This window comes from Micromys minutus, assembly GCF_963924665.1.
Source record: "Micromys minutus genome assembly, chromosome: 28".
Lineage (NCBI taxonomy): Eukaryota > Metazoa > Chordata > Mammalia > Rodentia > Muridae > Micromys > Micromys minutus.
In genome coordinates, this window is record NC_137963.1 from 40,417,318 (window position 1) to 40,561,496 (window position 144,179).

Here is a 144,179-nt window from a genome sequence, read left to right on the forward strand (position 1 = left end):
TCAGCATCTAATGCATGATGTGATGTCTAGGATGCCACCAGTCTAGGAATCAAGAGATAGAAATGACAGTGACCTATTAGTCACCCGCCAGAAATTTCTTTCTTTCTGTTCCCTACTGCTCAGCTTGTCCAGAAGCAGGGTTTTTACAGGAGACACACAATGATTCCATTGAACTGGAAGTTGGGACTGCCACCGACTGACAAGGAAAATAAGGGAGTCACTGTATTAGCTAGGGTAACAGATCCTGATGACCAAGAAGACACTGTGTTTCTCCTACACAGTGGCAACTAATGTGACCATGTATAGCATACAGAGATTCCTCTATAGATGCTGTAGATACAGATGTAGATATAGATTAGATATAAAATAGATATAAAGGAGGACTAGAGAAATGGTACAGTGATTGATTAAAAGCACTGAATTTGGAGAGGACAGAGGGGGAAGATGGTGGTAACATGGAGTTTCCCAAGGACCAGCTAGACCCAGAACATCACTGTTTATAGGCATTGATCTTGCCAATGATTTGAATGGTGTGGGTGTGGCTTCTGCCTCAGTCCAGGAACAGAGAGTGGCTTGCCTGCAAAGACTAGAAAGAATGAGAGAAAGAGGAAAATCAGGGAGACTGTTTGCACAGGCTGTAGCTAGACGGATAGAAACCAGACCCTTCTTCTTCCTGTAAGAAGATACCTAATGTCCTTTGGTGACTGGATTATTTTACCATGTACCACTAATGAGAAAGAAGTTTGCCTTCCTTTTGGGGGCTGAACATCATTCTACGGTATGTGTGCTGCAGATTTTGTATCTTTCATGGGCTGATGGACATTTAGGCTGTATCTTTTTGCTGGTTCTTATGAGATGTACCTCAGTGACTATGTGCACATTATACATAATTGAGCATGGCTGAACACACTGGACATCGGTGAACATGGCTGTACCAAGTATGCACTGGCACACATGGTTGTACAAATTATTCATCAGTGAACATGTCTGTACAAATAGCTATATATTAGTGAATATGGATGTACAGAAAAATTATTTTAATAAAATGATTAGTATAGTGAAAAAAAAGAACTGAGTTTGACTCCTGTGAGGTCCAAAGCAGACCCCAGTATGGCAGTGATGGTGACGGTGTCCTAAACAGGACTCTGACTGGGTAAATAGAAGCCTGAACTCAGTCCTTCTTAGAAATGTCAAAAAGTGAGTTTCTGTTGACCAGAAAAACCAATACCTTCCTTATTCACCATCAAAAGCTAACTACCCCAGGCAAGAGCATCCACAATTTATTCTAATAGCCTACATTAGTTGAAAGGCCCACACCTTTTTTGGTTGGTTGGTTGGTTGGTTGGTAGGATTTCAGTGACAGTTTTTCTTTGAGTATCCTGTATGTCCTAGAACTCACTCTGTATGTCAGGCTGACCTTGAACTCACAGAGATGTGCCTGTCTATACTTCCTCAGCATTGGAATCAAAGGTGTGTGCCACCATTACCCAGCAGAAGATCCCATCTTGCTGACTACCATGTAAAGTCCACTGTCTTTCCTGCCAAGCTGCTGTCCTCTATTTGTGGAGGCAGACTGGCAGTTTGTTTTCCCAGTAAACTTTTCTTTCTTCCCCTGGAAAGGCCCAGGTAGGTGGTTCTACCGCACCCTCACAGTTCCCAGCACCCATGGCAGGCAGTGCACAACCACCTGTAACTCCAGCTCCAGGAGAACCTAACTCCTATGACCATTAAGGGCACACACACTTGTGCGTATACTGTCACACAGATACAGACACATGCGCATAATTTAAAACAATAAAAATGAATCTAGATGATAAAGAGACATATCTCTACCATCCGAGCCCAAACCTGAAGTGGTGCTCTGGCAACAGAATTGGTTAAGAGCTCAGTGGTTGAAAGCACTGCACCAGGATTGCTTTCCAGTATTGAGAGGAAAAAGTTATGTTTCAGAAGTCACATATGTGAGGAAATTATAATTTTAAACTATAGAAGAATTTTTTTCTCCTTCTTCAAAGTACGTCCCCATCCCAGGACTCATATTTTAAAGGTTTATTTACTTGTTTACTGTGTGTGAGTACACTGCCCCTCTCTTCAGACACACCAGAAAAAGTCATCAGATCCCAATACAGAATGATGTGAGCCACCATGTGGTTGTTGGGAATTGAACTCAGGATCTCTGGAAGAGCAGCCAGTGCTCTTTACCACTGAGCCATCCTTCCCGCCCCAAGGGGGAAAATGTTTTTAATGATAGAAGAAGAAGCAGTTACGGTATTTTTTAAAGGGGAGGAGGCATTCCTAAGGCTGTGAGCTAGTGTGCTGGAAAAGATAGATATTCAAAAGCCAACAATAGGGAATTTTGATTGTCTGTTTGTTGTGTTATTCCTCCAGATAAACACAGGCTCAAGGAAGCTAGGCCTGTGGTGAGCTACATCCCTGACCCTCACAGGTAAGTACAGGTCTTCTACTGACCACTGGGTGTCTTGTCCCCTTTTCGTGTAAGGACTCCTCAGAGCAGTGTGTGGTGCAGGAGAGGCAAAGCAGGGTGTGGATCCCCTGGACCTCACCAGTGGATGTTGCTATAGCAACGGAAGACAGTAAGGAGGGGATTACGTGGTCCTCCACCTCTAATGCAGAATTCAGTGTTGTGGTTAGACAAGCTCCATCTAATTCAGGAAAATGTCATGAACAAGTACTGCAACCAGTTTAAAGGCTTGGAGAATAGTCTCAAACTCAAAACTCATCTGTATACTCACCGTTTATTTATCTATTTATTTAGAGACAGGATCTCACATAACCCAATCTGGTCTTTAACTCCCTATGTAAGAGGCTGGCATTCAGTTCCTGAACTGCTAATTTTCTTGCCTGTAGCTCTCTAGTACTGGGATTTTAGTACCAGTGTCTGCCTGCTTTCCTGGATATATACCATTTTTTTGTGTGTTTGTTTTTGCTTTTGTGTTATCTGGGACAAAGTCTCATATAGCCTAGACTGGCCTCAATCTCTTGTTACTCCTGCTTCCACTGGTGCTGGGATTACAGGAGTGAACCACCACTTTCAGCTTTACATGTCCATTTTTAACGTATTTTTTAAAGATTTATTTATTTATTTTATGTGAGTACACTGCAGCTGTCTTCAGACACACCAGAAGAGGGCATCAGATTCCATTACAGATGGTTGTGAGCCACCATGTGGGTGCTGGGACTTGAACTCAGGACCTCTGGAAGAGCAGTCAGTGCTCCACCTGAGTCTGGGTCTTGAGTAACTTGATAGACCAGAGCTTTTCCTGTAGGTAGCAGCAGAATGAAACTTGTGGGATGGCATGGCTGCATTTTTGGCACTGAGGTAGAACAGACAGATCAGAAGTTTGAGGTTGTTCTTAGCGCCAAGTTCCAGGTCATAGATAGTTAGATAGAAGGATAGGAAGTTTAAAGCTAGCTTGGGAAACAAAAACTTCTTAAGAAGAAAAGCCAAGCTTGATGGTTCATGTCTGTAATCCTAGCTCACAGGAAACTGAAGCCAGAGCAGAGTTAGAAGTCCAAGGCCAACGTGGCCTACAGTACAAGCCTAACAACTAGACAAAACAAACAAAGGGAAATTTAGCTCGGCTGGAGGAGAGCTTGCCTAGCACCCACAGCAGCAATAGAGTCACAAATAAGAGAAAATCAAAAGTTCAAGATCATCATTAGCTAATCTGAGCTAGAGAATTGGGGTTGGGGGAAAAAAAGAAAAGGAGAAAGAAGAGGAAGGAAGGGGCTGGAGAGACAGCTCAGCGGTTGAGAGCACTGACTGCTCTTCCAGAGGTCCTGAGTTCAATTCCCAGCAACCACATTGTGGCTCACAACCATCTGTAATGGAATCTGATGGCCTCTTCTGGTGTGTCTGAAGACAGCTACAGTACTCATATACATAAAACTCTTTTTTAAAAAAGAAGAGGAGGAGAATGGGGAGGAAAACAAAAGGTTAAAAAGATTGTGAGTCAGGGATATAGCTCAGTGCTAGCATTTTCCATGCAAGAAGACTTAGGTTTGATCAGCAGCACTGAAAATTACTGTAAGGCTGAGGGTATAGCAGAGTGGTAAAGACCTTGCTTAGCATAAGAAAGGCCTTGAGCCCATTTGAGCGCCCAGCACAAAATAAATAATCTTCTAAGTGGACCTTTTCCCCATTTCCACAGAGATGATGATCTGGCTTGTGGATCTGAGGATAATCCTGAGATGTCAGTGTGCAGGACAACTTACAGAACGAACCTACAACAGGGGCCTGTGTGTCCAGACTGAAGACACCAGGAGTTCAGTCCCACTCAGCCTGAGCCTGGAGATTCTCAAAGGGTTCTAGACTCTTGTCCAGTGAACTCCTGGGTCATCTGGAGAATTGTGAGGCAAGACAGAACCAGAAGACTCAAAAAAAAAAAAAAAAAAAAAAAAAAAAAAAAAAAAAAACCAGACTACTACAGCCCTGCCCACTCACAATGTGTTTATCTCTGAAGACACAAGCCTAATCAGTAAAGATGGGACTGCCTCTCCCAAGGTAGTATTAGGGGTTAGTTGCAGTGCTGACTTGGGATGGTGGTACAGAATTTCAATCTGGAAATCAAATCAAATCTTCTTGTAGGCAGAACTGCAGATGGGCCAACACAATTCCCTGGAGGTCTGAGGCCTGAAGCTGAAGGGACCAGCAGGTAACTGGGAACCACAGCCTGAGGCCAGTCAGTCTCAAGCAAGAGCATCCTGCTTCCTCCAAGGGTTTCTTTGCCTGAGGAGAGTGGAAGTGTGCACTCACATTCCTTCAGGATCTTCAGAAAATGGAGGCAAGGGTGATCCAGAAGCCCTACCCCCTTTGTTTGGTGACCAGTGCCCGTCCAAACTAGGCATGCCAAAAACGACCACTCTCTTTTCTGTGGTTTAAGATTTGACTCCTTAATGGAGGTCAAGCCTGGGCTCCAAGAGAAAGGCAGGCAATGATGTAAATTATAGCATTGGGTCTATTTCCTGAAACACAGGACAGTGACACTTTGACAACAGACCTTGAGGACCTAAATAGGGAGACATTTTATAGAAAGAAAGTGACTTATTAAACTTGAACATACTTTTTATCCAGCATTGGGGAGGCAGAGGCAGGTGGATCTCTGTAACTATGAGGCCAGACTGATTTGTATAACAATGGATGGGGGGGGTAAAATTACTGGAGAGTAAAAGAGAAATGGAGAATGAAATCTGGGAGACCTGTACCACAGGTATGTGAGGCAGCCTGCGTTAGCTTTGATGTAGGAAAGTCTGATCATACCACTGCCTTCCTACCCTGAATCCATCTTGAAGGAGTGTGAAGTGGGGTTCTCTGCCTCCCTTACAGTGTCTAATCTTTCCTGAACAGTGATAGTTTGTGAGAAAGTGCTAAATGTAAGGCTACTAGTTGCAGGAGTAAGAAATATTTTCTGAGGTATAAGGGTTAGAATCTGGGCTCTATCAGCCATAACTCATTCTCAACAGGCTAACCGAAAAGACAAAGTGTAAGGGAAAACTTTAAGAAAGGAGATGTTAACATGGTTACATTGTAAAGAACAAAGACATTCAGTGTTCTTCTCTTATCCAACTTCATCTTCGGGGCTGACATGTGGTTTAGTTTAGGCTTAAAGGCAGGACCAAGGTGTGCTCGTATCCATCAACCTTTCATTCAGTTTCTCTGGGCAGGTAGTCTTACAAGTTTTCCCGAACTGGGAAATATCTTTCCTGGAGTCAAGTTCCTCTGTTGGCTGGCATCTGTGTCTTTGTCTCTTCTTTCTCCTAGCATGAGTCGCTCAGGAAAACTGAAATTTCTTAGAGTCCAATGTCAGGGTGTCTAGAATATCTTTAATCCTGCCATGATGGTCACAGATTTAAGATTGGCCCCACAGCGAGGCAGTTCATGCTTACTTCCGCATGCCAGAGGATGAGCTGGCCGAGGTCGGAAATGCTCCGCCAGAAAGCTGGATTCCTTTGGCCACAGCTTGGCTACAGCTAAACCGCCATTGGCAAGAGGCAAGCGGAAGTTCTCCGAGGACATCAATTCTCCTTGCTGCCCTTAAGTCCCGCCTCTCGGGTCTAGGCGGTGTCTCCGTGGCGACGTGCTGCGAAGTGCGGCTGCGCAGGAGTGACGGGGCGCGGGCGAGTGGGAGGGGGTGTTTTGGTTCTCGCCGCTCGCCGTCCTTTCCAGACCTGGCGGTAGGAAAGCTGCTTGTTCCTGCTTTTCCTTCCCCTTCCCTTCCCCTTTCCCAACCCGGATTTTCCCTCCTCCCGTTTACGCGCCTCATTTTGATCAGCTGCTGCCCGGGATCCGGGCCGGGCGCCCGAAAGCGCGCGGCCCCAGGGCCCGGTACATGACCCGCCGCCCTGCCGCCCCTCGCCTCCTCCGCCCCATGTGGCTGCGGGGCCACGGCGGCGCTGCCCACTATGGCCCGAAAAGCAGTTAGCAGGAAGCGGAAAGCGCCTGTCTCGCCTGGAGCCGGGAGCGACGCTCAGGGCCCGCAGGTGAGGGCTCACAGGCCCGGGTCATCACCCAGCAGGGGCTTAGGGTGTTCCCGCTGGGAGCAGGAACCTGGGGCCAGGGCGGGACAAGAACCGGAGCGGGGACTGTAGAGCTGTGGCTGGTCTTCTGCTGTGTACTGGCGAGCAGGCGGGCCGGAAGGGTGAGGAGCCAAAAGGAAACTCCAAAATGACGCCTTCCGCTGGAAGTCTGCAGCTAGGGATAGAGCTTCAGGACCTCCTCATTCCTTGAGGAAGGAGAAAATGAAGACAAGGGGAATCGGAAGTTACGGCTTTCCGAAGTTACTGGGGTGGTGACCGAAGTCTACCTTCCAGTGGCACTAGGAATATGGGCCGATTGTCTCTTATCGAGGAAACCATCTCCTAAGCTGGGTGCTGGTCCTTTTGGGTCTTTAGACGCCTAGAAGAAACACCAGGTGTCATCTCTATACCGCCCCCTTTGGAGAGGAAGGCCTCTCGGACTTGGGATTCCGAAGCAGCTTACCCCGTTGGTATTTGATTTTTCGAATTCTAAAACTGCCCGCAGCGCAAGTCGCGCGGAGTCAGATGAGCGGCCATTGACTGTACATCCCTGGACGATCCGAGACCCCAGTCTGGCTCTTTGAGCTATACCCTTTATGCTCTACGGGGTGCACAGGAGGAGAGGGAGAAGGGGGCTGGGTAGAAATGCAGCCCAGGTGGGTTCGGTAATAATGGACTTCATTTCCTGAACTATCAAGGACACCTGAGTATATACTATTTCTGAGTCTTGCACTTTGCTCGGAGGTCTAGTTAACCTTTCACCCTGTTTATCCATTTTCTAAGTACATTTTTATGAGAACCTTATTTCAGTGCTAGACAAGTTAAGCTTTACTTTTCTGGGATACAAATCTTCTGTTAAATTTTTGATTGTGTAAATCCTGAAGGACGAATTTATGTTGGTTCTTTTGTAACACAGTCAGACTTCTTGTCTTGAGAAGTGGCCAAACCTCTGATTTCTGATGTTGACTTTCACAGTTTGGCTGGGATCACTCGCTGCACAAAAGGAAAAGACTCCCCCCGGTGAAGAGATCCCTAGTGTACTACCTGAAGAACCGTGAAGTCAGGCTACAGAATGAAACCAACTACTCTCGGGTGTTACATGGTTATGCGGCACAACAACTCCCCAGTCTCCTAAAGGAGAGAGAATTTCACCTTGGGACCCTTAATAAAGTGTTTGCTTCTCAGTGGTTGAATCACAGGCAAGTGGTGTGTGGCACGAAATGCAACACGGTAAGTATCAGGAGGGCTCTTTGTCTTTGTGTGGTTGTTTGACATAGGGTTTCTCTGTGTAGCCCTGGCTGTTCTGGAACTTGCTCTGTAGACTAGGCTGGTGTCAGACTCAGAGATCCAGAGCTGGGATCAGAGGCATGCACCACTGTGCTTTTTTCTTAGGTCTGAGATGTATGCCTTGATTGATTTACTCTAGCGCCTTTTACTGTTAATCTTTGATGTTAGTTTACTTCTTTTTGTGAACAGAGTTGGAATTTATTAAGAGATTTTTAATTAGAAGTGTTAGGACAAAGAGGGGCTCGGGAAAGAATAAACTCTAGTGTCTGGGTTCTTGAGGGAAAGGTGTTTCCATCAGCTTCTTTCCCTCTGTTCTCTTTCATTAATGGCCTTGTTCTCTTTTTTTCTGTTCCTTTTCTCACTTCTGAGTCTTCTGATCACCTCAAATGAACATGTGTTTTAGCCACGGCTTTGTGTGCCGCTGCTCTAGTGTTTTAGATAAGCAGTTTCAAAGAAAGGACAGAAATTGATGTCAGAGCATCATTTAGGGTACATAATAGTGACAACTTATTTGCTGTGTACCAGCCTTTGACATATTTAGAAGTATTTAGCATTTGGCCAAAGGTAGAGATGCTTTTTTACATATTAGAATCCACATGTAGCATTTGGGAGTCTGAGGCAGCAGAATTGCTTAAGTTCCAAGTCTGACAGGACTATATGCTTGAGACCCTGTCTCAGAACAAATAAAATGCAAAGAACAGTTTTAAAGAGAGTAACAGTTACAAATAATTGGAGGGGGATCTTACCAGTAACCAGTGTGATGGTTAAGAGCAAGAAGAGAGTCGGGAGTGGGTGTGGTGCTGGCTTCAGCTGTATACATACTTACCTTGGGACACTACAGAGAAAATGAGCATGGCTCCTCCACACGTATTGTACACGAGTGTGTGAAGTGTTTTATCTTAGGAAATAAAAGTGGATATGATTAGAATAGAAAGGTACAGATGGCAGACAGTACAGAAGCTGGAGATGTTAGGACAGGACTGGAGTTGGGTAAATGATTCTGTCTAACCTTCCTTCCATTTTTAACTCACCTAGTGTAAGGTTAGAATGATGAATAAATTGACCCTGAACTAAAATGTATCTGGGATTATTTAAAAGAGAGGTTACTCTACATCAAGAACTATGAAATTGTTCAATGGACAGATGCTGCCCAAGCCTAATTAATTCCCAGAACCCAAAAAAAGGTGGAAGAGAACTGACTTCATAAAGTTGATTTCTCTGACCTCCACATGCCTGCAGTTGCATACTCTCTGAGATGTACACCACACTTAGAGCACACACTAATAATAATAATATAAATTTTAAAAAAGTACTGCCCAATGTAAGTAAAAGTGTTTTCAAAAAAGACAAAAGCTACCAAATACCATAAGTACTAGTAGTGTCTTTATAAAGGTCATAGGCAAAGTTTTAATCAGCTTTGAGGAAGGAAATAATACTATGGTGGCTTGGACCAAATTTTCACTTCTGTTAAACATTGTCTTACACATAACACTTTCAAAACTAGGTGCTGTGAGCAAGCCTGCACAAAACTTCCTTTTTCTGATTTCAGTCTTGCCTTGTGGTTTTGGAAACTGTCATTCTTGATGCTGGAGAAAAAGTGTAGAAAGGGTGTCTCCTGTTTCTTTTAATAATCTGTTGACAATATTTTGAAGATGAGTATATTACTAATCATTGAATTTGCTCTTGAAAATGTTTTTTAACTTGGCACTGGAGAGATGGCTCATCAGTAAAGAGCATTCACTGCTTTTTGAGAGGACCTGGGTTTGATTCCCAGCCCTATATGGTGGCTCACAGCCATCTGTATTCCAGTTCCTGTCTTTTGGCCTCTAAGGGCACCAGGCACATGTGTGCTGCATGCAGACAGAACACTCATACACAGAACATAAGTAATAAATTTTATAAAAAACGTTTAATACCTACTTCTGTCTTCCTAAGTTAAAAATCTATTTTAATTATTTTTTAAGTTTCACATGCGTTAGTGGGTGCTACATTTGCCACAGTGAGCATATGGAGGTCAGGACAGGAGTTGGTTCTCTCCTTCCACCACGTGGGCTCTAGGGATGGATCTCATGTCCTCAACCTTAATGACAAGCTAAGTGCCCTCCTCACGTCCTTGTCCTTTGTTTGCCCTGGCTGTCGTGGAACTCCCTGTGTAGACCAAGCTGGAAGATCTGCCAGCTTCTACCTCCTCAACACTGGTATTAAAGTTGTGCAAGCACTCCTGTCCCCTAATTTACACTTGATACCTGTTTCTGTCTTCCTATGTCTTTAAGATGTAACATACTTAGAAATAGTGGAGGTTGTCCTCTTTTGATTTGAGGCAGGATCTTACGTTGTTCAGGTTGGCTTTACTATATATCCAAGGAACCTTGAAAATCTTGATCCTCTACCTCCATCTCATAATTGTTGGGATTATAGACAGGTACTACCACACCTGGCTGTTTTAATTTTTATATGTATGAATGTGCACCATATGTACAGAGTACCTGAAGTCAGAAGTGGGTATTGGATTTCCTAGAACTGTAGTTACAGGCAATTGCTAGGACTCAAACCTGTGTCCTGTGGAAGAGCAGCCAATGCTCCAGCCCCAGCTGTTATATTCTTATTTCTTTGTTTTTAATTCTCTCATACATTATATCCTGACCTCGGTTTCCCTTCCCTTCAATCCTCCCAGCTCCCCACACACACCTCCCCTCTCTCCCAAATCCATTGCTGCTCCATTTCCCTTCAGAAAGAGCAGGCCTCCAAGGGATAGCAGCTGAACTAGGCATAACAAGTTATAATACCAGGCACAAACCCTCATGTCAAGGCTGGACAAGGCAACCCAGTGGGAAGAAAGGGGTCCCAAGAACAGGCAAGAGTGTCAGAGACAACCCACATAACCAAGCTGGGTTTTCTTGTTTTGTGTTTTTATTGAAACAGGGTACCCTATCGTGTGACTTGCTTTGTAGACCAGGCTGACCTCAAACTCAAGAGATCTGCCTGCCTTTGCCTCCCAAGTTCTGGGATTAAAGGTGTATGCCACCATACCAAGTACTGTTTTGTTTTTTTGTTTTTGTTTTTGTTGTTTGTTTGTTTTGTATTTTATAGTGTTTTCTCTTTGCTCAGCTTTTAGGATCAAAGCAAGGAACCAAGAACAGTTTTTACCCCCCAGCCCTGGCTTTGTACACCACCACCCTCACCCCAGCTCTGTACTTGGCAAATACTTATTTTTACCATTGGTCTTTGGTTCTGTTGATGAGGCAGTCTGATCTCATGTAGCCTTGAACTCCTAAGCCTGTTGTCTCTACCTTCTACCTGCCATTGGTTTTATTTCTGAGGCAGGTGGGTAGATGGGTAGATTAGACAGACAGAGCTGTTCGGGAGATTGAGATTCCAGTACAACAAGCTTTGGATATCTAGAGGAGAGTTGGAATAGGTTAGAATGTGAAAACCTTTATAGGGGAATGGAGAGACAGGATAATTAGAGTAATGCTCTGCAGAGAAGAAAATGCAGGAGGAATTGCCAGAGTTTTTACTAGAGATAACAGACTAAATCCAAATGATAGAAGGAGAGGATAGGGGACTGGAGAGATGGCTTAGCAGTCACTGACTGCTCTTCCAGAGGTCCTGAGGTCAATTCCCAGCAACCACATGGTGGCTCACAACCATCTGTATTGGGATCTGATGCCCTGCTCTGGTGTGTCTGAAGACAGTTATAGTGTGATCATATAAAATAAATAAATCTTAAAAAAGAGAGAGAGAGGATAGAGAAAGATAGAAGACAACTCAGGTAGGACCTGAGGTAATGATGTGCTTTGATTGGTATTTAGGAGAAGGTAAAATCTGTAGTCTGAGAGTTACTAATTTTCAAGATTATTGAAATTGCTGTGTTACTGTGAAAGACACTTTGCCTTCCATCACTTAACCCTTCCTTTAAATTTCACAATTTTATTTTGAGTATTTTCTGGGCAGGTATGGGGCAGTTCCTAGTTTTCCTGTGATTTTACAAAGGTGAGTACTATTGAGCCAAAATGGTTGAGGACCTTTGTTCTTAAAAGGGGAGCTGTAAGCATAACCTTGGGGGACACCTGTATTTGCAAGGGGGACACTACAGAACAAACTGGGAGACCAGAGGGGACAAATACAGTACAGAAACAGTCGGGGGAGGGGGAGGTGGCGTAGGCGTTTTGTTAGCTCAGAAGGGTTTGTTTAGGGTAGTCTGGGATTGCCTTGAGCTCCTGGTGGTAGTGTTGCCTCTTGGTTCTAGTTCTTGAATACTGGGATAATGGGCTAGCTAGCTTTTTGAGATGAGGGTTTTCCAATGTAGCCTTGCTGCCCTGGAACTCGATGTGTAGATGAGGTTGACTCCTAACCCCCTTGGTTCTCCTGCCTCTGATTCCTGAGCAAGAAACCACACCTGGCAAAGATACTAAATTAGGGAAGAATTCATTTCTCATCATCCCTTCTAGCAAGAAACTATCAGGGAGCCGTGTAGTAAAACAAGTAAGCTAAAATCCCTCACTCTAGCTAGGAAAATGTATATTGTAGGAGGGAAGGGACCTCCTGGTAAGAGGTTGGAAAAATTTGTGTCAGGTGTTTAGGGAGAAGTCTTAGCAAATAGCTCTGTTCTCTGAAAGGGATACTGTTGGGAAGTAAAAAGTTGGATTATTTATATACCTTGTCTAGAAGGATGGTAAAGCTGTAATTAGTAACGATGAAGCAGCTACTCTTAATTCACCAGGTTAGTCTGCTGTGGCTTTGACAATAGTCATGTTTGATCTCCAGAGATGATTGGAGAATGGCCCGTTCAGATACTGATGTTCTGTAAAATTAAGTTTTATAATCGCTGCATTTGGTTGTCAGATAGAAGGGAGAACTTGGGGGCAGCCTAATTTTGAAGGTAGAATGATTAAACATTAGTGTTGAGAAAGCAGCTGTAATATTAATGATTTCAGATGATCAACTCAAATTACCAAAATCATAATTAGTGCAGTTTTTCTCCTTCAGTATATTGTCAAAATCTTTATTGTTCAGGACTATACCACACTGCAGGTGATGTCAGCCCTGACCTCTACTGTGGGGGCCAGAAATGTCAGTTTCCCTCTCAGCGTCTCCAGTCACCCTAGTGAACTCACAGGTGCACTACCACGCACTTTTGAACACTTGTACTTCTGGTTGATAACATTTGCGTAATTTAATGCGTGATCCTTTTATTTCAGGTGTAGTTTATTTGAGGTTTGGGCTGCTGGATATGTGTTGGTACCCATGGCCTTCTGTCCTAGCTGGATCTTTGATAGGTGTTATTGTCAGTGCCAGGATTACTGTTGTATGCCACTATGCCAGCACCCGAGTATGGTCCATGGGAAGTTGTAGGGTAGGGGTGTACAGGTCAGTGATGAAGAACATACTTACCATGAGTGACACCAGTATCAACAGTGAGAAGAAGCCAGGCAGTGGTAGCATACTCAGGAGGCAGAGGCAGGTGGATCTTTGTGAGTTTGAGGCCAGCCTGGTCTAGGGAGTTCCAGGACAACCAAGGCTACACAAAGAAAAGGTTTCCTGTGAAGTTAGACAAGTTTGTGCTGGTAACATCCAGGACTACCCCACCTGAACCTTACACATATTACTGTATTTTCCTGTTCTGAAAGATAAGAGAAACTGGCCTAGAACTCAGGCCCTGATTCTCTTATCTTGGTTGTCAGATTCTTTATATTAACCATAGTTCTCAGGCCTTTTCACTGAAACAGCCCTAAGCTGATGAGTCATATCTGGACAGTCCTGGGCCAGTGTGAAGATTTTCTGAAGTTCTAAGATAATCTTTAAAATACCGTTGTAAGCCAGGCATGGTTGACCTTGCCTTTAATCCCAACAGTTGGGAGACCAAGGCAGAACGACTTGTGAGTACGAGGCTGCCATGGACTGCTTGGTGAGGTTAGGTTAGTCTAGGCTGAAGAGAAACTGTTCTCAGCTTAAAAAATATATGCTAGATATACTGTTTATAATAATATTCTATAAATCATTGTTTGAGTTGGCTAGTAGTGGCACATGCTTTTAATCCCAGTACTCTGGAGGCAGAGGCAGGCAGAGCTCTCTGACTTTGAGGCCAGCCTGGTCTATAGAGCAATTTCCAGGATAGCCAGGGCTACACAGTGAAACCTGGTCTTGAAAAAAGTATATTACCATTGTATTGATGTAAAAATACCTTGTTTATGGGAACGTAGCTCAGAAAAGTACTTGAGGCTTAGGGTTCAATCCAACCCAAATACTTTGTTGGGGTGCTAAAGTCTTGTATCTGCTGATTAAATGGTCACCCCCACCCCCCCAGAAGATGAGGTACCAGTTTCTTGTAGAAATCAAGGCAACAAATACATATATGCCACCATGTCCAACTTTTAATCATATGTCTATATTAAAACTTTGGGGGCTGGAGAGATGGCTCAGCGATTAAGAGCACTGACTGCTCTCGCAGAGGTCTTGAGTTCAGTTCTCAGCAACCACGTGGTGGCTCACAGCCATCTGTAATGGGATTCGATGCCCTCTTCTGTGTGTCTGAAAACAGTGAGAGTGTACTTATATAAATAAAAATAAAACCTTTAAAAAAAAACACTAAAAAATATTTGGACACAGGATAAATGTTGAATAAGGAATTTATTCATTAAATGCTAGTGTGTCTATATGATAAAAGTACTTTGTGGCCATGGAAAATTATGAAGAAAGCTACATACGGAATTCCAGTACAGTCAGTCAGGGCTTCATTAAATAATAAATATCTTTAAGACAAAATCAAACAAGCCTGGGACAAAGTAAGATAAAAGCCAGCCCCAGACAGTGTGGCTGTGCATGCCCCGCCCCTCCAAATGCATAAAAATACCAGAAGACCTGGGTTCAGAACCTGAACATACACAAAAGAACTATGGTGCTCCAGCATGATGGTTCAACAGGTGAAGGCACTGAGTTTAATCGCTGGGACTCACAGGTAAAGGGGAAAAGTTAACTCCTGAAGGTTGTCATCTGCCCTCCGTGGGTTTATCATACTACGTGTGTGCGCAGCCATGTGCACAAATGGTCACACAAATAGGCATGCAAGGTATGACCAAGGTGCGTTCATTATGTTAGGTTAGTTGATGTGGAAAGGCCTGCCCTAATTGTGAGCTAGGGGACTGAACAGAATAAAAAAAGCTAGCATTCATCTCTGCTTCCTGACCATGGCTGCCTCAAGCTCTTGCTGCCATGTGCCATGCGTTTTCTTGATAAGACAGTACCTGGAAACGGTGAGCCAAAATAGCCCTCTAATCCGCTACTGTGGCTAGTTATAACAGTGAGGCAGATGGCTAACAAGCCTATCTTTGCTATTTGGCACACCGATTGTGGTACTGTGGTTTCATTTCTTGGTCCAGCTTCTTTCCTTTACTCCCTCCTGTTTTGGTTTGGCTTCTTCTGTCTGTGTGACACTTTTGTTTTTCTGTGTAGTCTATTGTCCTGGAACTCACTCTGTAGGCCCTCAGATCTACATGCCCCTGCCTTCCAAGTGCAGGGATGAAAGGTATGCACCATTACCACTGGCCTTTAATGCCAGTATCAAGATCTCAATTTATTTACATTTGTGGGTAAGGGGATTAGAGGAAAACACTTGAGGGAACTGATTCCTTCCACCATGTGGTTCTCAGGAATCTTGACAGTAAGTAGTTTACCAACTGAGCCATCCTGCTGGCCCAGAGTTGTGTATCTTCTTGTCTAGGAAACCAGCTTACCTTTGCTCTCCTTTCTATGGTAGATTCTATTTTAGAAAGAATATTGCATTTTTAGTAACTTTGTAAGGTTCCCTTTCCTTTTGAAAACCTTGGTCCTTTGGGTACATTTATACATGTCTTCACACCCCCACCTACATGTATTGCTTATGTTACATTTTCCTCAGCCGCAGCCTTTGCATGTTCTTCCCCTGTCCAAAAGGGAAGGTTCAAGGAGCCAGAGCCTGAGGCTTCCCTTGCTGTGCGCCAGCTTCTGGCTCTGATCCCAGTAGGTTAGTGTGTCGAGTATGATAGATCTACATCAGAGCCACACCCTTGTCTGTAGAAAGGTTTGTGCCAGTTCACCCGCATCCCTGTGCTTCCTGTGAGGAGGCAGCGTTTTCTGTCTGGCATAAGGCCTCGGTGACATGGCAAGTATGAGGGGTGAAGGTGTTGATATGATTTTGATTGCCTGAGTACTCTACATTTTAAATTACTTCAGTTTTAAATATCCTGCAAAACTAATCAATAAAGTAATTTCATACTACTATTTTTAAGGTTTCTTGTACTTAATCATGTGTATGGGTGTAAGTGTGTGTGTGTTAATGAAGATGTCTGTGTAGGCCAGGGGAAGTACATTCCCCCTAGAGCTGTAGTTATAGATATTTATGAGCCACTTTTCATGCTTAGAATCAAACAGGTCTTGCAATACCTGTTCTTAACCACTGGGCCCTCTCTAGGTATATGCCACAACATTTTATGCCAAACCTTTGTAGTACGGATAAGAAATAGGAAGATTCCAGCAAGGCAGCTGACTAGGCAAAGGCATTTGCCTGTAACTCTGAAGGGACTGACCCCATGTTAAACCTGGGCAAAATTTAGTACTGTTTTTTTCCTTTTCTTTTTAAGTCTACAGTACCTGGTATTCCCAGGTGGTCTCCAATCCAAGTACTAACCAGGCCCAACACTGCTTAGATTATGAGATCAGGTGAGATTTGGCACATCGTGAGTGGTATTGTAATCTGTTAATGTAGAATGTTAAACTTAACTCTTATTTGCATATTTTATTTGACTAGTGGCCTCAGCCATGCCATTAATAGTTGAGAATTCTGTTGGGTTTGGCAGCACATCCCTTTAATGAGCCTCAAGGCCAGATTGTTCTGCATAATGAATTCTAGGTCAGTCAGGGTTACAATGAGACTCTGTCTCCAAAGTAAATAAATGGTATGCATGGTGGTATATATATGCACTTGAGAGGCAGAGGAAAGTGGGTCTTTGTTTGTTGGAGGCCAACTGTTTTATATATTAAGTTCCTGGCTTGCTAATGTTATACAGTGAGACCCTGTTTCAAAATAGAAACCAATGAAAGTTCCCAAGGTCTGCTATATAATGGACTCTAATCAGACTCTCCATGGATAATTTAACAGTGTTGACTGAATTAAGTAGAAACTATTGTTTTATGTACCCTTTTCTCTTGCAGCTCTTTGTAGTGGATGTCCAGACAGGCCAAATCACTAAGATTCCCATTCTGAAAGACCGGGAACCTGGAGGTGTGACTCAACAGGGCTGTGGTATCCATGCCATTGAATTGAATCCTTCTAGAACACTCCTAGCCACTGGAGGAGACAACCCCAACAGTCTTGCCATCTATCGCCTGCCAACGTTAGATCCTGTGTGTGTGGGTGATGTAAGTTTTTCCATTAGAAGTAACTTTGTTTTAAGACATGGATCATCTTCTTACCTAGAGAGGGGTAGCTGACAAGGGGGTGAGGGTGGAAGAGAGCAGGTGGACGGAGATCAGGATCCTGTGGGTTAAGAACACACATGCTCATTTGATAGAAGGGACAAAATGGCAGATCTCTGTGGCCAATTAAAGTATAGAATGAAATTAACAAAGCCCTTGCCTTCAGTATAGTGTGGCGTGATAAAGTGGTCTCCATAACATGCCAGGGTGACAAACCATAGAGGAGTGGAAAGGAAACTGCAGGGGGCGCTGTTTCAGAGAGCAGTCAAGAAAGCCTTAGTGAGAGGACATGAGCACCAGCCACGGAGTACTCCAGGGGAGACACAGTACCAAAGTAGAAAGCTGGAAGCCCTACTCTCTGGACATTTTGTTTTTGTTGTTGGTATTGGGTTTTTGTGGAGTACTCCAGGGGAGACGCAATGCCAAAGTAGAAAGCTGGAAGCCCTATTCTCTGCACTTTGTTTTTGTTGTTGGTATTGGGTTTTTGTTTATTTTTGGGTTTTGGTTTTTTTGAGGCAGGGCATATAGCCCTGGATATCCTGGACATCCCTGTGTAGATCAGGTCGACTACAAACTCACTGAGCTCCTCCTGCCTCCCCTGTGCTAGGATTAAGTGTGTGCCCCCTGGGCATTACTGTCTGCAGGACTGCCAGGTTTATTCTACCTTTGATCTCCCCAGATATTATGATGTCTAACCCCACAGGTTAAGATCATCAGAGGCCCACGTTTTTCTTTGCCTGTTGTTGCTTTACATTTATTTATACATGTGTATAGTTGCACATGTGGAGGTCAGAGGACAACTGTCTTGTAGGCTTTCTCTGGTCATGGGAGTTGGTATCAAGCGCCTTTACTGCTGAGCTATCTTGCCCTGTTTTGTTCTGTGGCAGGGTCTCCATAGGTGGCTCATGCTGACCTGGAGCTTGTATCTTCTGCCTCAGCTTCCTGAATTACAGGCATATGCATCCCATTGCCTTTCATCCTGAAAATTTTTACAAGCTATTTGCGGTCAGACCTGCAGGCCTTTCAGAAGAATTCACTATGGCCCTTGTCTTACTAATGCTTGTTGTTTTGTTTTTTCCTCTCTGTCCCTGTCACTTACCCCTCTGAGGATGGACACAAGGATTGGATCTTTTCTATTGCATGGATCAACGATACTATGGCTGTGTCTGGTAAAGTAAAATCCCTCCTTTAGGAAGATCTGGTGTGTCAAAGGCAATGCTATGATAGCGTGATAGAAAGAGCCACTAAAGCCACCAGGGTCAGGGTGCCCTGCTTTGTTACTTTTATTTACTCACTGGTTAGGTGGTACTAGGTTGAAATCAGGGCATGCCTGTGCTGATGGGGTACCCTCATCATTCACTTTCACTCTCCAGGCTCCCCTACCTCCTGCCCTCACCACCAAACAGGGTATTACATTGTAGCCAAAACTGGTCTGGAGCTCATATGTGGTCTATACTGGTCTTGAACTTGTAACAGTTCCTTTGCCTAAGCTGTTTTTGTTTGTTTGTTGAGACAGGGTTTCTAAGTGTAACCCTGGCTGTCTTGGAACTCATTCTGTAGACCAGGCTGGCCTGGTGCCTGGTGCCTGTGAGTACCGGGATTAAAGGCTTACACCACCACTGGCCAGCTCTGCCTAAGAATTTTAAGTGCTGATATTATAAGTGTACTCACTACACTCAGCTTAGATTTGTGTGTCATTCCACCTCGTATTTCTAATTGACTATTTTGTGTGTGGTATACTCGTGCCTGGCACATATATGGGGGTCAGAGATATGACACTACTCTTAGGGTCAGTTCTGACTCTCTTGCCAACTCTTGGGAGGCAAAGGGAGGAAGACCAGGAGTTCGTGGGCAGCTTGGGCTACACAGAAGTCCTGTCTCAAAAATGAACTAGGAAGAGAGTGGAAGAGAAGAGAACACAAGAAGTAATTGTGTGTGCTTGTGTGTAAGTTGTCTCTGATGGTAACACATGCTCAGCACCGCTGCAGCGGGTAACACTTTGTCTTGTAGAACATTCAGAGAAAAGTTCAAAGAAAAGTTTACTGTGAATGTGTGAGGCCTTGGGAATGGATGCAGCGCTGGGCAGGGGCTACAGAAAAGAAAATGTGTTCGCTATTGCTGTTTGCTAAGGAAAATAATTTTTGAGTTTTGTCATTTAAAATTGAACTCAGGAGCCAAAAATGGTGGGGCACACCTTCAATGCAGCTCTCCTGCAGCCGAGACAGGCAGATCTCTGTGTTTGAAACTAGCCTGTACTATACAAAGCAGTCCAGGATAGCTAGGGGGGTCATAGTGATGTCATAAATAAACAGCTCAAGTCCTTATGTCCAGACAACTATTCTACTTGTGAATTTGTGAATTTCCAGCACAAAGTAACAGACCTTTTTTATATGAGGTCTTCTCATATAGCTCATGCTTGCCTCAAATTGACTCTGTAGCTAAGGATTGACGTTGAACGCCTCCCAAGGGCTTGGATCATAGGTATTATACCAGGTTTTACATGATCCTGGGGATTGCACCTAGGACTTCCATGCATGCTAGACATGTGCTCTATCAAGTTATAGCCCCAACACTAAGAATTTATTCTTGGCCAGGTATGGTGGTGCATGCCTTTAATCCCACAAGCAGAGGCAGAGGCAGAGGCAGAGGCAGAGGCAGGTATCTCTTTAAATTGGCTCATGGACCTCCCTAGGATTGAATATAAAGAGATGTTTCTGGGGGAAAATGTCTAGAGGAAGAAATCTAAACTAAGTATAATGGTTCATGCACTCAGGAAGCTGAGGCAGGCATACTGCTGCAGGTTTGAGGCCAGCCTAGGCAACAGAGAGAAATTTGTCTTAAATACTGCAATGTTTGGGGTGGGCTGTGTAGCCAAGCTTCAGTGCCAGGCTAGAAGTTGAAATGAAAGGCCCATGTCTTCTGTATGAATTATTATGGAGGGTCACTTATATCTGACATCTGAACATCCTACACTGCAGGCTCACGGGATGGGTCTATGGGACTCTGGGAGGTGACAGATGATGTGTTGACCAAAAGTGACGCAAGACATAACGTGTCACCAGTCCCTGTGTATGCTCACATCACTCACAAGGCCTTAAAGGATATCCCCAAGGAGGATACAAATCCGGACAACTGCAAGGTGCGGGCTTTAGCCTTCAACAACAAGAACAAGGTATGAACTCACTGAGGGAATTTCAGAAGCTGTCCCTTCTAACTTTATCCTTTCCCCTCCAAGGCAGTGCTCACTTTGTAAGTTGGCTTTAAATGCACAGAGAGTGTATCTTTAGAGTCTGAGGGATGCTGGTAAGCAGTTATATCTGAAGCCATGAAGTGCAGCCTGTGTCTGTATTTCTCTGGGTAGATCATAGTTTCCCAGTTTTTGGTCATAGTTTCCCAGGGACCACTCTAAGATAATCTTGCCTCACTTGCAAGTGCCTTTCAGGTGCTCTGCTTTTGGGTTTGATTTGCATACTGACCTTGTTTGTTTGTTTTTTGTTTTTTTAAGATTTATTTATTTACTTTATGTACCTGAGTACACTGTAACTATCTTCAGACACACCAGAAGAGGGCATCGGATCCCATTGCAGATGGTTGTGAGCCACCATGTGGTTGCTGGGAATTGAACTCAGGACCTCTGGAACGCTTAACTGCTTTTAACTGCTGAGCCATCTCTCCAGCCTCCTGACCTTGTTTTTAAGCTCCCCATTTTTCACTGCTCCCTTATCTCACACCTCCCATTGGTCACTGTGTCAGACTTACTGACCTCTAGTAAAGGTGTAGGCAGAATCCATGACTGGACTCAGACCCCAGAAAGGAGACAGGCTTCTATGAAATCTAACAAAGGACAGGACTTGATTCATTTTAAAAAATATTTATGTGTATAAGTGTCTTGCCTATATATGTGCATGGGTGTGTGTGAACACAATCAGAAAAGCAGCCTTTCACCTGAGCTGTGCTCTGACAGTCTTAAGGATGTCGGTGGAACAGGAAAATCGGTGGAACAGATGTGTGTTGGTGTGATTATTACACTTGCTTTGTAGAACTGAATATACGATATAGCTGCATACATGGGTGGTGTGAGAGCTTATCAATACAATCACCTGGGGGTGGGAAGAAGCCCCAGCCTCTTCCCCCACGTATTCTGGTACTTGAGTTTGCTGCAGATCATATAGTGACTTCTTTTTTGTTGCTCTTGTAGGAGCTGGGAGCAGTATCGCTAGATGGCTACTTCCATCTCTGGAAGGCTGAAAATGCACTGTCTAAGGTGAGAACAGAAATTGGTCATTTTATTTAAGTTACCTTAGGGTTTGAATACTGTCTTTCTCCCAAGGTCTGGGAGTAGAATTACAAAGAACATAAAATTAATTCTGGCATTGCCTTTCTTGAGGCAAAGTTTGTTTGGGGATCTTTCTTTTTAACTTATTCTAGTCTGGTCTTAAACTTGTTATCTTCCTACTTCTAAAGAACCGTCAAAGACTGGAAAATACCGACAGCCACTGCCATGCCAAAGCAAGTAAAGGTTCTTCAGACAGGATCTCAGTACAGACTGGCTCTGAATGTAACCAAGATTGCCTGATCCTCCGACTCCACCTTCCCAGTGTAGTGTAGCATCAATGGGCCTTCAGAGATCTGAGTGCAGGGCACTGAGGAAAGTTTCCTTTTATTAGGCCTCTAGTCCATAGTGTATGTGAGCACTGGTTTGTAGACTGACTGTCTATAAGGTTGTCAAGGTGGAAAGCCTGAATTAACGTTAGGAGCTCCTGGCAACTGAAAATTAATCAAACTAAAATGCATTATCTCTTAATCTTTTTAGAAAATGGAGTGGATTTTTGTTTTGTTTTTCAAGACGGGGTTTCTCTGTGTAGATCAGGCTACCCTGGAATTTGGAGATTCATTTGCCTCTGCCCCCTAAGTGTTGGAATCAAAGGCATACACCACTACACCCAGTTTGTTTTTTTTGTGTTGGTGAGGTCTTACTGTGTTACCAAGCTGGAGTAGACTCTATAATCCAGGTCACTCAAACCAGTGATCGTCCTGCCTCAGCCTCCCAAATGCTGGGGTCACAAAACTGAGGTGCCATCCCGATGTTTTGTTTTTTGTTGTTGTTTTTTTTCTTTTTAAGATCTGTTTATTTTATGAATGTGAGTATGCTGTAGCTGTCTTCAGACACACCAGAAGAGGGCATCAGATCCCATTACAGATGGTTGTGAGCCACAATGTAGTTGTTAGGAATTGAACTCATAACTTCTGGAAGAGCAGTCAGTGCTCTTAACTGCTGAGCATCTTTCCGGCACCCCCATCCCAATATTTCTTATTTAGTTTTTATTTCTTAAATGATTGGCTCACTAGGTAGCCCTGGCTTCTCTCAAGCTCAGGATCCCCACCCCACCCCCAGTGCCAGGATTACAGGAGACTCTTCAGTGAGACCTGAGATGGCAGTCACACAACTGAGAAGACAGATTTATTTACAATACTTGCTAGCGACTTTGAACAGTAAAGTGTGTATGTGGGTCATTTCTCCATGTCTTGCCCATGCTGTTTATAATAGCTGTAATAAGCTTTTTGTAAAGAGGAAACAAGGCTTAGGGAATTTACATACAGCAGGTAGAGATAGATTTCTCTTGTCCACAAGTGTCAAACGTGAAGGCTGACTGAGGCAGGTTACGTGGGTGGAGCCTGTCCTGTGGTTATGCTTACTCTGGCGTGTAGTTCTTACTCCTTTGGGAAATTAGCTGAGGGTATTCAGAAAAGAGCCCTTTATCTGAAGAGCAGTAAGGAGAGTGGTGGCTAGTCTTGTAGAAAGAAGAGGGTGAAACTAGGCCTTAGTGTCCGGGGTTCATTCCTAGAAATAAACTATAGTTCTTGGCTTTTCCTGGAATTCTGATTATTTATTTTTCCCCTGTCCCTAACTCAGAAGTTGTTAGTCTATTAGGCTTTGTCTTGTCCCTGACTTAGGTAGTTTGTGTGTAAAGGAACCCCCAGAGAATAGGGGGATATGTTCTATGGAGATGTGGTGAGGTATGGCGGCAAGGTTGCCTCTGGCAGACCCGTGTTGAAGCATCCCTTCCCCCTGAGGTATAGTATAGAATAGAGTTTATTCAGGGCATGGGGAGGGGAGTTAAGAGGGTAATAGGGGCAAAGAGTAGAGAAGTAGAGGCTGGCCATGAGCACATGGAGGCGGGGGTTGGGGGATGGAGAGAGAGAGAGCAAGAACAAGAGAGTGAGGAGGGGTTAAGCAGCCTCTTTTGTAGTGCCAAGTAACTGGGGCAGAACATACCTGGCTGTTACCAGTTAACTGGGGGGTGGAGTTTACAGAATCCTAACTGTGTATCTTCTCTATTCAGCTCCTTTCCACCAAATTGCCATATTGTAGAGAAAATGTGTGTCTGGCCTATGGTAGTGAGTGGTCAGTGTATGCAGTGGGCTCTCAAGCACATGTCTCCTTCTTGGATCCACGGCAGCCATCGTACAACGTCAAGTCTGTCTGCTCCAGGGAGCGAGGCAGTGGTGAGTCCCTGTGCTCCTTCGGGCTATAGCTGCATTGAAGTGGGTTTTCACCTTTTGTTTCTTGACTTCTTTATTTTTTAAAGATTTATTTTATGTGTGTGAGTACACTGTCGCTGTCTTCAGACACACCAGAAGAGGGCATCGGATCCCATTACAGATGGTTGTGAGCCACCATGTGGTTGCTGGGAATTGAACTCAGGACCTCTGGAAGAACAGTCAGCGCTCTTAACTGCTTGAGCCATCTCTCAGCCCCTTTTGTTTCTTCTTTGACTCCCAAACAAGAGCAGTGATCCCTATGTAGCAGTTAGAAGTGTTTGGTAACAGACTAGAAAAACTTAATCACGTGCTTGTGGTAACAAAGAACCCTTTGGTACAAACCACTGTGAAGAGATAAGCAGTTAGCACTTGTCCTCTGAGGACTAGCTAGGACCCACCTAAGCTACCTTCAGTTCTTCAGAACCGAATGACATTGGATTGGTGTGGGAGGGGGTGGGTCAGAAGACCACTTTTGGATGTGATGACAAATACGTACAACATAAGGTATGACAGTTACACCTGGAGAAGCCAAAGAAAATACTTGGTTTTGTTCTAACAAAACAAAGTGAGTGGAAACCTGTGCTTGTTTGTAAATGTTCTACCTCTTAGCCGCACCCATAACCCCAGCCTCTGACCAGATTGCATTTTCTAAGAGCCATCATCCACTTTCCTCAGTGGAAGAGACTTGTGCTGGTATTCTTTAAGAATACTTTGTTCTGATGACTCATTTCCTCTTACCAAGAATCCTGTGGAAAGCAGATCAGAAAAGTTAGTGGTTAAGACTACTTACTTATTCCAGAGAAGCTCCAGCATTCCTATTAAATGGGAACTATTCCAGAGTTCAGGCTCCAGCATTCCTATTAAATGGGTCACGACTTCTTGAAAAACTCCAGCTCCAGGGGATCTGTTACCTTTTGGCTTCTGAGGCCAGCTGCACACCTACACACAGTACACATAAGATTTTAAAAACTTATAAGTAGGGCTGGAGAGATGGGTCATTGGTCAGGAGCACTGACTGTTCTTCTAGAGGGCCTGAGTTCAATTCCCAGCATCCACATGGTGGCTCACAAACATCTTTAATGGGATCTGATGCCCTCTTCTGGTGTGTCTGAAGACAGCTACAGTGTACTCTTATACATTAAATAATAATACTTTTAAGAAAACTTAGAAGTAATAGGCTAAAGAATGCACGCCTTATGTCCCAGTACTTAGAAGGGAGAAACAAGCAGAACTTGAGCTGTATATCAGCCTGGCCTGAAGAGTTGAGTTCTAGGACAGCCAGGGCTACATTGAGACATTCTTTCCCAAAACAAACAAACAAACAAAAACAAACAAACCCGTACAACCAACAACAGCAAACAAACAAAACAACTTGTCTTTAATCCCAGCACTAAGAAGCAGATAGGAAAAGGCTAGCCTAGTCTATATAGTAAGTTCCAGGCTAGATAGGGCTATATGGTAAGACTGAACCCCACAGTGGTTAAGTAAGTTACCAGACTGGGGAGCAGTGAAGGTCTTCAGACTGTCAAATGTAAAGTTGATTGTTTTTGTCACTTTCTGTCCCCTTTCTCATATAAAAATGTAGTCCTTGCAGTCTTAAAAGGAACAAACAGTAGGGTTGCAACTTAGTCCCTTTTCTAAAAAGTATTATTCCTGCAGAAAACACAAAAGCAGTTTTGGGGGCTTTTGGTGGTGGTTGTGATCGTGGATTGTTGTTTGTTTGTTTGGATTCCATTTGTTGCTAGGGAAGATGGGCACCGTGCTGTTGATGGGAAGTAGTTAGGCTTGGTGGCAAGAGCCCTTACTGGTGAGCCCCTCATCTGCCGAAGCATTTATTTTTAGGTGGTTAGTATATGTACATCTAGAGAGTAGTGAAAATTGAAAGCTGAGGAAGAAATCAGGGTTAGCTGCAGTAGTGTACAGTGAAAAGCTTTAAGAGGTTTTATTTTTATTATCGTCATCATCATAATTGTTTTTGAGACAAGGTCTCACTAGGCTGCCTAACCTGAGTTTGGTATGTGGACCAAGTTGGCCTTGAATTCACAGAGATCTGCCTCCCCGGTTCTGGGATTGAAGGCATGCACCATCATGACTGGTCTTTAAAAGGTTTTGGTTACTGTTGATGGAGGTAGCTTGTGTAAGGGAAGTTCACAAAGGTCCCTCGCTCCACACAGATGTCAGGAGGTATCTATATCCATTGTACTTAGTCCATGGTTACAGGGTGTATTTTCCTTTTCATCCCAAGTAGTTGGTAACTTGACATAAAAAAAAAAAAAAAAAAATGTACCAATACTTCCTGTAGTGCTGGTAATATAAAGAGAATAGTGAGCTACAGTATATGTAATGTAATGGAGAAGAGCTGATTGTTATGAAAGGTGACGCTGGTGCTACTCAAGGGTGTGGATACAAAGAACCCACACACACTTAGGTTCTTTGGGGAAAAAAAAAACAAAAAACAATGTGGCTATTCCCAGCAATCTGGCTTATTAGCAGAGAGTTCTGTTTAACCATTGTCCTAGTGCCATCTGATAGTTCTCTGATTGCTCTGTATTTTTCTCTCTCAGGGATTCGATCAGTGAGCTTCTATGAACACATTATCACTGTGGGCACAGGGCAGGGCTCCCTGTTGTTCTATGACATCCGAGCTCAGAGATTTTTGGAAGAGAGGCTCTCAGCTTGTCATGGGTCCAAGCCCAGACTCGCAGGGGAGAATCTAAAACTAACTACTGGCAAGGGCTGGCTGGTGAGTAAGCCCAGACCTGAGAGGATGGTTGCTTGACAGTGAGGGATTGTCTCCCTCAGTTGTCCCTCCTCACTGGTATTCCATAGAGCAGAGAAAGACTCCTCTGTCTTTGCCTTTGTACCTGCACACTGGCTCCAGGGGGGGAAAGAGGCTCCATAAGGTAGTGGTGAGGATGCTTATCTTGGCTCTCTGTAATCTGGAAGAGGATCACAAAAAAGTGAAAGGCCCAGGAAAATATGCTGGTGCCTCAGATTTTCTCCAAGTAACTACAGAGTGGGAAGGCTAAGGAACCTTCTGTCATTGCTGCCAGTGAGTTATCATTAACAAGGCTGACTCTAACTGCTGTCTTGTAAAGACTTGCTTTCACGTAACAATTCTTTATCTGGTAAAAATGAGGCCAGTTTCCTTGAGAACCTGTCCCTTGCTCTTTCCTAGAGGTGCTAACAGTCTCCTCCTCTTCCCACAGAATCATGATGAAACCTGGAGGAATTACTTTTCGGACATTGATTTCTTCCCCAATGCTGTTTACACCCACTGCTACGACTCGTCTGGAACGAAACTCTTTGTGGCAGGGGGTCCCCTCCCTTCTGGGCTCCACGGAAACTATGCTGGACTGTGGAGTTAATGACAACTTTCTCCCAAAATGCAGATTTACACTAACTTCCACCCTCAGTTTTCTTGTTTGGTCTTTTGATTTCCCCAGCTGTGGAAGGCTCTCCTGTTTGTGCAAACACAGAGTTCAGGCAGTTACCAGGAAGAGGCTCTATGCAGAAATCCAAAAGCTGGGACATTCGTGGTCGGTTGGTGGCTTGTTGTTATAGGTTTTTTGTTTGTTTTCACTTTTTGGTAATTAGAGTTTTACTTTTTCCCCTTCTGCTTTCTCAAGCAAACACTGTTACCAATCCCTCTCTTATTTTTCCTCACATGACAACACTCTCCTTCCTCTGGCTTACGTACACTGAAATGACAAAGTCATTCTCACCCTTACTTCACTGAGGTAGGGCCCCTTTATAATTGTGTGGTGGCTCTCCGACTTTCTGTGAAAGTGTGGGAGCCGTGTGTGTGTGTGTGTGTGCGTGTGCGTGCACGTGCGTGAGTGTGCATGAGCCTGTGTGTCTGGTGGTACTGCATCACTGATACTACTTGGAGTGAGGATTATCTGTATTAAGGTATTTATAAATGAAACAACTTTACTCAGAGTCCAGCTTTGGGACTAGCCTGTATCTTTTTTAAGGTCTGACATTGTAGGAAGAGAAACAAACACAGGAGGAAAAAACCCTTGAGTTAGATTAGCAGAATATGGGGGAGGCTGCATCCCAGGGCTCCAAACCGATCCAGGCCTCCCTGTCCTTCCCACCTGTGTGTGCCCAGGCAAGAATATCAATGTGTTACTTCCCCTTCCTAACCTCCTGCCTGCTTAGCCCAGACTGCTTGGCTAAAACATCGAGTGTAGACTGCAGGCCACTTCTCAGTCTAGGTAAAGACAATCCTCTCCCCAGTCTCCTGCCTCTCACAGGGTCTGATCTGACCAAGAGCAGGCAGTCTCAAGCCCCACATGGTTGCCATTCATGACTCTAGGAGGAACTTTTCCATTCATGGGTTTGCTGGTATTTTCTATTTTGTTCTGTCCAGGAAGATGTGGTTTGTAGTGAGTGCTTTGTGTGTGGGATCTGTTTTCTCATTAGGATGGGGCTTAGTGTTGGGAGTCTCCTTCCTGCTCTGTTGGCTCATACCTAGGGTGTGACAGGTGCTGTGCCAGCATCACTGAATGTGACAGTATAGGTAAAATTGATAATTTGCTTGTTCCTCTCAGACTATTTATTTAGTGTGAGGGTTGTTGATTTTAACTTACAGCAACTGACTGTCAAGCCAGTTGTCTTTCACACATCATGTGGAAAGGAAGCTCTCCCCACCCTAGCATTCTGAGACATGCAGTGCTGCTCTGGTGGTACCCAGTCCTGAATCCAGTTTCTCGGTTACTCCCCAGTTCTTCCATTTTCTCTTTTTGTCAAAAGAGTATTCTCATAATGGTAGGGACTGCTGGGGGGAAGTGGAAGGCCTACTGTAGGATGCAGCATATCGCACAGGTTTTAGAATAATCATCCTATAATCTAGAGAAATAGGTGCTATGAACAGGAAATTAAGCAAAATGCTGGATGCTGTGAATCTTTTGTCTTAATTTTTTTCTATTCTTAAACTACAGGCTGTAGATGTCTTAGTTCTCACAGAACTTCTGTCTTTTTAAACAGACTTGTGTGTTTAAAAACAAAACAAAACTCTTGTAGGATGTTTTGTGCCATTGCCAGACCGTCTCCTGTGATGCTTTCGATTGTCTTGAGATTTTCTGTTTTTAAAAATGTAGCATTTGACTTTTTTGCCAAGGAAAAATAAATACTATCCTAGTGCAGAGCTGTATTGAATGACTATATATGGCAAAGAAGCTGCAGGAAAGAGGCCCTGGGGTGCAACTGAGGGCCCCTGTGCCCAAGGGAAGTAGTGTAGGACTCGAAAGAAACGAGTGGCTTGGGATTACATGGGTGGTGACTGAACAATCTTCAACATAAGTCAGTCAGTCGGTGATGGACACTGTATCACTCTTCATAAGGTAGGGCACAGTGGCCACACTGAAGGATGATCTTCCCAAAGCTGGTGGAAAGAGATTGCAGCTAACTCTGAAAGACCCAGCAGTGCTAGGCTCAACTGCTTTCCAGGGCATGGAATCTGTAGCTGATCACTACATTTGCATTACAGACTCAGACCAGGCACTTGAATCAAAGCAATGACCAAAGACTGCAAGACACAGGAGGGTGGATAAATTAGTTGCAGCAGTTTGAGACTATGTCTACAAAGAGTGACATCCGTACAGGTCTGAACTAGCCTTTCCTAAAACAAGCTGGAGTACAAGATCTGAACGTACTGTTCCATTGTGTGGAGGAAATAAATATACATCAGGAGTTGGCTCTGCAGTTACGAGCATTTGTTGCTCTTTCAGACCTGAGTTTGGGTCTCAGCACTTGGTGGTTCACAACTGTCTATAACTCCAAGGGGATCCAAAACCTGCCTCTGAATTTTGAGGACAGTAGGCATTCATATTGTTATACACTCATGTGCAGGTAAAACACATTAAAAAGATCTTACATTACCTTTTAAAAATGACCACTGATGGGCTGGAGAGGTGGCTTCAGCAGTTAAGAGCACTGGCTGCTCTTCCAAAGAATTAGGGTTAGGGTTTAAGTCCAAGAACCCACATGACAGCTCACAACTGTATCTCCAGTCCCAGGGAAATCTGATGCCCTCTTCTAGACTTTGCTGAGTGTTGCATACATGTGACCCAAAAACAAACATGCAGGCTAAACACCCATACACATAAAATGATAAAAATGCTTAAATTTAAAAAAATTTTGTGAGAAGAGCTTGGCATTGAGCTCACTGACTAGTCCAGGATCAGAGTCCTGATTTTCCTGCCATGGTCTAAATTCTGGGATTAATAGCAAACAGTATTATACCTCTTACTCCTGAGTTTTCACTGTCACTGTAGGACTCTGGAACATGTTCAGAAAGGTGATTTAGAAGATGTGCTGTAGACCTGCCCTGGACCTCTAGTCTCTGGAATCTTGGCCCTATTCCCTTTTCCAGTCAGACTTTGTAGCAAACCACATACCACAGAGGGGTTTCCTGGGTTTTATGGTGCCCTCTTCCTGCCAACAGTTCCTCCTGCCAGGCCATGAAAGAATTTCCTTGTTCATTTTCAAGCTGCCTGCTTCATTCCAAATGAACTGTTGGCTGCTCTTGTCATTTCTTGGGTCCTTTGCTGGGAAAAAAAAAAAAAAATCTATGTTCATTAATGATCCTGTTTCCCTAAGGTTTTTTTTGGAGAGTGGGGGGGTCAGAGGTTTTTGTTCAGCCTGGTAAGAGCACATGCTGGCCTTGAATTAATCTACCTTAGCCCCCTCAGAGCTGGTTTACAGGCATGAACTACCACACCTGACCAAGATTAAGAAATTTTAGGATAATACTCATTTCCTGAGCTCAGCGCTTATTAACTGTATCCAGATCTGTAATTAACATCCTATGCTGTAGCCAGGAAGTAAATGTCAACCACTGCCTTCCATGACCTCCCTCACAACCCAGTCAGAGGACTGGAAAGATTTAAATCCTAAGTGTCCCCCACCCCCAGGTTCAATTGGTAAAGGCTGGTGGTAAGTGGTAGAGTCTCCTAGGAGGTGACAGGAAGTGGTCGAAAGCTGAGCACTGGGCTATGTACTTGAGGCAATGGAAACTCCTTTTCTTTGGACTCTCAAATCTCTCCCAGCTGGTTTTTTTTCCTACCACACAGTCCCAGCTATGATGTTCAGCTTTGTCATAGGCCCTAAAACAATGGGCCCAACAGACAAACTTCACCAAAAAAAAAAAAAAAAAAGAAAGAAAGAAAGAAAGAAAAGAAAACCTCAAGGGAAAAAATGATAGTGAGCGATGGGGGCAGAAGGATCGGGAGTTCAAAGGAAGTCTCAGCTACATAGTTCAAAGCCAGCCTAGCTACTTGCAAGCTTGTCTACACCCCCTTCCCCCAAGGATACCAAGAAGTCTGGACACAGCACACTCCTTTAATCCTAGCATTTTGGAGTCAGAAGGAGATTGGACTGGGGCTACAAGGTGAGACCCCATCTAAAACAACAAAACAAAAGGTATCACACCTTATGAGTGTTTATCTCTGGTTTGGTGATTTGGACATTTGCTAATAGCAGAGCTGGTTGCCTTGGTGTGAGGTATGGGACAGGTTTGGCTCCTTGGTGTGTTCCCTGAGTAACATCTTCATAACAACTTTTCTGCCCTTTAGTCTGCTGCACTAAAAGTGATCATATTTAGAGTTCCACCACTAGATTTTCTCTTTTTTTCTTTTTGAGATAAGGTCTCATATTGCCAAGGGTAGCCTTAAACTAATTTCCCCTGCCTCCAAAGTGTATGTGCCTGACTTGGACCTTTTTCTTCATGATGTGTGATAATGATTTTCTTTTTTTTCTTTTTGGTTGTTTTTTTTTTTTTTTTTTTTGGGGGGGGGTGGTCTTGTTTGTTTGTTTTTTAAACCAGGCTTTCTTTGTGTAGCCCTGGCTGTCTTGGAACTTGCTTTGTAAATTTAAGCTGGCCTCAAACTTAGAGATCCTCCTGCCCTTGCCTACCAAGTACTGTGATTAAGGATGTATGCCACCACCAGCACCCAGCTGGAGTGTATTTTAAGATTCTGACACAGATCCCTGAGAAAGGACATCTGCCCCTAGGTGCCATCTGCCAACAATGAGTACGAATGAGAGAGAAGGGGCAGGTTCTAGCTATACAGCTGCTTAGGGCTGTGCACTCAAAACAAGGACCTTCATTGATGGTGGGGAGGGGTGCTATAGTGTGAGTGTGGGTGTGAGTGAGTAGGTGTGTGTGTGAGTGGGTACATGAGTGTGTGAGTGAGTAGAAAAAGTGTAAAAAGTTTTCCTTTGATTTCTGGGAATTAGCAGGTACTGTAGGCAGGCATGCTGGTGCAGACAGATATAAGGACAGGTATCTAGTGTTAGCCAGACAGCAACACTACACAGGTCATGTCGGTAAATAAGGAAATGACCACAGTGGGTCAATGTCAGCCAGGCATGGTGGTGCACACCTGTAAGTAATCCCAACACTGGGGGCTGAGGCAGGATTAGTATTTCGATATGGGTCGATACACAGTTCAAGGACAGATTGGGCAATAGGAGATAGCCTCAAAAAAAAAAAAAAATATGTATGGTAGCACATACCTGTAACCCCAGCACTGAGGAAACAAGCAAGAGGACCACAAAAGTTTGAGACTAGCTTGATCTACATGGTGAGTGCTAAGCCATAGAGCAATACCTGGTCTCAGAACCATACCAAAAAGGGGGGGGGGGGCTAGCCCAATTGTAAAACACTTTTGTCTAGCATGCCCCAGGTCTTAGATTTAATCCCCAGCACAAACAAAACAACAAAAACCAAAGAGCCCCTCCCCCGAGTAAGCCAGGACTAGGGCATGTAATTCTAGCACTAGGGAGACTGAGGCAGGAGAATTGTCAGTTGAGTTCAATCCTTAGTACCCCATGCCAGGTGCAGTGGCTGACACCAGCTTGTAGCCTAGTGCACATAGGCAGGAGGATCAGAGGTTCAAAGGTTCAAGGTCAACTCTGGAGGCAAAAGCTGAGAGATTATTTATTTCTAGATGTATTTATTTATTTATTTACTATACAGTATTCTGGCCTGCATGTATGCCTGCAGGCCAGAAGAGGGCATTGGATCCCATTACAGATGGTTGTGAGTCACCATGTGGTTGCTGGGAACTAAACTCAACCTCTGGAAAAGCAGACAGTACTGTTAACCACTGAGCCATCTCACTAGCCCCCTGAGGAATCTTTTAAGTTCAAGGCCAGCCTGGTGGTCTACAGAGTGAGTTCCAGGACAGCCAGGGTTACATGGAGATACCCTGTCTGGGGTGGGAGTGGGGGAGGGGGGAGAGGTCACGGTCATTCTTGGCTCCCTCTCTCTTCCCTCGTCTCTCTTTCTGCACTCTGTAGAAGCACACATATCAGCCAGGGTGATAGCACATGTCATTAATCATCAGAACCTGAGAGGCAGAGGCAGGCCAATCTCTTTGAATTCCAGGCCAGCCTGGTCTACAAAGAGAACCCAGGGCTACACAGAGAAACCCTGTCTCAAAAATAACAAAACAACAAAAAAGTATAGTCATCCTTATTTATACACATAGCAGAAACCTAAAATATCTCTAGATTTGCCTACAGTTGGTATCTGGGCAGCACAGATACTTGCCAACCTTCAGCTGTGTACACTGGCACATACCAGTAATCCCAGTATTATTTGTAAGAGACAGGAAGATTGCCATTCCTTAGGTCATTCTAAACTACATACCCAGGTTCAGACTAATAAGAGCTACGTATTCTGTATTCAAGACCCTAATTCTGTATCAGAAGAAAAAGAAAAAGTTTACAGTAACTTCAAGCTAGTCTGTCTAGCCTTATGTGGCCAAGAAACACATCACATTCCCAGTAGGGGGAGCCAGAACTTAACCAAATTCTAGAGGCATCTCTCAGGAATCAGCAACACCTAGTGCGATTTGTACTATAAATGGGCCTTGTCTTGGTGTCCCAAGCCTACCGTGCCTGTCTCTAGGCAGCTGTTCAGCTAGCAAGCACTTCATTAAACCTCTCTGGAAGGATTTGACCTTCTTTGATCCAGGAATGGAGTTGCTTTATTCTTCAGGCTTTGAACAACCTGAGTCCCCGAGTCATTTACTGAGATTTTATAGTGGAGTTTACAGTCCTGGGAAGATGGTAGATATTTATTTTAACTCAGCCAGAATAACCATGAGCAACAAAGAGCAAAAACACTGAACTAGAGATAACACACAGCTTCAAGCCCTGGAGAGTCCCACCAGGCCCTTATCCAAACTCTGACCTGAAGCCTCATAATTCCTTCCGGTTGTAGTCCACCCTGTATAACCACAATTAGGCAATAGGCCAGCCTCAAGAAAAACAAGTGGCGTTTCCATAGGACTCAGGGAATCTGAGCAACCTAGAAAGAGAAACTGAAGACTGTGCTCCCTGAGAATCCATCTTCTCAGCCACGCCCAGGAATGAACCTATCCAATAATAAAGAGGCACTAGGAAGCAGATCTGAGACTCACCAGCGGTATCAGTTACCACTGCAGAAACGGGGGGGGGGGGGGGGGGGGTGAGTTTTGCCCCTGGGGACTACAGCATTAAATGATCCAATTAGGCTTCTGTTTTTGAGATGTTCCTTTCTGTATCTTTTCCCGTCTAGGTCTCCTGTACCTTTGTAGCTGGCTGTGGTTAAAGTTGAAAGCTTTCAGTAAGGGCTCTTCTCTAGCTGGTCAGGTCCAGGCAGGTAGGAACTGGTTTAACCTGCTTCTCAGAGTCTTGACGCCACCTCAGATTACTTAGACCTCAGGGAAAGGAAGTGGAGGGGTTCTGGGTCAGGACCTAATGTAGCCAAAGAGATCTATCCTTAACAGATCTATTTAAATATCTGTACTTAACTTGGAAGTCATTTGAGAAGTGGTTGTCTAAGTCAGGTCTCAGGCCATGAATCTGTCCCTAGTTCCCGTTGCTTTTATTGTTTTTCTTTTGTTTGGTTTTTTGAGACAGTTTCTCTGTGTCTCTTAGTAACAGCTCTGTAGACTAAGCTGATCTGGAACTGACAGAGATGATCCTGTCTCTGCCTCCTTAGTGGGATTAAAGGCGTGCACCACCACTGCCTAGCCCCATTTTGATTCTTAGTCTCCCTCCCATTTTGAACTCCTGGGCTCAAACAGCTTTCTGCTTCAGGCCCTAACACCACAGCAGGTGAGTATTAATTTTTCCTTTTCTTTTTCTTTTTCTTGGAGACTCAAACCCAAGGCCTTATGCATAGTAGGAAAGTCCTCTACTTAGCTCCATTTCAAATACTTATTTTTACTATTTTTAACCATGTATATGTGTGTCTTTGTACTGTGTATTTGAATGTGGGTTCCTCCAGAGGCCACCAGAGATGTTAGATCCCCTGTAGCTGAAGTTATATGGGTCCTGGGAATTGAATTGATGTTCTCCAGAACAGCAGTATACAGAACAGCAGTATATATGCTCTTAACTGTTGAACCATCTCTCCAGTCCTATCTGTAGACCTGTTCCCTTCCCATTCACTCTCTGTTTTCTCTCTGCTGCCCCCTCTGGTCCAATAGTGATCTTGTTGTTAAAAGTCACGGGACACCAATGTTGTGAAAAGATGACATCCCGGGTTTCAGCACCAATGTTAAGGATGAAGAGAGTGGGGGGCATATGGCCCATGGAGGTGCAGCAAGGCCTGGAGGCAAGGGGGATGCCTCTGGGGGACCCGTGTTGGGAATCTCTTTCCCCTGAGGGACCAGCCACATGACGGTATAGTACAGAATAGAGTTTATTCAGGTCATGGGAGAGTTAAGAGGGTGGTAGAGGCAGAGAGAGAGAGAGAGAGAGAGAGAGAGAGAGAGGAATAGAGGAAGAGTGGAGGATTAGAGGCTGGTCATGAGAACATGGAGAAAGAGGGGGGAAGGGAAGGGGAAGAGAGGAGGGGTAAGGGGGAAAGAGGAAGAGAGGTGAGAGGCAAGAGAGCAAGAGATAGAGGAGGGGGCAAGCAGCCCCTTTCATAGTATCAGGTCACTGGGGAAGAGCATACCTGGCTATTGTCAGGTAACTGAGGAGTGGGGTTTACAGAATCCCAACAGATCTAGTCTTTCTTCCTTGAAAAATGGCCCCAAGGTACTGGGACAAATCTTGTAATCTCTTTCTTCTTTCTTTTTAAATCAAGCTTACATCAGTTAGTTATCCATCAGTGTCTAGAATTTGATAGAATGTCCCAGAGATCTGTAAGCTAGACTTTGGGGCAAGCTACCTAACGTCTCTGTACTTTGGTTCCATTATATATAAATATCCCTAGGAGAAGACAGAGCTGTAAGGTAATATTTGGTTCTAAGTTGGTAACAAAGTAACTTTGCTTATTTGTCATTTTTGGTGTTGTTTTTGTTTGTCTCAAGTGCTGCCGATACCACCTGGCCACAAGGTGAAGACTTAACTATTAGAAAATGTAATCGTGAAGATCTGGGCATGCAGTGCATGCCTGTAACCCCAGCATTCTGTGAACAAGCAAGAAGATAGCAGCAAATTCAAGGCCTGTCTAATAACCTACTTAGTGAGTTCAAGCTAGCCAGGGCTTCACAGTAAGGTCCTGTTATACCAAGCCACACACTGTGGCACACATCAGTAAACCCAACACTTGGAAAACAGGAGTCATTCTTGATCATTATTAGTTATATAAGGTTCAAAGCAACCTGAGTTACATGCACCAAATACATAGACAGATAGACAGACAGACAGACAGACAGACAGACAGATAGATAGATAGATAGGCAGACAGGCAGACCATTTGACAAGAACATGGGTCTGAGCAGAAAAAAATGTATATACCTTGATGGAACATCTGGGTTTGGGGGAAGATGTATGTGTGTTCAAAGTATCTCAGCATTGAGAATTAGTGGTCTGGGACTGGAGAGATGACTTCAGCAGTTAAGCACTCTTCCAGAGGTCCTGAGTTCAATTCCCAGCAACCACATGGTGGCTCATAACCATCTGCAATGAGATCTGATGCCCTCATAAAAAATAAACAAATAAATCTAAAAAAGAGAGAGAGAGAGAGATTCTCTAACCTCAGCCCAACACCCCAGCATCACATTCTCCTCACCCAGTTCTCTATTGGCCAGAGGGCTCAGGGCCTTTACCCCTTACCCTTGTGGAAACAGTGGCCCAGTGGCCTACCCTGCCTTGGCCTAAGGGACTTCCTTGAGTAAACAATTCTTAGGAGAATCATAAAATGTGCCAACTGATAGCCATCTGACCCTCTAGAAGTCCCAGTTAGGATCCTGATGCATATGCTCACTAACCATTAGGCTTAAAGGTCAATATGCTTAGCCAATGAATTTAAATTATAACTTTGCTGACATAAAAAAATTTTAATTATAACTTTGCTGCACCCCTAAAAAACATAAAAACCGTTTGCCTTTTGGGGTCACCTCTCCTCTGGATGTAGGCCACCCCAGTGCACTGGACAAATAAACCTTTTGCTTTTGCATCGATCTCCAATCTCGTCTCATACATGGGAGCATGGGAGCCTCAAATAGATAAGACTCAATTCGGGTCTTACAGTAGGCTGCCAGCTGTAGTCACAATGGGCAGTCCTCCACACATGGACATTCATAGGCATAGCCTGGGGTTTGTCAAGGGCCATTAAGCAGATGCAGTCAGCCACCTTGGTGCCCACCACAGGCAGGGTGCAGAGGGCCTTGTGGACCTCTTCATAAGGGATCACTTGAAGCTGCTGCAGCCAAGCCAGCCCACCTTGCTCTTGGAGGATGCCTTTGGCGTTGGCACACACATATCGGGCACAGTACCCCAGGCCCAACTTCCTGAGGTGAGTCTACTTCTGGACCTGCCACGGCATAAAGGCCTGGGAAGCCATGATAAGTGACATCATTAAGCTGAATGAGTCGAGGTCCAAAGGCCCGGTACAGCCATTTCACCGTGCTAGTGAGGCAAGCAATGTTGTTAGAACAGATGAAAGAGAAAAGGCATTCAGTGGGGTCTTGTCTCACACGTTGGAATTTCGGGGCCACTCTTTGGAAGTGGGAATCCACAGAAGCCCATTGGCTCTATAGCTGAGCCAGGCTGACATCTAGCTGAAAGTTCTTCTCTAAGGCTTCCAGCTCCTCTAGGGTGGGTCTGCCAACCTGGTCCTGGTCTCCTCTGTACAGGTGCAGATGCAGCTCAGAGCGTGGATACAGGATAGGAGCCCAGAGGGTTGGGCTGGAGGTTAGGATGCGATGCCACATACTGCTTGGGTCCTAGAGTATGGGTCTGGTATAATTTTGAGTTTCCCTTTCCTTTAGGAAAGCCTTCAGCAAGCTCCCTAACCCCTACACTACCTACTCCCAGCTTTTATTTTCTGTCCAGCTCTATTAGCATTTATCTTTTCCTGTTACAAAATGTCAGAAAGCCTGTTTTGTTTTGTTTTTTTTCCTACTGATTCCTATGAATCATTCCTCTACTTCTTTCTGTAATTCTGTTTGCTTTTTCCACTTCCAACCATTAAAATTAAAGCAAAGGAAAAGGCATCCATCTCTCCAGGTGCCCCTCTTAGCCTAAGGGAAGTCTCCGAACACTGCCATCAAGCCTGTTTCTAAACCACAGCAGCCACTGCTGGAGCTGACCCTCACCTGGGGCTGTCATTCAACACAAAAGAATCCCATCCAGAAACTTTTGATCCCATGGAAAATTTCCCAGACTGAATGAGGCCATATGTACTAGCCGGTTTTTTTTGTCAACTTGACACAAGCTGGAGTTACCACAGAGAAAGGAGCCTCAGTTGAGGAAATGCCTCCATGAGATCAGCTGTAAGGCATTTTCTCAACTAGTGATCAAGGGGGGGAGGGCCCTGCCCATTGTGGGTGGAGCCATCCCTGGCCCAGCCCATTGTGGGTGGTGCCACTCCTGGGCTGGTAGACCTGGGTTCTATAAGAAAGCAGGCTGAGCAAGCCAGGGGAAGCAAGCCAGTAAGTAACATCCCTCCATGGCCTCTGCAGCAGCTCCTGCTTCCTGACCTGCTTGAGTTCCAGTCCTGACTTCCTTTGGTGATGAACAACAGCATGTAGAAGTGTGAGCTGAATAAACCCTTTCCTCCTCCACTTGCTTCCTTCCTGGTCATGATGTTTTGTGCAGGAATAGAAACCCTGACTAAAACAGGCCAACACTGACAATTAATTTTAGCTTTGCTCTTTGGACTGAATCAACTTTGGACAGAATCCACCTTGCTGTCTCCTGAGCCACCCAGGTGTCATATACCTGTGATTTCTATAAAGGTATTTATAAACTAGGCTACAATTTCTTTAAATGGAGCTATAGATGACCTTAAGATTATAGGGCTGGAGAGATGGCTCAGTGTTAAGAGCACTGACTGTTCTTCCAGAGATCCTGAGTTCAATACCCAGCAACCACATGGTTGCTCACAACCATGGGATCCAGTGCCCTCTTCTGGTGTGTCTGAAGGTAGCTACAGTGTACTCACATATGTGAAATAAATTAATTAATTAAAAAAACTTATAAAAAAGATTATTTACAATAAAACTACTGCTTCACAAAATAAAAAGCTGAAGAAGACAGAAGGGTCTTGGTCACATGCAAGTTAGTAGCCAGTGCCTCCTTTCACACACACACACACACACACACACACACACACACACACACACACACACAGTCCGCACTTCAAGCTCTTGGTTTTTACCATCAGTGAGAGCTGTGTTCCTTCAACCACAGCAGTTGGCATTTTTCTTTCTGACCTTTTGTTTTTTACGTTTTGCTGCTGGGCACTTTTACACATTTAAATGTAATGTGTTGTGAGAATAAATTTAACTGTATAAGAAAAGAAAAGAAGTTCTGTTTCAGTCTTATTTTTGTATTTTGTATTTGCTTCCTCGCTGTCTATGGAGGTGAGAAGGCAGCATTGGATGTCCTAGAACTGAAGTTACTCATGATTGTGAATAGATGCTGGGAATCATACCCAGGTCCTCTGCAAGAATAGCAAGTGCTCTTAACCTCTGAGCCATCCTTTTAGCCCTGTTGATTTTTATGGTATTGAGGATTTCAATGGTTGAACAGTTTACTGTCTCTAACCCCCCCACATACACTTTCTTTTCTTTTAAGAGTGTCTTTCATCTAGGAAATGGTGGTGCACACCTATAACCCAGCACTCCGGAGGCAGAGGCAAGTAGATCCCTGATTTCAAGGCCAGCTTGGTCTACATAGTTTCACTTGAGACCAGTGTGGTCTACATGGAAAGTTCAGGGACATCCAGGTTACATAGAGAGATGCTGTTTCAAACAAACAAAAGAAATCAAGCTATTTGTGGAGTACAATAATGTGGTCTGTGAGTTACAGACCAGAGTTCTAGGTTATCTGGGCATACATAGTGAGACCCTATCTCAAACAAACAAACAAATACCAAAACAAAACACTCCACCTCTTTTACAAGTACCAGGCATGCACTTGGTGCCCATATATGCATGCAAGCAAAACATTCTGACACATTAAATAAGTAAATTTGTATATCAAATGTCTCAAACAAGTTGATGTATTGAAGGCTCAGTTGCCAGCTGGTGTGCTTTGGGGAAGTGACTAGATTCTGAGGGATCCTTTGAGATCAATGCACTCAGCCTGATTTTATTCCTACCTTGGTTTTTGCCCACCAAGAGAAACTAGAACACAGGATATTTTATTAACTGAGCTTCCTTAAAGAATCTGAAGACCCAAAAGCCCTAACAAATGTTGAGTCAGGACTGGGATGTCTTTAGTTGGTGCTTTCCCAGCCATTTAAAGTTTAAGATTTAATCCCCAACACCATGTAAACTGGGTGGATGGTACTTTCCTTTAACTCCACTGCAGTGGGGGTGGTGGTTGGAAGAACAGAAATTCAAGGTTCTCCTTCTTTGGCTTTATAAGAAGTTAAAAGCCAGCACAAGCTACTTGGGGCCGTCTCAAAAAAAGGGGTGGGGGAGTAGGCCATAGAAATGGCTCAGTAGTTAAGAACAGTCACTTCTAGGAGACACAAGCTTAGTTCTCAGCACCCACATGGTGGCTTATGGTCACCTGTAACTCCAGGTCCAGACTATTCAATGCCTTTTGACCTCCGAGGGCATCAGACATATATGTGCCATGTAGAAAAAAACACCATATGCATAACATAAATTTAAGAAAAGGTTTAGCAATCCTTCCAATACTAGAATTATATCATGTATCAGTACATGGGTCATTTGGTTTTTAAGGGCCTGATACTAATTGGAAGTTAGTTAATCAAAGCCTGGGGACCATAGGTAAATGGATTTTAGGAACTCATTTCTGATTCCCACAAAGTCATACTTCAGCCGAAATAATAATGACACTCAGGAGAAGCTGAGGCAGGATAAAGACCTCTAGGCCAGCATGTTCTGTCTAGCAAGTTTAAGGGTAGAACTACACAAGGAACCCTGTCTCAATAGTATAAAATAGAATAAAATAAAAAACGCTTACCTGAATACCTGTCATTGCCAACAATGGTCCCTAAAGATGGTGTCCTGCACAGGTTGCTACCCCCAGTCTCAGTTGATTGCACAGAGGGTCCTCAGCCCTGTGTCCTATAGTAACCAGGGCCTATAGCTTTCCTTGGGTTAACAAGTTCAGATGAGATCTTTAAAATGTTTCAGGAATTTGTACATGAGAAGGCATAGCAAAAAATATTTTTAAATCTTTATTATTTATTTAGTTGTTGTTGTTGTTGTTTTTTTTTTTTTTTTTTTTTTTTGAGACAGGGTTTCTCTGTGTAATAGCCCTGGCTGTTCTGGAACTCCCTTTGTAGACCAGGCTGGCATTGAACTCTTACTCATAGAGATCCACCTATCTATGCATCCAGAGTACTGGGATTAAAGGCATGTGCCACCATGCCTGTATTTTTTTTAATTTAATGTGTGCCTGAGTGTGTGTGTGTGTGTGTGTGTCCATGTATATATACATTACATATACATGGTTCTGATTTTCAGATGGAGTAATTTTTTTAAAGTTTTATGTCTTCACTCTGTAGATCAGGCTGGTCCCACTTCATCAGATGAACCTGCCCCTGCCTCCTGGGTGCTGGGATTAAAGGTGTGTGCCACCACATCTGGCTGAAAGGCTTTATTTTAAACATTTTTTATTTTTATTATTGCTTTTATGTGTGTGGGTGCTTTTTTAAAAAGATGTATTTATTTGTTATTTATTTGAGTACACTGTAGCTGTCTTCAGACACCCCAGAAAAGGGCATCAGATTCCATTACAGATGGTTGTGAGCCATCATGTGGTTTCTGGGAATTGAACTCAGGACCTCTGGAAGATCAGTCAGTGCTCTTAACCACTGAGCCATCTCCCCAGCCCCGTGAGTGGGTGTTTTACATGCATGTATGTCTATAAGTTGTTTGGTGTCCTTAAAATCCAGAAAAGGGTATTGAATCCCCTAAAACTGAAGTTATAGACAGTTTTGAACTACCACATGGTTGCTGGGAATTGAACCTAGCCCTCTGGAGGAACAGTCTGTGCTCTTAACTGCTAGACCATCCCTCTAACCCTTTTAATGGAGGACTTATTCTGCCCCCAGGCTTGCCTTGAATGAACACTAATCCTCCAAGGTAGTAGGAATCCTACTTTGTGGGTTCTTCTTTTCCTCACCCTTTATCCCTCCTCCCCAATTTCACCCTTATCACTAGATAGTTTAAAAAAATGAGGGGAGAAAGGAGGGGAGTGGTGAGCAGAGGTGATCAAGGGGGAGATTTCCTTCCTTTTGTTTCTTCTTTGAACGAAGTCATTGGTAAACTGCAAGCATCCCCACCTAGAGAGGCTCTAACCTTTATACACCCTCTGAAAAGTTCCCAGAATTCCAAACATCACACAATCATAGAAACTATCTGCAGCTGGTAAAATCATGCCTCTTTTAGAGCAAGAGGCAAATCATAGTTAGCTGCTACAGACAGTCTGAAGACACATCACGCACCTGGGATTAAAATGAAAACACCGTTCTATAACATTTCTGTTATTTATTTATTTATTTACTTATTTATTATATATAAGTACACTGTATCTGTCCTCAGACTCACCAGAAGAGGGCATCAGATCTCATTACAGATGGTTGTGAGCCACCATGTGGCTGCTGGGAATTGAACTTAGGACCTCTGGAAGAGCAGTCAGTGCTCTTAACCACTGAGCCATCTCTCCATCCCCATTTCTGTGTTTTTTAAAGAAACCAAAACCCCAGAGTTTTCACCACACAGGAATTATAGGTCAGACAGCCACACCTCAATTCACAAAAATAAGTGGATAATACACACAAACATGTACGTGTAAATACATATCTATCTTCTTACTAGAATATGAATAATTTAAAGACAAAGATTGATTCATTGTCTCTGTGTCTTGGGCATTTATTTAGCAAACAGTTGCTTTTCCAAGGGGAAGGCAAAGGGAATAACAGCTGCTATTTCTGGTCTGCACATTCTTCTCTGAGTGAGCTAGAGCCAGGGAACGTAGCTCAGTTGGTAAGAGTTCTCCTCTCTTATGTGTTTGATCCCAGAAACACGTAACACCAGGTGTAGTAGTACATACCTATAACCACAGCATTTGAGATGTGGAGGCAGGGAGATGAGAGGCTCAAGGCCATCCTTGGTTACATATGAAGTTTCTGGTCCAGATGGGATTCATGAGACCTAATTTCAAAAGGTCTGGTAAGTAATCTCAGCACTTGCAAGAGTAAGGCTAGAGGATTGCTAACAGTTCCAGGCCCATTTAGTCTACTAGGTAAGACCCTGTCTCAAAACAATACCAAGCTGGACATGGTGGCCCATGACTTCAATCCCAGCACTAGGTGTCAGAAGTTGGTGGATCTCTATGAATTTAAGGCCAGTGGTTTAAACAGTGAGATCAAGATAGCTAGGACTGCAAACTGAGATCCAGTCTGAAAAACAAAACAACAAAAATCAAAACACACACACACAAAGAACATTGTTTGCTTCCTACCAGGAAGCTGGAGATGAATTCAGAGCTCATTTCCCATATGAACTACCCACTTCACAATTTTCCCAAGAGTAGAGCTCGTTGTCAGGCAAGATGAGAGCATTGTGGCTTATCCTTAACTAACAGGCACTTGCTTTTGTCTTAAGAAGAAAACAGGTGTACCCACTTTGTTCTTGGCCCAGAACAGGCTTCAAACTTGGAGATTTGTCAGACTATACAGGTTGTTGAGCCCCTCTGTTCCTCCTCACACACGGTTGTCCTTAGAATTACTCACCATGATCAGGGCAACTTTCTTCTGGCAGTAACATTTGGAGAATCTTAGAAACCCAACAGAAAAGTTTTGCACCAGTTTAAACACAGTTAACAAGTGAGTAGTCAGGGCAAATATTTTTTTTCTTTAGTAACCACAGCTGGCATGAACCAGTGCCATATTAGCAGCAGAGGATCTGAGGGCGTGACTGTCTCATTTCAAACACCAACACCTGTCACTCTGCTGTTAAGAGTTTAATCCCCCAGTGTTTCAAGGAGACTTTTCTGCTTCTAAAGACCCCCACTGACATTCTTATGGAAAAAATCAGGGATTAGTAACTGGAGGGAATAAATTCTTTAGCCTGACATGTAAAACATTGCACAGATACCTCCAACCCTATGCTTGTCTTACAGAGACCCCCAAAGCACTGTCCCTTCAGACAAACTGAATTTTTTCTGCCTGGGGCTCACACAATTTCTCTGCCAAGAATGTCTGCCTGGAATATCTGCTAACCCATCGTCTTCCAGGCTTGCTTCTTTTTTATTTAGCACATAATAATTGTAATGTGAAGTATTCCTTCAAGGCTCTTAAGGTATTTTAACATTTATTTACTGTAAATGTGTATGTGAAAACACTTCATATGGAAGTGGAGGTCAAAGAATAATGTGCAGGATTCTGTTTTCTCCATTCACCATGTGGGTTCCAGTGTCTGCATTCAGGTGCCTGGTTTGGTGGTCAGCCCCTTTATGTGCAGAACCATCTCACAGGCTCTAATTATTTGATTTCATTTTACTTTTTTTGGTGCTTGTAAGGAAAGAGCTTGATTGATGGAACCATCTCCCTAGCATTCAGAATATATTGTTATTTGTAATAATAGTAAGAACTTTCCGAGTGCATGTGATACTGGGCATCAAACTTAAGGGCTCTCTTACCCAGCCCTGCTCCCAGCCCTATCAGGGAGTATTGAGTCCATTTATTTTCTGAAGTCTCTGACATGTGTCATTTGCATGAGCCTGGAAGTGTCCTACAAAGCTGGCAGGATACGTCTCCTTTACATAGATAAAGAAGCAGGCCTGGAAATATTTGGAGATTTTCCCTTTAGTGGTAGGAGTGGTAGGAGTTGAACTCAGGACCTCCCAGTAAGTCACATCTCCCAACCCAAGGATTAGTAATAATGGTCAGTTAGGAGGGAACCTTCTGGCTCTTTAGAGAACTAAGATAGTATAGGGTCATTAGATTGTTTTGGGGAGGAGCTGTCTTAGGGTTTCCATTACTATGAAGATACTCCATGACCAAGGCAACTTCTATAAACAACATTAAACTGTGGCTGGCTTGCAGGTTCAGAGGTTCAGTCCATTATCATTATGGTGAGAAACATGGCAGCATCCAGGCAGGCATGGCACTTGAGGGGCTGAGAGTTCAACATCTGGTTTGGAAGGCAAACAGCTGTCTTCCAGGCCTCTAGGAGGAAGATCTTCAAGCCCACCCCTATAGTGACACACTTCCTCCAACAAGGCCACACCTATTATTCCAACAAGGCCATGCCTTCTAATTTTGCCACTCCCTAGGCCAAGGATATACAAACTACCACAGGGGCTATTGCATCTAGGTTATAACTGTAATTAATGAAGTGTGTGCGTGTATTTGGTGGTATGTGTGTGTTTGTCCCTGTACATAGCCTGGAGGTTGATTTTCGGGTGCCTTTTCTGATTTTTTTTTTTAACTTAGGTTTACTTTTATCTTTTGAGAGTGTTACCCTGTGTAGTCCTGGCTACTTGGAATTTGCTATGTAGATTGTAGACTGGTATGACCTCTAACTCACAGAAATCTGTCTGCCTCTGCCTCCCACAAGTTCACACCCAGAGTCTCAGGACTGGAATGACAGAGAGTTGTGAGCTACCATGTAGGTGCTGAGAACCAAACCTGGGTCCTCTAAAAAGTAGCAGTGCTCTTTACTGCTAAGCCAACTCTCGGGCTCTACTTGCTGCTCTTGCAGAGGAACCTAGTTCAATTCCAGTATTTGTTGGAACTTTAACTTCAGGGGATCTGATGCCTCTGGGCTCCAGGGGCACAGATACTGGTGCACATTCTTGTACTCATACATAGTTAAAATAACAAAATAACTGTGGCTGGAGAGATGGCTCAGAGTTTAAAAGCACTGGCTGCTCTTTCAGGGAACCGGGATTATATTTCTAGCACCTACGTGGCAGCTCCTATGCCCTCTTCTGGCCTATTCAGGTACTTCAAGCACACGGTAAACATACATGTATACAGACAAAACACACACACACATAATAAACATAAAAATAAGGGTGCTCGTTGTGAAGCCACACATCTTTAATCTCAGCACACTTGGGTGGTTGAAGCAGATGAGTTTATGACTAGCTGGCCTACATGATGAGAACCTTTCGAAAAACAAAACAAAACAAAAAATGAAATTAAATAAAAAATAAAGAAAAACAATAAAATAAAGTTTAGTTTTGTTTTTGAGGTCAGGTGGTTTATGGATAGACTATCTTGAGCTATCCCAATTCAATCTGACTAGACAGGGTCTCAGGCTGTGGATAGGAGCACAGTAGTAGATTGCTTGTCTCTTATGCCTGAGACCCTGACTTCAATCTCCCATACTTTCTATTTATTGACCTTCCTTTTGAGACAGTTGTTTTGAATTTGCTGTGTGGCTGAGGGTAAACTCCTTCTGAACCATCTGCCACTACCTTCCTCACTAGAGGTCACAGTAGTATGTCACCATGTACTTACAGCCCCCACAGCTAGACCCCTAGGCTTCTCTGCGTAGCCCTCCTTAGCTGTCCTGGAACTCTCTAACTCAGGGATCCTCCCCCTGCCTACAAGGGATTAAAGATGTACACAGCTAGGCTAGCCTCCTGCCTACAAGGGCAAGAATTTAAGGCATTAAACACTTCTCCCCTCCCTTTCTTTTTCTCTCTCTTCTTCTTCTCTAGAAACAGAGATGCTCTGTGTAATCCTGTCTGTCCTGGAACTGGTTTTGTAGTTCTTGAACTCAGAGATCTGCCTGTGTCACTACTGCCTAAGTCTTTGACTTTCAATAGTGGATTTAAAATTATTATTATTATTTTTTTAAAGATTTATTTATTATATATGAGTACACTGTCGCTGTCTTCAGCCACACCAGAAGAGGGCATCTGATCTCATTACAGATGGTTGTGAGCCACCATGTGGTTGCTGGGAATTGAACTCAGGACCTCTGGAAGAGCAGCCAGTGCTCTAAACCACTGAGCCATCTCCTCAGCCCTTAAAATTATTTTTTAAAATCTTAGACTTTCCCATACATTTCTATAAAACAAGAAAACACAGAGACTGAACTGACCAGACACAGTTAGTAGATCACTGGCCAAGAAAGATAAGATACACTTATACATGAATAATCAGGATAATATATTCTTTTTGTTACAGGTCAGCCTGAGCATTCTTTAATTCAGGCAGGAAAAAAAGGCTTCTCTTGAACTGGGAAGGACTGTTTAAAATTTCAATTGTCTAGCCAGGTAAGTTAAATAGATCAAGTCTATTAGTAACTAGCAAGCTAGTAATTAGCATTGTATCCCCATCAGTATAAGAAAAATTCCCTTTCCATCTTGCTTAAACCAGGTGCATCTTAAGGGTACAAATAGGGTATGAAAATAATTTTGTTTGTTGAGGGCTTATTGTGTGCCAATCAGATACTTTATATAATCTCTTTTTCTTTCCTGGGATAGGTTCCTCTGTTGTTGCCCTGGCTGTCCTGGAACTTGCTCTATAAACTAGACAGGGTGGTCTCAAACTCAGAGATCAGCCTGCCTCTGCCTCCTAGGGATGAAGGCTACACCATCACTCCGGGATACTTAACCTCTTAATTTCTACAATCCAGGAAAACTCAAATTGAGGTAATGTTTACTGAACTCCAATGTTGTGAATGTATCTAACCTAACACATAGATACAGTAACACTGTATTATGTTTGAATGTATAATTTTTAACAAGATACAGCTCAGCTGTTTAGAGCACTTGTCTTTCCAGAGGGTGTTGGCTTGATTTCCAGCACCTAGATTATGGATTATAACTCCAGTTTCAGGGGATCCAATCCCATTTTCTGACCAGGCATATTATATGGTGCATATATGGATACAGGTAAAACATACATACACATTTATATGTATGTATTTGAAATATATTTTACTAACCAGGCATGGTGGGTGGCTCTGGTTTGTAATCCCACCACTTGGGAGACCAAGGCAGGATGACTGCGGAATTAGAGGTCACCAAGTAATGCACAATGAAGCTGGGTTAGTCTGGGCTGGAGAGAAAGGGTTTTCAACAGTTTTTTTCCCTTAAAGGTAAGCTAGTGATTAATCATTATCTGAGTGCAGCGGTGTCACATGCCTTTAATCCCAGCACTCGGAGGCAGAGGCAGGTGAAGAATCTCTTGAGTTTGAGGCCAGTATGGTCTACAGAGCAAGTTCCAAAACAGGGAAGCCAAAACTCCACTATTTTTGCTTAATAGCCTGAGGTTAACATCTTTACTAAAAGGTGGATCAGGTAACTTCTCTACCAGAAAAACCTGATTTAGGTTTCTTAGGCCAGAAAGTAACTCTTCCTTTCATATTTGCAAAACCGGCCGGATCCTAGTAGCCTCTTGGGCTACAACACGACTGTATAAATCTCTAACATCGCATAGGCGTTCAAGAAATGGTAGTCGTCTGCTGTAGAAGAGAGTTGGGAATGCGGAAAGCAATCCGCATTTGAGTACACTTAAGGCCTTCAGCAGGAAGACGTTCTGGGTGCCTTGTTTGGCGGCTGGCCGTTGGCGTTTTCCCGCGCAGAAAGCAGGGCGGAGCGCCAGTCCCGCAACGTGGTAGCTGGAGCTACTCTCCGCCAGAACTACACATCCCTGCAGGAACTACGCTGGTTCGCTTGGTAGGAGGCACCCATTGGTACCAGCTCGGAAGCTAGCTATACCACGCTCGTAGGGGCCAGAGTCAGGAGAAGTATCTACAAGCTCGCGGAGAAAAAGTAGCCTTACACAGTGCTTCTGTCGCGCAGCACGCTGGGAGTTGTAGTTCGCTCCCACAACGTCTAGAAGCCAGGCTTGCTTTGAGTGGTTGTACCATGTCACGTGACCACAGGGACGCACGCAACGAGTATCTTGCAGTGTCTCTGAGGTCATCATAGCGCGACCGCACGCTTTAACAGTGGGTTCTCTGTAGGCCGCGGATAATACGATCCTGAAACCCTTACCGCAAGCAATGCCAGCATTCCCCTCGCCTCTACACAGTCCCTCTCGCTTAGCTCCCAGAGCTGTGCCAGCCAGCCGGGTAACACCGTTTAAGCTTCAAGTACTGGCTCCACCCTCTCCCGTGACGTAGGAACCACGTGACGGGCAGGGCCGCCTCTGCCGCCGCCGCCGCTTTGTAAGAGGCACATTGGCAGGTAACGAGCGGCGGCGGCGGCGTCGGGTCCCGAGTCCAACGAGAGCTGCAGCGGTAATTGCCACCTTGTCCCTTTCGGCCTCTTTTTCAGAGCCCTGAACCCTGCAGTGTGTGCTTTCTGGACCTGGTCTAAGGTCTTCTGAACTCCTAACCCCCTGTGGGATGCCTCTACGTCTACCCGGGTGGACCGGGCCGAGCTTCCTTCGCTGGCTTCATGTTCCCGTAGTGTGTCCAGGCCTGGGCACTCTCTTTCCTTTCCCGCTCGGGTTGCCCTGTGCTTCCTGCTCCCCCCATCCTAGTTGGCCGGCCCCACCCAGCCCCAGGGGGCGCTTTCCCCTCCCCCCTTTGGGTTTTTATCCTGGAGGGTGTGGTTTTCTCTCCCACCTCGGTCCCTGTGTGTTGGCTGGAGCTTCGCCACGCTGTCGCCCTCATTCTGACCACCTTTCCGCTTTCTCTTCTGGCGCGGGTCCTGGGACTGGTCTTAGAGCCCAACTTCTGCGCTCTAGTCTTTCTACTTAACCTGAAGGCATAGTTCAATTTTACTACTTTTCTTTCTTGAGGTCTTAGTGTTAGTTGAAACTCGTTTTCTTCCTTATGCCCTTAAGTCTGGTTGTGTCATAGTTTGTTCTTTAATTTAAGAGTGCTTGTGGATTGTAAAGCTTGCCGTTTGAAATTCTGATGCTAGTTCTTGAAGCTGGACGTTCCAACTCAGTTTTCCTTACCAGTTCTTTTATCACGTTACTGTTCAGCTTTCCTTCCTTCCCCCCTGCATTTTTCAGTTTTAGTCACCCCAGCATAGCAACTGTCACCACTCAGGACTCTTGTTTTCTCTTGAGGTTGGTTTTAGAATTCTTCCTGTTGTTTCTTGCTTTAACATAATATTATAGCTTACTACCACTTCTACGCCTTTCTACTTGATTTCCAGGCGGCACATTCTGCATACTTTCTACTTTTCTCCAGCAATTGTGTATGGTAATAATTGGAGCTTTAGGTGATTCCATGAAGTACCTAGAGATCGTCTGTTGGAAAACATGCCTGTTTTGGGGCGTTTTTGAGAGAGGGTTGCACTCACTACCTAGCCAAGGCTGGTTACAGGTTGGGTAGATTACAGGCAAACATTACTGTGCCTGGTTACAGTGAACTCTTTTCCTTTTTTTGTCTTTTTTTTTTTGTTTTTAGTTTTCTTTTAAACCTCCCTTAGGTTTTTCAAGAAAGGGTGTTTCTGTGTGGTTCTGACTGTCCTAGAACTTACTTTGGTAGAAGGGAGGTGATTATTATACCTAAGTTCTCCTTTAGTGTAGCTGGTTCTTTGGTATGGTCTTTACCTATTTTAGGAAAGAATAAGTCCTACTCTTTGGATGTGGTCCAGTATATCTAGTCTGCCTTCAGGGCCGCTTGGCTAGGGCCATTTTTCAGTTGCTATGAGATTTGTGTTATTGGGCAAATTATATCTGCACTTGCTTGTTGTCATTATGTTCTTGCCTGATTTTTCCTACTGAGGGTTCATTCACGTTCTGTAAGAGATCCCCCCCACCCCCATGGGAGACCTGTATGCTTCCCATACTTAGGATTTTTTCCTTGTTGCCTTCAAAAACTTCTGACCTTCAAAAACTAAACATTCAGAGAAAGGGAAATTGTTTTGTTTGAAATATGGGTGGAAGTAGTAACATGGAAGAGAATGAGACCATGAGAAAAGATTGTGGTAGATGCTTCTCTGGCCTGTTTCCGGTTGCTCTTGTTTCCTAACCCTATGGTGTCTTTAAATTGGGTTAGCCATGGTCACATGGAACTTCTTTGGAACCACTTTACTTCTCTTTCCCGGTAACTGAAGTGCCCATCAGTACCCTCTCTTAGTGTTAGCTTGAGTACATTTTATTGTTTTGGGAGAAATAGTGGAAGAACATGGCTACAAGAATGAGTTTATTTAAATAAATGCACATTTGAGATGATGTTTTAGCCAAGATATTTAGCTAAGCTGGCCTCAAAATCTGCCAGCCGCAGTTTGAGGGCTGGAAGTATAGGCATGTGACATACTATTCTGGCCTTGTTTTAGGTTTTGCTGTTTACCCCTTAAGGATATAAAATGCATCTGGAAAGTATAATCCTGTCTTGCAGTATAGTCGTGGTCTAAAGTGATTTTACTTTCCATTGTTACCTTTGACATTGTTTTTGTTAGTTTGAAGCAGAGGCTGCCTGGGAGTGTAGCTATGATGTGTTACTTTGTAGCCAGGCTGGTTCTAGCACAGGCCCATTCTCCAGATGCCAAGTGCAGCATAACAAGTCTGACCTCCACTTACACACTGTGGGCCACGTTTACCCACATAAAAATTAAATAATAATGTTTTTAAAAAGTTGGGGGGTGGAGAGATAACTTAGTGGTTAAGAACACTGATTTTTTTTTTTTCTAGCCGTCCTGAGTTCAATCCCTAGCAACCACATGGGGGATCACGACCATCTGTGATGTGATCTGTGATGTGATCGGATCCCCTCTTCTGGCATGAAGATACCCATGCAGATGGAGTACTCATATACATAAAATAAATTTTTAAAATGAAAAGTTGTTAGGAATGTGGGAGTGTGGGGGAGATTCAGTAATGGAGAGCTTCCTGCCCAAGAATGAGGCTTCATCCTCAGCTCCAAGAAAAAAAGTTTTTTTTCTTTATTTAGACATGTAAAAGTTGTTTCTTAAGCTTAAAAAATTAATATTTTTCAGGGTCTGGGGAAATGGCTGAGTGGCCTAAGAACAGTTGTTGGTCTTACAAAGGTCCCAGGTTCAATTCCCAGCACATACATAGTGGTTCACAACCATCCAATTCTCTCTTATGACTGCCTCAGGCCCTAAGCACACACATGGTGTACATATGTAGACACAGGCAAAATACACAGGACATAAAATTTGAAATTCTAATAAAATAATTTTCTTTAAAAATTTAAAGATTTGTTTTTGCTTTATATGTATGACTGTTTTGCCTATCTGTATACTGTGTGAAGAGTCATCTGATCCAGTGGTATTAGAGTTACAAATGTGTGTGAGTCACCATGTTAGTGCTGAAAACTGAACACAGGTCCTCTGCAAAAGCATCGTTGTTCTTAATACTGAGCAGTCTTGCTAGCCTCAAGATTATCCCTCTTCTAGTGTGCATAAGACAAAGTATTCATACAGTAAATAAACAAATTTAAAGAAAAAGATTGTAATTGTCATAACATGCTGATTTGTTTTTTTTTCAAAAAGGATTTATTTTTATTTATGTGAGGACACTACAGCTATACTTCAGACACATCAGAAGAGAGTACCAGATCTCATCACAGATGGTTGTGAGCCACCATGTGGTTGCTGGGAATTGAACTCGAGATCTGGAAAAGTAGCCAGTGCTCTTAACCACTGAGCCATCTCTCCAGCCCCAACATGCTGCTTCTTAAGATAGCATAGTAAACCCAATATATCATTCAGTCTCACAAGCCTAGACTATGTGTGTCCACTATATGTACTTTAAAAGCTAAGATTTCTCATTGAAAAAGTATTGGGTCAAGAGAATAAGTTAGTTTCTGTTTTGTTTTTTGACACTATATATGCAAAGCATCAGCAAATTTATGAAGAACCTCCTGCTGGGATTGTAGGCTGGGGTTACCAAGTATGTACCACATCTAGATAAGAGGCCTGAAAAAATGCACATGTAAGACAGGTGCGATGGCACTTGCCTTTAAGCTGAGCCACAGCATAAGGGAGGCTGAGACCAGCCTCAACTTAGCTAGCTGGGAATTGAACTCAGAATCTCAGGAAGAGCAGTCAGTGCTCTAACCACTGCACCCTCTGCCCCAACAATTACAGTCATAATCCTATTTCACAGTGAGGTTGTTAGTATTCTCATGTTAGGTTCGGTGACTGTCCTTGAACTCAGATCTTTATCTCTACCTTCTGAGTACTGGGATCATAACTCTGGCTGGCCTGAAGCTACGAGGCTGGTCTCAAATATTCTGTGGTTTTTCTTTTAGGTCTGCTTCCTAAATGCCTGGATTAAATTTCTGGGCCGCTGTGTCTGTTCCCCCCCTTCTCCCCTATTCCAGATAATTGTCAAGGATGGATGGCTCTGAACTATGTCTGTACTTAAAGACAAGAGGTGAAGGCAGGAGGTTCAGGTGTGCTACTTGTGGCATTCCTCCTTCCTGTCTCACTAGTTAGGAACACAGGAGTGCTCCAAATCCTGTGAATAGTTGATTTTATTAGGATTTAGAGCAATTGTTCTCAACCTGTGAATTGTGTGACCCCTTTGGAGGATAGTCTAAAGACTCTTTCACAGGGCTTACTCCAGACCATTGGGAAAAAGAGATTTATATTACTATCCAGAACAGTAGCGGAATTAGTTATGAAATAGCAACAGAAATATTTTATGGTTAGGAGTCACTGCAATATGAGGAACTAGATTAAAGGGTCGGCAGCATGAGGAAGGTTGAGAACCATTGCTCTAGACCTTTTGCTGAAGCTTAGCTTCCTGCTTCTGTTATTTATTAACTTGTCTTTAGAACTTTTCTAGATTAAAGTACTGTTGTATATATACAATTATGCTGTGTGCACCAGTGTCATATGGGGGTTAGCTCTTGTGTTCATGTCTGCCCTTAGGGCAGCTGGAGTTACAGGCAGTTGTGAGCTACCCAATGTGTGTGGTGGAAACTGCAACATACACTCTTTAATTGCTGAGCCATATCTCCAGTGTGCCCCAGCCCTAAAAAGACAATCTTATTGCACTCCTAGCTAACCTGAGATTCTTGTATACCAGACTGTCCTTGAACTTACAGAGGTTTCTCTTCTGAGGTGCTGAGAAAAAGGCATGCTCCACTATGCCTATTTTATACAAAGTTTTTTTTTTTTTAATGTATTTTTATCTTAAATTTTGAGAAGCTATAGAGGCGTGAGATCACAAGGAGTTCCAGGACAGCCAGAGCTACATAGACCTTGTCTCAAAGTAACGTAAGGATGGAGGCGATGCAGCCCTGTAGTGGTGTGTCCCTTTATCTTTCTCGATTTCGTTTCTAGCACAGATCCCTTCTTTAGAACAGTAGTGATTGGAAAATATCCCTGCATACTGGGGTAACCCAGGTATCACATGAGCCAAAAGCCTTGTCAGTTAAATGGCCTTTTACTCTTTTATTACCATAGACGATAGGATAGAGCTAACAGAACAAGATGTATCTAAACCAAGGTAGGTAGATACTCTAATGGTCAGGCAGGGAGTAGGACAGGTTTTATTTGTTAGATTGTGGTGATAGTTGCAAAGCTTAGCCAATACACTAAAAGTAATTTAATTTCATACTTAAAGTAAACTATGTTTTGAACATACCCTAGTAGAATTATTCAAGTTTTTAAATAAATATTATGAGATCAGCAAATTGAACAGATAAACATACATTAATACCAGTTGTAATCAAACATTAGAAGTCCATTTTCTTTTAGGTTCCCCACAGGCTTGGAAAACAGTATTTGACCAAGGTTTCTTAATCTCAAAATGAGTAGATTCCAGGTCTGTCTGACTCTGACTTGTGCTCTTAATCATACCCTTTAGCACCTTGCCTGTCTGAGACATGGGTGTCTGGGAGCACAGCCAGGTGCTGGGTGATAAAGTGAGCAGTGGAAAAGAAATTAACCCCTTTGTAGTATAAACGGCTGTGTCTTGATTCTAGAGCAGGAATAGGGATGGGGGTATAGAGGTGGCGGTGTCTTTGAACTGTATACTGTTGCCCTAGACTTTTAACATCTGGTTTTGCTATTGTATTATTCCATATGAAGGCATTTAGAAGTGGTTGCACTTGAGTTCTGAGATTTAATACAATAAGCTACTTTTCCTTTTAACTTTTTTCATTCTGATTTTAGTAGCTTTTGAATGAAGCCATTTGCCAATTTATATGTGCCCTCTGAAGTAATTAGGTCCATACATTGAGCATTTCTGTTTCTCAAATAAGCTATAGACCCCCAGCTCTTTTTAAATGCTGGTGCTCTAACCCACCACAGCATTGCCCATACTAAGCTCTTGCTTTACCCTGAACTGTCTCACCCCTAGGTAACTGCTGATGCTAGTAGAACACATTTCGTGGCAAGGGGGACAGACGGAGGTTGACTTTTATATTTCAGGGATAAGAGAACTAAATAGTGCTGAGTATTTGTGAACCAAAGGAAACAAGGACGGTGTTTTCTGTCTGAAATGGCAAGGGGAGATGTTTGAAGTTATGTTGAGCAGTAGATACAGATGCAAGAGAACACGAAGGAAGACTGCTGACAGAATCCTGACCTGGGGTATCATTTCTTCTGTAGATGTGATAAAGTGATAGGAAGCAAAAAATGGAGACAAAGTTTGTCTTCCTTAGGGAAAGAGCTTAAAGTAGTCATTGCTTACTACATTGAACATTTAGCATCCAGTAGTGATGGTGGGAAAAACTTTTTTTTTTTGAGTTTTTGAGATTAATCTGCGTGGAGACAGCAGTTTAACAGGTATTTATAATTACCACCAGGGAATACTTTTTTCAGTAGTGTGGTGGGAGATTTCCTTATTTAAGAGATTTTGTGTGGGTTTTTGTTTGTTGTTTGTTGTTTTTTTTTCCTTTTTTTTTTTAGTGAGAGCTGGCACTGTTGGGTACATAAGTAGCTTAAATGGATCATATGATTTGATTGGTACGTTTTTTTAGATAGCTGACATTTAAAAAAAAAAAGATGGTCTGGTGGTGGTGGTTGCCCACACCCTTAATCCAAGCACTCAGGAGGCAGAGACAAGTAGAATCTCTGTGAGTTCCAGACCAGCCACAGCTACATACAAAGAAACCCCATCTTGAAAAACCAAAAGACAAAAAGAAAAAAATGGGCTGGAGAGATGGTTCAGTGGTTAAGAGCACTGGTTGCTCTTCCCATTTCCTGCTACCACATGGCTCACGACCATTTGCAGTGGGATCCAATGCTCTCTTCTGGTGTGTTTGAAGATAGTGATGCGTAAAGTGATACTCATACATGAAGAAATCTTTTAAAAAATTGTAGCTCCTTGAGAGACAGAGGCAAGTGGATCTCTAAGTTCAAGGCCAGGCTTGTCTATAGAGCAAGTCTGGGACCAGCCAGAGGTACACACAGAAACCCTGTATTATGTTTTTGTCTGGGGGTGGCTGGGGAGGTGGGCCTGGTGACCAAATCAACAACCAGCAAATCATAGTTTTATTCTGGATTTGTGAGGTTTGTGAGCAAAGTTGAAGAACTGAATAAAAAACTGGGACCAGCCGAATGCTCATGCTGAAGGTTGAGGTGGGAGGAGTGCTGAAACTTTGAGGGTAACCTATATCTGGCAAGTTCCAGGGTAACCAGGCTATGAATTGAAGTCATCTCAACCCTTCCAAAAACCAAACTAAAACAAAACAACTCAAACTGAGAGAGAACTGTTTTAAGATATAACTTTCTTTTTTCTTTGTTTTGATAAGACTGGTCTCAAGACTTCCAGGCTAACCCTGAATTTCCTGTGTAGCTAAGAATGACCTTTAATTTCAAATCTTCTACTTCCCACATTATAGTCTAGCACTACCACACCTAGTTTGAGGTGGCTCTGGGGAAGAATTACTGGACCTTGGGCACACAAGGCAAGCATTACCCACTGAGTTACACCTTTCACTTTTTGATGGTGGTTTAATTTTTGGAGACAAGGTATTGCTATTTATGTAGCTCATGCTGACCTTTAGTATGTGATCCTTCTGCTTTAGCCTGTGGAATGCTAAGATGACAGGTATGAACCACTTTTGACAAGGTAGTGGTTTTACAGTTCATGCAGAGGAGGCCTTGGATTTGATCCTCAATATAAAACTAGATGTGGTGGTGTGCATTTCAAGCCAGATTTGCTACATGAGACCTTGTCATAAGAAGAAAATTTCCTAGCTCTATAGTAATATCTATAGATTGTATACTTTTGTCTTGAAATAGCTTTCTCCCCTGCCTCCCACCCCTTCATGGGAGTCAGGATAGCACTCTGTAGCCCTGGTTGGTTTGGGATTTTTATACATAGACCAGATTGTCCTTGGAATCGCATGCGTCTGCCTGCTTCTACCTCCAGACTTTTGGGGTTAAAGGTGGGTACCTGCAAATCTGGATTAAAATTGAACTTTTAATCAATTTGTGGGGCTTTTGAGATGATGAATAAGAATACTTGCTGCTAAGCCCGCCGACCAGAGGTCCATATCGCGATCTTTGACCTCCATATGGCCACTCATGCATACCTGCACCACACAATAAACAAACGGATATAAAAAGTAAGTTGTGAAACGTTTATAATTTTATAACAATTTAGTGCCAAGTTTTTAAGTCATTCAATTGTGATTCAGTGATTCGGGGGAAAAATGACAACTTGAATTATTTGGATGACTTGGTTATTTGTTCTTCTGTAAGAATCAAATTTTTCCCCTTTGTTTTGGTAGAATTAAGTCCCATGCCTTGTATAGACAGTCTACCACTGAGTCACGTGCACTGCGCAGTTGAAAGCTGAAGTTTTTGTTTGTTGTGCAAGTCGAGTTGAAGTTTCAGCCACTTAGCAGTGATACCCGATTTGCTAGAGCGGAGTGGCTAGAATGAAGATTATTTAAATGTGAACATAATATGTTGAAGTTGGGGAGATGTTTAAGTCATGTTCATGCACTCGGTACAGAGACATACATATAGGCAAAAAATAAATGAAAAAAAGAGAACAGCTCTAAGAGTGAAAATAAGCTGCTGTGAGATGGTAGATGTTGTCTCCCAGTTCAGTGGGTACAGAAGGATGTGCCTGAGTCGCTGCCTCTCACTTCAGTCTAGAAAGAGAAAATGTACTAACTGGAAAAGGGCGCTTTGTTTTTATAACTTTTATTTTGATTTCATGTGCATTGCTGTTTTGCCTGCATGTATGTCTATGTGAAGGTGTCAGATCTTGGAGTTACAGACAGTTGTGATCTGCCATGTGTTTGCTGGGAATTGAACCTGGGTTCTCTAAAAGAGAAGCCAGTGTGCTCTTAACGGCTGAGCATCTCTCCAGCCCATGTTTTAGGGTTTCACTAGCTCTGGCTGTCATGGAACTTGATTTAGTTAGACTGGCAGGCCAGCAAGCCTGGGGATCTTTCTGTCTCTGCTGCCATAGTACTAAGATATACAAGCCCTGACTTTTGTAAATGGGTTCTGAGGATCAAATATGGGTCATATACTTACTAACCCCAGACTATTACCTCAGTCCATTGCTCTCCTGGAACTCAGCTTAAACTGAGATCCTCCTGCCTCTGTTTCTCTCTCTTTTTTTAAAAGATTTATTTATTTATTTTATGTATATGAGAACAATGTAGCTGTCTTCAGACACACCAGAAGAGGGCATCAGATCCCACTGCAGATGGTTGTGAGCCACCATGTGGTTGCTGGAAATTGAACTCAGGACCTCTGGAAGAGCAGTCAGTGCTCTTAACCACTGAGCTATCTCTCCAGCCCCTTGCCTCTGCTTCTCAAATGCTGGGATTATGTGTGTAGCACAGTGCCTGGCAGGGCAGTCATATTTCTGCCTCCTCAGGTTAGGAGAAGGCAGATTGTACCACTATGTTTGGCAATAGTGGATTTTAGAAATAATTTCTATTAAAAAAGGATGGGACCAAACACTTTTGTGCCCAGCATGGTGGCACAGACCTTCAGTCATGGTACTTGAGAGGCAGAGGGAGGTGAATCTCTGAACTAAAGGTCAGCCTGGTTTACATAGGGAGTTCCAAGAGACAATGTGTGCTTATGCCAATGGAAGCTTGCAGACAGGAAGATAGCTTCTTAGTTATCAGGGGAATTCATTCTGCAACTTGGTGAGAGAACTTAAATTTCTTAAAGACTTGCTCTGTAATGATAGGATAAAAGTACCCTTCCTACTTTAAAAAGAGGTCTGTGAATCAGTGATTCAAAACAGTAAAGATGTTTAAAAAATGCATGACAGGAAAACCATTTGAAGAATTGAATTGTCCTTGGTTTTGGAAAATAGCCATCCTATGCTTCTCAGAAGTAATGCAGACATGACTTCTGCCACTTTGAGAAATCAGCCAAGGAAAAGAATAAAAGAGATGTGAGACTTTATGCTAGGAAAGCAAGTTCTTAGCTATGTCTTCAAATAGACTTAAATATTTCCTTTATTACTCATTACACAGCGGTAGTAACTGATGAGTCAGAAGAATTAGAATGTTTGTAACATTACATTGTCAAGGAAGGAAAATACTGCATCCATCCATCTGTCCATCTGTCTGTCTATTTGAGAGAGGGTCTAGGTAGTCCTGGCTGTTCTGGAACTTACTATGTATACCTGGCTGGCCTTAAACTCTTGTTTTGTTTTTCAAGATGGTTTCTCTGTATAACAGTCCTGGCTGTTCTGGAACTTGCTTTGTAGACTAGGCTGGCTTCAAACTGCCCCTCCCCCCAAGTGCTGGGATTAATGCCATCATATTCTTGGCAATTATTCTATTTCGTCTTCCCAAGGGAGGATGTGAATTTAGGCACAGGCTACTTATGCCCAGCATAGTATAATATATTCTAATGACAATACTATCTGGATATTATTTGAGAAGTGCTTGTCTGAGTGATAAAGCACAAGGTAATTTTGGGTTCGGGTGTGTGTATGCTGGGACTTGAACCTGGGCCTCAAGGTTCTTCATGCATGCAGGAGGAACACTATATTATATTTGATAGGACCTGTGAAGTGCTGTGTGTAATGTGGGCTTTTTGTTAGAAGCAGATCTGTTAGAAACAAGGGTAAAGATTAGTTATGAATAATGAGCTGCCTTTCAAGGGAGATTGGAGGACAAAGAATCCTTGATAGCAGCTAGGTTAGAAAGGGTTTAAAGCCTGGGCCATGTGGCTCAGTGTTAGAATGGTTGCCTAGCATAACTGAAATCCTGGATTTGATCCCTAGCACCATGAAAGACTGGAGCAATAAAATAATTTTGATATCTTCTAATGTTGGAGAGTTCACCAGCACCATTCCTTTTCCATGGGCAGGTTATAAGCACAGCCCAGCTGATAATATTGTGTGGGTGTAGGGAGGTCATCCTTGTCCAGCTGCTAGAGCCTGACTACCCTCTGCAGCTGTGGAGAATAAAAGTATCAGCTTGGTCAGCTCCTGGCATTCGAGCACTAGCAGTTGAGCCTCATAATTGAGTGTTTGGCACCCCCTTGCCTTGTTCTTTCTCTGGTGATTTCTTGCTATCTGTTCTGGACTTTTTAAACCAATAGAGATTCCTTACTAAATTGATTTCACCTGCAAAAAAGATTGAGAAGAATGGGTTCTGATAGAAAAGGCAAGAATGCAGTTGGAAATTAGATGAGAGTAATGAAGCACAAGTGACTGGTCAGAGTACAGTGCTGTAGGGAGCAGTTGTTGGGTGTGGAGGCTGTGGAGCATAGTGGGATTCTGGCCCAGACTAGAAACTTTGGGTTAGGGATGAGTTGTTCAGATGGTGTCAGCAGTAACTGCCTCTGGAGACTATTGTATTTTCATATTTGGTCATTTGAATATGGTATAGTGCTTAAGAGCACAGACTCGGGAGCCAGATGGGTTTGAATCCTTTATGTTGTCACTTAATGAACGGTGACTGTAAAATGGGAGTAATATGTACTGAAAGCGCTTTACTTTAAAGTTCTTAAAGGCCAGGTACGTGTCTGCAGTCTTAGAACTTTAGAAGAGAAAAGTAACTCGTTGAGGGTAACCTGGGCTCCGTATCCAGTATCATGCTGCATGGTAATTACCAGGTTATCTGAGATTTTACAGTAGTATCTGCCATGTAGTAAAACAATATATGTTTACTGCTATAACCATTACTTACTTGTTTTAGAATTGTGGGAATGAGTGTATGCCTAGGATTATCCTTACCAACAATGTTTCAACTGAGGTAGTAAGTATTCTTACTTGTTTGTGAGCATACAGAGGCCAGAAGTAACCCACAGGTTGAGAATCATTGTTACAGGGCATGTAACTGCTGTATAACAGCTTTAAGCTATTTTTGCCTAAAATTTGGTTTCTTTGTGATGAACTTTTGTGTATGAACTTTAGAGATGTAGGTGACTGTTAACAATTTTAGTTCATTCTGAACTGAGATATTCTATCTCTTCCTTCTTCCCCCTTGCAGAATTCAGTTCCTCACCTACCAGAGGCAGAGACTGAACCCAGGGCCTTTTAAATGCTAGGCAAGTAAGCCTGGGCTTGATGCTCCCCTGGGATCTTTTGGAAGTTCCTTGCAAAGGAAAACAGTAACAGTTTAAACTTTCTCTAGGACCATTGAAATGGTTCAGCAGGTGAAATCACTTGTTTCAAAACTTGATGCCCTGAGTTTGACCTTTAGAACCCATGGTGGAGGAGAGAGCTAATTCTCTAAAGCAGATCTGATTGCCAGGCATCTGCCAGTGGCACTGTCTGTCACAAATACAGGCCATTTTGTACCTTAGTGGGAGAGAGTTTTCATTTTTGTTTTATCAGCAATTTAAGTTAAAATCTACCACTGAACCATATCTGGAGCTTACTTTAAATATTAGACGTTTTATTTGGTTTTTGTTTGATTTTTCTATTTTTCATTTATGTTTTGAAATATTACTTGATCGGAGTTATTTCGTGTTTTTAGTAGCTCAAGAACTTGAGATATGGAAGAGTTTCTGACAGATTATTTTTAGAAGTCTCTTGCTCTTGTCTGTTTCTATTCTAAGAATTTTCTTGGATCTTGTTCCGGAGTAGTAGAGCTGATGGAAAACAAGTGTAAATGTAATTCCTGTGGTCTAGCAGCTGGGTACGCGCTACAGACATAGATCTTTACTATACAAGGTTCTCTTTCCAAAAGAAGGCAGAATTTCCACATATATTGCTTTGGTGTGTTAGTTGAAGATATTTCTTCTTAATCTGGTCTCCATGGCCTTCATTTTCAGTTTAGTAGTGATAAAAAATTTTAAGGGTTTTTGGTGATTACTTTGGGAAGTTCCTTTTGGGACTTCCCTTTCCCTCCTTCTTTTCTCCCTCTCTCCCTTCTTAGTGAATGAGTTGGGAGAGGGTGAAAGATGTGTGTGTGCATGTGTGCACATTCTTGCTCGGGTACATGTTCATGGCATTTGTGTGGAGATCAGAGATTTGAAGTTGCTTTTATTCTTTTACACTATAGGGGTCCTGAGGACTGAACTCAGAACTTCAGACCTGGTGACAAGTGCTATTATTTGCTGGGCCACCTCACCAGTCCTTGATACTTAATTTTAAAGGAGATAGATTTAAAGAAAATTTAGCATGGTGCTACATAGCACTTAGGAGGTTGAAGTAGAAAAATCTTAACATTCAAGTCTAGCCTGGGCTACATGGTTAGACCTTTTTTCTAAACACAACCTAGCTCTGCCAGAATACAAGTGTTGGTGATGAAGTGGATCATAAAAGTAGAGGGCTAGAGCTATAGGTCAGAGCACAGTGCTTATCTAGTATGTGTGAGGCTTTAGGTTTGAATGTTTTTATATAATGCTCATGGTTCCAAAAACAGTTGTTTGTCTTATTCCCACTAACATCTTTAAATTGAGAGAACAGGCTGGTGAGATTGCTCAGTGGGAAAAAGCACTTGCTGTGCAAGCCTGAGCTCAGTTCCTGGATCCTACTGTACAAGGAAAAGAGCTGACTCTCAGAATTCTCTGATCTCCACATATTGATTGATACATGTGTTGGGTGTGAATACACAAAAATGGTTAAGAAATTCAGAGGCTGTTCTAAAAGTAGTATAATTATGGTATAAACAAACTTATTCTGTATAATGAAAAAGTTAACAATCTGAAAATTGTTAACTTCAAAATAGGATGCAGAGTGTAATTCATACAACTGAGAGGCAGTTTGAAATAAGATAAGATGTTTAAACTAGCCTTTGTGGCTTGTAAGATGTTTTAGTTAATTATTTGTTGTTATAATTTAAAAAGCAGTGCAGTTATATTCCCTGGGGGCCTTTAGGCTTATGAATACCCAATTACTACAGGACCTGTTGTGAAGATCGTTCTGTAAGAAAAATCTTTTCTAACACATTTGAAAGATATTTTTATTTGTAGTGTCTGTGGTAGTATGAGTTATGCTTAGTGTCTTAGTCAGTGCTCTATTACTATGAAAAAAAAACACTGTGACCAAGGCAACTCATAAAAATGCATTTAACTGCGGCTTGCTTATAGTTTTAAGTTAGTCTGTTTTTATTATGGTAGGAGCATGGCAGCAGGCAGGGTGCTGGAGAAGTAGCTGAGAGCTCACATTTGATCCACAAGTTTCAGGAAGAGAGAGAGAGACTGGGCTTTTAAAGTCCACCTCCAGTCATGCACCTTTTCCAACAAGGCTACTTCTTTTTTGAGAGGAGTGTTTCAATATACGATTTCTCTGTGGTTATCCTAGAACTGGGCTGGCCTCAAACTCAGAGATTTGCTTGTCTCTGCCTCTGAGCAATAGGACTAAAGGCCTGTACCACCACCACCACCCAGCAAAGTTGTACTTCTTAATCATTTCCAAAGAGTTCTCATTAACTTGGCCCGAGTATTCAGACTTTCACATTTTTGTCTTCTAATTCATGACAATCAGATCTAAAGGACACCTTGACATATTGGGTTCAGTGCTGTGTCTCTAGGCCTGAAACATGTAAACTAACACGATAGGAATACTATTTAGCCTTTGAACTGTCCATCCTGGTAAGCAGCACTGTGGATATTGTCCTCTGGAAGAACAAGTGCTCTTAATCACTGAGCTACATTGCCAGCTGTCTGGTCTTATAAATGCTTGAGATTAGGAAGACAAGTCAGGAAATAGTAGGTAATGAGGAAATAGTCCACTGACTGGCTACATTTCTCTCCTCCCCTCCCCGTCTGTCTGTCTGCGTGCGTGCAGACATTGAGTGTCAAAGTGTGGGGCAGATGGCTGGTGAAGAGTACCTAGGCTGGGTTTTGGGGTGGGGGGGTATATTTATTCTATTTTTATTTTTCTCATTGAGACAGAATCTCTCTATGTAGCCCTGGCTGGCCCAGAACTTGTTATATAGACCAATTTGGCCTCAGTTCAGTTCTGCCTGCTTCTGCCTCCCAAGTGTTGGAATTAAAGGTATGTGCTGCCATACTCAGCTTTTTTTGAAAAAAACATTCTGAAGCATTTTTGTTTTGCTTCCCCCCCACTCCCCAAATTAGATGTTTTGATTTTTTTTTTAAACCATGATTTGGAAGTTTTGTTTACAATGCCTTTTTTCTTGCAGATTTTGTATTTTGTACATACATTTTTGTATATTCTGTGATGACTTCTGTGAGCAATGATCGTTGCCGAGGGTCTCGGGAAAAACCACAGATGCCAACAACACATACAGCACAGTCACAGAAACAAGTGGTACAGGTAAGCTTTTGTGGGTGGAGCCTCTGTCTCCTTTAGAAGGAACTATATTCAGAAGGAATGCTTTAATATTCCCCTTCCTAGGAAAATCAGGATTTAACCTTGTCTTTATAGAGTGACTAATAAGTGTAGGGAAGAAGTGATCATGGTAAACTGAATGGTGTTCCAGGGGAAGCACTGTGCAGTCCTGAATTCCTATTATCTGTGCTGCAGTAGTTTCCTTCCTTCTCCTTTACTTTTCTAATCCTCTCCTCTCCCTCTGCTTCCTTCTCTTTCTCATTGTCCAGTGTGTAATATTAGGAATTGAACCCAGAGCTTCCCTCCCCTGTTCTACACAGCACTCTACTCCTGACCTATACCCCTAGCCCGTCTGTTATTCTTCTAAATGAAATGAGACAGTTGAGTGTAGCATTGAGCAGTGTCTGGTACAAAGTTAACATTCTGTACTACATTGACTTAATTGACAAGTTTCTTAACAGAAATAGTATCTTTTATTTATTATCCTTACATTTATTAACTTTATGTTTGTACACACATGCACATAAATCATTATGTTTTTTGAGGTTAGACATCTGGTTCATTTCAATTTCAGATCTTGGGCTTGATACATTTTTATTGTTTAGTGATTTGAGACCGGGTCTTACTAGGTCGGCTAACCAGGCCTTGAATTCCTTATTCCTCTGCTTCAGTTTCTTGGGTGCTGGGGTTCCAGAAGTGGAATATTCTGGCTGACTGTGATAATAATTTATTTTATTATTGGTATTGGGGTTGGTTTTACCAATGAGCTATATTCCTTATCCTTTTAAGGAGCTTTGTGTAATTCATACTGAAGTATTCTGTTATGTTTTGGTACATAGTAGATTTTTTAAAAATATAATTCCTGTGTTAAATTGGATCTAAAATTAGCTTTGTATCTTGCTGCTGTTAGCAGATAAACAGTTGCTGTTTGGGTGCTTACCCTGAGTCTTTTTACTCTTCCAAGTGTTCTTCACAGCTGATCAGGAAGGACTGCCATGCCAAGAGTGTGGCACAAGCAGAGGCAAGCAGATTTCTAAGTTTGAGGCCAGCCTTGTCTACTACATAGTGAGTTCAGGCCAGCCAGAACAGAATGGAGGAGACTGGGTTAGTTAAGGTTTTATTGCTGTGAAGAGACACCATTTCCATTTCCAAGGCAACTCTTATAAAAGAAAACATCTCATTGGAGCTGGTTTGCAGTTTCAGAGGTTTAGTCCATTATCATCATGGTGGGAAGCATGGCAGTGTCCAGGCAGACATGGTGCTAGAGAAAGAGCTGGGAGTTCTATATCTTGATCAGCAGGCAGAAGAGGACTGTGTACCACACTGGGTGTAGCTTGAACATAGGAGACTTCAAAGCCCACCCTGTGGTGACACATTTCCTCCAACAAGACCATACTTACTCCAAAAATGCTACACTCCCTAATAGTGCCACCTCGTTATGGGCCAGCCAGTCAAACACTTACGTCTGTTCAAACCAACAGAGAGTCCCTGTTGTTGAACTGTGGGGCTAGGCTGTTTTTTTGAAGTTTCTTTAAGGAATTGTCTTGTATAAGGAAGAAACGTAAGTTAGTAATAACCACAGGTTTTAACAGGTTATTACTAACTACAACAACTACTCCTGCTCCTACTAATGACAGTGATAATGATAATAAAGTTAGTCTTTAGAAAGACATTAAATCAGTAAAAACAAAGAGGATATAGCTTTTGCAGGTGGGCCAAATGAATGTTAGTGGTGCAAATGGTACCTCTGTATGCTTTGTGAGCCGACTTGGGCTGATTGTCAATAATAAGCTTGCAGGCTGGAGCAGGGAATTATTTTTTCCTTTCAAAAGTTTTTTTTTTTTTTTTTAAGATTTATTTATTATATATAAACGCACTGTTGCTGTCTTCAGACACACCAGAAAAGAGCATCAGATCCCAATACAGATGATAATGTGGTCGCTGGGAATTGAACTCAGGACCTTTGGAAGAGCAGTCAGTGCTCTTAACCTCTGACCCATCTCTCCAGCCCAAAAAGGTTTTTATTTTTATTGTTTCATTTTAGGGTTTGAGACAGGTTCTTTATATTTATATGCACCCCAGACTGTCCCAGAACTTTCTGTGTAACCAGTGTGTGTGGGGCTCAGTTTTTGATTTTCTTTCCCCAGCCTTCCTGGGATTGGGAGCACACTAAAACCTTCTCACTGATAGCTTTTTTTTTTTTTTTTTTTTTGAACCCTCTAGGGGATGGCTTAGGTTGTCCAAAGGAAAAAGCTGCTGACTGAATATTGGGGAGGATTTCTTGATTTCAGGTTTCTTTTTTTTTCTTTTGGTGTTTTTGTTTATTTGCTTTGCTTTTTAAAAATGTCTTTAGGTTATATGCTTGGACATTTTGCCTGAGTTTATGTCTGCACACCATGTGTGTGCTTGCTTGTGAAGGCCAGAAGATGGCATCTGTCAGATCTGGAATTGGAGTTACAGATAGTTGTGCGTGCTAGAAATCGAACCCATGTTTTCTGGAAGAGCATTCAGTGCTCCTAACTACCCAGCTGTCTCCAACTCATTTTTGTTTTTTGAGGCAGGTTTCATAGTTGAGACTGGTTCAGCTTGTTGAAGATCTGCCTTCCTTTAACTCTCCAGTGCTTGTTTTATAGATGTGCACCATCTCATGCCTTGTTTTATAGATGTCACCATCTCATGTCTTGTTTTATAGATATGTGCCATTTCATGCTTTGCTTTATACATGTATACCTGTACCATCTTATACCTTGTCTTGCTTTATAGATGTGTGTAATCTCATGTTTGCTGCCACCTGAGTTTTTGATCTGAGCCATTCTAACTGGTGTGAGATGGAATTTTAGGGTTGTTTTGATTTGCATTTCTGTTTTTCTCTGTTGAGTCTCTGGTGTGATTCTGATTGTTCTGCCTTTATATGTTACTTGACCTTTTTCCCTACTGCTTTTAGTATTCTTTCTTTGTTTTGTGCATTTGGTGTTTTGACTGTTATGTGACGGGAGGAATTTCTTTTCTGGTTCAATCTATTTGGAGTTCTGTAAGCTTGTATGTTTATGGGCATCTATTTAGGTTAGGGAAATTTTCTTCTATAATTTTGTTGAAGATATTTATTGATCCTTTAAGTTGGGAACCTTCTTTCTTTTCTATACCTATTATCCTTAGGTTTGGTCTTCTCATTGTGTTCTGGATTTCCTGGATGATTTGGGTTAGGATCTTTTTGCATTTTTTATTTTCTTTGACTGTTGTATCTATGTTTTCTATGTATCTTCTGCATCTGAGATTCTCTCTTCTTTTTGTATTCTGTTAGTGATTCTTGCATCTATGACTCCTGATTTCTTTACTAGGTTTTCTAAGTTTTAAAATATAGAGTGAAGAATAATTCTTTATAGAATCATTGTAAAGAGTTAGAAATTATTTACGATTGCTATCAAGAACTGGTAATTTTTATTGTATATCCCACAAAAACTGGAAAATTATTTTTTAAAATTTGAGGTGGATATAAAGTTGTATGCCAAAATCCCTGTAGGCAGGATAAGGCAGAGGATTACAAGTTAGAAACCTAGGTTGGAGAAAAGACTCTACTACAAAGGCCAAGTCTGTTCTCCACAGTGCTGTAGGGAATGTGCAGACCCACATCACACAATAAACAGATTGGTTAAAAACACAAAATGGCAGGATGTGGTGGTGCATGCCTTTAATTCCAGCACACCAGAGATAGAGGCAGGTGGATCTCTACAAGTTCAAGGTCAGCCTTGTCCACATAGTTCTAGGACTTAAAAGGACTTCATAGACAGAAATCCTACTCAAAGAACAAAAAAAGATAATAAAATTACATCAATTATTATAGAAAACCATGGCTTCTGTTTAAGCATATATGCAAAATAATATATGCCTACATAATTTTTGTTTCTTCTACTGTTTTATTTTGAGACAGTATCAGTTGTTTAGATAAGCTTTTAAACTTACTAACATCATTCAGCCTTTACCCCCTGAGTGCTCTATAACTGGCATGAATCACCATGCTTGTCTATAAGGAAAGCTTTAAAAAATAAAATAGGCGCTCAGTGGATAAAGGCATTTGTTGCCCAGTCTAATGACCTTAGTTGGATTTCTAGGGCCCACATGATAGATGGAGAGAGCTGACTTTAGCAGTCTGTCTTCTAACTTCTGCATGTATACATGTTTGTGTGCACTGTGTGAATGTGCACATATACAGACACAAAGAATAGATAAATGTCATTTAAAAAAATTTAGTAAGAGAGTAGGACAACTAACTGGATGTGATAGCTGATGTAGGAGGGTTGCTGAGTTCCAAGGTAGTCTGCTATTGAGTCTAATATTGAGTTTGTGGCTGTCTAGGCTACAAAGACTTTGTCTTGATGTTTGCCCCCAAACAAAACAAAAGCTTAAATCAAAACTAAAAAGATAGCTCTACTTCAATAATATATCCAGATTTCTGAAAAACAAGTCTAATAAAGGAGGTGGGGCTCACTAGGGAATCTTCCAGTTTAGTTTTTTTAGAAATTAAAAATTATATATGTATGTGATTGCTTTACCTGTATGTGTGTGTGTGTATGTGTATATATACATATATATGCACCACTTATGTGCCTTGTGCCTTTGGTGGCCAGAAGAGGGCACTGGAGACCCTGGAACTAGAATTAATTACAAACTGTTGGGGAGGGTGCGCTAACATTGTTTAAGTTGGAATTATTAGTTGACCCTGCTTTTTCCTCTTTTTTCCTTAAGCTGTACAGACCTCTTGACACTTCTTGAGCTCAGCCTGGTAACTTCCCTATTATACTCTTATGTTTGCTGCTTTGTTTATTGAATAATTGAATTGTTTATTGAATAAAGTAGTCTTTTTTTATAAGGCTGGTAGAGTACTTTATAAAGGTAAGATGCCATCACTGTTGCAATACTGTGCTTCTTAAAGCTTCTGAGTGTGTCAGCTGTGCTTTCAGAAGTTGTCTAGTCTGCTCTGTTCAGAATTAAAGTAGATGATTACTGATAAATGTAAAGAATATTTGTCATAGTTATAATTCTTAAACTTAAAGGGCAAAGTCTTGCAGTAGCTCAGTAGTAGATGTTTCCATGAGTAAGACAAGGAGCAGTGCCTTTACATTTGGAAATGTAGGAACGATACCATCAAATAAGACACACCTGGGAACTGAGGTGCTGCTTAGCTGGCATAAGGCCACTGGTAATTAATCTTCAGCCATGTTTGTTTATGCAGAGGCCTTTTTAAAACTAATATGGTATTTTTATAAGGTCAAGGAATAAAATGTCCTTCTAATTGTGTATAAAATACATGCAGTGGACATTTCTCAAGAAATTTTAAGCTTAAATATTGCTGCCTTGGGCTTGGAAGCTTAGTCAATGGTTAGGTATTTGACAGCCTTTGGTTCATTCCTAACACTGCAAAACAAAATAAGGTTCTTTACAGAGCCAACATCTGCTGCTCTTGTTTGCTCAGGTACTTTCAGTATTTCATACCCCTTTTCAGAAAGATTATATACACAGCTCTTGGCTTTGTTAATTCTCTGTATTCTTAGATTCTCTGAGATTAACAAAAAGAGATTTTTATCATTTTCAGTAAGGCGGTGTGTTTGTGTGTGTGTGTCTCTCTTTGTCTCTCTGTGTCTTTCTGGGTGCCTGTATGTGGACATGTGCATTTTGAGTGTGAGCAAGCATTGGAAGAGGGTGGCCAGAGGTGGATATCCAATCCTCTGATTACAGCTCAAGTTACAGGCTGGGTGTTGGGAACTGAACTCTGGTCCTCTGAAAGAGCAGCAAGTGCTCTTTAACTGTTGACACATCTCCAGCCCCTTCGTATTATGACATTTTGACATTACCCTATGAAGTATTTTCTCTTGAAAACTCAAATCAATGTGCTCTCTTCCTCCTCCCAATATATGCTTTTTAAAATGTTTTTTTTGGGACAGGGTCTCACCGTGTAGCTTTGGCTGGCTTGGAACTGGCAGGGCAGGTTGCCTCTGAAATGCTGGGATTAAGGGCAAGTTTTACCATGCCCAATTTGTTTGTTTCCCCTACCCCCACTTTCTCACTCTCACACTCTCACTTTGACTCTTTCTCCTTCTTTCGTAGCTTTACTTATATAAGCATGAAATGCTTTGCTTGCATGCATGTATGTATACCACATACATTTAATACCTGTGGGGGCTAGAGGAGGGTGTCCAGTTCTCTGGAACTGGAGTTACAGACAGTCGTGAGGTATCATGTGGATGCTTGGGATCTGAACCTGAGTTCTTTTTTGTAAGGCAACAAGTGTTCTTAACCACGGAGTTTTCTCTACAGTCCCCACAAAATTATATATTATCTGTCTGTGTCTATATTTATTTTGAAGCAGTATTTTATGTGCTGTAGGCTAGTCTTGAACTCTGTGTAACAGAGGCTGGCTTTGCGTTCCTGGTTGCACTTCATCTACCTCCTCTTTGCTGGGATTATGGGTGTGTACCACCATGCTCACTTCTGATTTTGTGTGGGGCTGGGGATCAAACCCAGGGCTCCATGTGAGTTAGATAAAGTGATACTGTAAGCTACATTCTCAGTCTGTATTTATTTTTTGTGGTCATGCGTCAATATATAATGCAGGCTGTCCTCTCTGTCCGGGTATGTGCATGTAACAATAGTCATTAATTTTACACACTTAAGTTGTTTCCTTTTTCCTCTTTATTTCTTCACTGTGAGACAACAAACAGCTCCTCTGTCTTAGCTATTATTTAACACCCATTTGTTCCTTTTCTTTTGATCTTTTAGGGATGTTTGCATATACCAATCTCCTACCTCTTGTTTTTGTTTGTTCTTTTAATAAAAATGTGAAAACCCTGGGATTTGAACTGAGGTCTTTTTTTATACTTGTGCAACACTACACTTTACTGTTGAGGCATCTCCCTACCCTGTACCTTGTCAGCTCTCATTTCTGTCTCTTAACTTTCCTCTTTACATTGTTGTCTCATTGGTTTGCATGTCAGTGATGTGCTTTCTTGGACTGGAGTCTCCTCCTGCCTCAGCCTCATAGTGCTAGGGATTACAGATCTGAGCCACCATGCTCCACTTTTTTTCTCGGAAGGTTTGATGACTGTTTTAGTCACTTAACCTATTATGAGTCTCCCTTTTTAGTAATTGATATCTCCCTTCTTCTTCCATTCATCTTTGTGTGTTTTTTTAATGATTAGAGTGTGGACAGTCACAAGCCATGGTGTGTTTTGTAGGTCAAAGGACAACTTTTGGGTGTCTATTCCCTTGTTGAGGTGGGGTTTTTTGTTTTTGTTTCTGTTGGCATCATATTACAGGCTAACTGGGCCTTGATCTTCTGAATAATTCTTTTGTCACAACTTTTGGTAGACATGTTGGGATTTTAGATACATGCTACTGCATCCTGACAACTTTTGTACATCCCAAAGATGATTTCAGATGTCAGGATTACATGGTTAGACCTTTACTAGCTGAGCCATCTCCCTGGCTCTCGTTTGTATCTTTTTTCAGGATTTTATATTTTATCTAGGCTATCTAATTTGGTGACACATACTTGTTCTAAGCTTCCTTTCATAAACCCCAAAGTTTCATTTTTGTTGTTTGTTAGAGGCAAGGTCTCACCTCTTTCGAGGCTGTCCCTGAACTCATTAACTTCCTGCCTCATTCACTATACTGGTTGGTTTTGTGTCAACTTGACACAAACTGGAGTTATCACAGGGAAAGGCGCCTCAGTTGGGGAAATGCCTCCATGAAATCCAAAACTGTAAGGCATTTCTCAACTAGTGATCAAGGGGGGAGGGCCCAGCCCATTGTGGGTGGTGTCATCCCTGGCCCCGCCCATTGTGGGTGGAGCCATCCCTGGGCTGGTAGACCTGGTTCTATAGGAAAGCAAGTTGAGCAGGCCAGGGAAAGAAGCCAGTAAGTAACATCCCTCCATGGCCTCTGCATCAGCTCCTGCTTCCTGACCTGCTTGAGTTTCAGTCCTAACTTCCTTTGGTGATGAACAGCAATGTGGAAGTGTAAGCTGAATAAATGCTTTCCTCCCCAACTTGCTTCTTGGTCGAGATGTTCTGTGCAGGAATAGAAACCCTGACTAAGACACTCACCTTTAATAACAGGGTTTTAGGCATGTATTATGCTTGCAATCTCTCTAGTAACTGTTACTAATCTTTTTTACTCCTAATATTACTACTCTTGAATCTTGTGTCTTAGTAGCTGAGTATTTATTTTATTGACATCTCCTTAACTATGAGTTAGCTCTTGAACAGGTAGCAATAAAGCTAGCTCAATAAAACTGTCCTGGGTTCTGTCTTCCACAAGACTCTTAAAACTCATGTTTCCCTCTTTTTCCTTTTTTTGAGATGTCGGTTTCTCAGTATAGCTGTCCTGGAACTTGCTCAGTAGTCCAGGCAAGCCTGCAACTCAGAGATCTGCTTGCCTCTGCTTCCCACTACCACCTCCAGGCTGTCCTCCACCCCCGTTTTTAAGACAGCATTTTAATTTTTAACACAACACATAGCTTGGGGTGGTTTTGAACTTGACCAGATCCTTCTGAGTAGTTCTGAGATTGAGAGTGTCAGTGGCCACACCCAGCTGTGAGTCCTCTTCTCATTTGTTGATGTTCCCCTTTCTAGTCTTCATTTATTTTAGTTCCTCTGCCTTCTGCTTCTTCTTTTCTGGTAGAGAGAGAGAGAGAGAGAGAGAGAGAGAGAGAGAGAGAGAGAGAGAGAGAGAGAGAGAGTTAGTGTTAGTGTGCTGTACTTTAGTTTCTTAAGGTATAAACATTTTTTTCTTGTTCTGGTTCTGTTTAGTTTGAGACAGGGTCTTTGCAGTTTCAATGGCTGTGACTCATGATCTTCCCTTTGATCTGGAGTGATGAGCATTGCTGGCAAGGCTCATTATCAATATGTATTTTCATTCTACCGTTATGTGTTATTTTTAAAAGTTAGGAATATGTGGGTGTATCAGTTCATGAAGGCTCAAAGGCTTGCATGTATATGTGTGTAACATCTTGCGCACGCACGCACGCACATGAACACAAGCATGTCATGGCTGAGTGTGCAGGTTAGAGGGCAGCTTTGTGGAGTTGTCTCTTCTTTTTACCTTTATAATATGTTCTGAGGGTTGAACATGGGTCAGCAGCCCATTCACCGTGGTAGTTTTCAGTTGTGTGAGAACAGTCTCACTGTGTAGCCCTGGCTGCTGTGGGACTCACTTTGTACATTCTGTTCTCTTAAGGATCTACCTGCCTTTGCCTCCTCAGTCAGTGGTAGGATTATAAACTTGTGTTATGTTCATCTTGTTTTGTTGCTTCTAAAGTGTATTTTTAATTTATATGTATAGGTGTTTAATACGTGTGCACCATGTGTGCCTGGTACTTGCAGAGATCAGAAGAGGGTATTGATCTTTTGAAACTGGAGTTACAGGTGGTTGTTGGTTGCCATATGGGTGTAGGGAACTGATCCTGGGTTTTCGGCAAGAACTGCAAGTAGTTGTCTGTGGGTCATCTCTTCAGTTGCTGTGTATCTTCTGCCCTATCCCCCAGACATTTTAGATTGAAAATAATATGTAATGTTTAGATCTGCTATGAAAGGCAGGAGAAGGTACTGTATTAATATGCTCCAGGAGCATTCATGGTTTGCTCTCACTCAGAAATGGCTCTCATCTGGACTCCAAATGGAACATGATCACTCCCTATCAAGTTATAGTTCTTTTTGGTTGTTCCTGTCTCCTTGTTTATTGATCTTGCTGTTAGTTTTTTGTGTATAACATTGGGACTTCTCAGGTGATGGTGGTTATCTGGTGTGCGGTAGGAATAATGAGTGTATTTTAGGGTTTTTTTTTTAACATACTGGAAAGATTGCATTGACAACGTGAGGAAGTGTGGGTGCTGAACTTTTATAAAGACATCTTTCTGGGTTTTGCAGTAGTGTTTGGCAGTTAAGCTGAGGTAATGTAGCATGAGAAGCTTGGGATGACAGGCTCAGTGTTTAGATTGGGCAGAATAGGCCCCAGCTGCTGAGATTTGTATGATCACCCACCTACATAAACTGGAAAGGCCTTATAAAAGGTGTTTTATGATTCAGAAAATGCTAGTACCCCCTTGCATCTTCAAGCTCCTTGAAATGAATAAAATTTATAGTAAAAGTTGGATGGAGCCGGGCTGTAATTCAGTTGGTACAGTGTTTGGCCAGCATTCACAAGACCCTGGTTCAGTTCCTAGTTTCACCTAACTTGGGAGTGGTGGCACAAGCCTGTAGTCTAAGCACTGGGAAAGTAGAAGCGGAGAGGTGGGAAGTGTAAGATTATCTTCTGTTGTGTATAGTGAGTTATAGCCTAGCTTAGCTGACATAACAACCCTTCTTACCAAAACAGACCTCAGAAGAGCTTTGAAGAGAAGCTTTTCTGTATTGATTGAGGCTGTGTCTTATTTAGTCTGTCACTCAGGCTGGCTCCTGAGTTCTAATCATCATCTTTCTCCTTAGTTGTGGTTTTACAGGTACATGGCATACTCAATCAAGTTTTAAATATGTGTTTAGGAGGTAATGTAGAGCCAAGCATAGTGGTGCACAACTTTAATCCCAGTGTTGTGGAAGCAGAGGCATGCTTATCTGTGTGAGCTTCCAGGCCAGCACAGTCTGTATGGTGAGTTCTAGGCCATCCAGGGATACATAGTGAGACCCTGTCTCATAAAACAAAACCAAGAATGGTAATTTAGGGCTAGTGGAGTGGCTCAGCATGTAATGGTGCCTGTGATCAAGTCTGACCTGTAGGAGGAGAGAAACGATTTTTAAATTTGTTCACTATCTCCAAGTTTGTGCTATAGGATGCCCTTTCCTTAAAAAAAAAAATGTATATTTAGTTATAAAAGAATGTAGTTGGGCATCTAGAGAATATCATCCTGAGTGAGATAACCCAGTTACAAAAGAATAGAAATAATATGCAGTCACTGATAATGGAATACTAACCCCAGAAAGCTCTGAACATCCCAGAAATAACTCACAGACTGTGTGAAGTTCAAGAAAAAAAAAAGAATATATTTTAATTAAAATAGAACTGTATCACATCTCCCTTTCCTCCCTACAGCCCCTCTCAGTTTCTCTCCTATCCCCTCAAATTAATAACCTCTTTTCCTATATTATTATTACATATATACATATGTGTATGTATATGTACCCACAAATACTTAATTACAAACTTAAAAATGTATTCATATACTTTTATGCAAAAAAGCTTAAAAATTTGTACATTTATCTTCGTTTTTTAAAATAAAGTTTTTAAATTAAAAAAAGAATGTAGTTGGGCATGGGACTTCACACCTACAGTTCTAAAGGCTCAGGCATGAGAATTGCCGTGGATTTGAGGCCGGTGTAGGTTAGAGTGACTTCCCATCTAGGATGGGTTACATATAAGACTTTGTTCTAAAATCAACAGCAATCCAAATAATAGCAACAAAAATTCTCCCTCCTAATAGTAACCTGGGCCTGGAGAGATGGTTCAGCAACTGAGTGCTTGCTGTTGCTGTGCAATCTGAGGCCTGGAGTGACAAGCTGGGAGTTCCCCTCAGGCTGATATGAACTCAGCTCTGAGGGGACAAGGGCAGGGTTTTTCTCCCTTCCATCTAGCCAAGGAAACATGAGGAGAGACTGACTCCTTCTGGTCCTGTTCATACTGTCCACACGTGTCCAAGTAACAGTCACGTAGACTGTCAAAGTGAGTAAGCAACATGGCTTCTTAAGAAAGAATAGTAACTGAAGAAATAAACTTTTGAAGTAATGTTAATTTTACTAGAAACTTGTTCAGAGATATGGCTTATTGTTGGCTTAATCCTGGTATTTTTTTCAAAATTAAGATACTCCATAGGAGCCAAAATAGTGGTACATATGCCTCTTAATTTCAGGATTATGTAGATTGAGACTGGAGAGTTCAAGACTAGCTTGGGCTATGTAGTAAGACTCTTAAGAAAAAAAAAAAAAAGAAAAGAAAATCCTGTCAGAGTCAGGCTTGGTGGTATAATCCTGTAATTCCAGGTACTCGGCTATCAAAGCCTGTCTGGATTATAGAGTGAGTTCAAAGCCAACCTAGGCAATCTATCTATTTTTGAAATACAAAGTCTCTCTAGCAAATAACACTGTCTATTCCTGGGTTCCTCCTGTAGACCTAACATGTAGTTCACAGAGATCCTCCTGCTTCTGCCTCTGAAGTGCTTATAGGAAAGAAAGGCGTGTGCTACCAGGTCTTGTTTCAAACTGTGCAATTTAGAGACTTTGTCTCACAGCAATAGTGCAAAACAACAACAAAGAAATATATATTTATCATTGGTAAGTGCTTGCCTAGCATATGGGGGACTCTAGATTCAGTTTCTGTTACTGTAAGAACAAACAAACAAAAAGAGCAAAACATCAGAGCACCATGAATCCCAAGTGAGCTTTGTAGTTCTGTCAACTGCAGTGCTACTGACATTTAACTGCTATGCCACACAGAGACCTTAAACATTCAGGAGTCTGTTTTCTAAAAAAACAGAGTTTATTATAAAGAGTCCTATCTTCTGTGGAGCTGACAGAAATCCTCCTTCCATTTATAACTACGTAAGATTGTAAGAAAATTAACTTCAGATTACTCTCTTCAGCTAAATGTAGCTCTTTCCCTTCAGAATCAGTTAGCCAGTTGGGTGTGGTTAATGGTGTCTTGTGTGCAGCCTTGGCTAGTCTGTGACAGGAGGATGCTCCTGAGTACTGGGAGCAGAAGCACTTGGCACCACCTGCTTTGCTTTCTTCTCTACCTCCTCAGTGGGAAGTAAATCCAAGTAAGCAGAATGATCACCAGGTCATTGCAAGGGTTTAATTGGATAGTCATTTTCTTATGGGAGCAGGTTATATATAGTCCTGAATCCCAAATTAGCTACTTCTTTCTTCCCTCCCTTAGATAAGAACTCAACATAGCCCAGGGTGTCATCCCTTGATCCTCCTGCCCCTGGCTCTCAGGTGCTGGGATGAACGTATGATATCATACCTGGTAAATCAGTTTAGTGGTTGAGTTTGTGTTTGACTGACATTCTATCATCTGCTGTAATATTTTAGTTGCTAAAAACCTACCACTTTTTTGCTTCCTAGGCAACGGCTGAACAGATGCGACTTGCTCAAGTGATCTTTGATAAAAATGATTCAGATTTTGAAGCTAAAGTTAAACAGGTATGTTTCTATCAGAGGATACTGTGACTTTTCCATTATTCTTAATTAAAGTATTTTCTGGGAGGCTGGAGAGATGGCTTAGCAGTTAAGAGCATTGGCTACTATTCTAGAGGACCTGGGTCAATTCCCAGCACTCACATGGCAGCTCATAACAGTCTGTAACTTGAGGGTTTTGCCTACATATATATATGTGTGTGTACCACATGCATTCTTGTCTAAGGAGGTCACAAGAGGGAGCATTAGAGCTCCTGGAATGGAGTTGCAGATGATTATGAACCACTAGGTGAGTGCTGGGAACTGAACCTGTTTTCTGCAGCAGCAACAAGTGTACTAAACTGCCAAGTCATTTTTCTAGCCCTTGCACTTGGCTTCTTTTTTTTTTTTTTTAAGAAATCTTCCATTTTAAGATTTATTTATTTATTTATTTATTTATTTATTTATTTATTTATTTATTTATTTATTATATACAAGTACACTGTCTCTGTATTCAGACACACCAGAAGAGGGCATTGGATCCCATTATAGATGGTTGCGAGCCACCATGTGGTTGCTGGGAACTGAACTCAGCACCTCTGGAAGAGCAGTCAGTGCTCTTAACCACTGAGCCATCTCTCCAGCCCCATTTGCTTCTTAATATGCTTAAAAAGATAATTTTACTAGGAATGTTTAATTTTAAAATGTACTTATTAGTCTGAACTGGTATTCGATAATAAAGTTTTCATCTGTGATCAAGTATTTAATATTGGTAGCTAGATGATGAAATACAGCATTTTATCTTGACAGTAGAATCTCAGTTATTAGTGTGTTTGCATGTGATCAGTGGACTAGACATTTGTGAAAGCCCACTGATAGTTCTGTGTACCTAGATTTAGAAAGTATAACTTGGGCTGGAGAGATGGCTCAGAGCACTGGCTGTTCTTCCAGAGGTGCTGAGTTCAATTCCCAGCAACCACATGGTGCCTCACACCCATCTGTAATGGGATCTGATGCCCTCTTCTGGTGTGTCTGAAGACAGCAACAGTGTACTCATAAAATAAATCCTTTTTTAAAAAAAAGAAGAAGAAAAGAAAGTATAACTTTTGAGATGTGAGGCATATTTTTTTTAATTGTAGGAAAGAGACAGATTGCCTTTTTAAATGTCAGTGTGATTTCAAATTTCAGTTGACAAAGTATAGATTTTTTTGCCCTTCTAGACTCTAGAAAGCAGACAGGACCCTGGCCCTCTCCCAGTGTCAGACATTCCTTTCTCAGGTGTGTTCTAACAACTGTTCTTGAGAACAGCATGCTTTTTTGCTGTGTGGATTCCTTGTTCTTACAGTTGCTGATATCAGGCTCATAGTAATTTTTTTGAAGTTTTTAAACATAATTGATTAGAAACTATGTAACTCATGTAGTTGGTACCTTCTGTAGTCCTGGCTACTTTAGTCTGGTTAGACAGAAGCCCAAGGATCGTTTGAGCCTAGTGGTTTGAGAGCCACCTATGGGCCATATTAGGTCTTTCTGCCTAATAGAAAGTGTAAATGTTTGCTACTGTCTATTTCTGATAGGGCATCTGGCTGTGCCTAGGTTCCTACAGAGCCAACCAAGTTCTACTGTTAGTCATGTCATAGGCAAAGTCTGACTGATTGTGTGTCTCATGATTGTGTGTGCCACATAGTACAGATAGCTTATGTGTCGGTAGCTAAGCACTTGGCAGGTGGATGCAGGTGTATGATCTAGCTCATCTACCTGAAGGGCTGAGGTAGGAAGACTGAAATCTAAATGGGTTCTCACTAAATGAGATGAAAGTAAAGTGACAAGATTTACCTTTCTGTGGAGCACTTAGCCTTCACTCTCACAGAGAAGGGAAAATTGAACATAAAGCACTGCTTCCATAGAGTGGTTAGAACTGTGCTCTAATGTAAAGAGCTGTGCTTATGTTCACTAGACCAAGAGGCATTCTTTCTGCACTTAAATTTGTTTCATTTTGTAGTGCTTAGGATCAAGCCTTATACATTTCGGGCAAAAGTTTTCTTATCACTAAACTACAGATGCAACCTACAAGACCTGTGCTCTAGACAGGTGTTCCTATTAATTAGCTTTGATACTACAGGCATGAATCTCATGAAATGTTGAACTCAAGCAGTCTTTAACTTGAGTACATGTTAAAATAATTAAATTCCATTAAGACATAATACTATGTCATAGATTTGTTTGCCAATACATTAGGATTGTTTTAATGAGGAAGATGCTAAGTAGTTCATTAGGCTAATTAAAGAGAATGGGCTGAGGTTTACTTTGACTGCATCTATAAAATGTGCTTAAGTTTCTAGAGATAATGCTGTGTTTAGGAGAGTAGCTTGTAGCAGCTGTTGAGTTCTGCTTGTGAAACTTTAGGGTGTAACTAAGTTTGTGTATAGGATGTTCTAATGCAGTTAGTGATGGCTGTGTTCAAATGAAGTCCCAGGTAACATCTTAGGAACCAAAACTTTGTAAGTTCTATGCTGTTGACCTAAGTTTGAGAGTGATCTAGGAGTTTTGAGCACGTTGGTCTGTGCATATGTTGTGCTGGTTCATAAGCTGAGGGTTGTGGTAAACACGTTTAATCCTAAACTGGGAGGCAGAGGTAGGCTGATCAGCATGAGTTTGTGTTCAGCAAGTTGTTCCATGCCAGCAACAGCTACTCAATGGCTTAAAAAAGAGCTTGTCTTTGAGGACGTGGATTGGTGGGTGAATCTATTAGTATTGTTTTGGGACACACGGGGCAGGGGAATCTCAACCTGCTCTTTGAGCCTAAACTCACTGGAGTCTAGAAAAGGCCGTGGTGTGGAAGGACAGCAGAATTGCTGTATTGAATAGAAGAATCACAAAGTTAATAATGAATGCCTTCCCCCCCACACACTTTGACTAGCTTATGGAAGTGACGGGAAAAAATCAGGATGAATGCATCGTGGCCCTGCATGACTGTAATGGTGATGTGAATAAAGCTATCAATATACTGCTGGAAGGGAACTCTGACACGGTGAGTACCACTCCCTGGTCCCCTGGATGGGAGCTGTGATACAGGTGGGGCAGGCTGTGTTTTGGAGGGAGTATTCTGGATAACAGCCCTGGGGTCATTCACATTGTAGACAAGCACTAGAGGAAAGTTTCAACAAGAACAATAGCTTGGCTGGCTATTTCTTCCAGCCCAACAATGTCTAAAAGTGTCCAAGCTTGTGGATGTTAAGCATATTAAGACCTACTTAAGGCTTGCTGACTGAGATGGGATAATATTGCGCCATCTCCCCACCCCCACCTGTTTTGTTTATTTGTTTGATGTGTTTTTTTTTTTTGTTGTTGTTGTTGTTTCCAGGAAATAGAAGTAAATGGACGTAGGGTTGTAGGTCTGGGGCCTTACTGTTCTGCGCATAACCTCCTGGGGAGATGGAACTTGGGGAGTTGGGCTGCACTTATCCCAGCCACTGTGGTGGGTGTGGGCTGTGGGCATGAAAGCGTGGTCTGAGATGGGGGAAAGCTGGAGCTGGTGTGGTGGTCCATGGCCTGCACAGGCCAGGGCTGTGGGGGTTCTTAGGCTGTTGGATGTCTAAGTGCTGCTGGGAGTCACCAAAGAGCAGAGAATGGAGTTAGAGGTCCGAGGAGCTCCAGCCTGTCTCACAGGGCATGATTGTCCTTGGCTTGGCAGCCGTTGTCTTGGTGGTAGTTGTGGCTGGCATCGCCTTCTACAGGAGATCAGGCTGTGGCTTTGAGGGCAGAAGCCTTCTTTATGGCTCCCCACTGCAGATGTTGATGAAAAGAGACAGTCCATGGTTCTAAACAGTTTATTTTCATGGTGGAAAATGGATATGTAAAACTATACCCCACTTCTCAGGGTAGACCTGTGATACCTATTGCAGGGAAGAATGTCTGGAAAGGAAGCTTATTGGCTAAGCCCTCTGGTGCTTTAGGTACCTTATTAACATGGCGAACTCTGTCTTGACCATAGGACATGTTTCTTTTATATGAGAACCATGGCACTTGTTTCAAGTCAGGAGTCTGGCAGGAGTCACCTAAGCTTCAGGTGTGCCCACCAAGTCTCCAAGTCTTGACTCACCAAACTTCCTGATCTAGTGTTACTCTCACAAATGGGAAAGAAATAAATTGTAAGTTTTGAAAGCTGTGTGACTGACCACTCAGTGATTGCAGAACTCTACTTTTTGATAGACTTCATGGGAGACTGTCGGAGGAAAGAAGAAGAATTTTGGAAGAGAGAGCTCAGAAAACAAAGAAAACAGAGAGAAGAGAACGGAGAGAGAAGCAAATCGTGGACGGGGAAACAACAGCCGCAAGGGAAGAGGTGGTACCCGAGGCCGAGAGTGTGAGTGCAGCTCTTCTCTTAGCATTCTCACACCCAGAGGCTGAGAGAACAGCCCAGAGAGCGACTTCAGTCACTGCACTGACACCAGGTCACAGGGAGCCTGTAAGGTTCTGTGCCAACCTGGGCTGCGGGCTGTTCATTCTTGTCCTTTCAGACCAGTTAGAAACGAGAACTGGGAGTGGAGTGTGGTGAGTGTCATCAGCTTGTTCCTTTGAAGCTATTTTTTCTTCAGACATTCATGGTATAGAAATAGATGAAATTAATTAGAGATGTCTAGATGTGTCTTCAGTCCCAGGTAGAGGCATGTGTATTCCTGTGAGTTTTGAGGCCATGCTGATTTACATCCTGAGTTCCAGTCCATCCAGTGTTACATGATGAGACCCTGTCATTCATCTCCCCTACCCCTCTTCCCCCCACTTAAAGGAGACAAATTCCCACCATTTTACTTGGGAAAGCCCAGGAGACAAGTTTGTGGTATACAGGGAGTACTTGTGGCAAACTGTAGTAATGAAAAAAATTTTTTTTCAAATATCTCATAGCCATTTAAATGTCTATAATTCTAGAATTTGTAACCTTTTAGTAGGAAAATTGTGACTTCAGAGCCAACCTGAACTACATCATAAAATCTTATCTCAAAGAGCTCCCCGCATTTTCCTCATAGTCCTTAGGAAACTAATTACACTCTCAGTATATATCTTGAGCTGGCTTTAACTAAGATTTTCCTTTGTCCAGCAATGAAATTACAAACACCTACTACTATCCCTCAATTGATACATACACACACACACACACACACACACATATATATATATATACACACACATGTATATAAAATTTACTATTTGTATGTGGGTGCAAATGTTTTTAAGTGAAGGTTAAATGGATAATAATATTAAGAATGAGAAATAAAGGTTTTTTTTTTTTTAAAGATTTATTTATTTAATGTATGCGAATATACTGCCACTGTCTTCAGACACACCAGAAGAGGGCAACAGATCCCATTGCAGATGGTTGGGAGCCACCATGTGGTTGCTGGGAACTGAACTCAGCACCTCTGGAAGAGCAGTCAGTGCTCTTAACCACTGAGCCATCTCTCCAGCCCAAGTTATACTTTCTAAATCTAGGTACACAGAACTATCAGTGGGCTTTCTCAAATGTCTAGTCCACTGATCACATGCAAACACACTAATAACTGAGATTCTACTGTCAAGATAAAATGCTGTATTTCATCATCTAGCTACCAATATTAATACTTGATCACAGATGAAAATTTATTATCGAATACAAGTTCAGACTAATAAGTACATTTTAAAATTAAACATTCCTAGTAAAATTATCTTTTTAAGCATATTAAGAAGCTTAAAGGAATTGAACTCAGGATCTTTGGAAGAGCAGTCAGTGCTCTTAACCACTGAGCCATCTCCAGCTTCAAAATAAGATATTTTAAGTAATATGAATATATAATTTGGTACTGGGAATTGAATCAAGGAACTTTGCTTGAACTTTTACTTGGCCACATTTCTAACTCTTATATAATACTTGGTTTTTAATTTTTTTGAGATAGGATCTCATGTTGTAGCCTTGACTAGCCTTAAACTCCCAGGGCTTTGTTAGTTCTTGACACCCAAGTGCTGGGATTAAAGGGATGGGCTACCATACCTTGTCTTATAGTTTAGTAATATTACCTAGAACTTATTAGGGGAAGAAATAAAGTTCAGAAAAAGGAGGAAAGAAAGTTTATTTTAGATGAGGGTATATCTTTCTCCTTTTTACACTAAGTCTGATTATGCCATCCATCTGGCCTTGAACTTGAAGCCATGATTTTCTTGGTTTTAACCATCCTAATGTTGGATAAGTCTTTGGCCACATGATTCCAGTTTTGTGATACTTTTTAATTTTTTTTGATTTCTAAATGTTGTTTACATTTAATCTGTTTTTGCCTTTTTTACTTTGTGGGGTGTGGGGGGCTTTTAGGACAGGTCTTCTTCCATATGTAGCCTTAATTAGAATCTAGACCAGGCTGGCTTTGAATTTGTAGGATTAGAAGAGAATGTTGGGTTTTTGACTCTTTTTTTTTTTTTTTTTTTTTTTAGATTTTTTTAAATTATTTTTATGTATTTGAGTACACTGTCAACTGTCCTCAGTTGAGAAAGGAAATTACTATGTGGTTGCTGGGAATTGAACTCAGGACCTCTGGAAGAGCAGCTAAGCCATCTCCAGCCCGGGTTTTTGACTCTTTTTGTGCATTTTGTTTTTGGCTTTGTAAATGCCTCATAAGTTTGGTAAAAGGTTTGTAAATGACATGTTTACTTTTTTTTCTTCAGTCAAAGGTGAAGAGAATGGAATTGACTGCAGCCAGGGAGACAAACCCTCTGAGCGAGGCAAGCGGTCCCGAGGTAGAGGTGAGGAGGACCAGGCTGGCTGGTGCTGCCCTGGCTTCTAAGGATGAGTGGAAATGCATTATGAATGAATGTTCTCTTACGATAGCTGTGAAGGAACCATTTAGATTATGCCAGATTCTTTTTACATTTTGCTTTGGTTTTTCTTATTTTTGGTGCTGAAGGTTGAACCCACTGCCTGTTCTTGGTAAGAATGTACTCCACCACCGAGCCACACCTCAGATCCTGGATTTTGTCACTTTGAAGAATCCTGTTGGTTATTTTCAGATGAATTGTGGAAAACACTTTTATAATGAGTTATAGAGGTGTACAGATGTAATCCCAGCACTAGGGAGTTAGAGGCAGAGGTATGGACAGTTCTGCCATACATACATACATACATACATACATACATACATACATACATACATACATACATACATACATACATACATAGTTACACTACCAACAAAGCAAGGATAGGTTATTTTTTTGGGAGTTTTAAGGTATTTTTTGCCTTTGTTTTCCATTCAGGGTTTCTCCGTAGCCCAGGCTATCTTGGAACTTGCTCTGTAGACCAGACTAGCACCAGTTCAGAGATATGCTTGCCTCTGCCTCCCGATTGTTGGTGATAAAGGCATGCAGAGCCACTGATTGATGTTTTGTGTGTATGGACATTTTGCCTGCATGTATATCTGTGTGTTGTGTCTATGCAGTGCCTGTGGGGGCCAGAAGAGGGCATCAGATGCCCCTGAGAACATGTGGGTTCTGGGGTTATCTGGTAGAGAGACCAGTGCTCTCTACTGCTTTGCCATCTCTCCAGTATTTCTTCTTCTTCTTTTAATGGCTCATACTGTAGTCTATGATGTTTGAGAAGTCACTCTGTAGCTCAGATTGGCATGAAACTTTGCTTCATTTAATTATTCAACATTATATACATGAGAATACAACTATATTTTATAATTGTTTTCTTAAAGGATTTGGACGTGGCAGGGGCAGAGGGATAGGAAGGTTCTCCTCTCAAAGCATGGGGTAAGTTATTTCTTAGTTGTTCTAGTTTATCTGCCTCTGACCTGTCTATAATTTATCCCAATTAGAGGTGTTGTACTTCTGAAGAGTTTTCTAATGATAATAAAAATGGTGATGTTGTTGCAGTAGATACTGAGTCATGGTTGAAGCCTCTGCCTTGTTGGCAGTTGGCTTTGAATAACTTGGTGTGCTGGATGTGCTGCACATGATGTTACATCATCTTTCTAACATAACAGCCTTGTCCTCATGACGTCACTAAAATGTCTGCAAACACCAGACGTTCCCTAGGCAGTGGGCATATGTGCATAATATCCTCAGTCGCCTAGCTGAAGCCACTGCACAGATACTGCTAAATCTACCTATTCTACATGAAAGTAAAAATGATACTTTTGTTCTGAGTGGTACTAGTAAAGGCTGAGCATTCTAGGTAGGTGTTATAATTAGCTACTATTTCTCAGTTTTTTTTAAATCTCGTTTCTTTTGTGCATGAAAAGACAATTTAAATATGGAGCCATAGTCTTTAAATTCGTATCATTTCTGGCACAAGGGGAAGGATACATGTTCCCACCTGATGTGTTAGTTTTCATTGGGACTTTTAAAAAACATGTATTTTATGTGGAAGCTTGGTGTATGTTTGTGTACCGTGGGCATGAAGTTGCCCATGAGACCAGAAGAGTTTCCTAGGTACCGGGAGTTCCAGACCATTTTGAGCTTTGGAGTGGGTGCTGGGTATGGAACCTGCCTCCAAGTCCTGCAAGAGCAGCAAGTGCTCTTGACCACTTTTACCTTCCCTCCAGTCCCTTCATGGGAAAATTTCAGTGGTGTTCTTTCTGGGCTGGAAAGGTTTCCAGGTCTTCATTACTTCTTAGGATGCCAAAGACCATATTGTAGAAACTTGAAGGCCATTTATACAAGCGTAGGTAGATAGTCCTGAAGAAATCTTTGTGGAAGATAAGTAAGCTTGGCTGGAGAGGTATTGATCGAAAAAGTTCAATCCCAGCACACCATACCACTTGTAATTCCAGGAGTAGTTTTAAGGAGATATCCTCTACAGAAGACCACTCAGACACAGTTCAAGCCAATAGAAACTTATATTAGCAACTACTCTTGATGTTTGAGACCTTACAGCCCTGAGCATTTCTTAGAATGGGCTTTTAATTGCAAAACCCATATTCCTGGATCGACACACTTCAGTTAACCAAAAGTGGAACTACAGAAGCCAAAGAGCAAGGTCACTATATTTAGGGACTTTCCTGAAAGCAAAATGTATTAGGTCTTTGTTCTCCTTCGAGCAGGTGGTGCTGCCTATGTGCTGGGTCCCAAGGCCTGCATGGTACTTCATAAGGTCCAGTATAAGCCCATTATAATATCAGTTCAAGATGTTTAGTTACATCGTTTACAGGCCCAGTCTTTGGAAATGATAAGGCTCATGCCTTTAATCTTAGTATGTGGGAGGTAAAGGCAGGCATATTTAGCTGAGTTTGAGGCTTGCCAGTGCTACATTGTGATATCCTGTCTACAAAAACAGAAAATGAAAACATTGAAATCATTGGGCCTAGTGGTTATTAAAGGTCCCTGTTGCCAAGACTTAAGTTCTGTCCCTGGGCCCTTTAGGGGTAAAAGGAAAGAGTACTTAGCACCTGTAAGTCTCCACACTAAATAAAAGCATTTTGTATGAGGCTGGTTGGGGTGTCACACACCTTTAAGCTCAGCATTTGATGGGATGGAGGGTGCACACAGATCTCTGTAAGTTTAAGGCCACTCCTGGTTTGCATATTCAGTTTGAATACAGCTAGGGCTATATAAGACCATGTCTAAAAACAAGACAAAATAAAGCAGGATAACCTAAACAAACAAATCTTCATTATAGGCGCTGGAGAGATGGCTCAGTGAGTGGTTTCCAGAGGGATTTGGGTTTGAGTCCACAATGATCTATAATTCCAGTTTAAGGGAAATCTAATGCCATCTTCTTGTCCCTGAAGCCATTCCCAAGTATGTGGTGCATAGACAAAGCACCCATACACATAAAGTAAAATAAAAATAAATGTTTTAAAAAACATCTACATCACAATGGCTTAAAGAGTTAGCCATTATCTAATATTAGGAGGAGAAGTCTTTTATAGCAGCCTTTTGAAGAAACTTGAGCTTATTTGGTTTTGAATATTTTCTTTTTTCTATTTTGTTTTTAGAGACAGAGTGTGTCTATGTAGCTTTGGCTGTCATGATGCTTGTTATATGGACCAGACTGGCCTTGCTGGCAAAGTCTGGTATATTTTATACACTTTATTTTGTAATTTTGATGCTTGCTTTAGTTGCTTGTTTCTTTACTTCACCCCACCCCTCCACCCCACCTCCCCGCAGGACATTCAATCCTGCAGACTACTCAGAGTCCATGTCTGCAGATGGCTGTGGGACAAAGTTGGTAGTTTGGGAAGCTACCCAGAACGGTACAGATGATGGACCTGGTAAGTGGTTTTGTTTGTTTGCTTTGTTTTGTTTTTGTTAGAAGTCTTCATTTTGTTCTTTGTCTGTTTTTGAGAAATAGTCTCATTGTAGCTTAAGCTGGCTTTGAACTTTCAGTGATCCTTTTGTCTTGTATTCTGGAAGTCTAGAATCATACCCATCTGCAGAGACTCTTTTAGGAGTGACTGGGAAGGGGGTTGTCCGTCCCCTCTGTCTGTGTCTCTTGGTGGAGGAGTACATGGGAGTGTGGGTGCTTGTAGAGATGGAAATAGGGTGCCAAATTCCTAGAGCAGTAGTTGCAGGTATTATGACCTACCTCCTGTGGATGGTGGACCCTGAGTGCAGGGCCTCTGGAAGAGCAGCAAGCATCCATAACTGCTGAGCCATCTCTTAAGCCCATAGTTTTGAAATTGTTCTCATCTGAGTATGATGGGTCATGCCTGTAATTCCCAGCACTGAGGAGTCTGTAGTAGCAGAATTGCCGTGGGTTCATAGCCAGTCTGGACTGTAGAGTGAGACCTTGTCTAAAGAAATGTTTTATGTTCTTATTCTATATGCATGCTGGATGGAGAATACTCCAACTCCTTTTAGTTAATTGTTCCCTTTAAAGCTTCTCAATGGAAGATCTCATTGACAAGGTGGAACGCCTCATGTCTGTAAATCCCAACACTTGGGAGGTTGAGAGAGGAGGGATCACTGTGAGTAAAGTGGCCACAGAGTTACAGTATGTACCAGATCAGTGTGGACAAGAGTGAGATCCTGTCTGGAATAATAATAATCTCATTGATGAACTTTGATATAACTTATTACTGTGAATAAATGGTGGCATATATAAACTCACACTGATTCAGTGTTTTATATGTGCTGTTTTATACATTGTGCAGAATTTGTGAGGAAATCACTTCAGTTTAATAACAACTCTCCTTCTGTAATAGTAACTTTTATTCTCTGGTCACTGAAGCTTACTGCCCTCCATCTACTAACCTATGCCTAGAATGTTTTCAGCTTCAGACTTGCTGCTGAATAAGCTTACATTATAACTTTTTCTGAATTCTTGTTGGCTGGCTTCTCTCTCGGCTCTGACTGCATTACTCCGCTTGGCCTCAAACTAACTCTAGCCATCTGTTCTAATCTGGTTCCTTATTCACTGGCTTGTTCTGTCTTTGCCTGTGTCTAGCTTGTTCTCTCTTGAACCTGTCTGTAAAACTTCCCCATCTCTTCCTCTGATCTGCTCTCTGATTTTGCCTCTTTTTCTCTGTTCTCTGGGCAGGTATATTCTATTTTGTTAGATCTTTCTCTGATTGTCACTTGGTTTGCCTCTCAGATAGACATCACTTTCAAACATGGGTGCTTCTACTAGTTTTACTTTTTGTTTGGGGTTAAGGATGTGTCTGTATTCCAGCTAGAGGGATTAAAGGCGTATGCTGAGGGTTGAGCCACACGATATTTTGGGATTTACATTTGTGATCAAATATTCTGCAACACTCTTCTGTGGTTTTTGTTGTCTGGTTGATTTTGCTTTTAGGCAGGATCTTATCCAGGTTTTCCTTGAACTCACTGGGTAACTGAGGTCAACCTTGAGATTTTTCTGCCACCATCTCCTGATGGCTAGGACTGTGGGTGTGAATAACATGCTCTGTCTGTGAGGTGCTGTGAATCAAATTATTTATTTGTGTGTATTTATGTGTGTTTGTGCAAGGAAGCACATGTCCTGGTACATCCTGTGGTCAGTTCTCTTCTCCTATGGTTGCAAGGATCAAGATATGGTCATCAGGCTTGGAAGCAAAACGTCCTTACCTATTGGACAGTCTTGCTAGTGCTTTTATTTTTTCTTATTTACTTTTTTCTACTATTAACTTTTCTTTTTTATCTTGTTTTGTTTTGTTTTTTCTTCCAAGACAGGGTTTCAGCCCCAGCTTTGTAGATCAGGGTGCACTCAGGCGCAAACTCAGAGATATATCTGCCTCTACCTCCTAGGTGCTGGGATTAAAAGCAGGAGTTACCATGCCTGGTGTGCTTTTATTATTTTTAATTCTCGTTCTTTCTCTCTCTCTCTTTCTTCTCTCTCTCTCTCTCTCTCTCTCTCTCTCTCTCTCTCTCTCTCTCTCTCTCTCTCTCTCTCTCGCTCTCTCTGTGTGTGTGTATGTGTGTGTGTTTGTAGCTCTGTATCCCCTGGAGTTGAAATGGTGTTTGTCAGCCACCTAATGTGGGTGTTGGAAACCAAACTCATGCCCTCTGCAAAAGAAGAATGTGTGCTTAAGCACTTAACCATCTCTTCAGCCCCATCTTTCCTTTTTAAAAATGTGATCAAACTAAGTCCTACTTTGTGTCTTAGCCGGCTTTTAAGCCTCCATCTTCTCTGGAGAGCTAGCGCCACAGTGTGCCACCACTTCCCCATAGAGAAGTTAAGATGAATTTGTGGTTATTGGTGTTTTTATGCATGCAATGCTTGAATAGGCCAGAAGTGACCATGAATGACATCCCCTAGACTGAAATTATGGGAGGTACATGCCCATAATCTTAGGTAGAGTCAGGGTGATCATGGTCAATGTTACACTATGTTGCACAGCAAATTAAAGACCAGCCTAGTCATGAGACCCTGACTCAGAAAAAAAGATTTACTAATAAATAATTTATGTGTTTTGGAGTGAGTGAGTGAGTGAGTGTGTGTGTGTGTGTGTGTGTGTGTGTGTGTGTGTGTGTGTGTGTGATCATGCTGTTTTTTTTGTTTTTGTTTTTTTTAAGTTATTTTGAGGGTCTTACTCTAGTCAAGCTAGCTGAAACTCATAATGTAGTGTAGGCTGGTCTGAAGCTCATGGAAAGTGTTCTGCTTTAGCTCCTTTAGCTCTGGATTTATCATTGCTAGCTTTTAGGTGTTACTTATTTATTACACTTATTTGTATGTATGTATGTGAGCTTGTGGGTATACTTATGGAGAACAAAAGAGAGCTCATGAGTCAGTTCTTATGACCGTGTAGTCATGGTTTGTTTATGCTCGTCACAGGAAGTGGCAGGATTAGAAGGTGTGGCCTTGTTGGAGTAGGTGTGTCACTGTGGGCGTGGGCTGAAGACCCTCACCCTAGCTGCCTGGAAGTGAGTCTTCCATTAGCATCCTTCAGATGAAGATGTAGAACTTGCAGCTCTGCCTGCACCATGCTGCCGGGATGCTGCCATGTTTCCATCTTGATAATAATGGACTGAACCTGTGAACCTGTAAGCTAGACCCAAATATATGTTGTTCTTTAAGATTTGCCTTGGTCATGGTGTCTGTTCACAGGACTAAAACCCTAACTAAGACACATGTGCATCCTGGTGTGATCAAATTCAGGCTTATAAAGGTTGGCAGCAAGCAAGGACCATTATCTGCTGAGCCATCTTGCTGACCTATTGAGATCTAATTTAATAATTTTTACTGGCAGAACAAGTTGAATTTTAATAAATGGATATAGACTTGTAGCCACAATTAAAATTAAGATAGTATTTTTCTAGTAGCAATAAATAATTGCAGAATGAATAAAAATGGATTTTAATTTTAAAACCCTAGCATTTCTTATAGCTGGGGATGTAGCTCTGTTGTAGAGTGTGTTTGCTCCATATGCAAGGCCCTGAGATGTATTTCTACCATTGAAGAAAACACCAGTAATGGGTGTGAAAGCTTTACTTATGGACAATATACAACACAGTTTTTCTTTGTAGATGACCCCAAAATAAGGAACATGTTGAGAGCTGGAGCTCGAATTGATGGGTATTGATAGGTAGCTCAATCACAGATGTCATTGCAGATCTTAGGTGTTTGCTTTCATTCAGAAAACCTTATGTGGAAGAGTATTTATGATTCTGATGAGTGACAGTGTGTTCTACTGGGAATCAAGAGTCTCCTGTCTAGTAGGGCAAAAATTTGTCATTAGGGCAAAAATTTGCTATTTCGTTCTTACTCATTTCAATGAATGCAGCCTAGCAATGCCAAGTGAGAAAATGGGTCCAGGTGAGGCCTATACACATTCACCAACAAGAGAGGAGCAGATCTTAATAAATCATCAAGAATTTGGGTCTGTGTTTTTGTGCCCAGGGGTGTGGATTTTTGTGCCTATATGCATACTTGCAGAAACCAAAACTTGGGACCATGTGTCTCTACTTTTTAATTTCCCCCTCATTTTGTGAGGATGTGTGAGTATGTACACACAGCTGTGGAGGTCAGAAAACTTTCCACCAGTGGGTTCTGGGAGTGTACTCAAGACATCAGGCTCCACAGCAAGTGATCACATCATCTTCCTGGCCGGACTCCATGTTTCAATGTTTCAGTTGGTGTAGAAAGGCATTTAAGTTAGAACCAAGTCAATGAAATAAAAATTATAAGTAGTATGAGTGTGGTTGATATTTTCTTTCTAGAATTATCCATGTAATGGTTTTGGGCCTTGCTCCCTCTTTGAAGAGGGACTGCTGTAATACATTAACTTATTTCATGTACTGATCAATTTCTCTTGTTTTCATATGCTAAAAGCCTACCTTTTATTTGGTTGACAGAAGGGCTGGCAAAGCCTCACAGTATATCTCAGGAGCTGCCAAGTAAAAGTTCTTATGGACTTAAAGGTATGAAGAATGCTTTTTGAAATTTTGCATAGCTAAGTATCCTACAGAACAAGTATATCATTCATTGGTAGGCTGTTGACATAGACTTCCTGAGGGCTAGGTTTGCCCCCAGTGCTATATAAGGAAGTGTGGTCCATTAGTACAGGTTGAACAGAGTTTGAGGCCAGTGTCAAAAAAAAAAAGGAAACAAGCGTTTGGGTCTTTTGAGTAATGGTAAAGGCACAGATCCCCAATCCTGATGAGTTTGGCCCTGGGGACTCTTAGAATTGTCGTTGCTGTAAGATCTGTAACTACCCCACTGCCACCACAAGATAATAAAACTAATACACCTTAAAAATTTAAGTTGTGTGGTTCATGTACAAGGATTGGGGCTGAGAGTGGTGCTCACACACCTTTGATGCCAGCACTGCAGGCAGAGTCAGGTGGGCTCTTCAAGTCAAGGCCAGCCTGGTCTACATGGGGAGTTCTGGGATAGCCAAGATCCGGTCTACAAAAAAACACCAAAAATACAAAAGAGGGAGAGGGGAGTGGAGGGGAGAGGGAAAGAGGAAGGATGTTCATTGTATCATTCTTGTAAAAACCACATGTGTAATTGATCCAGTTTATAACACACAATGAATGAGACTCACTATGGTTACTTTATTTGGCTTTGACAATTACTGGGGGTGGGGGGTGTAGCCCCTAATCTACTTTTCTAACTGCTGGTCTGACTACTTGCCCAGTGGAGTGCTCCAGATACTGTTTCTCCTAGCAGATGTTCATGGTCCATCTCCCCTCATGGTGGCTCCCCCATTCCTCCCAAGTCCTCTTTTATCCACTCTCTGCAGTCCCCAATCAGGTAACTCAAAACCTGCCTATCTCTAATTCCTCCAGTAATTATCTATGCCATTTTTATTTAATCAATAATTTTAAATTAAAGAACAAGGTTTGCACAAAAAAATCTCACAAATGTGAAAATTTACTCATAGGCAAGTAGATCTTTGGGAACAGGATTTAGCATTACAATTCATAACAGGCCAAATCTCTACTGTTCTTACCTTTCCCGTGGCCTTACCTCTTACTCATTTCTCCTGGGCATTAAGTTTCTGAAGTGCTGGGCCTGAACCCAGAGCATCACATATACTGTGTAAACAGTGAAGTAGATTCTCAGCTAGCTCAACCCAAATATACTGTTGAAGGCTGCAAAGGATGTCCTCAAAGTTATCCCATATGTTTGGGGTATTACTATAAAATTTGAAAGATCTAGTATTGCTAAGAATTTGAGTCACCTTGTTCCATAGCGAACAAGAGGCATTTTTATGTTGCTGGGTGTATGGCAGGCTACTGCACTCTGGCTTCCTCTGCATTTCCTGACCCAGCAATTATGGTGTTCATCTCTCCTGGCTACAGCTATTATGCATTATGCCTTTTTGCTTAGAAACAAACTCAGGTTTCTCACCTGGTTGATTATGCATGGCCTCATTTGTGTTACTGCTGGACTTAGAAAAGGAGGACATTTATAGTATGAGATGTGAACTTTCCAGGAAGCCGTGTGGTATTGCTAGTATTTTAATCTTGATCTCTTAAAGCTAATGGTCAGATTTAGATCTGATTTAATCTTCATAAGGCCTGGGGTAAATTTGCATTATAATAGTGTTCCTTAAAATTTTTTATTTTACTTCTATGATATAGTTATATTTTCATGCAGGTACACATGCATGAATACACGTGTATGTAAGCTGAAGTCAAATTTGGGTGCCATTTCATAGGAGCCATACCTTTTGTGTTTTGAAATTGGGTCTTTCACTTAGCTTGGAGCTTCCAGAAGGTTCAGCTGGCTGGCCAGTATGACTCAGGGATGGGCCTATCATCACTCCTTAAGGATCCACCTTGTGCCAGCTTATTTATTTGTTTGTATATGTGTGATGTATGGAGGGGAACACACCCAGTGTAAGCACTTAGGGAGTCTGGTGGAGGACATTAGTTATCGTCCTCTATTGGTTTACACCCTATTCTCTTGAGGCAGGGCTTTTCACTGAACCAGAAGCACACCATGCTGGGTGAGCAGTGAGCTCCTGGTATCTGCATATTTCCATTCCCCGACACTGCTTGGCTTTTACCTGAGGAAATTTAGACTCTGCTCTCCAGGCTTGGAGAGTACAGCAAGGATTTCTACCCACTGAGCTGTCTGTCCTGAGTATGTTTTTAGTTTAATCATGGATAGTGATAGTGATAGTGAGCATAGATTTCAAGTCATCATACTTTTTTTTTTTTTTTGTTTTGTTTTTGTTTTTTTTGAAACTGGGTTCTTTGTATTACCCTAACTATCCTGCCTGATACTTGCTCAGTAGACCCTGCTGGCTTCAAACTCACAGACATCCGCCTGCCTCTGCTACCTAAGTGCTGAGGTAAAGGAATGCGCCACTATCCCCCAGCAAATGCTCATATTTGTATAGTTAGCACCTCACTGACTGCCAACTCTTCGGACCCGTGTGTTTGCATGCATGCTTATATGTGTTGGTAGTGCCAGAAATTGAACTGTGTGCATACTAGGCAAGCAGTCTAATGCTAAACTATATCCTGCCCTGGTATCCATTTTTATTGAATTGTTGAGACAGTCAGGGTCTCACTACATAGTCCAGAGCTATATATACCAGGTTGTCCTTGAACCCACAGAGCTCCCTTCTAACTGTTGGATTGAATGTGTGTCTCACCATATTTAGTATTTAATTTCTAAATAATGTAAATCATAAGGAGTAAATGTTGATTGTGTCTGTCTTTGGCATGTTTGCATGTTTTCTTGCAGAAGAATTGCTAAAATACTTTGTAAATTGCTGTTTGGGGCATTTGGTTTAAGCCTATATTCTGAATATTTTACATAGAAACATTTGATTTTTGTCAGGAACAGATTTAAAGAAATCATGTTTCTTGGATTATTAAATAAGTACACAGAATCATTAAGTAGTTAGAGTTATGGTTGACTTTGTGCTGTACCTGTCAGGTGCCTGGAAGAATTCTGTGGAAGAGTGGACAACAGAAGACTGGACTGAAGATGTAAGTGTCTGGCTGTCCTTTCAGACCTTTCTTTCCCTTCCTCTTGCTGTGCCACAACATCTCTACTTCATACAAGGCCACATACTCATCCTAGCTTTTGGTTCTTTTGGCTTCGGTCCCTTGCTTCTCAAGTGGTTGTTTTTGTTTTTGTGTTTGTTTTTGTTTTCAGCAAATAGACCTCAGAAAGAAATTGGTATTTTTAGGTTTGTTTGTTGAAACTCTGGTTGTCCTGGAAACTCTAGACCAAACTGGTTGAACTTTGCCTCCAAGGTGCTGGGTTAATGGGTTCTGCCACACCCTGATTTTTTTATATTTAAAGATTGACCTTGAGCTCAAGAGATGTACATGCCTGTCTCTTGGGATTAAAGGTGTGTACCGCCATGCCTGGATCTAAATTTAAATAGGTAGCATCTTGCTCCAAATCCCTTAATCTGTCATCTAGAATATTGGATTTAGTTTCATTTCACTTCCTGGTGCCTCTTTATATTTTTCCTTTTTAAGCTTGCTACACTTGTTCAAAACGTTCTTCATGAGACTTAACCAGAGAACTAAGTGTTTGATGGGCCTTTTTGAGACTTCCTTTGTTAATGCAATTAATAAAAATCTCTTTACCTTAGACTCATGTAGACTCTTTAGACAAGCACAAAAAGCAGCTACATTCTTCACCAAAATACCACTAAAACACATCCTGAAATTCTTCATCACTGAAACTTCTTAGACCAGGTCTCTGCACAGTTCAGATCTTACTCAGCACCAAAGTCTTCCATATTTCTACTAGGATAGCCCATTCAGCCCAACTTAAAGCATTTTATTGCTTTCCAAAGTCCCCAGATCCACATTCCTCCAGACAAAAAGCATGGTTGGCTTACCACAGCAATACCCCAGTCCCTGGTACCCATTTCTGTCTTAGGGTTTTACTACTCTGAACAGACACCATGACCAAGGCAAATCCTATAAAGGACAACATTTAATTGTGACTGGCTTACAAGTTCAGAGGTTTAGTCCATTATCATCAAGGCAGGAACATGGCAACATCCAGCAGGCATGGTGCTGGCAGAGCTGAGAGCTCTACATATTCATCTGAGGGCTGCTAATAGAAGACTTGACTTCTAGGCAGCTAGGATGAAGGTCTTAAAGGCCAAGGCCACAGTGACATACCACCAAATAGTGCTATTTCTTGGTCCAGGCATATTCAAACCATGACAGGTGTTTTGCCTGAAGGCATGTGTGTATGCAACATGAATGCATATCCATTACCAATAGAGTCCAGAAAAGACATTAGATCCTCTGGAGCTAGAGTTGGTAAAGATGAATTTTAGCAGCTGTGTGGGCACTGGGAATGGACCTTTGAAAATTAGATTCCAGGCCTGAGCTCCTTAAGTTGTGTGTGTGGGACCCAATGTGTGGTTATGAACCTCAGTGCGGACGCTGTAACAAATGTGACAGTTAAAGGCTTCTGAATGAAAGGGCCAAAGACCAAATGTGTAATACACTTGAGGTTTCTGATGACATACCTGTGGTTTCTATGCAGCCTTGGCTCTGGACATGGATCACAGACAAGTGCTGGCTCACGTGAGGGGCTGTCACGTGTTATGAATTGCAGTGTGTTCCCTGTTAGTACAGTTCTGTTGTCCCACAAACTATAAAGGTTTACCATGAAAATAATGCTGTCATTCTCAGCGTGGAAACCTCGTTAGGATATAACTCTGGGGTGTATTCCTGTTTCAGTTGCTCTGTACCTAATAGAAATTGTTAACTTTGGCTTGGAATTGCAATACAATTTCCAACAATTTCTAAAGTATTCCCTAAACATCTGCCATTTTATACTGTAAATTTAGGTGAAGTTTCCAGTATTGATAATTATAAAATCAGAGTATCCATGAGCTCTGAAAAATGTTGAAGATGTTAAACCTAAGTCGAAATTTAAACATTAAAAAAATATATTGGGGGAAAAGCCCTGAGTGTTCAAGTACAGGTCAAGAACATACTTGGAAATCAATGCCTCGGGCACACACGTGCAGGCAAACATTAACATAAAATAAAAAAAGAATCTAAAAATAATAAGCCTGTGATGTTAAAATTAAATAAACATTACCAATCAGTCAATGATATGGAAGACACCAAACACCCATCTTCCTAAATCCCTTGATTCTCCTGTTGCTCTCTGATGTTGCCTGAAATGGCCAACTGAGGCTAGGACTGAGGCTGGTCCCTGCCTTGTGAGGTTGTGCCTGCAGGTGTACTGAGCTGAGGCTCCATTGCCTGGGGAGATTCCATAATGTGTTTGTATGTTTCAGTCCTTTAAACACCCTCGGTGACCATAAGGAAGGTCTCCAGTCAGACATGCTTTAGTTTTGTTTTGTGCACACAGAGTAAACTATTTTTCTCCTAACTTTCCATACAGCTTTCTGAAACAAAAGTATTCACTGCTTCATCTGTTCCTGCAGAGAACCATGTCACACCTGGGCAGAGGTAAAGGCTTTGGCAGTTCTTTATCTTTTTCTCATTCAAAGCATAATCAAACCTTTTTAGAACAATTGTTTACATTTTTTACTTATGTCCTTCAATTTCTCCTTTGCTCCTCTATTATCCTTTATCTCCTTTCTCCGCAGTGCTTGGGACAAGCTTCATTTACTTATTAGTTGTATCTAGTAGTGACTGGATGACAGCTGCTCTTGAGATTTGTTAGCAGTTGGGTAGAGATTATGTTAAGCCTAGTTATAATTCATAGTTAACAATTTATATTAGTAAACTTTTTTCTCTGTCTTTTAAACAGGCTCTCACTATGTAGCCCAGACTGGCCTGATTCTTAGAGTTCTTCCTGCCTTAAAAAAAAAAAAAAAAAGTAAACATGCTCCATTAAATTCTTTGGCTTCCTGCTTTTGTTTAGATGGTCTCTAACCTAATTTAAGTGTCATTTGAGTAGGTGTATTAGTTTTATGCTTCAGTTCCAGAATAAGAAGGACCTTGGTGGCTAGCATGCTTTGTGTGTCTGTGTCAGTGTGAGGATGCAGGTGTACAGGGGTCACAGAACAGACAGCCCTCCACCCTTGGGCTGGAGAGGTGGCTCAGTGGTTAGAGCACTGACTGCTCTTCCAGAGGTCTTGAGTTCAGTTCCCAGCAACCACATGGTGGCTCACAATCATCTGTAATGGGATCCAAAGCCCTCTTCTGGTGTGTCTGAAGACAGATACAATGTATTCGTATACATAAAATAAAATCTGTCCACCCTGAAAAATGCCGCTTTAAGCTTGTCTGTTTGTTTTTGTGTGCTTGTTCATGCAGACCTGTTTGTGTATGTGCTTCATGCCTGTGTGTCAAACCACTTTTGTGGAAGAAGTCAGACATCAGTGGGTATCGTGGGGATTCAGTTTTCTCCATCATCATGTGGGCTTCATAGATCAAACTCAGGTTGTCTAGCTTGGCAGGACCATGCACTCAGTGAACCATGTTGCTGGTCCCTGGCCCACTTTTTCTCCTCAGTGGCTGGGAACTAATATGTAGACTATTCTGGCCTGCCCAGCACACCTAAGAACCCATGGATCTCCTCTCCAGTGCCACTCCACCCTGCACTTTTTTCATACAGATTTTGGATATCAAACTCAGACCCTTGTAATTGCAAGGACATCTAATTACTGACTGAACTATTTATGTTTGCAGCCCTCAGTGTAATAACACTCTTAAAGCTATATTGGATGGATAGTCACTTGTAACCCTAGCATTTTAAATGCTGGTGCAGAGGCATCATGACTTTTATGAGACTAAACACAAATGTATATGTAGCTGACTTTGTTTCCCTTCGTGATCTTGCTGTGTAGTCCAGGCCGCTCTCTTGGCAGCCTGGTTGTCTCATGTGACTCAGCACGCCAGGCTTCCGTGACTGCTTACCGTCCTATTGTTTCCACAGTGATCTTAAGCACCTTTGAAATGATTTAAGGGTCTGTATGACTAACTCCTACAGCTGTTCTTTGACCTTAATCCAAGCATGCAGACACATGCACATACATGTCCTAAAGGTAATTTTAAAATTTAAGAAAGTATATAAATGCTAGAGGAATTTAAACCTGGGAGTATGTATATATGTATTTTAAAGTAGACAAGTCTGAATCAAGCATCTTAAAACCAAACTAGGTGAAACAGTTAAGGATGTTGTCATAGCAGAGGAAATGTGCATGGATCTCCACTGCATTTATGACTATGAATTTTCTTATGGCAAATTAAGAAGGTAGTGAAGAGGATGGGTGAGATTAGCTCAGTGGTTAAGATGGTTAAGTGATTGTTCTTGCAGAAGAGCAACTTAGATTCCCAGCACTTACATAGTAACATATGGAAACATACTGTGTTAGGGATGATGCTGACTACCTTTTAACCTCAGCATTCAGGAGGTAGAGGCAGGAGTCCAGAAGGCTCAGGTACAAAATTAATTTGATGACTTGAGACCCTATGTAAAAAACCCAGAACACTAGAACAACCTTGTCTTCACAAGTTCTCAGCACAACTAATCAGAAGGCACCAGGAGCTGAGACTCTGCTGCTGCTGCCACTGCCTGTTATCCTTAGAGTTTGACAACTCACTTTTATTTCAGTGTGATAGGTGTTTGTGTTCATTTGAGATAGGGTCTCACCTTGTAACGTGACCTGTCCTAGAACCTGCGTAGACCATGCTGTTGTAGTAAATATCACAAAATAAAAAAGCTTATCTCTTTATCAGCCCTGAGGTCTCACTCTTCAGGCCTGACCCTGATACAGAGCTGTCTCCTGGTTCTCTGTTCTTGAAACTCCCTTCCCTTGGTGGTTTACTACCCCACCTGTTCTCTGCCTCTGTCCTGGGGTGTTTCTCTACCCCAAAATCCCACATAAATACAACTCTAGCCAGATAGCTTTTCATTCAGGTTTATATATTCAACTCTCAATCGACAAACCCTCTACACAACAAGATTACCTCAAATAGACAAAGATACAAACTGCCCTTCTGTATGAGATATTAGACCTGTAAAATCCTTAATGTTCATAACTTTTTAACACCAATCAATCCCACCTGGGTCTAGCTGGTCCTTGGGAAACTCCATGTTGCCATTTCTAACCTCCCTGGCCCCACCCAGTCACTGGCTTTCCTTTATTTTACTAATTAAAATGGGAAGGTTCAGAGTTGTCACCTCTGATGTTGTAGGGAGTATGTGACTGGGCGGCCCTTCTTGGGGAAGTGGAATTAACATTAAAATACAAACAGCTTCAGGACAATTTATACCACCTGGCCTTAAATTTTCCTTGCATTGGCCTCCCAATTGCTAGGATTAAAGGCCTGTGGCACCCCTGCCCATCTTACTTCATTCAGTAGGGGGTTTTGAGGAATTTACCTCTTAGCAGTAGACATCAAGAGTTCTTGGCTCTTCTCTTACAGTTATATTTTCATGAATACTAAAATGCCGATAGTAAATTTACGTCTGGAAACAATGATGTGGTGATTTCCAAGCACATATCTGATGATTCCATGTGGAATTTAACTACTGAGTTTCCTGGACCTAGGTAACAACTTCTTTACTTGTCAATGACCAGTAACCTAGAATGAAGGATTCCTCATACTAATGTTTTAAGACCTGTGTGTGTGTGTGTGTCTGTATTTGGGGTGTAGGGTGTGAATGTTACCACATGTGAGTGGAGGTCAGAGGACAGTTTTAATGGTAGGTTCTCTATTTTACCATGGGAATCCCTGGGATTGAACTCATGTTGACAGACTTTGGTGGCTGGTATCTAAGCTCTGTTGCTCTTCCAAACCCTGGGCTTTTTAGAGTTTGCTCATTCATTCATTCATTCATTCATTCATTCTTTCTTTCTTTCGTGAGACAGTCTCTCTCCATATATAGCCCTGGCTGTCCTGGAAGTCACTATGTAGACCAGAGATCTGCCTGCCTCTGCTTCCGCCCTGCCTCCAGTGTGCTGGGATAAAAGTGTGCCACAAAGTCTAGCTGTAGCAGTGGAGACACTGCAGCATTGTTATTCACTTGAATCTTGCTAACTAACTGCCTGGAATAGAACATGCTTTGGTTCTGGTAATGTTGCAAGTTTTATGATCACCATAAGTAATACACATAACTTATTTGTGTCACTGGAATACATTAAATCTGTTTTTGGTGACAGCTTCTCTTTTAATGTATGGCGTGAAATACTTTGGTATCATACATTAGGACATTAACTTAAGTTTTACGTTATTAGTCTCAGAAATGAAATTGGTTTCAGGAGAGTAAAAGTGGTTATTTATATAAGAAAAAGAACTCTGGCTAGAAGCTTACTCAGTATGGGAATAAAGCCTGAATAATATGACTGCCCAGGACCTGTCTCACTGGCATGGTGAGTGACAGTTAGAGAGCTGTTGGGAGCAAAGCTTTGAAAGGCTTCATGGAGCATAGTTCTTGCCTGTCCCGCTGTATGGGATGACTCATTTCTTTGACTGGAAATGTTTACTGTAGCTTCATTCTTCTGAGGCCATGCTCTCAGATTGGAGTATTAGGTGATCCTTTGGGCAAAGTCATGGGGCAGTATAAAATACTCTGTTGCTGGAGTCTTTGCTAATTTGTAATTTCTTTACTAAGTATTTTAGGGAGAAAATTATACAGCTTAAATATGTTATGGGATATATAGAATACAGAATATATGAATATGTGAAATAAATCTAAGACTTAAACCTCTACTATAGCTTAATGCTTTAGGTCTTAATGTTTTAAGAATATTGATTCACTCTGTTTCAAGAAAACTGAAGCTGAGGTGCTGGCACACCTCTTTAATCCTAGCACTGAGCAGGAAGTGAAGGGACAACTCTTGAGTTAGGAGTTAGCCTGGAGTACATAGTGGTACTTCTCTAAACAAACAAAAGCCAAACGTTCAAAGGGGGAAAACTGAAGAAATCTGAGATCAATAATGGTATTTGTAAGCTTTTACAGTTCTTCTTTTTGAATCACTGGAGTTCCTCCAACTCCAATGCATCTCTTAAAGTGTAGTTCACTCTTTGATTCTCTAAATTGCTTTTAGTGACAGTGTTTCTTTTAATCTTTCTTAAACTCCATTTCCAGTGGGTTTTGCTTATGAATCTCTAGCTTAAATTTTGTTTGTCCTGATGTTTTCTCCAGTTGACTGGCTGGTAGGATTTACTCATGACAGCTGATTGCATTTGTCTTTCATGTGCTTAGCACTGATCTGGTGGCCTTGCTCCACAAGCCTGCTCCTCCCACTCAAGCCACGGAAGTCAACTCCTTTGAACCGTCTCAGCAACAGGGTTTTGGCCAGGCTCTTGTCTTCACAAATTCTCAGCACAACAATCAGACGGCACCAGGGACTGCAAGCTCCACTCCTGCCAGCTCATATTCTCCTCAGAGTTTGGTAACTCACTTTATTTCAAGTTGGGGTCTTAAGGAATTCGCCTGTTGGCAACAGTCATTCACAATTGTGACTCATACCTTGTCTTCAGTTTCTCAGAAACAGTCACATATTGTCAGTAGATCTTCACCCAGGAAACAATGATGTGGAAATTTCCAAGCACATATCTGATGATTCCATGTGGAATTTAGCTACTGAGTTTCCTGGCTGAGATAAAAACTTCTTTATAAATTCTTGTCAATAATTGGTAACTGGGTTGATGGCATCCTTTTTATTAATGAGTTTTATAAACTTTTTTCTTGTGAGTGTGCTTGTATATGCACTTGTATACACCGTGTCCTACTTGGAAGAGATTAAAGAACAGCTTGTAGGAGCAGTTCTTACCCTCCTCTGTGTGGACCATCACTGCAGCCCAAGTGATTGTTTTCCCATTAGATTTTGTTTCACAGTCTGTGTTTATACTTAAATGTTTTGTTTTTTTCTTTTTTTGTCTATGTTCCTAGTTTGCACTTGTCTTTTTTACTGTATAAAACATGCCACTTTTTCTTAAATTGCTAGAGTCTTAAAATGTTAGAGTCCCTTCCATTGGAATGTTTTCCTTGATGGTGTCACCACAGATGCATGTGACTTCTTAGTGCCTTTTCAGAAAGAATTCTGGGATTGCTAGTAAGAGAACCGGCAGGTAGGCCTTAGAAGCCTGGGAGTGCAATCTGTGAGGGACAAGTGGAGTCTCTTCTAGTGTGAAGTAAATACAGAGGGAAAAAAACCCTTGGTTTTTACTGATTAATCAAAGTGTGTTCCCTCTGCCTTTCCATTGCTATTGGTGTGATGTTTTTCTGACTTCTAGAGTGTTTTTTGTCTGGTTGTTGAGGTCAGAGATAGAGCTGGACTTCAATGTATTGTTATAATCAATGCCTTGAACAATTGTTTAGCATTTTAAGAGCTGTGGTCATAAACACTGCTTCTGTCTATAATCATTGGGGGTTATAAATAACATTGTATAGTAACATTGGTTGTATAAATAACAATTTAATAATAATAGTAAAATAGGACAGAAAAATAAAAATAGTGGAAATAAGACAGAAAATCAGAATATGTGGGGATTAGATACTGTGTATATATCTTATACACATACATTAATATATGTTTTTGTGTCTTATTGGTTCAGTGAAGTAGCTGGAATTCAAAGACCCGTACTGAGTGTTGCAGAGAGCAAAGCAGTGACTACAGTGAAAGTGTGTTTGATCAGAGTAGATGGATGATGGGTGCTGTGTCAGCACGAAGAGTGACATTTGGGTGGACTTGAGCCGGATGGGCTCCATGCAGGCAGGAGCTATGATTTGATGGGATTGGCTGCCTATGACCCAGTATCTGCTCTGGGGGACTCAAAATTTTCTAACTGGTATACTCTAGACCTTAGAATATTGATAATAGCCAGGTGTGGTGTCACATACCTTTAATACCAGCACTTGTGAGACAGAAGTGTGAGACAGAAGCAAGTGGATCTCTGTGATTTGAGCCCATTCTGGCTTACAGTGAGATACAGGTCAGACGCGCTACATAGAGAAACCCTGACTTGGAAAACCAAAGGGGAAAGAATATTGACAGTAGAAATAACAGCTGACTCTTCTTTGATTCAGCTTCCTCTGAGATACACATTCTCTGGCGGACAGAGCATTGCTTTTGCTTTTGCTTAGTTATGGGATGGTTGATGTCATCCGAGCACAGGACTGCCCGCTTTTACAATGGAGCAGGAGCACCCAGTACGCTTTTGTCTTTTACTTGTTTGTTTTTTAAAAGTTTGCTTTGGAGTTGGACAGAAGGCCCAGCAGATGAGAACACTTAACTGCTCCTGCAGTTTGGTTCTGAGCACCCATGAATTAAAAGCAGCAAATCATTACTAAAATAAAACAAGTAGTTTGTTCTAAGTCTGCTGTATTTGTTTCTGTTGTCTTAACCTCACATCAGAATCAGGGAGGGATGTAGTTTTATTTAGTGACTGTTAAGGCATAGTGACATTTCTTCATGGACTTCTCTCTAAAGCGAGGTTGAGCTGTCAGATGATCCAGCTGCAGTGTTCTTCCTTCTGAAGATGTGTGTTTGCAAGCCTGGGATCAAAACTAAGGGCTTGTTCTCTTTCTATTTCTTTAAAGTCATCTGTCCTTGGCTCAGGATTTGGAGAGCTGGCTCAATCAAAAATGGCAAACATCTCCAACTCCCAGATTTTGGATAAGTTGAAACCACCAGGTTTGAGCCCGTTCCCTGCCGCTTCAAGCGCACAGCAGAACGACAGTGCAAGCCCTCCTGCCACCTCTGCTGCTTGGGACCTAAAGACCTCATCGTCCCAGCCCTCAGTCCTCAGTCATTTGGGTAAGTGGATGTTTTCTGAGCTGGCTTGTTACAGTAAGTCCAAATCAGAGCGTGTTGTATGTGAACAGTATGGAGGGACTTGTCAAGAGTCTATGAGAATACATGCAGCTTTGGAAAATTAAGTCAGCAGACTTAATATAGTGTCTGCGTGTGATTAACAGGAATAGGTAGATGCCCAGCTAGAAGACAAGAGCAAAAATACTGTATGATGGCTCCTATCTGTAATCCCAGCACTCAGAAGGTGGAGGTGGGAGGATATCTATATGTTTGAGACCAACCTAGGGTATAGAATGAGAGTCTGCTTCAAAAATCAAGCACAAGCCAGTACAGACTGCTTGTGACATACCTCTGATCTCAGCTCTTGGTAGGCAAACTGATCTCCATCAATTTGAGCCCAGGCTGGTCTAGATTCTGAGTTCTAGGTTGGCCAGGACTATATAGTGAGACCCTGTCAAAAAAAAAAAAAAAAAAAAAAAAAAAAAGGCAAACAAAAATTTAAGCAATTGAGGCTAGTGAGGTGAATTCGTAGTTAAAAGTCCTGGTTGATTCTCCAGGGTGGAATCCCAGTATCCACAGGCTGATGCTCACAGCTCTTTGTCACGCCTGTTTCAGGTAATCCCGTGCTCTCTCCTGGCCTTGATGGGTACATCTATAGATAGGATACACAGATATACCTATCTATAGATGTACCCATCAAGGTATACACCTATACACATAAAAAATAATGACTGTAGACCGGGCTGGCCTTGAACTCAAAGAAATCCACCTGCCTCTGCCTCGTAAGTGCTGGGATTAAACTCATGGCTTTACTCCTTATTGTGAAGGGAGCATGTGTGAAGTTGATGTTTTCTAAACAGAATGTCTACCAGAAATCCCTTGTAACATTAAGCCTTCATTTTCCACATATACTCATGTGAAAGCTGAGGGAAGGGGTGGTGGGGTTATTTCAGTCCTAGAGTTGATTGCATACTTGCATGACAGGCAGATTTCTGTGCATCACGAAATGACTTTCTCTACTCAAGGGATGCATGCAAGAGCCACTGTTTCCGTTCTAGTGGAAGCTGTATTCATTCATAGGCACCTTTGCCTGACAGACAGCATAATTACAAATTTGATAAAGGGAAACAATGTTAAGCACAAACCATGTTTGTAGATATTGTAAGCACGGTAGGCCAGTCTTACTAGTTAGTGTATTGGCTGTTAGCTTTCCCATATAATTAATGAAAAGAGAAATTTAAAGATAGACATATGTTGTTTCTGTATGAAGCCTTTGACACATGCCTTGTTCTGAGTTGAAATGAACTTATTTTGATGGGATGTGCTACTTTTATTTTTTCTTTTTAAATTAGAAAGTTATAATTGACATATTCTAACAATTGATCTTGTATTGAGAAATGCCTGGTATACTCATTCATTATAACTTTGTTTTTCATAGTTTATTCATATAATTCCAGTTTAAAAACAATAGACTGAGTTTAGTGTCCTAACAATGAGGGAAGAAGCCAGTGTGCATGAACATGCTGTGGCTTCCAAAAATAAATTGTGTGAAACTAAGACAGATGCTATGTCCGTGTCTTTGATAGTCAGGAAGCTTATAGTTTTGTAACATTATCTACACATTATGTATAGTAGTCAAAATAGCTTTTTAAGGTGTACCAAATTGGTGGCTGGGGAGACTGTTCAGTTTGTTAAGTGCATGTTGTATAAGGTGGATCATCTGTGTCAAAGCTGTGTACAGTGACACACATTTGTAGTTCTAGCATTGAGGAGGAAGACAGCAGAACCCTTGGAGCTCAAGCCAGCCAAGTTAGCTGAATGCTGAGTTCCTCCAGGTTCAGTGAGAGGCTTTGTCTCAACAACATAAAGTAGAGAGCAACTCTGGAAAACATTTCCAGTTGGGCTCTGGTTTTGCACACGCACACACACCAGAATTGATATTGTATCCTCACCTAATGAACTGGTGTGTAGCATGGATATCTCTACATCGTGTCTTCTCTCCACATGGGAACAGATCATTTAGGCACCTTTCCAGTTACCAAGTGTATGTGTGTTTTTCCTTGCCTACTGTTTCCTGCTCTTCTCAAGTAGATAATTCAGAAAACCTGAAAGTCAGGGTAAATGTGCTGCAGAATTACAGCTCACTGCCACTTGTTTTCCTTCTACATTTTTAGACTTCAAATCTCAGCCTGAACCATCTCCAGTTCTCAGCCAGTTGAGCCAGCGACAACAACAGGCCCCGGCAGTCAGTGTTCCCCCTGGTTTGGAGTCCTTTCCTTCTCAGGCAAAACACCGAGAAGCAACACCTGGAGATGGTCCTTCTACTGTCAACAGACTTTTGCAGCTTCCTACCATGGCTGTGGAAAACATTGTATCTGCCCACCAGCCACAGCCCAAACACGTTAAACTCCCTAAGCGCCGGGCTCCTCCAGCTTCTAAGGTAGGCGGTCCATGTAAATAAGTATTAGAACAGCACTGTGCCACAGTGTCCTCATCAGAGCCAGGAGTGTCTTCAAGCACAGCAATTGCTTTGGGAGTCACAGTAGACCTGCGAGTGTGATTCAAAGTGCTGTTGTTTTTGTGTGTGGTACCTCATGGTTGGATGTGTGATTACCTGAGCAGATAATGCTTTTGGCACTGGTGCTTCCCTGAAAGGAGCAGAGTATCCTCATCTACTAACTCTCCTGACATCTTCCCCAACAACTCGGAAGCCATTTGCAATAGTTACGTGGACCATTAAGTTATTTGCTCTATTCCCTCACTGTTTAAAGGTTCTATTTCTATTCCTTTCCTTTTTCTCATTAGTTCTTGCCAGTGTAGCCCAAGGAAGTGACTTGTTTGAGTCTTTTGTAAGGCTGTGAGGACTGAAGTCCCTGCCCTCTGTCACTGATGAGCTCTGCTTTTGTAGGTTCCCGTGTCTGCAGTGGAAATGCCGGGGTCTGCAGACATCACAGGGCTGAATGTTCAGTTTGGGGCCCTAGAATTTGGATCAGAGCCATCTCTCTCTGAGTTTGGATCAACAGCTTCAGCCAGTGAGAATAGTAATCAGATTTCTATCAGCTTGTACCCGAAGTCTTTAAGGTATACACTCATTTCTTCGATTGTGACTGAATATAATCCTTTCTTTACAAAGCAAACAAAATGGAGTCAAGGGTTTGGTGAGGCCATCAAGGTGGTTTGCAGCTCCCAACTGTGTAGTTTCAGAGTCTGCCATGGCCCTCACTTGTTTTTCTTGCTCCTTGCTACCCTTTGACAGATAAAGTGTGTATCACAACTTGTCTGATGTGGATGTTTCATGTGACCAGAGTCATGTAAAATGTGGCGTTTGTGCCTCTTTTACTTAAAGTTTTCAAAGGCCAGTCATTTCACTGAGCAGATGCGGCACATTTATAGTTTGTAGATATTTAGGTTCTTTTCTCTTTTGGCTTATGCTCTGTTACAGTGTTCCTAGTAGTGGAATTATTGAATCATGTGATAACCACCTGGCAGCCCCCAGGTTTGCACAGTAGCAACAGCACTCACACACCCTGGTAGTCAAGGATGTACCCAACTTCTCACCTGCTTCCCTACACTATTTTCAGTGGAATGTTTTGCAAATAGAAAGATTTGATACACACACACACACATATACATACATACATACATACATACATACATACATACATACATACATACATACATGCATGTTTTTTTCCTGTGACTGGAGGTAATATCTGATAAAGACTGTAGTGTACATTTGTGGATAGTGTCACTTTAGTTTAGAATATGATACTGAACTGATTTTGTCTTTTTACTGAAGCTGTCAGAAGACAGCAGTGTATGTCTAATCCTGTGTTCTCTTTACAGTGAGCCCTTGAATGCCTCTTTTCCAATGACCAGTGCTGTACAGAACCCCACCTACACAACCTCAGTCATTACCTCCTCTACTCTGACCAGCTCGTCTGTCAGCTCCACCAGCCCAGTAACAACTGCTTCCTCTTACGACCAGAGTTCTGTGCATACCAGGATTGCATACCAAAGCTCTGCAAGCCCACCAGACTCAACTCTAGGCTCTGTTGCTGTAAGTGGTTCTTTGGGGTTTCTTTTCTTAGACTATCTTGCTTAGAAGTTAGTGTACAGTTTGGCAAATTATGCTTTAAATTTTAGTTTATTTGTGTGTGTGTGTGTGTGTGTGTGTGTGTGTGTGTGTGTTGGGGGTGTTTGTGTCTGTGCGTTGCATACATGTGGAAGCAAGAGGACAACTTACAGGAATTAACTCTCTTTTCATTTTGTGTGTCTCAGGGATCTAACACAGGGCATTTGTCATGCTTGGCAGCTGGTGCCTTTACTCGAAGAGCCTTCCTACTGGCCCAACATAGTACTTCAGGGACTAATTTGATGGGCACATCGTGCCATTTATCAGAATCAGCAGTACTTTCCTCCTCAGACACTGGCTTTTGATGAAGCCTACAGTGCTAGGCATGAACCGTCTGCTGTGGGACAGTCATCGAATCCGGCCAGAAAGCATTGCTTACCTCCATTAACTGCCTTGCATTACTAACCAGTAGGCTGAGCTGTTACATACAAGGTTCACAGCTAAGTGAGGCTGTTAATGATACTTTTCTCCCAACACCTTGAGGGCTAGCCAGTAGATAAGAGGTTTTCTAGCCAGATCCACTTGCTGTCTGTCATGTGGAGCTGTAGCAATAAGGTCTTAGAATGAGCTCTAGTGAGACCCATCAGCAGTAATGGTGGTTGCTTGTGTTGTATTTGGGGACCTCAGGGACCTAAATGGGTATCCAGCTTTTCCAGTACTGGGATTTTTGTTTACTAACTTACTGCTTCTGAGAATAGCTTGGTCCACCCATACTGGCCATCTGTTCAAACCGTCTCAAAATTTTGTTGGAGTTTGAGAGGAAAGCAACAGGACAGACAAGGTATAAATCTTGTCAGCTGCTGGGAGGAGGCAGATGGAAAAGAGGGACGAGGCATAGGTTTGGGGGGTTGGCAAGCAGCTGTAGACTGGAGCTCTAGAGGAGTGGCATGAAGGCCTCACCCAGTCTGCCAAGCTGGGTGTGATGGATCCCCTAAAACTGGAGTTATAAACTGTGGGCCACCATATGGGTGCTGGGAACCAAATACAAATCCTCTGGAAGAGCAGCAAACGCTGCTACGCCATCTCTCCATTTCTTTATATAAAAGGTATCTCAGCTTTTCTTCCCTTTCTGGGGACGGTGTCTGAGTGTACTGCCAGGTGCACACTCGGGTCCTCCCCGTCTGTGGAGGCCGCTGTCTGTATGTACAGATCCCTGTTTTAGTCCATCATGGCATCACGGCTATGTTCAAGCCGGTTGCTTTAGGTTCTTTATTTTGTGGACAACATAGTCAAAACTTCCTCTGTACTATCACCTTCAATAAAGCTGCATCTTAAGATCACATCTCATTTCTCATAGAAATATTGCTCAATGGTTGATGGTCCCTGCTAGGGAAGTTACTCTTTCTATAATATATATTTATGTTATTTAGAATTTGTATATATATTAGAATTATATTATTTGCATTACAGAATTTGCATGAAAAATGGAACGTGTCATACTTATATTGGGACTTCATCTTCCTTATATGGTTTAACGACTTGATAATTGTTTTACACATGCTTTTAGCCTTTGTACTTTTCTTCCCTAAATTCTGATTCTGGTTTTCAAAATGCCTACTTCTCATGATATATTAAAGCTAGTTGTATTGCCTCTCCTCACTTATGTTCATATTTTTATTTTTAAACAAAACAAAAGAATGAAGAAGGTAGAGTCTGGAGAGGTGTTTCGGTGTTTAGAACCCTTTCTGCACCAGCCTCAGGCAGCTCACAATCACCTGTAACTCCAAGACCTTCTTCCAGCTTTGGCTGGTACCTAAATGACACACACTCACTCTCGTCCCAATCGAGAGTCATCCTGGTGTTTGTCTGGGCATGTCTGTGTGTTAACTCTTTCTCTGTTTTTTGTAGAATGGACATGGTGGTGGCCGAAGTCAGCACGCTGCAGATGGTAAGTGTCTATTTTGTTGTGGCAAGTGGAGACCAGAGAGATGTGGCTAATATAATGCGGAGAGCCCCAGTTGGTTGGTGGTTAGTACTCCAAAGCCGGTACTTGCATATGTCCCCTGGAAACCACTTGTTTATTTTTGAAGTCTCACTCTTGGCGCCAGCTGGCCATGTAGACCATGTTGACCTGGAATTTGTGAAAGCTGTGGTTGCCTCTGCCTCCTGAGTACCAGGATTAAGGATGCTTGCTACCATATCCCAAAACCACTTTTTATAGGTAGTTGTATCCACTCAACTTCAGGCTCATCTGGGAATCCCAGAGTGTGGCTAACAGGTTCTCTTCTCTAGCCACACTCTCTCTTCCCCTTCCTGTTGTTCCTTGAGAGAATACTTCTCTGTGGACCTTTTATAAAGTCATCCATGAGTCATGGAGGTACCTTTTGGGCTCTGAATTTGGGGTGGAGTGCTTTGTGTGTGTCTTCATCGAGTTTCTTTACGAACCAGTTTCATTCTCAGAATCCTGTTAGAAGACTTAAACATTTTGTTGTTCTTGTTTGTTTTTTGTGTGTTTCTGAGACAGAGTTTCTTTGTGTGGCCTTGCTACCTGGGATTTGCTCTGTAGACCAGGCTAGCCTTGAACTCAGAGATTAGCCTGCCTCTGCTTCTAAGTACTAGGATTAAAGACTAAAGACATATGCTACCCCTACCTGGCTAACTAGTGATCCTTCTTACATGATCCCTAAAAAAATACTAGTTCTATTCCAAGGTTATGAATTAATCAACATTAACTGAGTAATTCTCTCCAGAATTCTGTCAGATTGATTGAGGCTGAAATGGCTGAAAAGCCCAGTTGCAAAAAATTACAGCCCATTCCTCCTCCATGACCCACAATGGATTGAATCATTGCTGTTCTTCCACATGACCCAATGCCCATCCTCTGTAACCCTAATTATTCGTATCCTAGCCTCAGTGTCCACTCCTTCTACTTGTTACGCCGCTATCTTCCTTCTCACAAGTACTCACTAAAATACCCATCATACTGTTTCTGTCCTCTACAGTCTGTCTCTCACTTGGAGATCTTCTCTTTAGTTGAATTCTCATAGCCCTTCTCAACTTATTTTACAGGTGCCTAATTTCTGCCACCACACTATCCTGCTAGCAACAAACAGTATTAACATTTAATATTAGCTCAGTCAGTAGAGTGCCTATCACACACACAGCTCTGAGCTCTACCTATGGAAGCCTGTAATAGTAGCATTTGGAAGGCAGGAGAATCAGAATTTCATGCTTATTACATAGTGAGTTGAGACCCTGTATCTAAAAGAGTAAAGAACACCCCCTTCTCCCAACAGGGTAAAAAGAGTAAAGGGTTCACAGTGCAACTCTAGCTTTCGGGAGTTCAGAGTCATCCTCCATTACTTAGAGAGTTCAAGGTTGGCCTGTGCTACATGAAGCTCTTGTCTCAGAAAAATGTGAGTTGACCAAACTGCAGGCTGGACTATGTTCATCTTTCTCTTCCTGTTGTACGTCCTCACGGGGATGTCAACAAGAGGGAAAGGCGATGGTTGTTCCAAGCACATATCTGATTTATACGTGTGGATGATGATGATGCTGAGTCTTTTCTGAGGTCATTAATTGTGTCCATGTCGTCTCTGAAACATAAAACCTTTATAATCTGTGCTCTGTGATTAATCTTTTGAAACAAAAACCAAGAAAGTTGCTACTGTGCATTTGCAAGTATGTGCTGGTATGAATTCTTCCTGCAGAGTTGAGATGAACAGACCTTTCCACATTGCCCTGAGGTGCTCCTGCACTCTTGACAACCTGTGCCTTCACTGGTGCCAAGTGGATGGAAGTGTCGAGGGGGCCTTGCACATCTGCTCCTCACTTCCTCACACATGCTTTTGGAAGGAAATTTGTCTCACTATGTACACATCAAATTGTGCCCATCTTTTCTGGGTGTTTGTTTCGAGTGCCTGGAAATGGGAGAAATATGTCTGCATCAAGACAATATAAAGGTGTCATTTTCTGTTCTTTGTCCAAACTTATCACATCTGGTTCTGTAGTCTTATCTGTGAGAAATAGAGCTGTCTGATGACATACGTGTTCACTGTGCTAGGAAACATAACATGCTGTACTGCGTGTGGCTAGACACTGCCTGTGTCTCCTGTACTGAGGAATGCATCCGGAGCTAAAGAGATACATGTCTTACAGCTACTTCATCCGTTCCAGCTCCAAAGAAGACAGACCCTTCTCCCCTCCCGTCCGTGAGCTCCCTTCCCAGCCCCGCATCCTGCACTGTACTTCTGCCCTCCTCGTCCCAGCACACTGCCACTTTGTCCTCCTTGACCCCATCTGGGGAACTGTCCAGCAGTCCTCTTTCTCAGCTCAGCAGGTATGTAAGTCACAATGAGAAAAGAAACTGGTGGAGACTTGTGGGCTCTTGTCAAACACATGCCATGAACAGAAGCCACATGTTGCCTCTGGGGTGTATCATGTAGAGCCCGATCTTTGGGCATGGCTTTGGGTTTGGCCTGGTCACATCCCAAAGTCACTAGGAATGAAAACCGCTGAGGTCTCCTGGGAAGCAGAGGAACCACAAGCACATACTTAATGCCTGTCCTGTGCTCAGTTCTTAGCCCATCCACCTTAACAGAGTAAGAGTGATTTTTAAGTATCTGACTTAGGTTTGTCCTGATTCCAGAGGTATATTATTTGAATAGGGTGCAAGGAAAGGGGTTAACTTATCATCCAGACCTTCTGGGTAGAGTTCTTGATCCATTTAGTTCAGAGTGAAAATGTTTGGTTGGAGCTCAGAATCTGATGGAATTCATGCTTGACTCTTAGTTTTTGGCCATACATGCATAGAACCTCTCTTGACCGGCAGTGTTCTGAGCTTTCCAGGTGCATTTCTGGTTTGACAATATACCCCTATCCCCCCAAAAAAGGTTATAATTTATTGACGCCAAGATATATCAGGTATGTTCTAGTGAATCACCCTGTAGGTCAGTTCTGACCACCAGGAGGACTTTGCCACAGGAATCTATGGGCATAAAGTCTATGTCCAGGTGTCTTTAGGGATAGAATTGATTTTGATTATAGCCTGTGAGACCAGACAAGTATTGCTTCTGTGGATAAGTGCACTTGTTTGGACATGTGGTGCTGTTTTTATCTTGTAGCTCCCTCTCTAGCCACCAGAACAGCTTGTCCTCTGCACATACAACGCGCTCTACAAGCACGCCACACACTGTAAGTGCTCACCCCTTCTGCTCAGTGTACCCAGACGGTTAACTGGGAAATTGGTTAACTGTGATCTGAGACTGATCCAGAGTGTCATGGTTCAATGCCTTAGAACCCTGTGCTTTCTCTTGTAAGATGGGCATGTGCTTGATCTCAAGGATGTGGAGAGTGCTCTTTCATTGTAGGACACATCTGGTCAGCAGGGACGGTTTATTTCTTGGTCTTTTACTTGATGCTTTGTTGCCAATAGGTTTGTTTCTAATTCCTGTCTGCAGATATCTTTAATTGTCCTGTCTCTTGGCCTAAAAGATATAATTAATTGCATCCTATTGTGTTAACATTGTGGGGGCTTTGCTAATAGTAGATGTATGCTTTAATCAGCCTTCAGATTCTCTCATGCTTAGAGATAGAAAGTTTGAGGGAAGAAGTTTTTAGAAGGTCAAGAAGTTCAGGCCAAGGAAGTTTCAAGGTGGAACTATCAGCTAGGGAATGCCCTTAATTTATCTCCTTTAAACATGTAAATGCATTAATGTGAATTAGTGTTTGCCCACATTCATATGCGCACTGTGTAGAAGGCAAGGAAGAGTGTATCAGGTTCCCTGGATTTAAAGCTACAGATAGTTATGAGACACCAAGTATATGCCCAGGACCAAACCTAGGTCAGTAAGAGCAGTCTGTGGTTTTCATCACTGTACCCTCTCTACAGCACTCTTTTTATTTATATGTGTGCATTCATCTTTTGTGTGTGTATACCCATAGGGTATTGGAATCCTGTGGAGTTGGAATTATACTTAGTTGTGAGCCTTCTGATATGGGTGTTTGAAATAAAAGCTAGATCTTCTGTAAGAGCCGTACCACCCAGCCATTTTCTTCACCCCTGATAGTTTTGTTTCTGTATTCATATATCTTTTCTGTCTGTCTCAGACAGCATTGTTAAGGGATTTTGGATATCTCGTCCTTTGTTTTTGCTTCCCATCCTTGGAAAGCTGCCTGCCCTTTCCCTGAGACTAGTTATGCCTGCAGCCTGCTCTTCTTGTGGTACTGGGGTGGGGGCCCAGACACTCCCCCTCTAGAAGAGCAATAAGTACCCTTATAGGTAGCTTGGTTGGTTGGATTGTCTTGAGACAGTATCACTGTCCTGATGGCTGGATCTGGCCTTGCCACTAAGTAAATGTTACAGTGTGGTTCCCTCAACTTATTACAGTCAACAAGTACTGGCATTGGCTACTGCCTGTCATTCTGACTGTTCCAGATCCATCTTCCCTGCAGTCAAACTCACATGTCTTGGCTTTTGTTTTGCCAGCATGCCAGCGTGGAGAGCACCCCATCCTCAGCTGCCTTCTCAACAGCAGCAACCTCTGCTCCAAGTGCCCCATCCTCAGGGGTGGTCCTGCCCGGGAGCATGAGCAGTGTGAACAGCCTGTGCCTGGGTGGGACCACTGTGAGCATACCTAGCAGCAGTACCAGGGCCACAGCCTTGGTGACCTCAGGTATGTACCCCAAGTCCCTTACCTCAAGTGTGAACTTCCAGACCTGCACCTTCACCCCCAAGCAGCCAAGGAGTCTCACTGTGCAGTGGGTAGTTCATTGTGTGTTGTTTTGCCCTTTGTAGGCAAAGCACCCCCAAACCTGCCTCAAGGGGTGCCTCCTCTGCTACACAATCAGTACCTCGTGGGCCCTGGAGGGCTGCTTCCTGCTTACCCGGTGAGTAGATCTAACAGGAAGATCTAACTCTTAAGGGCTGGACCTGGCGGGCCCACCTGACAGTGGTTATGAGTTAGTCCTGTTTCTGTCCATCTCATACCTGATGTATCCTTTTCTTCTAGACTCTACTTAGGTAGGATCTTTTCCTATAACGCCTGACCCAAGTCCCATTTTTGAGTGTGTCTGCAGCGTGTGGTCACTAACATATGCACTGATTCTCCTGCAGATCTATGGCTATGATGAGCTCCAGATGCTGCAGTCACGGCTGCCAATGGTGAGTGACAGATGGCTTAGTGAGGACCGTGGCAGTTGAGACTCAGAGGCCCCTTCCTTCCTTCCTTGACAGCCACTGTGCTTGGCCCTCAGGATCCTCAGCTACGGATCTCCCCCATACCAGTGGTGATGTTCTTGGTTTGGCTGATGTCTTGGCAGATAAAGGTCATTGCTCAACCCTGGAGAATGAGGGACTTTGGGACTGTTCACTCACTATAACCCGTGGCTTGTACCAGATATATTATTTTTCTGCTCCATTTAAAAACAAAACAAAAACAACCAGAAACTAAAAACAACTCAACGTGGAGGCATGCTCCTGTAGTCCCAGGATCTGAGAGACCAGGCTCGAGTCCAAGACCAACCTAGCTACATCCTGAGACCGTGGCTCAGAACAAACTTGTACAATGTCAGCCTTGCAGGTTGTGCTTGGGGATGTGGTGCTTTCTTTATCTCACGCTTCCCTGCATGGCCGCGTCCACAATGGCAGCGCTGCTGCGGCCTCACCTCGGCCAGGGTGGTCTGTGTTCTGACTCTGGGTCTAAGGATAAAGAAATGCATCCTGTGGGAAAGCCTCGGAGAGAAGCAGGGCAGCAGGGGGCAGGCCTGTTCTACATGAGTAGGCTTGCCCTCCGGGTAGACAGTCGCAGCCTCATACTCTAGGGAATATGTTAGTGACAGATGCACAGTGTGGTCTTTCGTGTTCTCAGAGGAAGAGACTGCCCAGGCGTAGGGCTATCGGCCTGCGGTTACTGCAGTGCCACTCCTCCTCTACACCCCTCCCGTCCCTGTGTTGTCTGTCTTCTGCCAGGCTGCCCATAGTGTACAGCTGCAGGTAGCACCTCCTCCATCGACTGCAGTCCTTTCAGAGGGAGAGCAGGCTGAGGGCCTGCTGAGTCTAACAGGACATAGAAGAACCCCTGGGCAGAGTCTAAGATCACCTGAAGTAACACTCAGAGTTGGACCCATCCTTCCTTAGGGGTTTTTCTTGCCTCTCTACCCACACCCATGAGTCTCTTTTAACTTTAATTTTCTGTGCACACAAGTTTGGCTAGTACTCAGTAGATGTGCCACACATGTGGCTGATGATCACGGGACAGATGATATCATCCTTGCAAATGAAGTTAGACAGTAAGACACCATGTGGGTTAACCACTGAGTCATTTCTCCAGCCCCTCCTTTTTCCATTTTAAAAGTTGTTTGAAGTTTTTCTTGGGTCATGTTTAGCCTTCCTTTGGGGCTAAACTGCTGCCTTTGAATTTCCTCATATATGATGGGGTCCCCTTCTGGTCTTCATTCCTACCAGTCTCCTTTGTCTCCACCTAGTTCCTGCAAGCTCCTTGTCATTTGGATAATTCTTTGTGCCTCTTAGAATTCTGGCTGAGGATCCCTTGTTTTCCTGGAGTTTGCCTAGACTTGCAGCCTAAGGGCTGTGCGTACCGTTCCCCATGTTCTTGTCTAGCTTCACCTCAGAGCTCCGGCAGCCCAGAGCCCTGGGTGGTAAGGGCCAGGGCAGGACATCTTCATGCTCAGAGTGCAACTTCTGCAGCCTTGGTTTGCACCCTTGCACCTGCCATTCTCACCTGCCATTTAGCTCTGTTGCTGGAGCTAACTGAGTTGGCAGATGCTAGATTACCCATGGTCTTTTGCCTGCCTAGCACTGCTTTCTACCCTTCTTTAAGTTTCTTTTACCTTTTCCATAGCCGTTCGTTTAGTCTCTTACACAGAAACGGCCTACAGGGTTGGTTTGGCCCATGGCATTTGCCAAAGCCTCCGTGTGTCCTGTAAAAAGAGTTGTGAGGCTGGCTGCGTCTGGCCAGGGCATTAGGATTTAGCAGTCTGCCCACATTAGCTAATGCAGGGGTTCTGAGCAGTACACCCCGGGTATTGTCGTACATGCAGCACTCTGGACGGCTGCCTGTCCTGGGAGTGTGACATCACCCAGAGTGTGTATATGTGTTCTGACAGCTGGATCTGCTCTCTGTGGAAGTGGGCTGAGACCATTGCTCAGTGAGTCTCCTTGGTCTTTCCTAGGATTACTATGGAATTCCCTTTGCAGCACCCACAGCCCTTGCCAGCCGAGATGGGAATCTAGCTAATAATCCATATTCAGGTTAGTTGGCTCAGTGGGCAAGAGTTGGGGAGGTGATGGGCTGGCCTCGCTAGCCATATGGGGCCAGAAGATGGATGAGGAGGGCTGAGGCAGTCTTTAAAGGTGTGAGTACTCGAGCTGGCAGTTTGAGCTATTCCTGTCTGTAACAGCTAGCCTGGCCTTTCCCCTGGTGATACAAGGGTCAGTGTTCTTCTAGGTGACGTCACAAAGTTTGGCCGAGGAGACTCTGCATCCCCTGCACCTCCAACGACACCAGCTCAGGCACAGCAGAGCCAATCTCAGACCCACCACACGGCCCAGCAGCCCTTTTTGAATCCTGCTCTGCCACCTGGCTACAGCTATACCGGCCTTCCTTACTACACAGGCGTGCCCAGTGCCTTCCAGTATGGGCCCACTATGTTTGTGAGTATTTCTGCAGATCATTTTCTGGGCTGTGGGTTCCTCAAAGGTTGCAACTTTGGGCATGTTTTCCAGAATGTCAGCAACAGATAAGTGTAGCCACGAGCCCATTTGGTTACATCTAACCTTTGAAGATTGTTCAGAGGTCAGATTCTATTCTCCACCTCCTTTAGATTCATCATGACTGCACTTATGAAAATACTGGTTTTCTGGTTCTGACTTCGTTTTGCCCCAAACAAACCAAGGCTGATCTCCTCTTTGCCTTATTCTTACACTCAAACCTCACCTGTTTGTCAACCAGGTCCCTCCAACCTCAGCAAAACAGCACAGTGTGGCCCTCAGCACTCCCCCAACCCCTTTCCAGCAGGCCAGTGGCTATGGGCAGCATACTTACAGCACAGGTAAGGACCACAGCACACCCCCAGGACTGAGGGGGCACATGCTCAGGTAGACCTGCTTAGCCTACACATGTGTCTTTTGCCCTAGGTTATGATGATTTGACCCAGGGGACAGCATCAGGTGACTACACCAAGGGTGGCTATGGTGGTTCATCTCAGGCACCAAACAAGTCGACTGGTTCTGGGCCTGGCAAAGGAGTATCGGTATCTTCAGGCACTGGCTTACCTGATATGACTGGTTCTGTCTACAGTAAGACACAGGTGAGGTTGTACAAAGCCACCTTTGTACACAGGTAGATTGGAGAAAACTGCAGTTCAGCTTTACCTTCTCTTTGTCATTTTTATTCCACAGACTTTTGACAAGCAGGGATTTCATGCAGGGACTCCTCCACCTTTCAGTCTGCCCTCTGCCTTGGGCTCCACCGGGCCCCTGGCTCCTGGAGCGGCCCCTGGCTACGCACCTGCCCCGTTCCTGCACATCATGCCAGCCCACCAGCAGCCCCACTCCCAGCTGCTGCACCACCACCTACCCCAGGATGCCCCGGTGAGCGCAGTGATGGAGGCAGCTTCCCCACTTTGGGCGTGGGGTTCTGTTCCAGCCTTTATAGCTTTTTCTCCTCTTCCTCCTCAGAGTGGCTCTGGTCAGCGCAGTCAGCCCAGCTCCCTGCAGCCCAAGTCTCAAGCCTCCAAACCCACCTACGGCAACTCTCCATACTGGACAAACTAGACCCTGACAAGGAGAGGGTGGGCTCTTGGGTTGGGTATACTCTGGGCAGGAGAGAACACATGGAGCACATTTCTGGGAGCCCGGTGCCCTTCCTAGAATTCTGAGACAACTCTGTCAGCTGAGCCTCTATGGGAAGCCTGCCTTGCAGACCCACTATTGTATGTAATGTATTTATGTATGTATTTGTAAATGTGATAGAAGCCTGGAGGAGCTGGGCTGTGGCTACGGGTAGCATACATTGTGCTCTCCCAGTCTTGACACCCTTACTATAGCCAAGTAGGCCCCACCCTCACCTTTCTGCCTTCTCACCTTCCATGTGGCCCCAGCTCAGTAGGCTGTTGGGTATGCCACTGAAGGACTGGTGGTTTGGGGCCGTGTCACTACCAATGAAGAATCACGACTTATCTCACTCCCTGTAAACCATTGTTTTTCCCCCTGTAATTACTTCATACTTGTTTTTGAAAAACTGATCCTTTTGTTATCTGTCTTGGTCCTCCTTCCAAAAATTCTTAATCTGGAAACAGAAGAAGCCTGTCCAGCCTGGTGCCTATATGTCTGCGCATAGCAGGAGCTTCTGCTTTGGGTCTGGTCCTGCTCTAGGGAGTTGTCTTTTCTGACCAACCATTTGGGGTTGGAAATCTGAACTAGGGCTCAGAGATGTTCAGCCAGTCAGCTCCCTTATAAAGAAATCAAAGATCTGCTTCCATCACAGTGAAAGCCTGTTTCCAGGTGGACAACTGTTTCAGGGTTAACTCTTGCCCAAACTCCACCTAATAAAGTTTTGAGAGAATGCTGAGTCTCTGTGTTGTAGCTAAGGGGGATGGCTTGGGAAAGGCACTACCTCACAGGTATGACCACTTGATTTGCTGTTTTCTTCCTTCTTCAGGGCCTAAACTGTGCCTTGTCAAGTTCATGTGCCTTTCCTGGCCACCTCTTAGTAAGCCTCAGGGACCAGGGACCAACTTTATGTAGCCCAGAGAGCAGAGTGCCAGGTTAGTGCTGTCCAAGCCCCAACTGACTAGTCTGCAGAGAAGCCAGCTGGGGAGCTACCAGACCTGTCCTTTGCTGCCATTGACAGTCACCTATCCTCAGCTGTCTATGACTGTTGGTCAAGTCAGAGGCTGGGGACAGGGAATATTTATATCCTGAAGTGCTGAGGTTCTCAACTCCACTGTTTCAGACCAGGCTAATGAGGAAAGGAGTGAACCTTACTAAAGTGCTTTAGGTGAGCTCCTTAGGTAGGTGGGGGTGGGGGGTGGGGGTTACATGTGGGATTCTTTTTTATAAATTGGTTGCTTTGATTAATGGTCTCAAGTGTTGGGGAGACTTGGATCACAACATGGAACACTGCTATACAGTTAGTGGTCAAGCCATCAACACTGAAAGCTTTTGGCCCATAGTTTAGGACCCTAGCCAGAGCCAGAAGAAAAGGCAAGTGTCTAACCTGTTGGTCCTTCCTCTGCCACCTGAAAGCTGGACTGAGCAGCATGGTGCTGCCTGCTGTGCTCTTGCTTGACACTTATTAACACAAGGTGAACACAGCTGTTGTCCAGGGTGACAACACCCTTCAGGCAAATGAAACAAATGTCCTTGCCCTTAAGGGTCTATCTTAAGGTTCTAAGAAAAGGTCAGTGGAGCCCAAAGAGTGGTTTTAACTTTTTAACAGAGACCTGGCAATTGTCAGGGTGACAATGAGATGCTTTTATCTTTGTTGTTTTGTTTTTTAAATGAGGTTGGGGGGGGGGGGGTCAATCCATGGGGAAATAGCAATACAGGTATTTTTTATTTCACATTTTTATTAGACAGATGGGCAGAAAGAGACAAACCATTAAAGGGGAAGTCAACAAAATGCATCAGACAAACTTCTCATAAGTTAAACTGAAAACACATCTACAATTTTAGGTAAGAAAACTATTAAAGTCATGGTGTTCGATGGTTTCAGTTGAAATTGCAAACCTTATTGATGAGGGTTGGGGAGAGGGCAATTCTTCCAATGGACAAGATTGAACATAAGGGAACCAGCAAACAGTGGACAGGAGAGGAAGGTTAAGAAGTGATTACAAAAGTAGTGTGGCTAATAGAATTCTGGAATGGTCAGAGTCCAAGAGGAGCATTCCTTCAGAGCCTCAATTAGACCCAAAAGGAATCCTGTTCTCACACCAAGTAAACAGCACAACTGTGCTCAATCGCACCCAAAAACTACTCCCAAAAGGAAAAATTAACATACTCGATGTTTCCCACAGGACAAGTTCTTAGGGACATAAGTCTGGGCCAGCACGTTAAGTCAGTTTAGACTCCAGTGTCTGGCTGCCACATAGCCTTGGAACTGACCACACCCCCACCAAAGGCTAAGAGGTGGACTTCTACTTGCCTCTCTGGCTCCCGGAGTCAACATGCACCACAGGCCAGCAGGGCAAGGTGCCTAGCATGCTCTGGACCTAGGTGCTTTAGTATCAGAAGGCTCAGTTTTAGGGTGCCAGAGAGTAAGACCAAACAATTGGCTATAGGCCTTCAGGGGTGGCTGCTGGGGAAAGAAGAAAGGACTTGGTGGCAGAGCTGCAGGCATTCTGGGAGCAGCAAACTGGACGTGTCTCTTCACTGTTGCCCTGTACAGCACAGCAGCTGTGTTCCTGAATCATGACAGGTACAGCCTGTGGAGATACATTTCACTGCTCACTATAGTCAGCACTAAACATCCTCACTTAATAACAGACCAGACTTTAGAGAAATAGCATTCATTCGGGAGTGTGAAGAATGAAAACCCTGAGATCACAAAGGAGGGGAACCATAAGAGGAGGAAGCATCAGTCCTTCTCAGTTCCCACCTGCCCTACGGTTCTTTCTGAGCTGTGATCTGAGGATAAGGAACGACCCTGGCACAAATCTTAACGACCTATCCTTGAAGTCTTGGTTTTACTTAGTTTGCTAAACAGAACCCTCTTCAAATCTGGGATGAAGCTGCTGGGGCTCAGTCTGTCTTGATTGACACCTGGGAAACAAAGCTGCCAAAGTGAGGCAAGTCCAGGCGAAGCTCCACACACCATTCCTGCTTGAACTCCTTGAAGTAGTGAAAGGAAAAGAAAGTCCAGATCATATCCAGTGAGGAAAACAACCATTCCCAAGTTGGACACATCCACAATTATCACTATGAGATAAGCAGCTCAAGGAAAACCAAAATCTTATCACATGCACCTAGGATTTATACTGAGTAATTAAAGGTGGCTAAGTGTAAGAGTTCCTGGGATGTGTCCTCTCCCAACAGCGGCCACCAGCAGTCCTCGCAGGCATCAGCTAACACTGGGATCGTTCTGTAATTCTGTTTTCAGAACTAGAAATCCACACACACCTCCACTACCACCCTGCCCCACTTTCTGATGAAAAAGGTTTACCTGTTTACCTTTAAAATAAATAGCAACCAAGTGCTCAGTTCTGTTTAGATCCCAATCAATTCCTAAAAACAAAATCTGATACCTCCTCAGAGTAGCTGCAGCCTCCATGTTGGGTTGGTCTCACAGAAAGTAGGACATTTCAGGCTTAGCAAAGTAAGTCCCTGATGCCCACTGCAGCCCAGCCTAGGAAGGGAAAGAGACAAAACTCATCATCATAGGGCTGAACAAATGCACATGAACTAATGTAAAGGAGCAGCTAAACCTTGGCAAATTGGCTTTTTTCCCCTAAAGTTTGCTTTGTGGTCCCCCCCCCCATTTTCTTTTGCTACCCAATATATGCAGCACTTGTGGACTCCCAATGGGCTCCCAGCTCTAAACACAATGTCTTAAACAGACTAATTCTTCAAGAATCTAGAAACAGACAAAGGTGTTTTGCTGTAAACACTGCAGAGATGAGGTGAGGGGTGGTGGCTGTTTGTAAAAAAGAATCAGTACAGTGACAGAAGAGTGAAAGCACTCAGACATTCTGTGGGGAGAGCTTCCTCCCCAGTAAAGGTCCATATAAAGGAGCAAACTGAGATCTGCAAGGGGAGTCAGCAGGGGCTGTTTGCTTCCCACCCCATGTGTAAGTTTTTGCTGAGTGGCCACTGTAGATCCCCTCTTGCTTCCCTCCCTTTGGCCTGAGACGTCACGGCAGTATGGGGAACTGAAGGAACATGTCACAACTCCTCACTTCCTGACTCCTAACAGTCGGTATCCTCATCAACATCGTCCGTCGTCATACAAGTCGTCATAGAGCAAATCTGAGCTGTTGTCATTGGATGGCACTTTAGTTTTGATGCAGTATTCTGTCAGGGTTGTGGGGACCGTCACTCCATCCTTTACTTCAGCTTTCATGGCTGAGACCTGTTTCCTAGACAGGATCACAGGAATGGTTTGTAGAGGTCTGTCTGTCTTCAGAGGGTCTTACAACAGCCCACATGGCTTCGCCTCTATAATTCTCTGGCCCTTTGTTTCCTTAGTGCTGGGATTATTAGGGAAAGCCATCAATCACACTAGGATTAAGGCGCTGTTTTGAAGGCAGTCTTATAAGTGAACATAATCAAGATTTCCTGTCACTCACGATTCACACGGCACATAGAACAGATATCCTGCATCATACCAAGGCTCTCAACCATCAGGGACCTTCGTGCCATGGAGGGTCTTTGTCCTAACACTTCAGCCTTGTTTGAGGCAAGACCTCTCTTGTTGGCTGCAGGCTAGCTAGTCCAAATGCACTCGAAAGCTCTGTCTTGCCTCCCATCTGCTAAGGCTTGGGGATTACAGGTGCATATGTACTACTGGCTTTACTTGGGGGTTCTGAAGTTTTTTTTTTTTTTTTTTTTTTTTAATGTGGGTTCAGATTTGCAGGGGGTGCTGGGAACCAAACACTGCGCAGCTGAGGTAGAAGCCCAGCATATTTCTAGACCTTGAGTACATGAAGCCAATTACTCTGTTGAACGTTTCCCTCTGACCTGTTAGGTTCCCCCAGATACCAAATCTCATTGTTTTTGGAGTGGTAGAGGTCAAATATTAGGCAAGAGCTTCTACCAGAGCCACACCCCACATACAACAGGTAAGGACTGTACTTACACCTGCTGCTATCCCTGCTTCATGAGCTCCCCTGACTGCCTGGCTCCTCAGTCTTCTCCATCATCCTGTGATGGCAGACACTGAGGAGGCGTGGCTATGGCAGAAACTGAAAACATAAGAACACCACTTTCCTGAAACTTTAGTTTGTTGCCAGGCCTTGTACACTGATGCTCTTGTAGCTTCTATGGGTCTTTAGTTTACACTAACTACCTTCCATTCTTCATATAAACCATGCATCTCAGTGGCTGACCACTAAAAACAAGCAAGGCACAGTGATGGACACTGTAATCCTAGTACTTGGGAGGCAGAGACTGGATCTCTGTGTTCCAGGCTAGCCTGGTTTAAACTGCCCCCCCACCACCACCCTCCACACACGACAAACAACCGAAACAAACCCAGAAGTTGTACACTCCTGTCCAGTGAGTTCTCTTTATTTTTTATTGTGTTTTGTTTCTGTTTTGGATTCTCCTTCAATAGCTAAATTCATTAGGTTACTACTCCATAAATATAGTTGAGAAATTGTTTTGAAGTACACAGAATATTGAAGTTTGAACTTAATCCCTTAATCTGAGAATGTACATAATTTGCCTTACCTAATGATCTCAGCATATTTCTTATCTTTTCCTTTGCTGTCCCTCCATTTCCTGAACATGACTGAAGTATCCATGCTGGCTGGAAAAAAGTTGTTGGGCTCTTTAAGCAGTGAGATTTCACTTAACAGGATAGTCCTGAAAAGGAGAAAATCTAATCTATATCATAATTTCTAAAAGTACAGTTTTTCAAAGATTATAATCAGTTTTAATGTTTTTCTTCCTTAAAATATTTCTGATACAAGTTTGAGGTCATACTATTTGATGACTTATAAAAAAAATGGATTATGCAATCTTGTTTTCAGGGGCCAGTGAGATGACCCAGCAGGTACAGGTGCTTGCCACCAAGCCTGTTTGATCACGGAGATGAGAAGGGCAGAGGATGAAAACTCCCCACTTGCTGTTTTATACTTCCACTTACATGCCAGGACACGTAAATATGCACACAGTAAATGTCATTTTTTTAAAACAAAATTTTTCTTAGGACCACTTCAATCATCAGAACTCCAGGTAGGCCACTCACACATGAGTACGCTGTGTCCTCACACCGACCCTCTCCCCAAGCCCTTTCTCCTTTCCTTTTCACTGTGTCTTAGGCCAACTCAGGAGGAGTCTCTCTGCTGGATCAGGGGTTCAAGAACTCCAGCCCCCCATCTCAACACAGGCTACTAATAACAGATGCCAAGAAACAAAATATCCTTCCAACAAAAACTCAGAAATCAAATGATGCTGATGTCTGCGTGTGGAAGAATACAAACATCTATATCTATCATGCTGCACAGAACTCAAGCCTAAGTGGATCAAAGACCTCAACACAAAGCCAGATACACTGATCCTGAGAGACATTGGTACAGGAGACCACTTCCTGAACAGAACAACAAAAGTGCAGGCACTGATGGGACCTCATGAAACTGAAAAGCTATAAGATAAAGGATACTCAGTAGGACAAAAAGGCAGCCTATGGAATAGAAAAGATTTTCACTAACTCCACATCCAACAGAGGGCCAACATCCAAAATATATAAAGAACTCAAGAAACTAGATATCAACAAACCATATAATCCAATTCTGGAATACAGATGTGAACAGATTCTCAATAGATGAATCCCAAATGACTAAGAAGCACTTAAACAAATGTTTCAACATCTTAGCCAACAGGGAAATGCAAATCAACCCAACCCTGAGATTCTATCTTATACTCAGAATGGCTAAGATCAAAACCACCAGCTCATGCTGGTGAGGATGTGGAGCAAAGAGAGCACTGCTCCATTGCTGGTGGGTGTCGCGCGCCTCATGTCTCGCCGGCAGAAACAGGCGTGCAACAACAACAACAGGATTCTTCTGCGGACAACCTTTATTGTACAGCACTCTGAGCAGGGGACTTCCTGAGTAGGAAACTTCTCTCTGAGCAGGGGACTCCCTACCGGGGTCTTCTGTATAGGCGATCTCTCACGTGCGATCTCCCCTCGTGGGATCTCCCCTCACCGGGTCTTCCTCATGCGATCTCTCTTACCGGGTCTCTCTCCCACGTGCGATCTCTCTGCCATCTCTCTTACCGGGTCTCCCTCCACATGGGATCTCTCTGCCATCTCTCCACATGGGGGAGAAATGCACTGCTATATATGCCTAAGAGACTTGTGTTGCTACCTGATTGGTGCATTCTCCTGTAGCTCAATTACGTGCCCCGAGATTGGGCTATGACTTATGTGGTTGCCAAGCAACATGAGGGAAAGGTTTTTGTAGGCTGAACAATGGGCGGGAAGCTGGCGCCATCTATTGGCGCCAACGGCTTCCTACAGGTGGGAGTGCAAACTTGTACACTTTGGAAGTTAATATGTCAGGTCCTCAGAAAATTGGGAATAGATATAGCAATCTCAGTGCTCCATCTTACCACAAGGATACTTGCTCAACTATGTTCATATCTTTATTTGTAATAGCCAGAAAAATGGAACTAACCTAGATGTCCCTTAATTGAGGGATAAAGAAAATATGATACATTTATACAATGGAGTATTACTCAGTGTTAATAAAATGGTATCATGAAATTTTCAGGCAAATGAATGGAACTAGAGAAGATAACCCCGAGTAAGGTAACCCAGACCCACAAAGAAAAACATGGGATGTACTCATCTATAAGTGAGTATGAGCTGTAAAGAACAAATATGCTAAAATCCAGACTGGAAGAGGCTAGCTAAGTAACAAGTAGGGCTTTTGAGGAAAAGAATGGATCGCCCTAGGAAGGGAAAATAGAATAGATTTTGCAGATGAGGAGGGACATGGAGCAATCAGGACGAGGTGGGGGACATAGAAGGAGAGAGCACAAGGAGAGACTGCTGTAATTGGAGAGCATTTAGGGGTGATGTGGAAACCCAGTACAGTGGAAACTCCCTGGAATCTATGAGAGTGATCCTATTGAGAATTCCTAGTAATGGAGGATATGGAGCCTGAACGGCCACCTTCTGTAACCAAGGCTTCCAGTGGTGGGCCTGGGACACCAACCCAGCCACAAAACCTTCAACGTACAATTTGTTCTTCCTGCAGATGTGCTGGGGGTAAAGGTGAAAGAGAACTGGTGGGAATGAAGGCCCACCCCATGAGAGGAAGCCCATGCCTGACACTGCCTCGGCAGCCCAGAGGCCTACGATAGGAAAACAAAACCAAAAAACAATTAAATGATCCCTAATGACATCCTTATACACTCAGAGATCTGTGCCTCACCTAATTGCCAAAGGGGCTTCTTAGCAGCTGATGTGAGCGATGCAGACGGTCAGATAGTAAATGGAGAGAGAGCCCAGGTTGGAGGAGGTCTCCATCAGGTTCCTCCCCTCAGAAACCCCATGGAAGTGGGAGAGAAGGAACTATGGAAGCCCGAGGGGTCAAGGACACCAGGGGAACACAACCCATAGAATCAACTAAGTAGGGCTCCTAGAGGCTCAGAGACTGAAGTGACAGTCACAGAGCCTGCATGGGTCTGTGATAGATTCTCTGTATATGTTATGGTTGTGTAGCTTGGTGTTCTGTGGGTCTCAACTCTGACTCCCTTGCCTGCTCCTGAGACCATGTTCTTCCTACTGAGTTGGTGTGAGGGTTTGTGCCTGGTTTTATTGTAGCTTGTTAGCCATGTCTTTCTGGTGAGAGACTCTGTGTGTGTGTGTGTGTGTGTGTGTGTGTGTGTGAGAGAGAGAGAGAGAGAGAGAGAGAGAGAGAGAGAGAGAGAGAGAATAAATTACAAAAAGAAATTATTAAATATGTTTTGGGTATAGTGAGATGACTCTGGTTAAAAGCAAGTACTGGTTTTTTAGAGGACCCGAGTTTGCTATGTAGCACCCACCACCCACATCCCACGTCATGCCTCTCACACAGTTATTTAACTCCAGCTCCTATGGATCTGAAGCCTCTGGCCTCTTTGATCACATGCCCATACCCACAGACAGATATACAGATGCCTAATTAAAAATCAAATACATTAAATATTTTTCAGCAATCAGTTGGCTAAGGCACAAAACAGGCAAAGTGGGTGACACGGGTGTATAATCTTAGCACACCTGAGGTGCCTGAGCCTGTCTCACAAAGAAGAAACCAAGGGAGAGAAGCAAAGAATGAGATGTTTGATTTGAGGCCATCCTAGTCTACACAGCAAGTTCCAAGCCGGTCAAGGTCACATAGGAAGACCTTGCTTCTAAATAAATAAATATATAAATACATAAACAAGTACATTAAACAAATAAATAGAAAACAGCCTGGCCATTTTTGTTTCTATCCCCAGTCTACATATACCCACCCCCAAATAGCATTTGGAAAGCAAAAAGAGCTCATGCTTAAAAACCTGAGCTTAACACAGGAATTTGTAGATAGGATTTATAGGTTTAAAGTAAACTCCACACAGTGCTGCTATCACTGACTTTGGCTTTATATTCTATCCCGACTCTGCTAATTAGAAGGGACTCTTTGAAAAGGCAGACAGTAATACCAAATGATAACCCAGTTAAAACTGTCCTCATTGTATGTTTCATTATGAAAAAGATATTTAAAGGGGACATTAGGGAAAGAATCTAGTTCTAATGGGGAGAACAGGGCAACATGTGGCAAAATATAGTAGTTTAAATGGTTGCCATGTTATAATTTTGAAAGACCCCAGAATTAGGGGAGCCCTTCACTCTAGTACCGGGAGAACATGAACCCAAGAACTCACAAAGAGCCAATCTTGCTGCAATCAGGCAAGAGGTTTATTGGGGTGGGGAGGCCAGAGCTCTGTGGGTGACACATATCTCACTCAGGAGATAGAGGGGTCGACAATGAACTCAATTAGGGTGACATATTTATAGGGAAAATTACATAGGCAGTTAGCAACAGGCACATAACAATTTCATTGGTTCATTCAAATTGGCACACTGTCTGCTTTTGGATATGATTCAACTCCAGATCAACCTGTTTTTGGGCACACTGACCTTCATACTAGATTTTCTCAGGACTGCAGAGCCAGACCTTATAGAGATCAGGTGGTCTGCAGTTTTTGTTCTCAGCCTTGAGACATACTTGTCCTCAAGGCAGGGTTAGTGGGGCTAGCTTAAAATTTTAACTCTTTCACTCCCCACTTCTTCTAGTGGTTAGTTCTAATCTTAGAACTCACTGTTTTTAGTCCACTTGGAGTCACTTACGGTGTGATATTGCTGGTGAAGCATTAAAATCTTCACTGCACTAATTCTTTTTCTAACGAAAGCTACTCACTTATTAAGGATGCATGGTCTAAATTTAAGAAGCAAAAGCAAAATCGAAAGAGGCCCCACTAATGAGATTAAAGTGGTCAGGCATGGGGATCTGTCAAAACAACTCTCAAATCATCTTTGTTGTTTTTCTCTGTCCCCACTTTTTTTTTCTAGTCTTTAATCATCCCTGAATGATCTACGTAAAAGCAACATTCTTCTCTTAAGGCAGCACATAGCCCTCCATCTTTAAGGAACAGTTAGTCTAGTCCCCTTCTGTTTTGTAAGACCACCTCCAAGAGGGAGGTCAGTGACTCTTTAAGCTTAGATATGTATTGTTCTAGGGCTTGTAAATCCTCATCTATTGTGGATCTCAATGTATGGAAATATTGAGAAGTCTGTATTAGTGCTGCTGTGACTGTTCCCATACCCACAGCCACTCCAAGCCCCAATATAACTGCTAGGAGCTGTCAAAAGCAGTAGATATGGCCCCTTCCAGTGAGGTTTTAGTTTCCCACTCGATGGCGTTGGACCAGGACGGTGTCTCCTACCTGAAACTGGTGGGGTTCTCAGTCTCATAGGCCTCTTTTAGTTGTTTCCAGGCTTGACGTCTTATCACCTCAAGGGCCTTTAGGCAGGCAAACAAAGGTTTAGAAAGAACAGCATCAGGATTATACATTCCACCCGACTCAGTGAGCAATGGTGGAAAAGACCAAAAACCTACCCTAGTTCTTATGGCCTCACCAAGCTGAGACCTTCAGGGCACTTGTCAGATCCTGCTTAGACGTGACAGCTTCTTTCTCTAAGGTGCATCTTCAGATGTACTTGTCATCTCTCCTTTCCCATAAGGTGGGGACTGGTCTTTGTCATCTCTCCTTTCCCATAAGGTGGGGAATGGTTTTTGTCATCTCTCCTTTCCTATAAGGTGGGGAATGGTCTTATAGGGGCAAATGGTTGGACCTAATCTAACAGCCACAGGTGCTGTTCAGAGTTTCTTTTGTCTAGTCTTGTACAATCCACCCACCGAAAGGGCAGAGAGCCAGGGTCTGCTACAAGCATTTGTCGGCAGAACAGGCACACGAAGGGTTTGTTCTGTGTTGGAGAGACAGGTAGTTGGTTCAGGTCGGCTAGGAACGTGCTATGTAGCTCATGCTAGCTTTGCGCTCAGAGCACCTCATTGTACTGCCTTTTTCTTCCAACTGCCTGTGTGCACCATGCTTAGTTCTGTGAGTAAAGGCCCTGCCTTGTAAACCTGAGTTCTGTCCCCAGAGCCCATAGAAAGGGGAAAGAAGACGACTGATTTCATACGGTGTCTGTACCTTCATACCTATATGACATGCGTGCACACACATGCACACAACATTTCATGCACTCTCATTTTTTAAGTTACATTTTTACTTACCTGTCTTGTGTAAAAGCTCTGAGTTTGATCTCCAGAGGCAAGCCTGCCCCAATCTGAGGGGTTTTGTTATTGCTGTTGTTTCTGAGACAGGGCCTTTCTACATAGCTTCCTAGACTATCCTAGAACTTACTATGTAGACCAGGCTGGCCTTTCAGTCTTAGTTTTTAAACTTTGTACCTTTGTGCATTTAACCAGGGAATCCTTGTTTTTACATTATGCCCTAGGGATAGATACATCAACTGCAACAGTTCCAGCACTGCTCAGCAGGAACTGTTAAAATGCCAGTTGCTTTAGCAGCCTCTATCTCTCTCACTCCAGCATTCTGGGTAACCAGCCATCAGCCTTCCTTCCTTTCAAGACAGCAGGCCTGTGTGCTCCACTAGCCTGGTTCCTCCCATACTTCCTTTAAGCTGTGCCTCCTACAACTAACTTCCCTTGTGCTGGGGTCCAAGGAAAATAAAGTTCCTTTTAACAGAAAATAGTGACAACACCCTGGTAAAGAAGACAGCCACTAAAGTGACTAACAGATGTGCAATACACACAGTCAGGACACAGGGAGGGAGGAACATTTGCAAACTTATAAGTTGTCTGTTTCTAGAAATTCTCACTTAATACTTTCAGACCACAGTTGACCATGAGAAACTAAAATTATAGAAAGCAAAGTACACTGTCTATTTAATTACATTCTCATATGACTCTGGGAAGCAGAACATGGCAATCTCTCAGGCAGCCTCCTAAACACGTGGATGGACTTAAAGTGGAGTAAATAAAACTCTCAGTACTTAAGAGTCTATTAAGATTGTTTCTATTCAAAGCATTTGCTATTCAGGGTTCTTCTCAAAACAAGTAGAATGCATTTTAATAAAATGTTTAAAATATTTTTTATTTTCACGTACTTAGCATTTGAATTAAATTTGACATGTAAAGTGGACTGGTTGTGATACATGCATGCATCTAGCAGCGATTTCTCCCCATTGGCAAAGGAAGGACACACTATAGCAAACAATCACTTCACATCTGACAGCATACACAGCCCTCAGCAGGTAGGTAACAAGCACTATGCAGCTTTGCTTGTTTATCCATCAATGACTTTCAGCACCAGGGGAGGTATAGTGTATAGAGACAGAGCCTCACAGAAGTAACAAAAGTCTTTATCTCTTCTTTCTCTGCACCCCTCCGCCCCAAGCTCTAACTGTACATTCTGTCTAAACATGTATTATGTAGACCAAGTTGGCCTCAAACTCACCAAGATCTACTTGCCTCTGCCTCCAGAGTGATGGGGTTAAAGGTGTGTACCACTACGCTGTCCAAAAAGTATATTTCTTACTTCATCAAAAGCATAACTACTCAGGTATGCTTAAGTTCCTTAAAATCACCCAGGTGGGGTTGGCAAGTGTGGTGAGCAAAAGAGGAGCTTGCTATCTGATGAACCAAATTGGGTTCTTCGAATCCACATAATGAAAAGAGAGAACTGATTTCTACAGTTCTAGCCTCTGACCTCAACACCTGAGCTATGGGACACACATGCTACCCCACATCTGTCTGTCTGTAGGTCTGTCTTTCAGTCTCTCTCTCTCTCTCTCTCTCTCTCTCTCTCTCTCTATATATATATATATATATATATATATATATATATATATATATATATATATAATAAAAATTAAACAATTTAAACACAAAATTTAAAGTTAAGGGATCTAATGAAGAGTAAATTTTAATGTAAGAGGAAGAAGCAGATGAGAGAAATCAGAGTCCCAGCCACTACTGCTCAGGCAGCCAATACTTCAAAATGATGCAGGTGCGTGTCTCAGTCAACTAAGAACTACACACATTCCAGAATCAGGTGCTCCCCTATCCCAACTCCACCTTCAGTCACCATCATAGAAGTGAGTCCCAGGACAGCCACAGGGCTACACAGAGAAACTAGCCAACTAACCAACAAACAAACGAAAGCAAAACATAACACAGTAGGTCTTATTTCATACAGAACACTTACCTCACATTCTGAGTAGGGTTCCACCTTTCAGAGTGCAGCTCTCTACTCTGTGGGTCATCTACAGACAGAAGAATTGAAGTGCATACATCTCCATTCTACAAGACAATAATACAATAGTTAGTAAACATGTAAGAGTCTGATATAAGCAAGGTGTGACCATACACATCTGCAACCACAATACTCAGGCAGAGGCAGAAGGATCTCAGTTATGAGGTACAGAGTCCCAGCTGAGCTACACAGTTACGCCAGGTCTCAAAACAAATGTAAATATGTGCACACACACAGATACAGAGGAATGATGAAACATGCCTTTAGCCCTAGCACTTGGTAGATATATGTGAGTTTGAGGCCAACCTGGGCTATTCAGCAAATTCCAAAATAGCTAGGGTTACATAGTAAGAAAATGACTTTAATAAAACAGAAACAAAACCCCCAAAGATGTGATGAATTAGGCACATATCATTTTTTTGTTAAAATGTTTTGAAAAAATTTTAACAATAAGTTTTTTTAATTAAAATTTCATGTTCAAATTCTAAGCTGAAGAAAAATGAAATATTATAAAATTGTATTGGGTCTGGGTATGGTGGCACATATCAGTACTCAAGGAGACAAGAGGCAGGACAGTCACTCCAAGTTTGAGACAGCCTGGTCTATATACATATTAAATTCCAGGCTACTTAGGGCTATTCTTCAAACAAAACAAAACATATGGGTTAGTCTCCAAGATGTATGTCCTGTCTGAAGCACCATCTTTCTGAAACAAACAGAAAAAACAAACAAGCATGATACCTCCTAAATATATGGTTACAAACTAACTGCTGTGGGCATTATAATTTGCATAATGCAAACATTGTAAGATCTAATCTAACAAGTACAGTCAGATTACTTCAAACACATAGGCCACAGGGAGGTACATAAATATACATATACTCAATAGAAAATAATAGATTAAGTAAAATAGAGTCATTTTTTTCTCCGCCTACTTTTCTTTTTACTGTTGTTTTTCCTTCAAGACACATTTCTCTGTGTAGCCCAGGCTGTCTTGGAACTCTGTAGACCAGGCTGAGCTCAAACTCAAGAGTTTCCCCTGCCTCTGCCTCCTGAGTGCCACGATTATAGGTATGTGCACCACTGCCCAGCAAATTGTTTGCTTTTTAAATATCAAGGGTGGTAGATAAGAGTTTAAAATTTTGGAACTGATATATATATATATATAAAAACTCAAAGTATAACATTATTATAGATAACTCAAATTTCAAACACATTCAGATGGCTGAGCAGTAGTAGCATGAGCTTTCTTCTTTTTAATTGGAAAATTTCTGCATTTACATTTTAGTTGTTATCCCTTCCCCCAATTCCATCCATCCTCTCTCTCCCATTGCTTCCATGAAGGTGCTCCCTCTCCCAACCACCCTGTCAGACCTCAGCACCTTGGCATTCCCCTACAGTGGGAAAATGAACCTTCACTGGATCAAAGTCCTCTCCTCCCGTTGATGCCAGACAATGCCATCCTCTGCTGTATATGCTCCTGGGGCATTGGGTCTCTCCATGTGAACTCATTGGTTAGTGTTTTAGTCCCTGGAAGCTGTGGTGGGTTTGGTTAGTTGATCATTTTGTTCTTCCCATGGGATTGCAGACTCTTTCAGTCATTTCTCTAGCTCCTTCATTGGGGTCCTCATGGTCAGTCCAGTGGTTAGCTACAAGCATCTTCCTCTGTATCAGAGCCTCTGAGGAGGCATCCATATCAGGTTCCTGCCAGTAAGAACAACTTGGCATCAGCAATAGTGCTTGGGTTTAGTGGCTGCATATGGGGTGGATCCCCAGGTGAGGAAGTCTCTGGATGATCTTTTCTTCAATCCCTGCTCCTCTATTTGTCCCTTTATTTTCTCCCATGAGCATTTTGTTCTTCCTTCTAAGAAGGACTGAGGCTCCACCTTCTGGCCTTCCTTCTCTTTGAGCTTCATAACTTGTGTGAATTATTTCTTGGTTATTCCAAGCTTTTTGGGCTAGTATTGCTTATAATTGAGTACATATTATGAATGTTATTTTGTGACTGGGTTACCTCACTCAGAATGATAGCTTCAAGTTCCATCCATTTGCCTAGGAATTTCATGAACTCATTGTTTTTAATAGCTGAGTAGTACGCCATTGTGTAAATGTACAATTTCTGTATCCATTTCTCTGTTGACAGACATTTGGGTTCTTTCCAGCTTCTGGCTATTATAAATAAGGCTGCTATGAATATGGTAGAGCATGTGTCCTTGTTAGATATGTTGGAGCTTCTTTTGGGTATATGTATAGGAATAGTACAGCTGGGTCCTAGGGTATGTTCAATTTTCTGAGGAACTGCCATACTGATTTCCCAAGTGGTTGTACCAGTTCACAATCCCACCAACAGTGGAGGAGTGTTTCTCTTTCTCCACTTACTTGCCAGCATCTGTTGTCACCTGAGTTTTTGATCTTTGCCATTCTGACTGGTGTGAGGTGGAATCTTAGGGTTGCATTTTCTTGAAGACTAGGGATGTTGAGCATTTCTTTAGGTGCTTCTTAGCCATTCAATAGTCTGCAGCTGAGAAGTCTCTATGTAGCTCTGTACCCCATTTATTAATAGGATTCTTTGATTCTCTAGAGTCTAACTTCTTGAGTTCTTTGCATATATTGGATACTAGCCCTCTATCAGATGTAGGATTGGTAAAGATCTTTTCCCAATTTCTTGGTTGCCATTTTGTCCTTTTGACAGTGTCCTTTGCCTTACAGAAGCTTTACAATTTCATGAGGTCCCATTTGTCAGTTCTTGATCTTAGAGCATAAGCCATTGGTCTTTTGTTCAGGAAAATTTCTCCTGTGCCTATGTGTTCTAAGCTCTTCCCTACTTTCTGTTCTATTAGTTTCAGTGTACCTGGTTTTATGTGGAGGTCTTTGATCCACTTGGACTTGAGCTTTGTACAAGGATATAAGAATGGATCAATTTGCATTTTCCTGCATGCTGACTGCCAGTTGAACCAGCACCATTTGTTGAAGAGGCTGTCCTTTTGCCATGAAATATTTTAAGCTCCTATGTCAAAGATCAAGTGACCATAGGTGTGTGGGTTCATTTCTGGGTCTTCAATTCTGTTCTATTGATCTACCTGCCTGTCTCTGTACCAATACCATGCAATTTTTATCACAATTGATCTGTAATACAGCTTGAGGTCAGGGATGGTGATTCCCCCGGAAGGTTTTTGTTGTTGAAAATAGTTTTTGTTATCTTGTTTTGTTTGTTTGTTTGTTTGTTTGTTTTTATTATTATTCCAAATGAAATTGCAAATTGCTCTTTCTAATTATATGAAGAATTGAGTTGGGATTTTCATGGCTATTGCATTGAATTTGTAGATTGCCTTAGGCAAGATGGCCATTTTTACTATGTTGATCCTTCCAATCCATGAGCATGGGAGATCTTTCCACCTTTTGAGGTCTTCTTCAATTTCCTTTTTCAGAGACTTGAAGTTCTTGTCATACAGATTCTTCACTTGCTTGGTTAGGGTCATGCCAAGGTATTTTATATTATTTGTGACTCTTGTGAAGGGTCTTGATTATCTAATTTCTTCCTCAGTCTGTTTATTCTTTGAGTAGAGGAAGGCTATTGATTTGTTTGAGTTAATTTTATATCGAGCCACTTTGCTGAAGCTGTAAAAGTTCTCTGGTAAAATTTTTGGGGTCACTTAAGTATAGTATCATATCATCTTCAAATAGTGATATTTTGGCTTCTTCCTTTCCAATTTGTATCCCTTTGACCTCTTTTTGCTGTCTGATTGCTCTGACTAGTACTTCCAGTACTATATTGAATAGGTAGGGAGAGAGTGGGCAGCCATGTCTAATCCCTGATTTTAGTGGGATTGTTTCAAGTTTCTCACCATTTAGTTTGATGTTAGCCACTGGTTTGCTGTATATTGCTTTTGCTATGTTTATGTATGGGTCTTGAATTTCTTACTTTTCCAAGACTTTTAACATGAAGGGGTGTTGAATTTTGTCAAATGCTTTCTCAGCATCTAGAGAGATGATCATGTCATTTTCTTCTTTGAGTTTGTTTATATAGTGGATGACATTGATGGATTTCCATATATTGAACCATCCTTGCAACCCTGGGATGAAGCCTACTTTGATCTTGGTGAATGATCATTTTGATGTGTTCTGGGTTCAGTTTGCAAGAATTTTATTGAATAATTTTGCATCATTGTTCATGAGGGAAATTGATCTAAAGTTCTCTTTTTTGTAGGGTCTTTGTGTGGTTTAGGAATGAGAGTTATTGTGGCTTCAAAGAATAAGTTGGGTAGTAATCCCTCTGTATTTTGTGGAATAGTTTGAAGAGTATTGGTATTAGGTCTTCTATGAAGGTCTGATATAATTCAGCACTAAAGCGTTATGGGACTGTTTAGATGGTTTATCTCATCCTGATTTAAATATGGTACCCAATATCTGTCCAGAAAAATGTCAAATTCCTCTAGATTTTCCAGTTTTGTTGAGAATAAGCTTTTGTAATAGGATCTGATGATTTCTTGAATTTCCTCAGATTCTGTTGTTATGTCTTCCTTTTTATTTCTGATGATGTTAATTTCGATACTCTTTCTGTGTGCCCTCTGGTTAGTTTGGCTAAGGGTTTATCAATCTTGTTGATTTTCTCAGTGAACCAGCTCTTTGTTTTGTTGTTTCTTTGTATGGTTCTCTTTGGTTCTATTTGGTTGATTTCAGTACTACATTTGAATATTTCCTGCCATCAACTCCTCTTGGGTGTATCTGCTTCTTTTTGTTCTAGAGATTTCAGTTGTTCTCTCATGCCATTAATGTATGCTCTCTCCGGTTTCCTTTTGGAACCACTCAGAGCTACGAGTTTTCCTCTTAGCAATGCTTTTATTATAGCCTGTATGTTTGGGTATGATATATCTTCATTTTCATTAAATTCTAAAAAGTCTTTGATTTCTTTCCATATTTCTACCTTGACCAAGCTATCATTGAGTAAAGCATTGTTTAGCTTCCATATGTATGTGGTCTTTTGTTTGTTTGTTTGTTTTTGTTGTTATTTAAGAGGAGCCTTAGTCCATGGTGATTGCATAGGCTGCATGGGATTAGTTTGGTGTTTTTGTATCTGTTGAGGCCTGTTTTGTGATTGACTGTATGTTCAGTTTTGAAGAAGGTGCCCTGAGGTGCTGAGAAGAAGGTAAATTCTTTTGTTTTAAGATGAAATAGTCTATAGATGTCTGTTAAATCCATTTGGCTCATAACTTCTGTTAGTTTCACCGTGTCTCTGTTCAGCTTTTGCTTCCATGATCAGTCTATTGATGAGAATGAGGTGTTGAAGTCTCTCACTATTATTGTGTGGTTCAACATATGCTTTGAGTTTTAGTAGAGTTTCTTTTATGAATGACAGTGCCCTTGTATTTGGACCATAGATATTGAGGATTGAAAGTTCATCTTGGTAGATTTTTTTCCTTTGATGAGTAAAAAGTGTCATTCTTTGTTTGTTTGTTTTTTTTTTTTGATAACTTTTGATTGAAAATCACTTTATTCGATATTAGGGTGGCTACTCCAGCTTGTTTTTCTTCTTTTTTTTCTTTTTCTTTTTTTTTTGGACCATTTGCTTGGAAAGGTTTTTTTTTTTTCCTAATTTTTTATTCTGAGGTAGTGCCTATCTTTGTTGCTAAAATGACTTTTCTGTTTGCAGCAAAATTCTGAATCCTGTGTACATATCCAGTCTGATAGTCTATGTCTTTTTATTGGGGGAATGAGTCCATTGATGTTAAAAGATATTTAGAGACAGTGATTGTTGGCTGGTTTTTTTTTTTTTTGTTGTTGTTGTTATTTTTGTTGTTAGAAGTAGAATTATGTTTGTGTGCTTTTCTTCTTTGGGTTTTGTTGCAAGATTAATTTCTGGCTATTTCTAGGGTCAATTTTCTGTCTTAGGGTAGTTTTTTTTTTTTTTTTTTTTTTTATCTATTATCCTTTGTAGGGTTCGGTTTGTAGACAGATATTGTGTAAATTTCCTTTTGTCCTGGAATATTTCAGTTTTTCCATCTATAGTAATTGAGAGTTTTGCTGGATACAGTAACCTGGGCTTGCATTGGTGTTCTCTTAGGCTCTGTATGACATCAGTTCAGAATCTTTTAGCTTTCATAGTCTCTGTTGAAAAGTTTGGTGTATTTCTGATCGATCTGTCTTTATATGTTACCTGTCCTTTTTCCCTTAATGCTTCTAGTATACTTTCTTTGTTTTAAATATTTGTTGTTTTAACTATTATGTGTGGGGAAGAATTTCTTTTGTGGTCCAATATATTTGGGGTTCAGTAGGCTTTTTGAATGTTTGTGGTCATCTCTTTAAGTTAGGGAAGTTTTCTTCTATAATTTTGTTGAAGATATTTACTGGGCCTTTTAGTTGGGAGTCTTTGCTCTCTTCTACACCTATTATACTTAGGTTTGGTCTTCTCATTGTGTCCTGGATTTCTGGATATTTGGGTTACAATCTTTTTGATTTTTGCATTTTCTTTGACTGTTGTGTCAATGATTTTTATGATACCTTTTGCTTCTGAGAGTCTTTCTTCAATCTCTTGTATTCTGTTGGTGATGCTTGCATCCATGACTCCCGATGTCTTTCCTAGGACTTCTAATTTCAAGGTTGTCTTCTTTTGTGATTTCTTCATTGTTTCTATTTCTGTTTTAAGTTCCTTCGCCTGTTTGTTCGTGCTTTCCTGTAGCCCTTTAAGTGATTTTTGTGTTTCCTCTTTAAGGGCTTCAACTTCTTTGCATGTGTTCTCCTAGCTTTCCTGTACTTCAAATGTGTTATTTATGAGTTTCTCAAGGATCTCCATCATCAGTCACGCGCCTAATGTCTTGCCAGCAAGAACGACGCACAGCAACAGGATTCTTCTGTGAACAACCTTTATTCTCCAGTACTCTTGAGCAGGGGACCACGTGGAAGAAAAGTGCACTGCCTATAAATGCCCAGGAGACTCGTGTTGCTACGTGATTGGTGCGCCCTCCAGTATCTCATTAGCGTGCCCCGAGAGCAGGCTGTGACGTGCGTGGTACATGCGCACTGGACAACAGCTCTGTTTGCTGAATCATCGGCAGGAAGCTGGCACCATCTATTGGTGAGGCACAAACAGCTACCAACAATCATCATCATCATGAAGTATGATTTTAAATCTAAATCTTGTTTTCCTGTCCAGTTAGTATAGCCACTATTTGCTTGGTAGGAGAACTGGGCTCTAATTTTGCCAGGTTGTCTTAGTTTCTCTTTCTTAGATTCTTGCACTTGCCTCTTGCTCTCTCATTATCGGTGATGCTATGTGACCGTGTTTTCTTTTACTGGATCTTGTCTCTCTTGTGGATGTATGGGCCTGTGGTCTCAGGAGGGAGATTACTTCTGGGTGTTCGGCTCTCTTGGTAGGGAGTGAGTTCCGATGGCAATGCCCAGTCCTGATGCAACTGTGCTAGCTCTTACATTGGACTGGAATTGTCGGTTCCTGTGCGGCACCGCTACCTGCACACTGAGAGTTCCGGGGGGGCCTCTCCCGGGATTGTTAGTGGAGAGGGAGTGTGGACTTTCCCCTGTGCTCTGGAGTTAGAGCCCTCCTGCGGCTTTTCTGGGCACCCAGCAAGCTGCAGGCAGGCTGCCAGTCCTGATGAAACTGGGCCTTGGGTTGTTAGGTATTATCTTAATCTTCAAAAGATTCATGAAAACTAGGAACTACAATTCTCATTACAAGTGGCAATAAATGAGATAAATTTATAAATATATTATGCTTCTATAATATAATTAGTTGAATCATTAAAATTAAGGAGCATTGCTAATGAGCAGTTTCCAATTATAAAAGTTTTGTCCTCAGAAAATAAAAATTTCAATTTTTCTTTTTAAAAATCTTTTCTAATTTCTCCATTTTCTGAATTATTTTCCACGGATATCTTCAGATTTTTCAGAAATACTGTATTTTTGAAATACAAAAAATATTTTTTGTCTTTAATATTTTAGTTGTTATTTTCCAACTAAATCTTCAATATTTTAGGGGCCACTTACTTGGTCCTGACAGAGTTTTGGGGACCCACTTCTCTCTCCCATTTTCCTAGTGGAGAACTTTATCTTCCTCATCAGACCCCACCACTTACTTACATTTTTAGGGGTGTACCTCTTAGGCATTCCTTCTTGGTAGTGTCAACATGTCCTGTCCTCTTATTGGGAAAGATATCTTCTAGCTAAGTTGGGAGCCTCTATTTCCTTTGCTCCTCCCATTTGCATGAATGAACCCAAGCTCGCCAGCAACCCTTCTGTTGCTAAACGTTCTTCCGTTGCCATCCAATTACTAGACCATACCAGGACCTTTTTAAGGTGATTCTCGAGATGCCTACAGCTCTTTTTCCACATACAAGATCCATGAAATCCCAGGTGGGGGATAGAAATTGTTAGTAAGCTCTACTGTAAAAATCAACCAGGGTCCCCAGTAAGTACTATCAACACTCAAAAAAAAAAAAAAAAAAAAAAAAAAAAAAAAGTCTCAATTGATGTCACCCAACCCGGCTGTTTTAAAGACTGCTGGCTATGCGTGCCCCCTAGAACAAACTCATATTTGACACTTACAGCCTCCCCAGTGATGTTACCTAATAACCTTACCTCACCCTTTGTCAGTTGCCATGACTCCACAGCTTCCCTCTATCTCTCTTCATGGCATGACAAACTGTTTTAAGACATCCAGGATATATCCTGTAAAAATTTGCTCCAAACCTTATCAATCTTGTTTCTACATTCCTTCAATGATAGATACAAAAAGTTTCTAACCAAACTGTTAGTTTCTATTACAAGACTACCAGCCACTGTCCATAGAGGAGCCAGATGTGAACATTTGCCAGGTGGATCCCAATGCTGAAAGCCAGCTGCACTCCCCCTACAATGCCTCAAGCCAGCAGGAAGTAGCCAGTGAGACTCACACCGCCCCTATTCCCCTTTCACCATCGGCCTCCCCCTTCCCCTTTTCTCCTTTTTATGATAAGAAAAGGGGAGGAATGGCAGCATTAGGACTGCTCGTGAAAAATTTTTTCTCTCTTCCAAATCAAATGTACTTAATCTCTACCCACAGTGTATACATGTGTGTGTTCCAGCATCTTATCAAATCCAGGTGCTCATTACATCTGGAACAGCTCCAGAGAATCAACCTGCAGATGCTTCAGCCTTCTTTTGCAGACACAGACGCTTCTACTGGACCTGTTTCTTCTGGCCTATCATCAGATGGTTCCGCAGACCCTGGACAACAAGGGGACAGCCAACTCTAAGACTGGACAAACATCACTACTCCCACTTTTCTGGACACTCTAGAAACATCGCCTCAAACAGTGTGAAGCAGTCAAGAGATCACAACGACCTTATTCCTGGTCCACCATCGCCTCTAATTTTTCTTTTTTAATTAAACCAAAATGGGGGAATGTTGGGATTCTGTAAACCCCACCCCCAGTTACCTAGCAACAGCCAGGTATATCCCACCCCTCAATTACCCAGCAGTGGCCAGTTATGCTCAGCTCCAGTGACCTGACACTATAAAGGGAGCTGCTTGACCCCTCCTCTCTCTCTTGCACTTGTGCTCTTGCAGCCTTGCTCTCCCACCCCTACCCCTCCTCTTCCCCTTCCCTTCCCCCCTCTCCCTCCATGTGCTCATGGCCAGCATCTACTTGTCTATTCCTCTCTCTCTCTCTCTCTCTCTCTCTCTCTCTCTCCCACCCTCTTAACTCTCCCATGACCTGAATAAACTATTCTGTACTATACCATTGTGTTGCTGGTCCCTCAGGTGGAAGGAATTCACAACATGGATCCCCCCGCCCAGGCATTTCCCTTGACCCCAGACCTTGCCGCACCCCCATGGACCATATGCCCCCCACTCTCTTCATCCTTCCCCTAACACCTTTAGCAGCAAGGTTCAAGTAGGTCTCCAATATCACATCTTTGTAGAGACTTCTCTGGGAAGGATCCACCATTTTCCACTTTTCCCCAGTGAAGTGCACATGCACATTATCAAAAGTCACTGCATCCTAAAATGTCC

General features: G+C 42.5%; 2 protein-coding genes and 1 pseudogene across 6 annotated transcripts; 2 read left to right on the forward strand and 1 right to left on the reverse strand.

The window, feature by feature from the left end:
• The first annotated feature begins 5,192 nt into the window (after positions 1-5,192).
• Positions 5,193-28,972, forward strand: DCAF12 (DDB1 and CUL4 associated factor 12). The gene is made up of 9 exons (XM_080940077.1): positions 5,193-6,501; positions 7,513-7,767; positions 17,014-17,220; positions 18,386-18,446; positions 20,256-20,449; positions 21,476-21,541; positions 23,622-23,784; positions 26,385-26,563; positions 27,030-28,972. Exons 1-9 carry the CDS (start codon positions 6,424-6,426, stop codon positions 27,186-27,188), a joined length of 1,362 nt encoding a protein of 453 aa, XP_080796203.1. The 5' UTR covers positions 5,193-6,423; the 3' UTR covers positions 27,189-28,972.
• Positions 28,973-37,249: 8,277 nt separating this feature from the next.
• Positions 37,250-37,988, reverse strand: LOC308438851 (N-glycosylase/DNA lyase-like; annotated as a pseudogene). The gene has a single exon. The product of its transcript is annotated as an N-glycosylase/DNA lyase-like (transcript).
• Positions 37,989-49,376: 11,388 nt separating this feature from the next.
• Positions 49,377-120,901, forward strand: UBAP2 (ubiquitin associated protein 2). Of its 4 annotated transcripts, XM_080939980.1 has the most exons (29): positions 49,377-49,469; positions 64,647-64,780; positions 69,539-69,575; positions 77,902-77,979; positions 80,870-80,980; positions 82,162-82,315; positions 84,640-84,717; positions 85,671-85,725; positions 88,084-88,187; positions 92,710-92,775; positions 95,756-95,808; positions 98,213-98,280; positions 102,992-103,181; positions 105,332-105,548; positions 107,720-107,985; positions 108,454-108,626; positions 109,392-109,605; positions 111,529-111,568; positions 113,779-113,959; positions 114,744-114,813; positions 116,108-116,294; positions 116,417-116,508; positions 116,735-116,782; positions 118,813-118,891; positions 119,088-119,293; positions 119,592-119,691; positions 119,777-119,949; positions 120,041-120,232; positions 120,320-120,901. In XM_080939980.1, the coding sequence occupies exons 2-29, from the start codon at positions 64,701-64,703 to the stop codon at positions 120,413-120,415; spliced, it is 3,408 nt and encodes a 1,135-aa protein (XP_080796106.1). In that variant the 5' UTR covers positions 49,377-49,469; positions 64,647-64,700; the 3' UTR covers positions 120,416-120,901. The 4 variants fall into 4 exon arrangements, with proteins under 4 accessions (XP_080796106.1, XP_080796103.1, XP_080796104.1 ...); XM_080939977.1 differs by lacking the exon at positions 69,539-69,575; XM_080939978.1 differs by lacking the exon at positions 69,539-69,575 and having other exon boundaries at positions 113,797-113,959.
• The last annotated feature ends 23,278 nt before the right edge of the window (positions 120,902-144,179 follow it).

Bases quoted from the DNA above. Each gene is read 5' to 3' on its own strand.
- UBAP2 (XM_080939980.1), top strand. From the start codon at position 64,701: ATGATCGTTGCCGAGGGTCTCGGGAAAAACCACAGATGCCAACAACAC. The intron at 98,281-102,991 runs GTAAAGGCTTTG...TCATGTGCTTAG, and splicing joins CATGTCACACCTGGGCAGAG to CACTGATCTGGTGGCCTTGC. The intron at 103,182-105,331 runs GTAACTCACTTT...ATTTCTTTAAAG, and splicing joins CATATTCTCCTCAGAGTTTG to TCATCTGTCCTTGGCTCAGG.
- DCAF12 (XM_080940077.1), top strand. From the start codon at position 6,424: ATGGCCCGAAAAGCAGTTAGCAGGAAGCGGAAAGCGCCTGTCTCGCCT. The intron at 7,768-17,013 runs GTAAGTATCAGG...TTTCTCTTGCAG, and splicing joins GTGGCACGAAATGCAACACG to CTCTTTGTAGTGGATGTCCA. The intron at 26,564-27,029 runs GTGAGTAAGCCC...CTCTTCCCACAG, and splicing joins CTACTGGCAAGGGCTGGCTG to AATCATGATGAAACCTGGAG.